This window comes from Ochlerotatus camptorhynchus, unplaced genomic scaffold (assembly GCF_037179485.1).
Source record: "Ochlerotatus camptorhynchus isolate MF236.1 unplaced genomic scaffold, CSIRO-AGI_Acam_v1.1 ptg000022l, whole genome shotgun sequence".
NCBI lineage: Eukaryota > Metazoa > Arthropoda > Insecta > Diptera > Culicidae > Ochlerotatus > Ochlerotatus camptorhynchus.
In genome coordinates this window covers 7790986-7912881 of record NW_027040514.1, presented here as the reverse complement: position 1 = coordinate 7912881, position 121896 = coordinate 7790986, and the positions used below count along the sequence as shown (strand labels likewise).

The following is a 121896-nucleotide window of genomic DNA, read 5'->3' as shown; positions in this document are numbered from 1 at the left end:
TGATCAGACCCTTCTTACTTATTCAAGTTTATTTATTTTATTGTCATTATCAGTGACCAAGCCCCCCACCCCCGTGTCATCCAGTGACGCTACGCCACTGCCTGGGGTACCCGGAACATATCCGGGTGTAGTCTATTTGGTGAGGCTACCAATCACCTTATCATCGTATTTTAATGTGATTTAATGGGTTTTAATTCAATTCATATTAAAGCAACTTCCCCGGGGTACCCGGAACATGTCCAAGTGTGTCCAATGTGGTCTGGAACACTTAACACGACTTGCATTGATCTTATTTTTGAATTATGTAGTAATTTGATGTGTCGCATGATGGTTTTGATACGTTTTCCGTTAAATCCAGCGTGAAGGCCCATATTCACCGGATCTTATTCCGGCCATATCTCCGGAACCGGTTCACCGATTCCAAAACCGTTCCGATCTCGTCGAGCTGAGTCGAATGGTATATGACACTCGGTTGAGCGGTCGAGCAGTCGGTTTTTCAAGTGATATCTATACCCTTCTTTGTAAGAAGGGTAAAAACACGATCGGAAAAGTTCATTGAAGGAAATTTCGAAGAACAGATAAAGGTGGATCCCTTATGTTCACTATAAATATATTGTTGTATTTCTATTTTTAATTACATGCGTTACGGTATAAGTTGCTTTATGTTTTCTTTATTTTTTTCTTTAACTTTTACTCGACAAAATTATCTCAAATTGTAGACAACAGCAAGAAAAGAAAAACAATCATTTAGGAGCGAACTTTTCAGTGTTTAAAATTTTGGCACATTATCATCTTCTTGTTTTGCTGCTGCTGAGGTTGATTTTCTGCCTCCGTATTTTGTTTTTCTCATCGCGTATCGATTCTCGTCCTAATTAAATAGTGTCCAGCCGTTGTCACCTTTTTTGTTTCGTGTTTCAAATTGGTATTTAGGTTATTTCTCAAATACACACACACACACACGGACGCACTTGCGTTTTATCAAGAACTTAATGACCTTCAATCGTTTTTGATATCGAAATTTAACGAACGCCTGTGTTTGTCGAATGCCCATAGACGGGGTGGGAAATTCCTCGCGAAGTTGGGTGGCGCCGCTCAATTGCTAATTAATTTACTGTGTACACAGAACTTGTTCTCCTTTGTACACTGATTGTTGTGGCTGTCGTTATTGTGTAATTTTATAGATGCGCTCTTTACTCTTTTGTTTTCACATTCGCGCCCCGTTATCAGCGCCCGGGTGAAATTGAACCCGAACCGCGTGTGCTCCCCCCTCCGGAACGAGATAACGGATGTTCGATTGGTGCGACAATCTCGGCGTTCTCCAATTACACACAAAGCTAGTCTTCTTACCGAAACGCGCGCGGTGAGGTGAGGATTTTACAATCGTAATAAAACTAGTTTATTTGATACTCTCTTTGCCTAACTCTAATCATCAAATAATCCATCGTGATATGTGTTCCCTACTCGACCCTGGAATTTAGGGCGCGATGATGACGCAATGGTATTCTGTACAATCGATCTGGGGCATTCGAGTAGGGAGTACTGGTGGTGTCCTTTCCTCCTACTGCTGAGGAAAGTGGAAGAGGAAGCTTGCCACCACTACTGCTGTTAGACTAATCTAAGAGCAAAGCAAACAAAAAATACCTTTAAGTAACTAACCGATCAAGGGTGAAGCGTGTTTTTTTTTGCATTCTCGCGGGCACACGCGCGCTCAATGCATACCAAATTAGGGCCGTCCTCTTCCAGTAACCCAGCCGTAGGTATATTTTAAGCAACATATCACATTTTCTGAATGATTTCGTACTTTTTGCGCAAATCGCACACGTCGTTCTTTGGGTCGTACTTCTTCCGGGCCGCCAGCTGGGCACGTAGCTCGGCCGCGGTCATATTGAGGTTAAGCTTGGGACCTTCCTTGGATGCACTTCCGTTCGCGCTACCATTGCTGCCATTCATCGCCGGCTTGGTGCTGCCGTTGGATTCCGTCATCGTCTTCGCCGGCGACGCTACCGACAAGGCCTTGGTGTCCTCGATAATCTGATCAACGGGTTGCTTCTTCGCCGACGCGTCGCCATTTGTCATCATCATCATTGCCGTCGTCGATTTATTAGCACTCGTGTCGACGTTGTTGTTGGCGCTGCTGCTGCTGCTGCTGTTTTTCTTGTTGTTCACATCCTCATTACTGTTGTTGTTGCTGGTGCCGTTGACATCATGCTTATTCTCGTTGAAGCTATCCTTCGTTCCATTGGTCATCATGTGTTCGCCCTCCGCTGCTGGCTGTTGTTTGCTGTTATCATTCACATCCACTCCGTTGCTGCCGTTCTTGCTTTTGGCGATCGCTGCCTTCAGCTCCGCAGCGTCCGCCCGCGGATCGATCACCAGCAGCTTCGTCTCGTTCAGTACTCCCTTGATCAGCTCCACCACCTTCTTGTGTGTCTCGGTGGTGATATTCGTCCCGTTGACCTCTATGATCCGATCGCCCTGACGCAGTCCGGCCGCCTCAGCTGGAGACCCGTCGTCGACCTTGCCAATATACTGACCCGGTCGGCCCTTCTCCGCGTGCAGATTGAATCCATACCCGTCGAAATCCGGTCGCTTGACTACGTGACACAAACGGGCTTCGTACTTTGTAGCACTCCCGTTCGAGGCCGTACTGTCTTTCTTGCTGGACATTTTCGCTTTTATCGCACTGGACGACGTCTTATCAGCACCTGCCACTAGTCGATACTAATGCGCGATTGGTTCGGTGTTCCCCCTGGGGCTGGAAGAGGCGCCCGCACCGCAGTTTCAAATCCCCAGCTGTGCTGCGCGAGAGAGCGAGCGATTCAACGAGGTTGGTTGAGAGAGGGAGAGAATGCGCGCCCGGCTTCTGCAGCGGGAAATCTGGAATGTGGAGAATGAGAGAGAGAGAGATAAGAGAACAGGAATTGGTGAGAGCATTCTCGCTAGGGTGGTTGTCGTCGTCTCGTGGTCGCGATCGTGATGATGCACAACTATGAGATGACGAAGACTTAAGTGGTTTTTATCTACTACATTATGCATTATAAAGCGATTAGTAATCATATAATTGATAAACGCGAATGACGTTTCTAGTTTTCCATTGTTCTGTGAGTAATCTTGACAAGAGTGACGCCAGCGTGATCTTTTGTTGAATGAAATTTCTAGAATGTTTTACGCTAAAGTCAGCGGTTAGGGTGTGTTCAACTTTTGTAGAAGTTTGTGGAAATCCAGCAAACTTTGTTGAAGCTCAGCTAACTTTATAGAAGTTCAACGACGGCGGACTTTGCAGAAGCTAAGCAAACTTTGTAGAATTTAAATGGCAATTTTGTAAAAGTTCAGTAAACATTGTAGAACTTCATCGAACTTTGCAAAAAAAAAACTTAACTTTAAACGAATTTAGTGAATGTTGTATAAATTTGCAAACTGCGCTTATACTCAGAGATTTTTTATTTACTGCAGGGAACTTTGTAAAACTTCAGAAGCTTCGTAGAAGTCCAGGGAACAATCGTAGAAATTAGGAGGACCAGTCAAAAAACATCGTAGATATGATAGATATTCTGTAAACTTCATTGAGCATCGGAGAACTTCAAAGAAGTCCAGATAGCTTTGTAAAATAATGCCCACGGCTGAAAGTCTCAAATGAATAAGTGAAAAAGAAACTAATGTAAAACTCAGTCATCGTAGATGTGGAATCATTTGACATGTCTTGGGAACTTCGTACGAGTAAAGGGTGATACGGTCAAAATTTGGTCAAGGGAAAACGCGTGTAAATCGGTGAAATCGTTTATTTAAAAAATCAAATTAAATTTCTTTTTCAAGTTCAATTAGTATAACATTCAGGAAAAATATTCAGTTAGGCTTCCGCTTTTCCAAATCCGAATTGCCGGGCCTTACGCTTGACCCCTGCCATCAGATTTTGTACAGCCACCTTGTCCACCTTCTTCGCCGCAGAAAGCCAGTTTGCCTTGAACTGCTGCTCGCCCTTAGCAGTTTTTTTGGTCTTCTTTAGGTTCCGCTTGACAATAGCCCAGTATTTCTCAATTGGGCGGAGCTCTGGCGTGTTGGGAGGGCTCTTGTCCTTGGGAACCACCTGCACGTTGTTGGCGGCGTACCACTCCATGGCCTTTTTACCGTAATGGCAAGATGCCAAATTCGGCCAAAACAGTACGGAACAACCGTGTTTCTTCAGGAAAGGCAGCAGACGTTTATTCAAACACTCTTTCACGTAAATTTCTTGGTTGACAGTCCCGGAAGCTATGAAAATGCCAAACCAGATATTTCTTTGCGAACTTTGACAGTTTCATGTGCTTGAAAACATCTGCTACCTTTCCCCTTCCTTTTGCCGTATAAAACTCCTGTCCCGGAAGCTGCTTGTAGTCGGCTTTGACGTAGGTTTCGTCGTCCATTACCACGCAGTCAAACTTCGTCAGCATCGTCGTGTACAGCCTCCGGGATCGCGCTTTGGCCGTCGTATTTTGTTTATCATCGCGATTTGGAGTCACTACCTTCTTGTAAGTCGATAGTCCGGCTCGTTTTTTGGCTCGATGCACGGTTGTAGACGATACACCCAGCTTATTTGCGGCATCTCGGAGAGAGAGGTTAGGGTTTCGCTTGAAACTACCGGCAACTCTCTTTGTCGTCTCAGCGGCTTCCGGTTTTCGATTTCCCCCCGATCCAGACTTCCTGGCTGTCGACAAACGTTCCCCAAACACTTTAATTACATTTGTAACGGTTGATTTGGCAACTTTTAGCGATTTTGCCAACTTTGCGTGCGAGTAGCTCGGATTTTCGCGATGCGCGAGCAAAATTTTGATACGCTGCTCTTCTTGCTTGGACGGCATTTTGACAACTGAAGAGTGAATTCCAAAATCAAAATAGGAGCAACATTCTACACACACACACCTTCAAAATGAGGGGTGTTCAGGTTTTTTAAATGCATAATTGAAAGAAATACGTCAAGTTGATATTGACCAAATTTTGACCGTATCACCCTTTACACACACACTTCCAGCTTCAAAATGTTCTTTTGAATCCTGGCACGTATTTAGTTTATGTTTTTTTATTGTAAAAAGTATTTGGACTGGTCTCACCATGTTAATTTGATATTCCAATCCATAGGTAATTTTGACTTTCTCTAAGCTTTGCATCTCATTTCGTGATGCACCTTTGTCGTAATACTTCCTTTAACGAACACAAATTTTCTTGCATTGCCATGGTCATCTGGGACGAGGTTCGCGTCTAGTGCTTTCCCCAGGAACAATTCGCGACCACCAACTGCCACCCGTCCAGTCTGTGGTACAGCCAGGACGAACTTTGCAGAAGCTAAGCAAACTTTGTAGATCTTCAGCGAACTTCGTAGAATTTAAATGGCAATTTTATAAAAGTTCAGTAAACATTGTAGAACTTCATCGAACTTTGCAAAAAAATACTGAACTTTAAACGAATTTAGGGAATGTTGTATAATTTTGCCAACTGCGCTTATATTCAGAGATTTTTTGTTTAACTGCAGAGAACTTTGTAAAACTTCAGAAACTTCGTAGAAGTCCAGGAATATCGTAGAAATTAGGAAAACCAGTTAAAAAACATCGTGGAAATTCAAGAAACATGATAGATATTCTGTAAACTTCATAGAGCATCGGAGAACTTCAAAGAAGTCCAGATAGCTTTGTAAAATAATGCCCACGGCTGAAAGTCTCAAATGAATAATTGAAAAAGAAACTTGTAAAACTTTGTAAAACTCAGTCATCGTAGATGTGGAATCATTTTACATGTCTTGGGAACTTCGTACGAGTGTAGTAGTAGTAAAATTATGTTGAAAATCCTACCTGTCTCTTCATCTTTGTTTAATTTGATATTCTAATTTAATATTTGCGTTTTTCAACTAGTTTACAGAATACCCCTTTGGGGATGTGATTTATTTGAATTGAAAAAAGTTATAACCTACCTAACTACGAGTATAACTTAACCTAACGTGCTAGATCACGTATGATCTGATGATTTGATCTCAGACAGGTGTCTCTGAACCTTTCCAGGATGAATACTCTCCGTTCTTCTAATGTCTGAATTCCAGCCATGAGAATTTCTAGTCCGCGGGGGACTGTTTAGGACCATGCTAAGGATCTTGTTCTGGATCCTTTGGAGTTTAAGGTGATGGCATTTTGCGCAACTCTCCCAGATTGGCATACCGTACTCGATTACAGGAAGGATGATTTGTTTGTAGACAGCAAGCTTATTTTTCAGGGAGGGTTGACTTCCTGTTGATAAGTGGATACAACGATCTTATCAAGATGTTGCACTTGGTTTTCGTTTTGTCAACGTGCTCCCTGAAAAGAAGCTTGCTGTCTAGTGTTAGCCCGAGGTACACGACCTCTTTGGACCATTCCACGTTCAGGCAGATCTTGTTATTCTCCGACGGAACAAGTCTAGGAGATTTAGAGTGTGGAAAGATGATGACCTGGGTCTTTGCCGCGTTGATACGGATCTTCCAGCTGTTGAAATATTCAGACAGGACGTCCAGGCCTCTCTAAAGTTTGGCAGTCAGAGCTCCGATGACTCTACCCTCGTAGACGATGGATGTGTCATCTGCGAACAGAGACAACGATCCACCATCAGGGAGAGCCGGCATATCGGAGGTGAACAGTTTGAATAGGATGGGGCCAAGGATGCTTTTTTGTGGAACCCCGGCACCGATGTTGAAAGCATCCGATGTGATGCCATTCAGAGAGACTCGGAACGTCCTGTCTGATAGATAGTTGTTTATTATCTTCATTAGGAAGATTGGAATCGTACGGGTGTAGGGAACAGTGTTTAATTTTAGGAAACCCCACTAAAGTTCATCATTGATGATCGCAGTAGGCCGCGCTTGAAAGCTGACGTGTTTTTCTTTTGCTGCGTATTTTTCGCAAGCGGATTTAAATTTATTAATTTGTGTACTGAAATTTAGTCTCCATAAAGTAATCATTTAGTGATATATCGTGTTATTGCCTTGAAGCTAACCTCCAAAATGTACAACGCAGATTCAGTTCCATTGTTCGGTGTCGATTTCGGTTTTCGGCGTGTAGTTCTATTGATAGATCGGTTCGATTAGTGAATTAGCCCGGGAACGTGTTGATAATGTGTCCATCGCGAGTTGTGGTGGTGATTCGGTGGCCGACGTTGCCGTGAATCAGCAAGTTTTTCGCTTGCAAAAGTGCTCGGCTGCTGGGCTCTCCTCGGTGTCGGAGATTGCGAGCAATATGAAAGATGCCTCGTTGGATACGCCCAAGACTGGAAGGGTGGCAGTTGGTGGTCGCGAACTGTTCCTGGGGAAAGCACTAGACGCGAACCTCCTCCCAGATGACCATGGCAATGCAAGAAAATTTGTGTTCGTTAAAGGAAGTATTACGACAAAGGTGCATCACGAAATGAAATGCAAAGCTTAGAGAAAATCAAATTAACATGGTGAGATCAGTCCAAACACATTTCACAATTTAAAAAAAAACATAAACTAAAAACGTGCCAGGTTTAACGGCGCCAGTGGTTTAGTGGTAAGCGTGATTACCTCTCACCCCAGCAGGCCTGGGTTCAATCCCAGTCGGCGCCGCCGGGATGTTCTGAGGCATAACATCTCTGATCACGCCTTCCTTCGGATGGGAAGTAAAGCCGTTGGTCAACGGTTCATGAGTTGATGGGTCGATAGGTAGGGTCCAGGTGTGGGAGCTGCCTTCCTGGCACGTCGGTAGCATTGGTGCTCAGCACGGAAAACAAGATCGACGAAAAAAACAAACCAAAGGAAAAAAAAAAAATACGTGCCAGGTTTGAAAAGAATATTTTCGAACCTGGAAGCGTGTATGTAATACCAATATCCATTTGATAACGGTGATGCATACATGCGGGGCTTATTGTGAGTGAACGTAACGTCGGAATGGGCGTGACTCTCCCGACATTCTGAAATGGGTTGCTGGATCTGCAATAGAGCTATCACTTTCTAACTTCCGGACTAAAGCTGTCTACAATGACCATAAATGCGACATTGTAGAGAGAGTTCTTCCACAATAACACTGCCGGCCAGTGGAGGTTAGAGGGAATACACACACACACACACGCACCACCCCACTAAATGTCATCTTTTTATCTTCTTTTGATTTCAGGACCAGTGTTCGGAAAAACTCAAAAACTAAAATCTCATGCGTGAGTTTTTTCGTCAACTGCGCAAAAATCGCCGATCAGTTTTCAGGTAAACAAATTCATTGCTTTATATCTTGTCGTTATTTATTGTTAATAGTGTTGTTTTTACATCAGTAGATGGAAAACTAACACAACATGCATAAGCATGCTATCAATTGACGTTTGAGCGGTTTTTATAAGTTTTAAGCTGGAATGATTTTTTTTGCGTTGCGAGTGTGAGTGCATGAATATGCAGGAGAATCTCAAGCGTGAGATTTGTTTGCCAGCAGGGTTGCTTCCACTCATTTGCTATAAAAAAAATGGTTTCCGGAATTTTGGAATCATTAGATGTTATAATTATATTTTGTACTTGTTAGATACAAGAAGAGGATGAAAGGCAAGTGTTTGACACATTAATCTTGTCAAATTTGCTTTCAGATAGTCACAATCAGCGATTTTACGACTCGCGAGCGCTCACTCTGAGTGAAAGCTCACGAATCATAAAATCGCTGATTGTGACGCTCTGAAAGCGGAATTGACATGTTTAATGTGTCAAACACTTGCCTTTCAACCTGTTTTTGTTTCTAAAAAGTACAAAATTTCATTATAACATCTAATGATTTAAAAATTCCGAAAATCATGTTTTTATAGAAAGTGAGTGGAAGCAAACCTGTTTGCCAGATTCACACGCGAGTTTATTTTTTCAGGGAGGCTCAATGAATGAGATTTGAGAATGATTTTCCGAACACTGTTCAGGCCACTGCAAGTTCGTAAATCTTCGTGGAACTTCAGACAAAATCTCACAAAATCAACGTATAACGTAAGAGTACAGTGGATTTTGTAGAAGTGCAGCGAGCTTGCTAGTAGATTAGCGAATAACGTAGCCATACGAGGAGCTTTGTAAAAATTCAAAGAAGTGTGTAAAAGCTCATGTAACTTCGTAGAAGTTTGTCAAACTTTGCGGAACCTCAGTTAACTTCGTTGAAGCTATGGAAATTTAGTAGGAATAACTCAGTAAACTACTTAGAACTTCAGGGATCGTCGAATCAGTTTAGAGACGTCCATATTGAGTTTACTTTAAAAAAAAATTACAGAACTTCCTGGACGTTTGGGGAACTCGTGTTTAATTTTAAGAAACTTCTCACATGCTCAGGAATATTCGTAGAGGTCTTCCCGTAAGTTCGAAGTTGAGGAAATTGTTAAGAAGCTAAGGGAATTTTGAGGATGTCTACGGACCATTCTAGAGGTTATAGCAAATTTGAAGAAGTTCATAAAACTTGAAAGAGATCCAGTAAAATTTCTAGAAATTAAGGAAACTTTGTATGAGTTAAAGAGAAATCGTAGAAGTTCGGGGAACTTCTGATAAGCTCAAGAGAAGTAAAAAAGGACCTGGAGCTTCGTATGAGTTCATGCAACTGATTTGAAGTTTAAGGAACTTTGTGGAAGTACACGATTGTTCGTAGAAGATCTGGAAACTTCGTTGATAATCATGGATTTTCGAAAAGATAGCAGATATTTTCCTAGATACTTTTCAACACTTCAGGTTGATCAAGTATTTTGCCGAAGAACGGTCGAAAAATTCAAATGTCCAATTAAAGATAATCGTCCAAGACGACAGACTGATCAGGAAGTACTCACAATATCTCCAGTTGATCGAAGATTTATTTTCAGCTAAGTCCTCCTTCAAGACTTCAGGTTGATCAAGTTTTATTCCGAAGACTTTAATCTGCACAATAAATTTAAATTATGAGGTCGCTCAGATATTATCTTCTGAATAATTCAAAAGATCTGAGCAAAATTTTCAAAAAATAATTCCGATCAATTTTTAAGACTTAAGAATGGTCAAGATCAGTGTTGGCAAAATCATCAATCAAATGATATTTTTACGCTCTCATATTGTCTCAATATCAAGCATGATATTCGATGAAAATAGGGATGCATGATATTGATTTTACAAGCTCCTTTGATATTGCGAGACGTAACGTGTAAAGTTGAAGCTGAGAGATATATCGACGCAAACATGATTGGCGGCTTGCAGTGAAACTTTTCCAAGCTTTCGCCACCTACATTTCGAAGTGAGAACTACTAGAAGGAGGATAGTTTCCAAATTTTCCAAGTAAAACAGACGATTTTTTAGGCAAATCGGTCCATAAGGATAAACTAATAATTTCCCCTGGAAAATTTTGCTTGAATCGTGTAAGAAAACATGTTTGCAAACAAACTGTTATTATTTCAGTATGGATCAGAGATGTTTTCATGGAAAATTATGCATAACAAGTTTGCACCCACAGGTAGAGGCTACCTCCTGCGCAGCTGCATTTTTCGGAAAATGGTGAATATGTGCGATTTCCACTAGGATGAAAGTGGAAATTAAGTGAATTTACTTAGGAAAGATTGTATCATGCTGGTGATAATGGAGAAATGGTTGTATAGGACGCCAATATTCAATAAATGTTCTTTTTGGCCTTTTTTAAGCAAACATATTGATACTCACAATCAGGGTGCCTTCCATTCATTTTGGCTAAGAAAATGTTTTATGAAATTATGGAATAATAAGATTATATGATAATATTTTGTTTGTGTAAGCAACAAGAAAATATTGTGAAGTTTGTGTCTGACGCATAATACCTGCCAATTTTGCTACATTAGCGTCGCAATAAGTGATTTTGTCATTTATCTCATCCACTCTTCGCTCTTCACTCTTCGCGAAGAGGCGATCAGAAAATCGCTCATTGTGACTCTGTTAAAGCTAAATTTACATGTTTTGTGAGTCAAACATAAACTTTACAATCATTTCTTGTTACTTACACATACAAAATATTATCATAATATCTTATTAATCCATAATTTCATAAAACATGTTTTTCGCCAAAATGAATGGAAGGCACCCTGCTCACAATTTTCGATCGAAAACGCACCGGAACTTGATTTACTCAACACGCACCATACTATAAAATGGTGCTAGATGGTCTTCAAAGTGATAACAAGATGACAAATCATCTTTTTTTTTGAGTAATTGAGCAAATTTACTTCTGTTTACCATCATATTTACGATGCAGCATTGATGGAGCCGTGAAATGAAATGAATATATCTTATGAAAGTTCACCTGGAAAAGTCAAAGATGCGCATCAGTCTGATCGTAATTTTCACGAATTTCATATGCAGTCTGTCAACATTATCATCATCATGCAGTGGCGACATCTGCGTTGAGCTTTTGCGGCAATCTTCCAATTCCGTTGCTCAGCGTTTTCTTAGAAAGAGCAGGTATAATAATGCTATCTTTTTTTTTTGCTTCACCGATGGCAGACACGAAGCGACTGCTACCGGCCGTTATGGACGTTAAAGTTGCGTTCGGGCGTAGAGCAAAAATTATGAAACTCAATCTCACCACAGCTTGGTGAGATTTGTAGTTGGTGAGTTTTGTTAGCTTGATATTCCCAGCTGCAATATCAATCGCATAGTTGTTTGCGTGTTGATTTTTGTCTTCGAAAATCAAGCGTGATCTTCGATATTTTCCCAACACTGGTCAAGATGAAGATCTTCAACTGTTCTTAAACTAATATGGCTCCCAGATGGCAGGTTGGTCAGGAAGTATTTAAAAGATCTGCAAAAAAGTGCAATATAATGCTGATATAAGGCTAATATAAAAAATGTCCTTATCATGCTGTTAAGGGGCTGTTCATAAACTACGTAGACAGTTTATGGGGGAGGGGGAGGGGTTGACAATTATCCACAGCCTATACAAATTTTAAAATTTTTGAATGGACAATTGTCTACGCAGAGAGAGGGGGGGGGGGGGGTCAATAATCCCAAAAAAAATGTCTAGGTAGTTTATGAACAGGCCCTAACAGACGTGGTAGTGACTTAAGTAACTTTAAGAGCCTGTTTTACGATATAAGGTTTATATATGTCTTTAAATTTTTTATATTGTCAAGTGCTGTCAAGTTAAAAACAAGCAATAGGATGCCAAATTGCACACTTACGTCGCCTGGTGAGAAAATTCTGTACTGAGCTATCTACCACCCAAATAGGTCTTATTCATCTAAACAAATTTGTTCAAGACCAGTTGACTTCTAGTCGAGGTCGCAAGTTAAAGCAAGCAATTGAAAGTTGAATGGCGCATTAGCGTCACATAACGAATATACATTCCACTAGCGGAAATGCATACCTCATCTAATTTAACATAGCATAATGAGCGATAAATTGGAAGAGTTAGTGTTTTCCCGGTGAAAATATTCGATATAAATCAGGAAGCACAGCAGCGAACTTTTATGTGAGATGAACACCATCCAAGTAGTCTTATTGACTTGAACAAATTTGCCAACAACGTCGTAAACCTTTCATCTATTCAAGATGTCAAGCTAGGCAAGTAATTTGAAAACAAATGGCTTATTAAGTTAAGTTAAGTTTTCTTTATTAGGGCGGCTTTCAGCCTGAGGCTGGTTCGCCTCCGCGAAAATGGCGTATTTATTTATTTATTAATTTATTAATTTATTCATCTACTTACTTGCTAACTTACTTACTTATTGGGTTATTGAATTATTGATTTTCTGATTTTCTGATTGATTAATTTACTGACTTCCTGATTAATTGATTAATTGATTTAATGACTTAATGATTTATTGATTTATTGATTGATTAATTTATTAATTTATTGATTAATCGATTTACTGATCTATTGATTTATTGAATTATTGATTTATAGATTGATTGAATAATTAATTTAATAATGTATTGATTTTCTGATTTTCTGATTCACTGATTTACTGATTTCTTGATTTATTGATTTATTGATTGATTAATATATTGATTTATTGATTTACTCATTTACTGATTTACTGATTCACTGATTCACTGATTTACTGATTTACTGATTTATTGATTTATAGACTTATTGATTCATTAATTTATTGATTTATTGATTTATTGAATTAATGATTCACTGATTTCCTAAGTTACTGTTTCACTGATTTACTAATTAATTAATTTATTGAATTACTGATTTACTGATTAACTGATGTACTGATTTACTGATTTACTGATTTATTGATTGATTGATTAATTGATTTATAAATTGATCAACTTATTCATTTATGAATTTATTGATTCACTGATTTACTGATTTACTGATTTATTGGTCTACTGATTTAATGCTTTACTGATTAACTGATCTATTGATTTATTGATTTTCTGATTTGCTGATTTACTGATTTACTGATTTATTGATCTACTGATTTACTGATTAACTGATTTATTGATTTATTGATTTTCTGATTTTCTGGTTGACTGATTTACTGATTTCCTGATTTATTGATTTATTTACTTATTGATTTAATGATTTATAGATTGATGAATTTATTAATTTGTTGATTTACTGATTTACTGATCGATTGATTTATTGATTATTTGATTTACTAATTTACTGATTAACTGATTTACTGATTTACTGATGCACTGATTTACTGATTTATTGATTTATTGACTAATTGATTTATTAATTTATTGATTAATTGATTTATTGAACTAATGATTCGTTGATTTACTGATTAACTGATTTATTTAATTATTGATCTACTGATTAACTGATTTATTGATTTATTGATTTTCTGATTGACTAATTTACTGATTTTTTGATTTACTTACTTATTAATTTATTGATTGATTAATTTATTGATTTACTGATTCAGTGATTTACTGATTAACTGATTTACTGATTTACTGATTTATTGATTTATAGACTTATTGAATTATTAATTTATTGATTTATTAATTTATTGAATTTATTAATTTATTAATTTCATGATTAACTGATTAACTGATTAACTGATTTACTGATTTATTGTTTATACATATCTGTATGTTTTTTGATTTATTGATTTATTAATTAATTGATATAATGATTTCTTGATTAATTGATTTATGTATTTATTGATTTATTTATTTACTTGTTGATTGATTTATTGATTCACTGATTCACTGATTTACTGTTTTACTGATTCACTGATTTACTGATTTCTTGATTTATTGATTTATAGAGTGATTGATGGATTTATTGATTTATTGATTTCTTGATTTATTAATTTATTGATTTACTGATTAACTGATTTACAGATTTATTGATTTATTGATTTATTTATTTACTGATTTACTAATTTACTGATTTATGGATTTATTAATAATTTATTGATTTATTGATTTACTGATTTACTGATTCACTGGTTTAATGATTTATTGATTTATAGACTTATTTATTTATTAATTTATTGATTTATTGAATTAGATTAACTGATTTACTAATTTATTGTTTCACTGATTAACTTATTTATTAATTTATTAATTTCCTGATGCACTGATTTACTGAATAACTGATGTACTGATTTATTGATTTATTGATTGATTGATTGATTGACTTATAAATTGATCAACTTATTAATTTATGAATTTTTAATTTACTGATTTACTGATTCACTGATTTACTGATTTATTGATCTACTAATTTATTGATTTACTGCTTTACTGATTAACTGATTTATTGATTTTCTGATTGATTTTTTGATTTAATGATTAACTGATTTACTGATTTATTGATTTCTTGAATTATTGATTAATTAATTTATTGATTCATTGATTTATGAATTTATTGAATTAATGATTCATTGATTTACTGATGAACTGATTTATTGATTTTCTGATTAACTGATGGACTGATTTATTAATTTATTGATTCCTGGATTTATTGATTTATTGATTTATAAATTGATCAATTTATCAATTTATGAATTTATTGATTTACTGATTTACTGATTCACTGATTAACTGATTTATTGATTTTCTGATTGACTGATTTATTGATTTCCTGATTTATTGATTTATTGATTTATTGACTTATTGATTTAATGATTTATTGATTAATTTTTTAATTTACTGATTTACTGATCTATTGATTTACTGATCTATTGATTTATTGATTAATTGATTTACTTATTTACTAATTCACCAATTTACTGATTTACTGATTTATTGACATATTGTTTTATTAATTTATTGAATTAATGATTCACTGATTTACTGATTTATTGACACATTGATTTATTGATTTATTGAATTAATGATTCACTGATTTAATGATTTACTGATTAACTGATGTACTGATTTATTGATTTCTGGATTTTTTGATGTATTGATTGATTGATTTATAAACTGATCAACTTATTAATTTATGAATTTATTGATTTTCTGATTTATTGATTTGGGTTGATGCATATATTATTGCACGCTCTAAGGGAGGAGAGGGGTTCTAAGATTTTGTGACAAGCAATGCATTAGGTATAGGAAAAACGCCACGATAAGGGAGGAGGGGTAATTTTTTGCTCGATTTAGCGTGACATAATTACTGATTTAATGATCCCTTTACTGATTTAATGATTTACCGATTTACTGATTTGCTGATTAACTGTTTTATTGATTTATTGATTTTCTGATTTTCTGATTTATTGATATATTGACTTATTGATTTAATAATTTATTGATTGATTAATTTATTGATTTACTGATACACTGATTTACTGATCTATTGATGTATTGATAAATTGATTTACTTATTTACTAATTTACTGATTAATTTACCGACTCACTGACTTGCTGATTTACTGATTTACTGATTTATTGATTTACTGATTTACTGATTTATTAATTTATTGATTTATTGATTTATTGATTTATTGAATTAATGATTCACTGATTTACTGATTTATTGATTAATTCATTTACTGATTTACTGATTCACTGATGTACTAATTTATTGCTTTATTGATTTTTGGATTTATTGATTTATTGATTGATTGATTAATATTGATCAACTTATTAATTTATGAACTTATTGATTTATTGATTTACTGATTCACTGATTTATTGAGTTACTGATTTATTGATCTACTGATTTACTGTTTTAATCATTAACTGATTTCTTGATTTATTGATTTATTGACTTATTGATTTATTGATTGATTAATTTATTGATTTATTGATTTACTAATTAACTTATCCACTGATTTACTGATTTATTGATCTATTGATCAATTGATTGATTGATTTACTTATTTACTAATTTACTGATTAACTGATTTACTGATTTGCTGATTTATTGATTTACTGATCTACTGATTTACTGTTTCACTGATTTATTGATTTATATATAAATGTAATTTACTGATTTATTTATGATTTATGTTGATTTACTTGATTTATTGATTTATTCATTAATTGATTTAATGATTTCTTGATTTATTGATTTAGTGATTTATTGATTTATTGATTTACTGGTTTATTGATTTATTGATTTATTGATTTACAGATTTACTAATTTACTGATTTACTGATTTACTGATTCACTGATTTACTGATATTGATTTATTGATTTACTGATTTATTGATTTCCTGATTGACTGATTGATTGATTGATTGATTTATTGATTTATTGATTGATTGATTGTTTAATTTATTGATTGACTGATTCACTGATTTACATGATTTACTGATTTATTAATTAATTGATTTAATGATTTATTGATTTTTTGATTTCCTGATTGACCGATTGATTGATTTATTGATTTATTAATTTATTGATTTACTGATTAACTGGTTTACTGATTTTCTGATTTATTGATTTATTGATCGATACAGTGGTTCTCAGAATGTCGTAAAAATTGGTATTTTTGTTCCTTATCACAAAATATTAGACGCTTATTTTTTATTTTATCCATAGGGTGACCATTTCCATGTTAGGGTGCTCCAAAAAATCAATCCTCAATTTTTCCCAAAATTTACTTTTTTTCAAAAATTCATAACTTTTGAACCACTTGGCCGATTTCAAAGATCAGATCTACAACTCGATATTCAAGGAACCATCGAGTTATAGAATAACAATCCCATACAAAATCACTATTACAGTAGCCATGAAACTATGTTTTACTATGGTTCTATAACTCGATATCGAGTTAGTGAACATCGAGTTGTGGAGAGTTCACAGTATATTGTTTGTGAAGTTATCAAGTTTTGGGTTTTTGCTACCATGCGTCGTGACCATGTTACAGTCGCTGTAAATCAATCAAATTATTGACCATAACAAACAATTATTTAAAGTTTCAGTTCTAACCGCAATCTTTGGATAAATACACGAATTTACCTTGTTTTGCGTTTACAAAATAAATCATTCGGGAATAACAGCAAACAAAACAGGAGTCATCCTATACGTAAGCACTTGCAAGTGTTTCTTGGAGTGAATGTAAAAATACAGGTGCTGCTGGTTTCACGGAAGTTCAAGTCGCCAGTCTGTGATTACTATACCCTCTATATTCAAATCATTTGGAACATTTTGAAGGTACATTTTATTACCGACAGTTTGTTGTACTCAGTTTTCGAAAAATACATGTGATAATTAATACTATTTCACACATTTCACGCATCTACCTTCGTAAGATTTCATGAATAATGGCAGCAAACTCATCAAAATATTATTCACGCTGATCGACCGATCGCACAAGAAGATCCACCATCCACGAGTTATGCAAAACGCTATTGAAAGAAAAAAGCCCCGCAGATCCACAGTCTGAGTCAATAAACCGACAGCAGACACCCCTAACAGTAGGCGATGCTCGGCGGTAGAAAAGAGTGCGACGCCAATCGATCGGAAAAGAAAAATGGCTTCCCCGCGGTATAACAACAATTCGATTCGATTCGATTTGCTCGCAGAGCTTAATAGATACCTACCAACATATATACCCATCATCATCATACGGAAATGAAGAGATGACGATTTGTGCCAGTCCGTCCGGAAATGCACAAGCGGATGAGCGGAGCGCGCGGTTTTGCATTCAGTTTGTTCAGTTTGCCGGCCGTAGATAAACTCTGCATGCGAGGAAACGATCAAGTGACATCAGCTCTATAAATTATTATTACCTCTACCATCTGAAATGGGTTTGGGCAATCGCGCGCGCTTGTAAACAACACACACGTTGCGCAAATCCAATGCGATCGTTGCGAGATGTGCTCATGCTCAGGGCAGGGCAGATGTATTATTAATTGATGTAAAATGAAGCCTCGAAAGCATTCATTACGGAAGGGGTAGTGGAATTTTCTAATTTCCAGTTGTGACACACAAGATCCAGCATCAAATACCTAACTGTCGGACCGATAAGAATATGGACATTCTTTTGCCCGCTCATTATGCATCATTAGAATGCATACTCTCAAGAGTTGTAATTTCTTCGAGAAGCTCAACTCAGAAAGAATAAAAGAACAAAAAAATCGTCATAGGTGTACAATCGTGGTGGTGAATCAGAAGATATGCAATCATATCACATCGACATGAGCGTTTCTTGCATGATTCCGCTTGCATACACTCTCGCTCGCTCTTGACAGGAGGTAATTTTCCTCCACATTCTCGTCTGTTTTATCGCTTTTCTTATATCATCTCTATCTCTCTCTGCAACAGTAGGCTGCTGCTGTTGTCGATGATGGAAAAACCGGTTCACACGCGATGTAAATGTTGTGCGGCTTGACCCGACCCTAAGCAGGCCGAGCAAAAGAGTACGCGAGAACGATCAAAGTTGGTTTTGACCGCCGAGTCAAGGGAGAGGGAGAGCAATCAAGATGCAGAGGAGAGTTTGCTGTTTGGTTGCAACAACATCAGTGAGAAAAGAACAAATTGGAGAAAGAACAACCACCACATCAGCAAACACCGGGCCAAGGTGGAAGAACTTTGGCTGAGAACTTGACCCCTCGGTGATTTGTGCTGCGAAGATGCACGGTTATGAAAGTAAAGTTACATCATATAAATGGGGATGGATGGGGATGAAATGCAGAAATGCAGTTGCAATCGCTGACGATTGACCTTTCTGAGGGTTTCCTGACAGGCAACCGGGCATTTTAAATATTTTCTGAAAGCTGCAAAATGCAAAAAACAGTCACGTGGCAAACGGTCATTGAAATGCAACATTGAATCAGCTGGAATTTGTTAAACTACGTGCAACGATGTTAATCACATGCACACGGTACACTTCAGTACGTGACTGAATTTCTGCATTCTGATGCATTAATTCACTGTGGCGTGCAGCAATTATTAGTTCTAAGTCGGAAGATCAAATTTGAACAAGTGCAACGATCTTCATGAAATACAAAACTGGCGACCGATCAACAGGCTAATCTTCAATCCGTAGTTGCCGTCGAGCGTATAATGTGACCAATAAGGTTGAATTTTATCACACCAATAGAGGTGCATACTTAATATCAGAGCGTTAGTTATTGGCAGCTATGGAAACGTAATACTAAAACGATGAATTGCTTCTGTTTTCCTTGAAAAAATGCCCGTGTTTTTTAGTCAGAGGAGCGGAGTGACGGGCTAGAATGAGCTTATAAAAGAAACTTATTTTAGAATATTCGGTACAGGCATCGAAAGCTCTCAATTAATAACTGTGGAAGTGCATCTAGAACACTAAGTTGAGAGCATAATATGCGATATGCAATAAGCTTGAAATGCGAAGAAGAAGAAGAAGAAGACTGTTTAAATTGTTAGTGATTAATTAACATAAAATTAATCACGATTAATGGTTAATAATTACAGTTAATGATTAATCATAATCATCTTCATAGACATTAATCATTCATCTTAATCTCAAAATCCACCAAGGTCCACTCAGCTGTCCTTGCTTGATTTCGTGTTCATCGAATAAATTCACAACATTTACTTCTAATCATGACTATTTCTCGAAGACCGAACGCTACTGGACTGATTAGGTCGAGTTTTGGAACATTGAAATTCTTTTAGGAGTCCTAAACTTAAAAAAACCCGAATGACATTATTTGATGTCTCGGGCCATAACTATTTATTTATTTATTTATTTATGATTTATTGGGGGCAGGTAAAAGCCCATTTGAGTGGAGCTTACTTAAAAGCTTTTTTGTTCTTAAATGGGCATAAAATCTCCTCATCTTTTCGCATCAACAGAACAGTACATTCCAAATGAAACACCCGACCGGGGGATGTAAGATTTGCTTACAATGATGATCATCATCGCAGGATGTTAGTGGAGATCACATGAACGAAGGATGAGATATACCGAACTACGTTCCAATGCACCCCTTGTGCCAAGTGCATGTGTTATACAAGGGGAAATCAACTCCGCACACTGTGCTGAAACACCGCATGGCACACTGATCGACTGATCATTTATATTCATTTGCCTCTAACTTTTTCAGAATTCTTAAAAATGGTATATGAAGCTTTTGAGGATTTTGATTTTAATCGTCTTATGCATGACGAACTACAGCGGGCAGAACGTGTTATTATTTTTCAGTGAATATAATTTACATTCACTGAAAAATAATGGTGGGTTCTGTTCGCTCTGGTTCATCATGCATAAGAGATACAGATTTGATTTATTGACAAAAATTGTAATCAATACCAAAACCTACAGCTTTAATCATCATTTTCTAAAATTATCTTGAAAAGAAAAGTTGTCCCCTCCCCCTAATGATGAGTGTCGTGCAGTTTCAAATACCGGTCTTGCCAAGGGTCTTTGCGGGATAGACATTTTCTCGTTTTCCCAGATATTCTTGCCAGTCATTGGTTTCAATTGGATATGGACTTGGAATATGAAGGACTTTATAGGGATGTCCCTAGAAGTCCCTGTACTGCTGGGGGATGTCGATGCGTTTTAACTTCAAATATTCCATCAGATCTGGACCTATGTACGGTTGCATAAGTGCAATAGTATAGGTTTTACATTCCATCATCAACGATCCGGACATTTTGCAGATGCATCTCTGTTATCATCCTTCTGTTGAAGTCATTTTCTGCTTGACCATCAAGCAGTACAGTTCGGTTTTTACTCGCTCTCTCGAGTTGTTCGCTACGTTCGTTGCGATAGTGTTCACGCTCCTTTTTCGCGGTGTTTGATGAAGCATCGCCCGTCCCCAGTATGGGGAAACCGTCGACTGCTATTCCGGCCGGGAAACAATCCCGAACGGACACCGCCTGTGCTCAAATGGCCTCCAAGAAGCTGTTGGCCAACAATCGTTACGCCATCCTGGAAAACGGCATTGAACCGAAGGTGGAAAATAAGGAGAAAGTTCCACCGTTCTACTTAAAAGGATTCCCGGAAGGCTTGCGGGATAAAATCAACTTTTACATAAGTAAAGGTCTCAAATGCACCATGCGCCTGTGCACAGAAGGCTACAAGCTGATGATACCAGCGATGAACCACTACAGGGCAATCCAGACGTTGCTGAAGCAACAAATGCAGAATATTTGTCCCACGACCTCGAGGTCGAAAAACCCTTCAAGGTCATGCGTGGCCTTCCCGACATGGAACCCGATACACTGTTTAAAGAGTTGAAGGAGAATGGACTCAAGCCGATCCACATTTACAAGATGAATCGACATGACATTACTCGCAAGTACCGTGACAAGCTGTATCTGGTTCACCTGGAGAAGAACTCAACGTGTATCAAGGATCTGCAGAATATTCGGGCGCTGTTCCACATCGTGGTGATATGGGAACGGTACAAACCAGTGATGCAAAATATCATTACATTTACTCGACACTCGTCAACGTATCAACCGACTATCGCTGACAGCAAGTTTTTTCACGCAGTGAGTGGTAGAGCCATGGCAAACAACAATCAACAGTAATGGTCGTTGCTCGCAGGCAAAACGTAACACTCGCTGCTGATGATGTAAAGCACAACGAAAACAGTGAAGACTGTTGCAGTACGATGATAAGAAAAAGCGAAACGATAGAAGAAAATGAAAACATTACCTACGCATTTCAAGTTCGTCTCGGCTCGCGCGACTGTATGAGTTACAAACAAAGCTGGCAAAATTAAACGGAAGCTGATGGGCTCACTCACAAACACACTCACATAAGCAAGCAAAGCAGCAACTGCTTCAGTACCGATGAGTGTCGTGATTGTCGGGAATGACCAGATCGGTGATGGATCACCACCGAAGACGACATTCACCGGTTGCTTTTTACTTCCTTCGTCAACTTGATGGATGGTCTTGGAGAGTGCTTCGACAAGCACATTGATAGGAAAGTACCAAGCGTTACTACCATCAGCTGTTTGACGATCGTAATTGTGATAGGTTGAAACTTTGGTACAAACCCGTCAACCGTAACGTCACGTACGAGAAACTGTCACATGGCCTTTCGCTGTAACAATTGTGGTGGAACAGCTTATCGGGCTACCAACAAGACGTGCTCGCAAAGAGCGGAATTTATCGCAATCCGCAAAAAAGCCTCTACGCAGAATCATCCTGGCCGCATCTCCCAACGGCACCAAATTCCGGTTCTTCGCCGCTCCCTCTGTACAACCGAATGGCTGCTGCTGCTACATCAGTCTCGTTTACTGCTGGGGTGCCTATCCCTCCGACAAGCTCAAGTCGTCAGACATACGCGGCAACCACTGCATCACGAAGTTCCCCCCCCCCCTCCAGGCCTCCTCAAACAAACGAGAACACAGACACCCTGCTTACATCATCGAACTTGTAACGCTCGTGACAGAGGTCAAGAACATCTTAATGCTGCAGTGTCCCTCATCAACAAGTATGGATCGTGAAGCCATCAACATTGCAAATTGGAACGCTTTCTCACTTAAGAGCAAGAGCATTGAGTTCGTTGAGTTTCTCAATGAACGAAACATTGACATTGCCGTCATAACTGAAACCCACCTGAAGCTTGAAATTAACAAGTCAACATCAGAGATGGGTCGGCAGCAGATCTGCGGAGAGATATTGTCACGACGGCGGGAAAATTTCATCATCGCTGGCGACCTGAAAGCCAAGCGTCAAGCTTGGGGCAACAGTCGGCGCAACCAAAATGGCACCATCCTGTACCTGCAGAAAGCGCAGTACAACATCTTGAGTCTGGAGACTCCCACCCGGTTGAGTCGGTCAGGTGCTCTAACCACCATCGACATCTACATGAGCAACTTGGCCAACAACATCTTACAACCTGTGGTTTACCAAGAGTTCGGACTAATATCCGGTGGTGGCCGAAGTGGGTTCCTCCGTGAACCGATTCGAAGTTTCCTGACTGGGCGCAGTTCCAACAATGCGTTTACACCAGTATTGACTATGACGTCCACCCGGAAACTACCGACGACATTGACCGGTGTCTGCGCTCCATCGATGAAGCGATTTCCCGAGCCAGGGAGCAACATGTGCCAGTATGCAGACAGGTGAGTAATACTCTGAACCTTGACAGGCCCACTAAAGACCTCAGCAACACCATTCGTAGACAGTACCAGCGAACTGGGCTGCCTAACCCAATTGCAACCGTTTAAAAAAAAAATCATCCTAGCTAGGATGGTGGATCTCAGAAATAATGATTTTTCAAACAAGATTCGCTCTCTTCAAACAAGATTGTGCTAAGCCATTCTGGAAAATGGTAAAGATTTTAAAAAATAAGCCGAGGCCCATCCCTCCCCTTTCCCCTCTTAATCAGAATTCATCCTTACTCATAAACCCACTTGAAAAGGCCAATGATCTTGGTAAACACATTTTGTGAATTCACATAACCTTGGCCAAGCCATGGTGAGTCTCCACGAGCCTGCAGTATCGGAGGCAATGTTTAGAGTCGTCGCCACCCCCGTAGTTGTCCCTGACGAAAGTAGAATATCGGCTGATGAGGTGATGGCAGCGATTAAATCAACCAAGATCATGAAGGCCGCTGGTGTCGATGGAGTGGTCAACCTCGAGTTGAAAAACTTGTGTGTTGACTTATTCGAGCACCTTGCAGCGATCTTCAATAAGTGTTTGGTGTTTGGTCATTCCAATCCACAAACCTGGTAAAGACCCTACCAGTGCCAAAAGTTATCACTCCATCAGCCTCTTGTCCTCCACCTTGAAGCTATTCGAAAAGTTGATTCTCAGCCATCTGCTGGTGTTTTCAAATGATAATAACATCTTGCTCAAAGAGCAATTCGGGTTTAGGAAAGGACACTCTACCTTCCCCCAACTCGCACGGGTTACTAACATCATCAAGCGGAACAAGTCCGTTTCCAATACATCTGCCATGGTATTGTTGGACGTTGAGAAGGCGTTCGGCAATGTCTGGCATGATGGCCTAGTGTACAAGCTGCATCGATACAACTTCCCGATCTTCTTTGTCAAGCTCATCAAAAACGACTTGTCGGCAAATCATTGCAGGTTTTCTTAAACAATTCATCTTTTGATACGTGCAACGTTGATGCTGGGGTTCCCCAGGGTAGCCTCTTTGGTCCTATCCTCTTCAACATATTCTTCACGTCAGATGTTCCTCCCCTCCAGGGTGGTAGTATTTTGTAAATGTTTGCGGATGATACTGTCATCATCTATAAGGGTCGAGTGATCCATGCTCTTACGAGAAAACTCCTGTCAGGCCTGGATGTTCTGTCCGACTATTTCAAAAGCTGGAAGATTTGTATCAATGAAGCTTGTCCCGCCTGGTAACTTGAAAGTCAACCTTGATAATACTCCCATAGAGTAGTCAAATGAAGTAATCTACCGTGGTCTCACCCTTGATAGCAAGTTGCTGTTCCGTTCCCATGTGGACAAATCATCCACCAAGTGCAACATCTTGATTAGGTCGCTCTGTCCACTTATCACCCTTTCCATTAAAAACAAGCTAGCCGTCCACAAGCAAATCATCCTCCCCGCCATTGAATACGGGCCGTCAATATGGGAGAGCTGTGCTAAGTGCCATCACTCCTTAGGATGATCCTGAACAGTCGTCAGCGGACTCCAAATTCTGAGATCCACCGCCTGGCTGGTCTTCAGACACTGGAGGAGCGGAGTACGCTCAGCCTCTAAAGGTTCAGAGACGCCTGTCTGAGATCAAATCACCAAATTATACGCGATCTTGCTATAAGTTATTAGTAGTTAGGTAGGAGAAATGGATGTAATGTCGGCCTAAATGGCCCTAATTTGGGCCCATATATAAATTCAGCAATCGACTAAATTTTCAATAGCGACTAAAAATATCGATTAGACTAGTACCGTCCCAATCTCGCGTTCATCTAGATATAATTGATAAATAGCAGATTTTAAGCGATGGACCCAATGTTAGATCCATAGGCCAACATTAGAGCCATTTCCCCTAGGATATCAAATATTTTTTTTTTAATTCAAGCAAAACACACCCCAAAGGGGTATCCTTTAAACTAGTTGAAAAACGTAAATACGTAAATTAGAATATCAAATTAAACAAAGATGAAGAGCCCTTCAGGCTAATCAATTGAGAGCAATGGAAAATAAACGTAACTTTACTGCTACAGGTATAACGTATAAGGTTACTACCTTTATATAACGTAACTGTCACTTTTGACTTCCATCGCCGATTTCTCGCAAACGATCATTCAATCAAGCAAAGTAATGATTACATCGGAAAGTCGAGACAAACCTCCATCTACTGGTAATATTGATTTATATGATTGAATTGAATCCTGATGTATGTGGGCGTCTTAGTGGAATACCTGTATAATGAGAGAGAGAAGGATTAGTAATTTTCATTTAATTCCAGTACCTTATTTGCTTATCCTTAAGGTAGTGGAATTAAATGGAAATTACTAATCCTTCTCTCTCTCATTATGATTGAATTGTTATTTGATAGATATCGTAGATGACGATCAAAAGTGACAGTTACGTTATATCGAGGTATACCTGTATTCTAGTGCGCCGTGTCTCTGACGTGAAGTGGAAAACAGTGCTGATAAAAATCATTTCTTTTACACTCAACTTAGCTGAAAACGAAGACAACTTTAACAGATAGACCAACTACATGCATGAATTTGAATGTTGGCATAAACAAATTGACTTGATCAACACTCTTAGCTACGATTACCTAAAATTATCGGTAAAAAGTTATCGGTATTTTTTATCGATAAAAACCGTTACTTTTTACTTTAAATAGACTATTTTTTACTATGAATTTGGTAATTTTTAACGTTAATTATTGGTAATCCATAATTAGCGATAATTTAGGTATGTGCACTTTCTTCGATTATCGGTAATTTTTACCGATATTTAGGTATTCTTTACCGACTTTAAGGTATGTGCATCTTAGCGTGAAGGCAGCCTCTGAGTATCGAAGTCAGTTTCCAGGCAGTTAATTTCGGACACTATTGTGATCATAGTGATTACATTTACATCATCATTTTTCCAGATAATTAACCACGGGAAAATGCGAAGTGGCATCTGAGCCTACGCTTCGTATAGTACCGGAATAAAACTCGATTTAATTTTTGAATTGAAGAACCTTAAATTTGTCCATGCTTCCTAATAAAGGAAATAATATTAAAATCCTCTCTCGGTTAAAAAAAAACGTTTAACAGGGTAAGTGAGCCAGTTTTGGCACTAGTGTTACAGTTTTTGACCCAAGGCCTAAGTCAAATACTAAATACGTGCCAGACTAGAATACGGTTGAAATGTAAATAAGTTATTTTGACATGCTACATTTTGAAAACGCAAACAAGAAAACTGTGTTTTTTATGAAACTATCCGCCGATAGATCGAATCAAAATTAAGCTGTTTTTCACTTAAATTTGCAAAAATGCAGGCTACTCATAGACTGAGTTAAACTCTAGCAAAGCTTGCCCCAATTTTCCTCAAAAATTGAAAAGATCTACGTGTTTGGAAATTTGAATGAAAACCGACTCAATTTTGATTTTCAGCGTCCGTGCAAATCATCTCAAACGCAAGATGATTGTCCCTGTTTTCAAATTCCCGGTATTCTCAGATCATCAGGAAATAGAATGATCAAACAGTGATGGCTAACTACGATCGTCAGATGAATAAGAGGAGGATGTGACTCGCAAGATATCGCCTCGGTGGCTGATGGCAAAGTTGATGACTCATCCAATGCCTACTTAGTTTAGGTTCAGTAGGTTTACGAAGAAGAGAATCCTCTCAGACGGCCTTGATGAGATGTGTTTTTAGAATGGCTTCCCTGGAAGTGTTGCGAGGTTAGGTCACAGCGTAAAAAAAAAATAATTTAGATATTAGGTTGCCATAAATTCAATTCACCGCAGTGTACACAATTATAATCAACCAATTGCATTGTTTCGCTTGTAGTATTGTACCTACATCGACAATGTTTGCAGCTCAAACTACAACAAAAAGCAACTCAATTAGCGCATCATTTCGCGCATGTTCGCATATCTTTTGAATTGTAAATATACACCTACCAACCAGCAGCAGTAGGCAAGGCACATAGTTCCGAATCGGTTTGGGTTAGCAAAAGATGTTAGCGGAGAGCCTCCTCCCAGTTAATTAGCTGCTTCGGCTTTCAATTTCCATTGTTTTCCCAGAACAAACTGAGAGCATCGGGGTCTGTGGAACACCTGCGCGCGGTCGCGTTCACTTTTTATTCTGGAACTTGCCCAGATATCTCGTGAAACCGATCTCACTTTGTGAATGAACAATATTAGCTTTGCCGATCAGCAGAAGGCCTACTAAAATTATGCCGACGACGACGACGAAGGTGGGTTGGCACGCGTGCAGATGTCATGATCAAAGTAGTCGCCGAGTTCGTTCATGGCGTCGCTAGAGACCGCCCTCTCCAGGGCAATTGCAGCCACCGGTGGGTGCCAGAGGTTGCCAATATCTTCCGATCTCTCTTCCACGGCCAGTGAGTGTAACTCAAAATTGAGTCGAATTTCACACAAAATTCCAAAATGAGGGACTACTCAGTGAATGTGTAAATTTGTCCTCGATTTTCCAGGAAAAACTTTCTTGAATATGACGAAAATCGAGAGATATTTCAATCAGTCTATTAGTATACTCCTAGGCTGAGTAAAGTTTTGGTTGATTTTCCTCATTATTCAAGCTTACTTTTCCGGGAAAGTAAGGACAATTTTAGCCATTCACTGAGTAACCGCTCATTTTGCAATTGAGCATTAGCAATACAAAATTTATTTCAGACTCAATCTTCTTTGATTTGCATGATTTTTTGTATAATTGTTTGTTATGGTCAATCGATCGCATTCGGTAATTTTAAATCTCGCAAAAAAATTAAAAATTGTGTATTCGATATTTTTTAACAAATCTTAACTCGAAAACGTCTTTTCCAATCGAAATGACGTCTGAGACAAATTCGATGGAAAAAATTCCTTTTCTGTATAAATATACACGCTGACAAAAATCAAGTAATTTTGTATAAAAATCCAAAAATGGGTTTTTTTTTATCTAGTTCGTTTATTTGGAAGGCTCAATCGCGTTAGCTTTACGGAGCCAATAATTCATTGTACATTGTTTTTGACAAAATTCACTTATATCTATGTCTAGTAGGAGTTGGGCCGAATACTCGCAGCTTACCCGAGGTTAGAGGAGTACATTGTTGAAGGATAGGATCAGGGGAGGAGCTTGGATTGGAGGTTTCGTTATTTCATCAGAGCGTTGTCGCCAGTGTGAACGGTAGTGCGGTTCTACATTCGTTTGGAGTTCGACCGGATATGTCAAAAATGTGTTAGAAACTTAAATATTATAAAATGAGCAATTTCAATATATTTTTTAAATCCTTTCATTATATTTTTTGCTCTCATAAGCTCTCAATAGCAGGCGTGATATTGGATCAAAATATCATGCTTGATATTGATTTTACAAGCTCCTTTGATACTGTGAGGCTACTCATCACATCAAGCGGTAATCAACTCGTCAAACTGTGCCGAAACACAGCATGGCACACTGTTCGGCACGTTAGGGCATTCGTTGACAAGTAGGTCACAACAAATATAATATAAAACGGCATCACTGTCGACGTTTTGCCAATCGTTGCTAAGGATGCATACATTGTTTACTCCAATGTAAAGCCCAATAAGTTCGTGCCATGCCACATTTCGAAAAGTACTGTAAGTATTTTCTGCATCATGAATCCATTCAAACTAACAAAACTTCAGAGTCCAGAAGAGCTTCAATTTCATTTTCCTCGACATCATAGTTTGGCGATAGAGTGTCGTCGATATGGCAGTCAAGACGGCCGTAACGGGTTACATCCAAGGAGAGTTGGTCAAATACCTAGAAGATCTGGTTATCCAATACGATGGTTTAGTTCAGAATGCGGTCGGCGAAATCGTTGATTTTGCATTTGGTGCAACAGGTTTAACTGTACCGGCTGCAGAGCAAATTTGAAGAAGTTTGTTTTCAACGGTTCCATCAGATCTGGGCTCATTCATTGGAACGGATTAACACTCCGAATACGATGCCTCCGAAAAACGTGTAACGGCATGTTTGCAATGGCATAACTTAGCCATTTCTTGATGAATTTCAAAAATTGTGGTACTTCTCGAATTCCTAGGGTCTGTAGATTATTTTGATTATAAAAAGATTAAAAATAGGGTTGTCTACTTTATTCAAAAGCGAAAAGAGTCGTTACACGTTTTTTTTTTAAAAAAGGAGTATTTATGGGTTTTGCAAGTGGCCTAAGATCCATAAATTAGATTAGTGGGCACAAATGTTTATAAGTAGCCAGAATATAGTCATGGTTCCTATATATGGATCCTGTAGACAACGGAACGGTCCTCCGGAAGATTCGGAACACCCGTAAAATTGGTCAATCCACAAAACTGATCCTAAAGCTCCGCGGTTTTTTTTTAAAACATTAGGAACTATGATATAAAAAAGAATTTGGGTTTATGACATAAACACGGAGCCGGATGGCCATGGGAGCGTGCTCAGAAAGATCCGAAACATCTGTAAAAGTGGTCAATCCATGAAGTTGATTCTAGAGCTCCGCGGTTTTTGAAAACACGTGGAACTGTGATATAAGAAAGAATTTTGGGTCGTGACATAAAAATGGACATGCATGGCCATGGGATCATCCTCCGAAAGATCCGAAACATCCATAAAAGTAGTCCATCCGTGAAACTTATTCTAGAGCTCTGTAGTTATTTCGAAAACACTAGTTACTGTGATATAAGAAATAATTTAGGGTCGTGGAATAAACATGGACCCGGATGGGCATGAGACCGTCCTCTGGAAGATCTGGAACAACCTTAAAAATGATAAATCTATGAAACTGATCCTATGGATGTTTCGGATCTTCCGGAGGATATTCCTATGGCCATCCAGGTTTATGTTATGATCCCAAATTCTTTCTTATATCATATATTCCTAATGCTTTAAAAAAACCGCGGAGTTCTAGCATCAGTTTCATAGATTGAAAATGGATCTTCCGGAAGACGGTCCCATGGCTTTCTAGGTGCATGTTTATGTCATGACCCATAATTAATATATATATGACAGTTCCAAATGTTTTCGAAAAAAAACCGTGGATCTCTAGGACCAGTTTCATAGATTGACCACTTATACGGATGTTCCGGATTTTCCGGAAGACGGTCCGATGGCCATCCGGGTCCATGTTTATGTCATGAACCCAAATTATTTCTTATATCACAGATCCTAATGTATTCGATAAAACGTGGAGTTCTAGGATCAGGTTTATGGATAGACCACCCGTTCCGTTATCTCCAGGTTCCATATATAAGAACCATGACTGTACTCTGGCTAATTATGAACATTTGTGCCCATTAATCTAAATTATGGATCTTAAACCACTTGCAACTTGCAACACCCATAAACGCACTTTAAAAAACGTGTAACGACTCTTTTCGCTCTTGAAAAAAATAGACGACCCTATTTTTAATCTACAGAGCCTAGGAATTCTAGACGTACCCCAATTTTTGAAATTCATCAAGAAACGGCTAAGTTATGTCATCGTAAACTTGCTGTTACACGATTTTCGGAGGCTTCGTAGTCGGCGTAAAGTATTTTACCCACCGTATTCGGAGTGTTAATACAGTCAGTCTGTTCCGCGATTTGGACATCATCCGTCATCTTCGATCCGGTCATTTTGCAGATGCATCTCTGTCATCATCCTTCTATTTAACTTGTCCATCATAAGAGTCCCGGTTGGGCCTACCGACGATCGGTCAACTGTAAGGCCTTGCTGAATTTCGAAAATTTTACTCGCGGCAGAGTGAGTTTCAGTGCGCTCAGTGGTTTCCGTTTGACGACTCTAAGCAATTTGCGGTTTAGCAAGAGCCCATTGTGCAAAACAGATTGCCGGATTCCAATGCGGCTCATCCAGATATTACATGCTATCTTCTTACATGGATGGCTCTGGGTCCACACTAGGTACTCGACGCGTCGTTTACCTGACCTTCGTTCATCTTTCCGTCCGTTCGAGTTCTTTGTTTACTTTAGTTGAAGAGGATTTCAATGGATGCTGGTGGCATTTTTTACGATCAGGTTTCGACTTCGTTTCTGCCCACCTGCAAGTAATCAGTCATTCAAATTGACATTGAGTCATAATCTTGTGGAACGGTCGTGTTTGCTTGATAGCTTCCAGTTTCTCTTTCTCCTTCTGATCCGAAAATGAGAATTTAAACACAATCACAAATGTCATTTCAACTTCATGGATGCCACACTCATGGGATATTGACAATTTAATTGGCACACTTCGACCTACTTCGGCACATTCGGCATAGCGTTTAGCACAGCTAAATAGTTTAGAACGGATGTAGATGTGCAGAGTTGAATACTCCTTGCATCACAATCATGTGAAATTGCAGCTGAGAGTTGACTCGACTCAAACCTGATTCCGTTGCACATCGTTTTCGTAGAAAGAAATAGAAGCGTTTGCTGTCAATCTTTACTCTTCACCCATTCCGACACGAAGTTGTCTAAGTGGTAAAGAAAGTTTCGTGTCACGTTCGGGTGTAAATCTTGAAACTCAAACTCACCACAGTTTGGTGTTGATTGTAGCTGGTGATTGAAGCGAATTGGATGGAGAGAGTGGAATTGTCAATTCCCTATTGTTAACATTTCGTGAATTGAAGGTGGGCTCTTCTCCCCACTCATTGGGACATCCCCCTCGTAGGATGGCTTGTTCTGTATCGGTTTGGATCATTTTTAACATTGGAAGGAGATTCTTCTTGCTCCCGTGGATCACGCGTAAGTGTCTCGGCTTACGGAGCCACCCTTCGTGTTTGACCCTTCATACAATGGTAAATTAAATACATCCAGGTATCGAAATTGATCAAGTCATACGAGGTGGACAGTCCACTGTCTAATGAATGTACCCTGCAACGATGAGTGATATCCTTTACACACATACATACAAAATTGTAGCTGGTGAGTTTTGCTAGCTTGGTATTCGGAGCTACGATACCGCAGTTATTCGCTTGTTGACATTTGTCTACGAAAAACAAGCGTGATCATCGGAGAGCTTGAGGTTTGATTTTTTGATATTTTTTCAACACTGGACTATTCTAAAGAAAAACAATGCAATGGGATCTCGGTGTGTTCGTGTCAATCGTACTTTCAAAGTGTCATAACTTTTGGTTCTCAAATGGTGTGACTTTGAATCTTTTATGGAAAACTCAATTCTCGATTACTATTTCAAAGGGACGTATCACAAACACCATCACACCATTAGAGACCTTTACCTGAAAGTGGTGTTAGTAAAGGACGTCCCACATCAAATTGCATCACGGAAAAAAAAACGCTGTAGAAAATTACCCATTGGGTATTTTCTCTTGAAAATTTGAGTAGAAGTAGTTTAGAGTGTATTGTTTACACTGTATTTTTATCGCTGTCAGTTATTTTCGAAAGTTTGAAAAAATGGCGTCACCCGAAAAGCAACGTCGCGAATTGATTTTGCGCAAGCACATGGGACATCGGAAACCAACTCGGAATCGTGCAGTCAACGTTGAGTCGTGTGATTAAACGTTACTACGAAACTCTGAGCATCGAACGGAAGGAGAAATGCGGTTAGAATGGATGTTCTATTAGTGATCAGGATCACAAGCGTGTCGTGAAAGCGTTTAAGCTGAATCCCTATGCGTCGGTCAGGGATGTGGTCAAAAAGTTGAATCTGACCAATTCTTTCGTTCAGAGAGCCAAGGACCGGGAGAGACTGCATACGTACACAGTGCAGAAGGCTCCAAATCGTGACGAAAGTCACGGGCCCGGAAACTGTACACCCAGATGCTAACGAAGCCTCATTGTCTCAGCATGGATGATGAGACTTACGTTAAGGCGGACTTCCGGCAGCTTCCGGGGCTAGTGTTCTTCACCGCCCAGCTCAAGTTTGATGCTCCGGAGGAAGTAAGGAAGCAGAAACTTTCAAAGTTTGCCGAGAAATACATGATTTGGCAAGCGATCTGCTCATGTGGCAAAAGGAGTTCGTGACTACCGGGACTGTAAACGGGGAGATCTACCTCAAAGAGTGTCTACAGAAGCGTCTCCTTCCTCTGTTGAAGCAACACGAGGACCCCGCGTTGTTTACAAACTCTGATACATCCCTTCGAAAAAGTAATCGAGATTTGCTCCATTTTGACCGAAATCGGCACCTCAAAATTTTGCAGAATTTCATGAATAATTTATCAGATGCCATGTCAACATGTCCGGGGTAATATTGGCCATCTAATGCTCTCGGAAGAGGTGCACAACCTCAAAAATCTGACAATTTCAAGAAAAATAAATCAGAGGCCAGACCAATATTTCCGGGACAACATTGGTCATCTGGTGGTCTCGGAACAGGTTCCGGGAACCCTAGTAAGGTGCCGGATTTATAATGTTCATAACCCCAAGTCGTGAAACACCTCAACATTTGCAAAATTTCATGGAGAATTCATTAGAGGCTATGTCAACTATCTAAAGCAACATTGGCCACTTGGTGGTTCCGGAACAAGTTCTGGAGACACTGTAAATGTGGCCAGTTTCATAGAACCAAGCCGTGTGGCATTAGCATTAGCATTAGCATTAGCACAAGTTGCAGGTGGTACGAATTCAAAACTATTAAGATCAAGACGGATATCTATTATTGGACAGATAGTAAGTAGGAGATAATTACTATGTCCCAGATAAAGACATATCCATATCCAGGCATGGAAAATCATTTACATTCATTTCATGCATTCATTTACATTCATTTCACTCCAACTTTTTTCATCAACAGCATTCCGCAAAATGATGCAAAGAGCTTTAGTAGGTATTGCTATTAGCTACAACTTTTGCCCACAACTCAAATCTGTATCTCTTATGCATCACGAATTAGAGCGGGCAGAACTCGTTACTGTTTTTCAGTGAATGTAAAATACATTCACTGAAAAACAGTAGTGGATTCTGATTGCTCTGGTTCGTCATGCATAAGAGATACGGATTTGAGTTTTTAACAAAAGTTGTAGCTAATAACAAAACCTACAAAAACTCTTTACATCATTTTGCGAAATACTCGTGATGAAAAAAGTTAGAGGTGAATGAATGTAAATGAATGCACGAAATGAATGCAAATGATTTTCCATGCCTGTCCATATCCAACAGTTAAGGATTGTCTTGGCCACGTCCTGGCAACTGGTAGGGATAGGAAAGGTATGTTAGTCCAACATTTACTTAAGAGAGATGCAGAGAACTCTACGACCCCTCATAAATGTCTCGGGAATTTAGGAATTATGTTAGTAGGAAAGGTAAGCCATAGGATACACCCAGTCAGTGTTGCTGGCAAATGTAGATTTTGTAAAAAAAAGGTAATCAATGTTGTTCATAAATGGTCCCAGAAGTCTTTACGGTCGGTAGTTGGTTAAGTACAGCATTCCCTCCATATGCGGTGAGTGGTTCCGTCCACCCACCGCCACTTCTCGGAGGTCCCTCAACCAATTGAGCTGATTTTCTGTAGATAACTAGTTTATGGTTGACACTAATCACATACAGAAAATCAACGTTACCGGCTGAAGGACAACCGAGAAATAGCGGTGGGTGGACGGTACCACTCACCGCATATATGGAGGGAATGCTGTATTTACTTTAGGTTAAATGAGAAAATACTGAAGCATTTCCCGCGATATACGAGCTATAACCATAGAGGTAACTCTAAGACTAGAAGGTCCCGAAATAACGTGCTCAACTTTTTGGCTCAGCTCTGGTACTATCTTCGGTCCCAAGCTAATCGATTCACCCCTCGAAACATAGGAAAAACCAATAACCCCTCATTTTATCTGTCAAACTTTCATAGCGAATCAAAACAAACATTGCGTAGTACTAGAATTTCTACTAGAATGGGATACGTTAATCGATTTGCTTGGGACCAATAGGCTAGTCAAGTAGTGAGCCAATTTAAAATCGTTAGTTTCGTATTGATTGTTGCTATAACCGATCCCCTGATCGCAAACCAATCCACCTATCAGAAAGCAAAGCACAAAAGAATGCTCAAATTTGCTCCTGGACGGCCGTCACTGGGGAAGTGCTAGGCCGCTTTCCTCGTCTTGGCCACGCACGTTTTGAGTGCTTCGGACAGGGCATCCGCGCACTGCAGCACCCGCGTTTTGACGTTCTCCCGCGACACGTTCCGATGCACAATGTCCCCGATGTTGACCAGATTGTGGGCACTCAGTACAACGAAATTTCCGTAGGCGAGGAAAAACTGCGGCGGCTGATTGTGCTCCACCGTCTGCAGGAAGGCGTTGATCGTTTGCGTTAGGTATCCCATGCGCGTCACCGTTTGCGTGGCATAGTAAACCAGTACGGATTTGTCGTTCGGGTTCAGGGCTGCCGCATCCGAAATCCGCATCACGTTCTCAAAGTTCTTCTTCAAATCCTGCGGCAGTGCGTCGTGAATTTCGGCGTTGGATTTGGCCGAGGCTTCCTTCGATTCTAAACTTACGTAGTCGTAGTTTTCGGGCCATTTGCCTTGGTTATTGTTGTTGCTGTTGTTGATACTTCAGGGTGTGGTCTTGTTATGTCCAGTTGGAGTCTGTGGTGTTGTGGCAGTGGCAGAGGAAGTGCTTCGCTTGAACAAAAGCGTTCCGTTGCCTTGGATGAACGAAGCCGCCTGTCGGACGTCCTCCGTCAACGTTTGGGCACATGCAATCAGCTGATCCAAACTGTCCGGAGGTAGTTGCTGTTGGAGCTTCTGCGTGGCCTCAGGTCGCTGGAACCGGGTTGCCAGGTTTTGTGATGCCTCGTGAACGAGTTTATCCGCGTCGCGCAAAGCTTTCGCCAGGGGTCTCAGCTTCTGGGCTAGGCCTTTATCCTCAGCATAGAACCAAGCCTTGTGGCACCTCAAAATGTGCAGAGTTTCGCGAAGAATTCATCAGAGGCGTCAACATGTCCGAGGCAACATTGGCCATCCGGTGGTCTTGGAATAACCCCGGAAAGGTGGTCAATTAACAAATTTCATAAAACCAAATCGTGCGACGCCTCAAAATCCTTTTTCTTTTCAATTCAATAATTCTTCATGAAATTCTGCAAATTTCGAAGTGCCACAATGCAATGCAGATGCATTTTACGACACCTTTTGTGAAAAATACACCCGTCAAAAATGGCCAAACCTTGACCATTCTGACACCGATTTTGAGTGGTCAATTCCAACCAATTCTAGATTTCTTCTTCCAATTGTTTTTCCATCAGCAGAACACGCCCCTTGGCCTTTTCTTTGTCCTTTATCCGCTCCTTCTCGGTATAGTCCACTATTCCGACTTTTAGAGTAGTATCATAGAGGTAACTCTAAGACCAGCAGGTCCCGAAGAAACGTGCTCAACTTTTTGGTTCAGCTCTGGTACTATCTTCGGTCCCAAGCTAGTCGATTCAACCCTCGAAATATAGGAAAATCCACTAACCCCTCATTTTATCTGTCAAACTTTCATAGCGAATCAAAACAAACATTGCGTAGGACTAGAATTTCGACTAGAATGGGGTCGTTAATTGTTAGCTTGGGACCAATAGGCTATTCAAGTAGTGAGCCAATTTAAAATCGTTAGTTTCGTATTGATTGTTGGTAGTATTAAAGGTTGTATTCGTGGAAAATGGCACACACATAAACAGCTGTAACATTGTAACTAGTATATCAAATGACTTCAAATTTTCAAGGATGATGCTTTAGAGAGTAATAAATAAGTTAATCAAATATAATGATTCAAACATAATTTAGAGCAAGAAAAGAAAATGGAGTCAGTACAGTTGCAATAAACTGCATTTGACTTACTTTGTAAGTTACGGCTTACCTGGCAGCCTATAGCTGGCCCGATTTAACCCGGCGAGGCGGCTATCAGCAGAGTACTTCCCCCAAAGACGTTCGGATTTTGGGTATTTATGATAGAAAATGGAAAAAAAATGCAATTTAAGACGTCTACAAATATTGTCTATCGTAACCTTCCCTTTTCCTCCTCGCTGTCCTCGGTGTCTCGGTTGGGCCCTTCGATGGTAGAGGCAGCGGTTTCTGTTCACATCGGCTCCACACACGGTTCTGCTTCACTTTTGGCTGCTTAGCAGCGGTCCTTTACTTTAAGCGGGGGGGGGGGGGGGATGAGCGAGGCTCCTTTTTCGGAAGCCCCCCCCCCCCCGGCGACGTTGATGACGAATCACCGTAGGCAATCCCTGCAGACACCGCAGTGTTTCTGTCCAGGCGGACTCACCTCTGTGAATGCCTGCTTCCTCCTGCTTGACGATTAACTGCGGTGGCGAGACTGGCTCTATTGGCTGAACCACCACAGTCAGGACGGCGGGTGTTTAACGGATCCCTGGTGGTTAGCCGGGAAAGCGAAAGACTCCTTCACGCTTGTCTTCCCAAGGGCGGCGATCCAACACCCTTCACTATGCCCAGTTCACAATCTACGGGCCGGCACTTTTCGGGGGAACTCCACTATCACACACCCGACGATGCTGGGGATAATACGTCCAGCCGACGAACGCCACGAAAACCGCAATCTCACTATTTTTACCGGAAAATCAACGGACAAGGGCAATTGTAACTCTCTCCTTGTACTGACAATCACGGACAATAACAATTAAAATTATCCTGCCACCGCGCTCGACTGTTATGCCGATTTATGCTTTCGCCTTATTTTGCAGCGGGAGGAGAAACGGGAACTAACTTCACAAACTTCGCGAAACAATATAAAACGATATTTTTTCCCTACAATCTAGAACACCTAACATAACTATTTGAATACAATTAAAGACAAAAAATATTTATTAAATAATACAACAGTGATGAGTATGTTTCATGAACGTGCGACCAAAATAAAAACAAATCATGACAGACAAGACACACACTCGTGACAAACACGTTAAAATGATGGTTAATAATTGTCACCCTTGACGAAGATTACAACTTTTGCTGATTTTTCCACTTCTTTTTATAAATGGACTGTGAATCTCTAAAGTATACAGAGTTTTTATTTGTTTAGAAAGGTGTTGATTTGTAAAGTCAAAATGAGCCAAATTTTTGAAGCAAAATCTCTGACTAGCTGCTCAATATTTTGAATTATAATATTGTGTAAAAAAATTGGTTTGATTCCAAGATTGAACAGAAACCATTACGATATAATTTCCTTGCATAACCACTGATTTCAAATTTGAGAATGTACACAATTTATAAGGCAGTATGTTATTCTCATCATCAGTCAGCTATTTTCCAATCTGAAGTGATGTCTCAGAGAAAACTTATTTTGTAATTTTTATTTACTCACTAGGTCACTTTCACCTTAAGTGCTCCGCACTGAACTCTGAAACTGTTATGGTATTTCTAGGGATTACCGGAGACAATTATCATGAGCTGTAAGGGTAGTCCTACCTGATAGTAAATAGCTCTGCTCAATTGTTAGCTGAATTCGACTCAGCTGCTGAGTTACTCTCATCAGACGTGTATCCACTCTTGCAGTTCAACAGCCAAGCGAGATACGTACTCATCAACGCTTGCTGCGCGTTGCTTGACAACTCCACGGCGGTGTTGCAAATCTATAATGAGCCTACTGTGCGCCACTCGGATCACGCGATGCTTGCTTGGATGGGAGTTTGTAAGATCTTGATTTTGGCAAATATGTCACTGACTGAAGTTTAGAGACTGCAGTGAAGGCCGTTCCTAAAATAAAAGGGGGAACATTCCACCGCAAAGATGAAACCAAATGGTTCATATTGTCGATGACAACGGCTAATTAGCTTCCCACAGCTCACAGAGTTTTCTCAATTTCTGTTTTTCCACTGGCTGGAGTGCATTCACCGAGGAAATTTTCCATCATTGTTTATATGACGGCGCGGTGAGTCACGTGTGAACGTCACCCCATCATGCGAACCGGCGAAAATGATGAATGTGGTTTCTCGATTCGGATGTGATATTTTCGAGACTTGTATTTACACTAATAAATTTCCTAGGCGGATTATGGAGTCGTGGTAGTGTTTGCGTGACGTGCTCAAATTTACGTTTTCTCGAAAAGTAGTTTATCGAATAGCAAACCGGTTGCTGCGATCAGAATGCAGCAAGTTCCTGTGTGGCTTAAAAATATTTCCAAAGCAAACAACGATCGCGCGACATGCTCGAACGATCTTATCGGCATTGAGAACTAGTTTGCGCCGAATTTTTCCTGTAGAACGATCAAATTAAACGGCGCACGCTCGAGTTGTTGATGGCGAAAAAAAAAATCTGTTTTCATCAACTTTGAGAGCAGTAAAATTTAGTCATGCACGGCAGATAGAGCGAACAAAACAAAACGTTACAAAAAGCCCTCCAATGTGTTAATCGTTGATAGGCCCATAAGTCGTAGGGCGGCTTAGTCAAACGAAAACAAATTAACCGGAAAGCGTACTCAGGCTCTCGGAGTGCTTGCACGAAGATAAGCCTGGATGGAGAAACGCTGCCTGCACTGAAAGGTAAACACTGACTATAGGTTAATGGCAGGGTAACTATGGGCAACTGCGCAACCACCCCAGCCATTGCAATTTGCCGACAGGTTGTAATTTTCAGCCTACTATACGACGACAATGCGTTTCTGATGGCTCTTTCGCACAGAACAACTTTGGACCTTTCCAATTTTAGGTAGGCCCAGAAAAAGCAATAGGACCCACATTTATAACGGGATGAAAGATTGTGTGGGTCGTGCGAAATTCCCGCTAAACTGGTACAGTGCCCGTTCAAAGCAAGGAAGGGGGCTTTTCTCCACACTCGACTCTCGATACGGTGAAACGCGTAGATATGTAGTTACATGCCAAGTGGGTAGCTGTCGGGCTGGCTTTCGGCGGAACAACATCATCGCCACCACAACCGGCCGTGTTGGGGGGAAAGACGTAGTAGGTTACAGTGGACAAAACGAAAACAAGAAGATTGTGTACAGAGTGTATTATTGCAAACCGCGCGCGCACGTTGCCGGGTGATGTAATCGAAGCCAGTTTGCGGCGCGCATAGCCTACTTACTGGCAGTGCAGCAGCGCCGCAGAATTGGGGATGGGAACTTTTTCTCAAAAAAAAAAATAAAACAAAATAGTCGCAAGTTACGAACGAATGAATGACGAACTACGGCAGAGAAGCAGAAGCAGGGTAGACAGTAGAGTAGATAGCGCCACTGACTTACTGACTGACTGAGTGCGACGGCAATCAAATTACGACCGATCCCCAACCATCATCGGATCGGCAAGTGAGTTGCGTTCGTAATCGAGAGTGCACTATAAATAAGCTTAATTTAATTTAATGACACACACACACACACACACCCCAGTGATAGGACATCAATTTGCAAAGCAGGGGTCGCTTTTAGGATGATATAGTAGCGCCAGGCCAGGCGGAACCCCTGTAGTTGGGCTGTCAGTCCGTCAATCAGTCGGGCACGTAATAGGTATGTGCCTCACCGAATTTAGTTGGCGTAGATTTCATTGATTGCTAAAAAATGAAGCTGTGTCTTTTAGCGATCGTGCTCTCTGAAAAATTATTCAGCACCACGATAGCAGAGGATTGGACTACGTGTTCAATTTCATGGTTCCATGGTTCCACTGACAATGTTTTAACGATTGACATTGGCGTATTCCATTTGTTTATAGTTCTTCCTGAATGATCATTTTGAATGATGATCTTCAACATTTACAATAATTGTGGTTGCTTTGATTTTCATAAATTTAAAAATATCAGGTCCATTGAATTGAGAAATTTGAGATATTTCGAGTTAAAAAATAAATCTTTGATGGGACATAGTAGAGAGCAATTCCACGCCAACTGACAGATCAATTTTATTTTGCCCTCTCCGAATTCCATGAACTTCGCATAACTGTTCACTAGGGGTGATGAATCAAGTTTGTGCCGGATTTAGCCATTTTGACTCAAGCCTAATTTTTCAAAATGGCGTATTCAATATTTTCAAATAAATCATATCACGAAACGGCTCATCTAATCGAAATGACGTCTGAGTCAAAGTTGTAGGAAACTGGATTGCGTTTTCAGAAAAAAAAACTCTAAAAAATCAAAAAAAAATGTCGAAAATTTAAAAAAAAATTCAATACTTCAAGTCTCCGCGTACATCGTACGGGTTAGGCAAAAGATGTGCGTTTGACTTTATGCTGTCGCATTAATGACCCTTCGCTCATTTTCAACTTCTATTCAATTTTCATACTGCCGTACTCTAACGGAACTATCCACCTACCCTCTTCTCAAGATCATTATCTAGCTAATAAATTATCACACTAAAGCCTTTACCTATGAGAAGAGTACTTAAGGGGGTTCGATTTTGATAAGTTCTTTAGTGGGAATGACACTGATGAAGACTGCACATTGTAGTCGAAATACGTATCTGTCATGGATACCAAAATTTATTAAGTGGAATTAAATGGAAGATAACCTTTTTTTTTGCTGTTTTACACTAAAGCTTCATGTTAGCATTTCCAACCAACTCTTAAAAAAATATGATGAAATCTTCAATAACAAATTACCTTGGGGCAAGACAGCTTTTGATCATGAGTAAAATCGGAGTTAATTTTGAGTAACTCTGAGTAGCTCGCGTTGCTCAACATAAAATACACATAGCAACCTGTCAAGCAGTGTTCACTCGGCTGTCGACAAAAGCAGGCCACTCTCGATGTGTGCTACGCGATCGTCTGTTTACTCGGCAGCAACCATTGTGTGGTCTTCCTCATTGTTCTTCATCAGCAGTTCTTTCGGTCGATGCGTCGTCGACTTTGGAAAGCAACCGTTTCGTGATGAGTGTGTGAGTGCTGACCACGTTTTGCGTCCATTGCTGCAATGGACGCGCTCTGACCCTCGTTGGCGTACAACAATTTGCCATACAATGAAACTACTGGAAGCGGCTCCGGTTCTGATGGAGGAGGCTTTTTGGATAGCGGAAGATAAAGTGTTTATTGTGTTGTACCTTTTGACTATAGCTTTAAGATGTATTGTATAGTGACCATGAATCCTCGGCTCTGTTAAGTTAATTCGGTTGAGCCTTATCAAATAAATTAATATACATCAACCTGTCAAGCAAAGCAAAGTAACAACATTTTAAACGGTGCGCTTTCATTGCTTTACTGGGAAGATCTTCCAGCAATGAAAGGGCAATTGCACGTGTATAAAAGGAACTACAAGCTGCCCCCTCAAAATCGATGGAAGATTTTTATGGTGACCTTACGGAACAGTCAGAGTTGTCTTGCTTTACTGCCATGCCGATGACGTTCTATTGTACAATCTCTAGGAGGGTTCCAGTCAATCGCAAAGGGGATTTTTGACAGTCTCAGTAGAGATTCCGAACAAGCCTAGGGGGAATTTCAGACAATCCCAGTTCGGTTTCCCAACAATATCAAAAGTAACTTCGAAAAATCCGAAGAAGGAATATGAACTATCTCAGGGAGGATTCCGGAAAATCACAGGAAGAATTTCACTCAATATTGAGGGGGATTCATGACTATCCAGAGGGGATTCCAAATAATCCATTCAATCCAAAGGTAGATTCTGGACAATCCCAGTTGGTATGTGGTGGTTCCTACATCCCGTCGACGATCGCTCATTGACAAACTTCATATATGTTTCAGAATAGAATCAACTACGAAGTTGGCCAGAATTAACCTATTTTGACCTGGGATGAACAGCTTCCTGGCGAAGAACCTTCCAAACGAAACCGGTAGACGCTGTGAGAAATTCCCGGGCGAAGTTAGAAGCCGGATGAAACTTTCAGAATAATTCAGAAAAGTTTTCCGTGGGAAGTCCGGATGAAATGGGAAATAGTTTCCATTTCCAGCGGTAGGACTTCTGATTGTAATCTGATACTGTTGGAATGAAAAGAAGATGAAACTTCCGTTGAACAATGGACCAAATTTGCGGGAGAAGGTGGAAGATTCTTTCAGGGCAAGTTTAAAAAAACCTCAAGAAGATGTTGGAAGAAACTTTCGTGCAAAGTCAGATGAAACCTCCCAGAGAAATCATAAGAATACTTCCGAAGAAGCTGGTCGAAATCTTCAAGGGGAAGCTGGAAGAAACTTCCAGAAATTGTCGGAAAAATCTTCCGAGAGAAATCCTGACGAAGTTCAAGTTTTAATAAACAACTACCGAAAATATTTCCCGATTCCCGGGAAGAGTCTACAGCTATTGAAATGGCTGGGATATGGAAACACTAACACCACCTCATCACCAAAAACTTCAAAGACATTACACTATAAAAAACCCATCTTAGAAAGCAAAAGAAACCTAAACATCCCCTGGCCTGGACAAGAGCCATCTAACTTGGATCTTTTAATGAATGAAAACTAAATCTTGAAATCAGAACATTCTGTCAGACTAGGATTGTTTGAACATTATTTGATGAAAAATATTAGACTACTTTGTTTGTTTTTGAGTAAATATGAGTAACTCAAATTTACTCACTGCAAATATATTAACTCTGAGTACAGTTGTCTTACCCCTAGCAAATTACTGTACGAATATAGGTGAAATGTACCTTGCTTGCATACATTTGACATAGCGAAATTCGACTGGGATAATCTGATTTCGGGAGAGTCTAAACAGATGTTAATGTCGCAATACTTCGCAAGTTACAATTCAAGCTGAACAGTAAGAACAGAAGCTGATTATTGGTTGATTTAAGGTGTACAAAGCTGATTAACATTAGGCTGAATATATAGTTGATTAGTAGTGCAGGAAATGAATTGTATCCCCAACCTCAATGAGTTAGCTGATCTAAAGATTGATCAAGCCTTATTTAAGCTTAACACAACTCCACAAATCAGCAATGCGTTACACATATTTTGATAGTCTGATTTGTTAAATGTCGTCAGTACCTGTGTCACTCGTTGCATTTTCGGCATTTTAGTTCTTCTAAATTCACTGTCTACCTTTCTAATTACAAGCAGTGGCAGCAGAGGAGGAGATTTTTAGACGTCGGAAGTATGAACATTTGTATTCCTGTGTTTTGTCTTGTACTGAAGTTCCAGACCGCGTTCCAAAAATATTACTCAATTCAGGCACTAAAATAGCATCCAAATGACCATCGAAATATATCACGCACTTGTGTCCACTTAAAAATAAGAGGAATGTATGCATTGCTTTATAATACTCTTCCGGTTGCTGTTATTCAACTTAAATTTGACGTGCTTCAAGTCAATGATCATACCTTTTGCCACACATATGCTCAAGTGGGTATGGTCCAGCGACTGCCAGTTCGAATCCCGAAATGCAAAGGTAATTTTTAGACTTATATTATCAATCTATATATGTAAATTCAATTAGTCAGCAAAAAGTTAAATCAGCTCCATATAAATGCATTAAATATGAGGCGGGCTTCCATTATTATTTTTGAGATAAAATTAGAAGGTTGAACAAGGGCTGGAAAAGACTGTTATTTAATGCCTTAAAAAGCTAAGCATGTTCATGTATCTCACTGTTAAGCTTTTAGCTGGTTAAAATCACCAGATTTAAGTAAGCTAAAGAAGTCTTTTTAAACTTGCTTTTTAAAATGGTTTTATCTATGTTCGATGAACATGTTTCAAGCTGCATTTTGTTTATTTCTCATTCATTCTGAGCTAAAATTCAAAATGATGCATAAAATTAGATACGTTGGGCAAGAGAGGCAGCTTCATACACAACAACAATCAGGCTAAGGCCTTGTTGTCATCTGCTGTCCGAAGAAGTTGTCTCCACTCTACTCGATCCATGCGTATTCTGCGAAGGGTCCGCAGGTCGCCTTCTAAACTTGGTCGATCCACCTTGCCCGCTGCGCGCCTCTTCGTCTTGTTCCTGTTGGGTCGCTTTCTAGAACCATTTTCATTGGGTCGTCGTGTGGCATTCTTACGACGTGCCCAGCCCACCGTAGTCGCCAAATTTTTGCAATATGGACGATGGATGGTTCTCCCAGCAGCTGGTGCAATTCGTGGTTCATTCGCCTCCTCCACGTTCCGTCATCCATCTGCACTCCACCGTAGATGGTACGCAAACCTTCCGTTCGAAAACACCAATGGCGCGTTGGTCCTCCATGAGTATAGTCCAGGTCTCGTGGCCGCAAAGGACCACCGGTCTAATCAGCGTCTTGTAGACAGTCAACTTCGTGCGGCGGCGAATTTTATTCGACCGGAGCGTCCTCCGGAGTCCAAAGTAGGAACGATTCCCTGCCATAATGCGTCTTTGAATTTCTCTGCTGGTATCATTTTCGGCGGTCACCAGTGAGCCCAAATACACGAACTCACGGACCACCTCGATTTCATCACCGTCAATCTGAACTCTGGTCGGGAGGCTGACATTGTCTTCCCTAGAACCTCTTCCTTTCATGTATTTTGTCTTTGATGCGTTGATGACAAGTCCAATCCGCCTAGCTTCAGCCTTCAGTCTCATGAACGTTTCCGCCATCATCTCAAAGTTCCGTGCCATGATGTCGATGTCATCGGCGAAGCCAAGAAGCTGGATGGACTTCCTGAAGATCGTGCCACTCGTGTCTATCCCAGCTCTTCTGATCACACCTTCTAACGTGATATTGAACAGCAGACACGAAAGTCCATCACCTTGCCGTAACCCCCTTCGAGATTCAAACGGACTCGAGAGTGTCCCCGATACTCGAACAACGCACATCACTCGATCTATCGTCGCCTTGACCAATCGCGTCAGTTTATCCGGAAATCCGTGCTCGTGCATAATCTGCCATAGCTGATCTCGATCGATTGTGTCGTATGCGGATTTGAAATCGATGAACAAGTCATGAGGTGACACTAACAACATTGCCCAGGCTACGCCGCCCAGCTGTGTCCATGTTTCAGCTGACTTAACCTAACTTAACCTAACGCACCAGATCCCTGACGATCTGTTGATCGGATCGCCTACAGCAATCTCTGAATCTTGCGATGGAGTCAGCTCTCCGTAACTCCAGTGTCTGAAGACCAGCCAGGCGGTGGACCTCAGAATTTCTAGTCCACGGGGGACTGATAAGTATCATCCTAAGGATCTTGTGTTGGATCCTTTGGAGTTTGAGGTGATGGCATTTGGCGCAACTCTTCCAGATTGTCATCTCGTATTCTATTACGGGAAGGATGATTTGTTTGTAGATAGAAAAGCTTATTTTTTCAGGGACAGGGTAGACCTCCTGTTGATGAGTGGATACAATGATCTTATCAAGATGTTGCACTTGGTTTTGGTTTTGTCAACGTGCTCCCTGAAAAGAAGCTTGCTGTCTAGTGTTAGCCCGAGGTACACGACCTCTTTGGACCATTCCACCACTGAGCCGTTTAAGCCGATCTTATTATCTTCAGACGGAACAAGTCTTTGCCGCGTTGATACGGATCTTCCAGCTGTTGAAATATTCAGACAGGACGTCTAGGCCTCTCTGAAGTTTGGCAGTCAGAGCTCCGATGACCCTACCCTTGTAAACGATGGATGTGTCATCTGCGAACAGAGACAACGATCCTCCATCAGGGAGAGCCGGCACATCGGAGGTGAACAGGTTGAATAGAATGGGGCCAAGGATGCTTCTTGTGGAATGGTATTCAGAGAGACTCGGAACGTTCTATCCGATAGATAGTTGTTTATTATCTTCACTAGGAAGAATGGAAGACCGTACTGCTGCAATTTGAACACCAGGCCATCATGCCAGACATTGTCGAACGCTTTTTCAACGTCCAACAACGCCATGACAGATGTTTTCGAAACAGACTTGTTCCGTCTGAGAATGTTTGTCACTCGAGTCAGCTGGTGGACGGTCGAACGACCTTTCCAAAAACCAAACTGTTCCTCGAGTAAGATGTTGTTTTGTTCGGCAGATGTTAGGAGCCGGTGATAGACTGCTCTTTCGAACAGTTTTGATAACCCTGAGAGAAGGCTGATTGGTCGATAACTCGAAGGAGAGGACGGATCCTTCCCAGGTTTCCGGATGGGTATGACTTTAGCTGACTGCACGAAATAGATAAACTACGGTTTCCACGCTTTACCAATGTTCGTACCACCTTTGATAACGATGGCTATGCTTCCACCTCGTTTGAGATGACGTTCAATAGAATTATTTACATCATCGTTTTGAATGATTTGCGTTAAGGGGCTAAACCAATACTAAATGCATTTCAATTTAAGATGAATATCATTCTGAAGAGAGCATTACGCATTTCAATTGAAGGCCATATCCGTTCTCATAACGATGTTCATCCTGTATTCGAGAGGAAAATCACCTGATTTCAAAACATCCGTCATCCGGTTGCAGCTATCATTCGAAAAGGCGATTTCGATGTTTAGATTTGAATTCATTCGAACAGAGGACGGTGGTGTGGTACAGTGTACTCTGTAATAGCAAAAGGATAGAGATAAATAAACAACAGCTGGGCTTCAGTCTACTTTAAAACATCAACTAGAAAACTTTCTCTTTAATTCAAATCATCACGGTTTCTCAACGAATTCGCTGTGCCTCTATTAGTCGGACACTACAGTTTCATGATAAGAAAATTCTGGCATAACAAGATTGCTTAGTCGTAAAAAAATCATATTGAAGCTCAAAGACTAAGGTATCGGTAGAATACATTCAGCGAAGTATTTTGATGGGAAAATTCAGTGAAGTTAACGTTTAAATTTTGGTTTCCGAAAACAGTCAATGGGTGCTCAAGTCGTCATTTACCCTAAATCTCTTTGAATTCACATTAGAATTCTTTTCAAATCCTCCTTAAAATTTGCCTTCTATTCATTCATCTTATGATTCCCATCAAATCTCTTTTGAATCAACTAGGAATTCAATTCAGATCTTCTGTTAAACACGTCCCGTTAGAACTCGCCGGTTTTTGGGAACAGCTTTAGCTGCAATTAGTTTTTTGACGTAGGACTACGTCTTTGTGACCTATATGGGGGTACACTTTGTGAGTACGAAAAATGAGCATGTAACGAAAAGGGTCAGGGTTTGAACGCATATATCTCCAAAGCATTAGTGCAATATGCCATTCGACGGGGGCTTACTCCAGCAATTTTATGGCATATAGTAAAAATAGCGCAAATAGTTAAATAACTTTGAAATTTAGCTAAAATATGTAGCATCAACATTTCCCTTACATTTGCTTACACCATAAGGTGTATTTCCTAACAAAGACATCACATAGTTGGTCCCAAGCGAATCAAGCCGTTGCCGCATTTCCTTTCGAACTTCAGACGTGTTCGAAAGGCCCCATTAGCAGCTTACTGCCAAGGCTGCCTGCAAGAGCGCTCTAGACAGAGTAGCAGTGATGAAGCCACACTGTCACTGTTTGGGTACAGTTGCTCATCGTGAGAAAGCATTGTAGGCCATCGTCATCAAGCACGTTATCGTCATGTCGACGCTCACCCAAGCTCAAACTAGCTCACCGTATCCGTGGAGGTCTCAGAATTCTCCAACCACGACAAAGATCGAACAACCCGGTAATGTACATCAAACCTGCCGCGTCCAGAAGAATACGAACCTGTGATAAGTGGCGTCACGATATAGTGCGTATTGTTCATCGGCAAACAGCCGGGTAATTTGCTTGTCACTCGACAGACCACGATGCGTATCGAATCAAAAGCGTCCTTTTCAGGGCGACACAAATAATTCCTTAAAGAGTTAATTTTCATAAATTTTCTAGAAGCAAAACCCGCCTGAACAAAATCCACACAAAACCGTCTTTTTCGGGGCGCCAATATTAATTTTACCACCAAAGAGTAGATTTTGATAATTAACCATTTTGTCAAGCTTCTGCATTGATTTTCCATCATATGTCACTGCTGTTGTTTGAAACTAAACAATTGTTCACAGATGACACTCAGCGTTGCCAGCGTTTTCAGAAAAATCTGGACCAGCTAAAATATAAAATCTGGAAAAATCTGGAATGTTTCAAAAAATTCTCTTTTTAACATAATGCTATTGAAATCAAAGTGATGTTCCAATCTCCCGTAAAAATAGGTCAGTATGATCATCTGGAATTTATTTAAAGTTCTAGAATGGTTATACATTACATGTTTAAATAAATTAAATAAAGCAAATAACTTGTTAGCATTGCTAAAATCATCCAAAAGTTGAAAAGTATTGACGTGGTATGCCCAAAAAGTTCAAATATCCATTACGCACTATTTAAAAAATTGTGTTAAATGTACAACGCACAGCACCCAGCAGACCAGTAGGCGATTTTATGTTGAAGCAAAATTCTCCGGGCTGAAGTGGGAATCAAAGTCTAACATCGTGGAACTTACACACAGTTTTCCTAAACTACGGGTAACTCCACTATTCACATGACCATTATGCCAAAGAATTATGTTACTATATTACTAAAATGAAAATCATTTTTGAAGTCTCAGAATCTTGCAATGATTCTAAATTCCGGATTTATATTTTTCCTGCGTCCCAGATCATGAATTTTTTTGTTAGTCTGAATTTACTTGGAACTCTCTAAGTTCAAGTTCTTGGAAGTTCAATTCGAATCATCCTAGAATTCCATCACATTTCTTTTCTATATTCCCCTAAAATAATCTTGAAAATATCTAAACTTTTCCAATAACATTCTAAGAGTTCTTAGCATTACCTCTTGTAATCTCTTATAAATCACTCTTCATTTCCACAACTCCCTCAAATTGGTAATTATTCCCAAGAAGTGGCTCAATTTTGTGTCCATTTTTCTCTATGAAATTCTTAAAATATGTCTTCAGAATGACCGTCACACTCTTCTCAGACTTATCTGATAATTCCCTTTAAACTGCTTTGTAGGTAAGGTCAGAATTGTTTTAAAATCCTTTTCAGTATTATCTAAGTACTCAGGTACTTTGCCAAAATGGTTTTGAAAGTCTCCCAGAAATTGCGTTTAAAATTCTATTAAAATTAATCTCCATGGAATTCCATTCAAATTATTCTCACAGACAGAATTCTATTGAAATTATTCTCACGATTCGTATCAGCATCAGGGCTCTACATTTTCGAAGCTCTAAAATGAACTCGTGTTTTGTTTCTCTCATACATACGTGTTCAACGCTTCATTTCTATAACGCCCAGCTAGACTATCAGCAAGAAACGAAAATTAAAAAGCAGGACGCTTAGAAGGAAAGGCTGGCTGTGGAACTTCTCGTCGTTGCTTTGCTCATCGCTTTCAATGTAACTAACGTCGATTTTCTAGTTAAACGAACCTCATTATGGCTTTCAATCCCCTTTCACGAACACTCTATCACCGCTCTTACAATTTGTTTAAAATGCGTTATGTCCCGTTTTTGATCATTTTTTTTTAGATAAATATATGGATGGAAGAAAAATTAAAAATATTACGTGTAATCTTCACGTGTTTTCACGTGAGAAATGCTTTAAATGTGTTATTTCATTTTCCGTCATATACGTCATGAAACCTCTGTTGATATGTTTCATGAAAGAGAAAACTATCAAAGTCGAGCGCCCTTTCGCTCATCCGTTTCACCGAAGCTTGAAAGGAAGACCAATGGAGCGACGGGAGAAAGAGAGACAAGCGATTGAACATTTTTTTGTGCACGCCGACTGAGGTTCTAGAATGCTGCGAAGCTGTTCGACTTTAACAGAAAAAGAAAGCCAGCAGTCTCTTCGTCGCATCGATTTGGTCGATTGAAGCTGATATTGTTACGCCCTGATTGATAGGCCTTTCAATCGAAACATGAATCTCGTCAATATCTCACACACAGTTTGTTTTATTCAACTTTAATGACCTTTAAAAAACCGGAAAAAATATGATGGGCACCCGGGTAAAATCGATTCCATTTGAATTTCGTTAGTCGTAATGGTTTGCTGTGATGTAAGGAGCTCGGTGGCTTAGCAGCGACCAATTTAGCTTACTAGGCATACTATTGTGGATTCAATCCCATTTTTTTCATTAGTTTATGGTTAATTGTAGAACGTTCTATGAATCATTCCCAATATGTTTTTGGGTAATTCGTACAATTTCAATGCTCATTCTTTAGAAATTTAGCGATCCGTTTAATTGGGTTGATAAATTTTACATAAAATATGGATCATAGTGAAATTTTGTATGGTTCATTCACACTGGATGTTCACTGGAGTTTTATGGATCGTTTGAAAGTTTTTAAAGGAGCGTTTATCAATTTTGTATGGACCATTTATTAATGTATATATGCAAAAGTATGTTTGCCATAGCAAACTTTTATTGTGTCACCAGCACTAACTTAAAGTTCGGAAGTTTGAATTCTGACTTCCCAACCTACTTCTTTGCTATTTTTGTTGTTATTGTTGGTACTTTCAGCAGCACTTTTCCAATACTACCAGTCGCGTCGGTAGTCAATTCATCAGCGACATAGAAGCTGTCAAGTTTAAGCAAGCCATCATTAGTCAAATTGTACACTAGTGTCGCCTGGTGAGTAAATTGTGAACTGTAATGTACACCATCCAATGTGCTGTCAATGAGGCGAACAACTTTGCCGAAGACAACAACCTTTTATATACTTATCATGTATAAATTAAGTGTCAAATGGTACCCTAGCACCCCTGGTGAATGAATTCTAAACTGTGCTGCCCATGATCCAATAGGGCTTGTCCATCTGAACAACTTTGTCGGAGACAGCAACATTCTAGCTAGTCGAGCTGTGAAATTAAAGCACATAATTTGAAACAAAATAACACACTAACACCACGTTGTGGTGGAACTCTTAACTGAACTGAGAACCATCCATCAGATCTTGTCAATCTGAACAACTTAAACAAAAACAGCAACCTTTTATCTTTTCCAGCAGTCAAGTTTAACAGGCAACTGAAAGTCATATAGCACACTAGCGCCAAGTGGTGATTGAATTTTCAACTATGGTTCGCTGTCTTGTCGATCTGAACCTCTGAACTGTCAAAACGCCTGATTTAGACAAGGTCTCATGTTTAAACAATTTATTTTCTTAGCGACGACCTGATGAACAGAATTTAGTAGTTGTAAAATACCTTTTGTTTCTATTAATTAACTCTAAGGGCTCTTCATCTTTCATTAATGGTTTAGTAGTTTAGATTTATTTTTTCGTTTTGCTACTAAACTGGCCACATTATGAATGAATTGAAATATTTTGATAACCTACCTAGCTACAAATAACTTAACCTCAACGTGTCAGATCCCTGATGATCTGTTGATCGGATCGCGTTCTTCGCTCCTCCAGTGTCTGAAGACCAGCCAGGCGATGAACCTCAGAATGTTGAGTCCGTGGAGGACTGTTCAAGGATCTATTTCTGAATCCTTTTGCAGATTTAGCTGATGGCATATAGCACTAGCAAGTCATTTGGTAGACTACGGCCCTTATTACGGGTGTGACTTCACGGTGAAAACGATGTGAAGTGACCAGTTGTCACTCACGGTGAAGTGATCGCCGTGTAAATCAAATGGGAATCACTTCACCGTGAAGTGACATCGGTAATCAGGGCCTAGTGCTCGAGCTAGTGCTACCTGGTAAAGAAATTCTCAACTTAACTGTCCACCATCCAATAGGTCTTAAAAATCTGAACAACTCTGCCAAAAACAGCAACCTTCTATCTAGTCTAGATGCCAAGTTAAGCAAGTAATTTCAAAACATATAACACATAAGCGCCACCTAGAAGGCACATTTCGAACTGAGCTGTTCGCTGTTCACCATCCAATAGGTCTTAAAAATCTGAACAACTTTAAGATTGCAACATTCTATCTAGTCGAAATGTCAAGCTACAGAATCATTAAGAAGCCAAATTACGCCACCTAACGCTGCCTGGTGAGGAAATCCTCATCTAAACTAACTCGAGATTGAGTCGAATTTGACTCAAAATTGCAAAAAAGTGGGGTTACCCAGCTAGTAATTTAAATGTTCCTCAAAAATCAACTCGAATATCAGGAAAATAGATTAAAATTAAACACAGTTTACGAGTATATTCATGGACAGAGTAAAATTTTCATCACGGTTTTTTTGAGGAACTCGCTCACCGAGTAACCCCACTTTATACTATTTTCAGTAAAATCCGACTCCATTTTGAGTTATTCTCTCCTTCATTTGTTTTCCGTCGATCTTGTTTTCCGTGCTGAGCACCAATGCTACCGACGCCAGGTAGGCAGCTCCCACACGTGGACCCTACCTATCGACCCATCAACTTATTAACCGGGGACCAACGGCTTTACTTCCCTTTCGAAGGAAGGCGTGATCAGACACGTTATGCCTCAGAACATCCCGGCGGCGCCGACTGGTATTGAACCCAGGCCTGCTGGGGTGAGAGGTAATCACGCTTACCACTACACCACCGGCACTGCTGAGTTATTCTCATCGGCCGTGTTATTGGCCAAGTTATCAGTTTCATGCAAATCGGAGAAGGTCGAGTCTGAAATGGAATTTTCGACGTAGGGCTACGTCTTTGTGGAATATACCGGGGTGCAAATTGAAAACAATTGTGTGACAAAATAGTGTCAGGTTTTAAGGGGAAAGGGGAAACTCTGTAAATGAAACTGTGAAACAGTGTTCACTGTGTTCCGGCAGGCAAGTAGGATGCAATGGAATTTTTTTCTTGAATGTAACTTTGGTTTTGAACGAAAAAACTCATTTGATTTTTTTTTAATTAATGACGTCCTCTGTCACTTTAAAACCTGACACTATTTCGTTAAAATATTGTTTTGATTTGCACTCCAGTATATCCCAGTAAGACGTAGTCCTACGTCAAAAATTGAATTTCAGACTCGACCTTCTCCGATTTGCAACAAAACCTCAAAATAACTAATTTGATATTTTTCAACAAACCATAAATAGCTGTGCTGGTGGTGTAGTGATAAACGTGATTGCCTCTCACCTAAAGGGCCTGAGTTCAATCCCAGTCGGCGCCGCCTGGATTGTCTGAGGCATAACATCTCTGATCACACCTTCCTTCGGAAGGCCAGTAAACCCGTTGGTCCCCGGTCCATGAGTTGATGGGTCCATAGGTAGGGTCCAGGTGTGGGAGCAGCCTCCCTGGCGTCGGTTGTATTGGTACTCAGACTCCGGGACAGGACTTTACAATCCAGCTTCTCACCTATCTTAGGCTCTGAGCCATTAACCATTAAGTGAAAATTCACCAAATGCAACGGAGCCTCTCAGTACGGAAAACAAGATCGACGAAAAATAAATCAAAGAAAAAAAAAAGGCATTTAGGCTGTGAACCATTTGGTGGATTATTTTAACTTTTGGTTAAAATTTGACAGATGGAAAGTTATCGATTAACCCTGCTATCCGAGCGTGGTTACTTCTGACAGACAAGAAGTTAAATTTAGACAACTGTGGCTGAGTTCTTCTCGAAAACCGATCGATCGACAGCACAGGGATTTTCGAACATAGAAAATAACTTTCGAAATGTCACTTTTGACCATGAGTGAAATTTAACTGGCCTTAGGCTGTGAACCATTTGCCGAGTTAAATTTTACTCGTGATTAAAAGTGACATTTCGAAAGTTATTTTCTATGTTCGAAAATCCCTGTGCTGTCGATCGACCGGTTTTCTAGAAGAACTTAGGCTGTGAACCATTTGCCGAGTTAAATTTAACTCGTGGTTAAAAGTGACATTTCGAAAGTTATTTTCTATGTTCGAAAATCCCCGTGCTGTCGATCGACCGGTTTTCGAGCCACGGTTGTCAAAATTTAACTTCTTGTCTGTCAGAAATAACCATGCTCGGATAGCAGGGTTAATCGATAACTTTTCATCTGTCAAATTTTAACCAAAAGTTAAAATTATCCACCAAATGGTTCAGAGCCTTAGCCAAGGTTGTCAAAATTTAACTTCTTGTCTGTCAGAAGTAACCACGCTTGAATAGCAGGGTTAATTGATAACTTTCCATCTGTCAAATTTTAACCAAAAGATAAAATAATCCACCAAGTGGTTCAGATCCTTAGGTTGTGTTCCATTTGGTGAATTTTCACTTAAATTTGACACTTCGAAAATATATTAAGATGTTCGAAAATCCGTCTGTTATTGATATTCCAATTTTCGAGAAGGATTTTGTCAAAATTGATTGCTTGTCTGTCAGGAAATAAGTCTGGAATAGCAGGTTTATTTGAAAATTTTCCATCTGTCAGCCTTAACAATATTGTGCAATTCTTCTATCAGGCTATCAATATATTTGTAGCGCATTGCTGATTTGTGGAGTAGTGTTAAGCTAAAATAAGTCTTGTCTTGTGAGTAACTTATGATACTCCAAACTACAGTCACTGAAATGTGTGTACAATTTCTCCCCCAAGCGAAACACAATGCCCCGTCACCGTCTGTCTTACTAACAATCAAATATTAGCTCGTGGATGAATAGGACAAATCTTTACCTTTCTGCTATCTTGACTGATAGCAGGAGGTGCAAGATGCCCACCTCAAAGATGCTATTAACACCAAATGTCATCTTCGTCGTTTCGTCATTGCCCCCTCGTCAACAGAGCTTACCGCTAAGCGCCTACTGAGTTGCGGGTGTGGTTTTCCCACACCGAATAGGTAAATATTTGACAGTAACCGAGAGCCGAGAAACTATGTTTATCACAAGTCACGGCACTATGATTCACTGGAGAAGACAAAATTGCAACTCACGCAATCCGAACTTGATAATCGATTTATCTGGGTCGCCAGCACTTGTTGGCTGCAGTCCTCCCTCGTCGTAGCGGTTTCTGTGCCCGGCCTTCCTAAAGAGCCCAAAGCGGACCGGAGTGCACAGCGGCAGTAGTAGCGGGGTGGTAGAACTCGATTACGGAGATTATGAAACCTGTTTTCCAACTTGTCGTCGCCGTCGATCGATTAATGTCGATTGCGGTTTTTCTCCAAAGCGGGGCTCCGCGTAAAAAGTAAAAACAACTTCAAGTACCGCAATCGCAGTTGGCTTTGCACCACCCCCCCCCCCCCCCTCCACTTTGTTTGAATGTAGGTGGGAGAAAGGAAATCATTTTTTCGGATGGTTTCGGATCTAAAGCGATTGGTTCCCAATTCCTCCACTTGAGTTGTGGGGTGGATCGAAGCAGCTTTTATGAAAACATTTTTGGATCAGAATTATTGCTCCACATCGTCATGATAGCGATCAGATCGAAGTTAACTCGATGGCAATGAATGGTGGTGGTCAAGTGACTGGCTACAATCCAAAACCTGTCACAGTCCGCCAGATAGCAGTCAGAGCCTACTTGGTATTGATCATCTATAGTACTGCAGGTGCGTAACATTTCAAGTTTGAATTCCCTGGTGCGGTGCATTGACAGATCCATTCCAGTCAGACGAAAAAAAAAAACAAATCACCATGGAAAGTGAAATTGGGTGGATAATTTCCACTCCCCACCGACTGCGCTTATTATTCAGGGCGCACGCAGTAATTTGAGCTGAATTAGCTAATAAGCGACCAACGGCTAAACTGAGTGCGAGTGCTTGCTCCACCACGACGATTTGTAGGTAGACGAAACGTGATGCAGATTTTAGCTCCCTTTTTTTTCGTTTCGTTGTTATTTTCCAATATGGTCTTGCTCTACCGGCTCGACTAGTAGTAAACAGCATTCGCATTCTGCATACATTAAATTGGGAATTACTTTTCGATACGCAAACGTGACTCGAACGCCGCTCTAAGAAGTACCCGTCGTTACTTAGTAGCAGACGGCCGCCGGTGGCCTGATTGATTCGATAAGCTTTAAATGCGATTAAGCGAATTGAATGCAAATGGAACTACTCAACCAGCATGCCTATGTATTCGCCCGAACTGACCGAGGCCATGCGCGTTGAAGACGTGAAGATGATTTTTGACTTTGTTCCTCGTGTTGCATTTCATCCATCGCATTAAAACCAGAACCGATCCAAGGTGAGCAGGGTCCGCAAAATTCCGGTGACAAAACAAACGTAAACATTTTTTTCCCCCCAACCTCGCGTTCTTCGATAAAATTCTCGAAACCGGCTTTTGTTGCCATAGAAGCAGAAGTATAGATGGGAGCTGCTAATCGCAGTGGCCCGTCCGTCTGAAGCGCGATCGATGCGGTCATCATCATCATCACGTGTGCCGTGCAAAAATTCCAAACTCGATTTATCACCTCGCTCTGCGGCTGGCTGTCATCGTCGCTGTTGTTTGTTTACGGCTGATATAGCTTCTGGAATGTTTTTGTGTTCTCGACGAACTACACGATTCGATAAAATGTTATTGGTCAACTTTTCTGGACGAAGCTGTTTTGTTCGGAAGTGGGTTTTATCATTAGATGCTTTATTCACGGTGTGTTTCATAGAATGATATATAAAATAGTTGAAGGAAAAGCTTTACTGATGTCAACATGAGACTTAGGGCGATATTTATTAACTACACACTTAGAAATACCTAATCTTACACGTGACGGAATCCATCTTTGACATAAAGGATGAGACGTAAACAAACATGTCAAGTAAAATAGAGTGCTCCGAGACTGAAAAGTTCGAAAGTACGTTTGATTGAGCTGAATTTCACGTCTATTAGTACTCAATTTTATGTCAAAATTGATGCTCGTATATGTCAGTCTCAGAGCACCTAAATTTACATCAATTTTTCTAAGTGAGTAGGAAAAGTTATGAAAAGGACAGAATTGAGTACGGCAGTATAAAAATTTGAAGAGAAGTTGAAAATAAGCAAGGGCCATTTGAATGTCAGTATGAATCAAGCGAAAACTTTTTTTGCCAAGCTGAGATTGTAATCTTTGCTATCAAATCGTTCGAAGCATTTACCTGTGAGCGGCAGATGACGCGATTGTATCGGTCTCATACAGGTCGTATGAGAAAATGGAAAAATTGCCAGTCTTCTTGACATGTTGTCTTCAATATAACACCATCTCCTACTAAGATCTATATTGATTCAATGACGTACGAAGCGCTCATTCTGAGCTAAGAGGAAGAGATGACAGTTGGCTTCTTACTTTTTTATTTCTATCTTTATCTCTATCTTTATCAATCTCTATCTCTATCTTACGCACATGAAAGCGGCCAATCAGGAGCTGGTTCACGTTTGACAGAAAAGTGGTTCATTTTCGCCCCCGTATTGTCACCTCTTCTCTTAGATTCTGAGTGCTCGGTGGACCAGCGACTTAAGACGCGAGCCTTAAGCCAGTGACAGATGGTGGACATGAAACCGACCACACCAACCAGCGAGGAAGGAGTCAACATTGAACCAGGAACGGAAATTAGAAATTGTATGTAATACCAATATCCATTTGATAACCGTGATGCATACATGCGGGGCTTATTGTGAGTGAAAATTGCTTCGGAATGGGCGTGACTCTTCAGACATTCTGAAATGGATTGCTGGATCTACAAAGCTATCACCTTCTAACTCCCGGACTAAAACCATAGAGGTAACTCTAAGACTAGTAGGTCCCGAAGAAACGTGCTCAACTTTTTAGCTCAGCTCTGGTACTATCTTGGTCCCAAGCTAATCGATTCACCCCTCGAAACATAGGAAAATCCAATAACCCCTCATTTTATCTGTTAAACTTTCATAGCGAATCAAAACAAACATAGTATAGTACTAGAACTTCGATCAGAATGGGGTACGTTAATCGATTTGCTTGCGACCAATAGGCTAGTCAAGTAGTGAGCCAATTTAAAATCGTTAGTTTCCACCGGTTGCTAAAACTGTCTGAAATTACCGCAAACGAGAAATTGCAGATGACTTTCTTCCATAATACCACTGCCGGGGTTAGATTAAATACACACACACACACTTTGGCAAACGGAATACCGTGGCAGTACGGAGGACGAAAGCTTGCGACCAGAAATGGAAATGGAAACCGAAAGCTTTCGACAAGGATCTTTTCGTTGAAGCACTCCGTGTGGATAGGGGCCCCGCGGATCTGAAATCGGAGGAGCTGACAGAAACGTTGATGTTACGACCATGCCGAGGACACTGGAGCCAAATAACAGACGGCGTCCAGCTTACTGGTGGAACGAGGCACTTAGGCTGTGAACCATTTGCCGAGTTAAATTTAACTCATGGTTAAAAGTGACATTTCGAAAGTTATTTTCTATGTTCGAAAATCCCTGTGCTGTTGATCGACCGGTTTTCGAGAAGAACTCAGCCACAGTTGTCAAAATTTAACTTCTTATCTGTCAGAAGTAACCACGCTCGTATAGCAGGGTTAATCGATAACTTTCCATCTGTCAAATTTTAACCAAAAGTTAAAATAATCCACGAAATGGTTCAGAGCCTTAGCAGCCTCCACGCTAGTTGTCTCAGAGCCCAAATACGTGTTCAGAGAGCAAGAACAGAAGTAGACAGAGACGAACAAAGAGGATTGTTTCGAGCGGCCAGGGCCGCACTTAAACGAGAGATAAAGCAGACCTAGTCAAACTGTTTGAGTCGTGATGGCGAAGATCAGAGGTCCAACGATGCCCGCTGAAATGTGCACAAGAGAAGCTGAAAGTCATCGTTGAAGGACTTTTCCCGAAGCACGACCCAACGACCTGGCCACCTACACCGTACGGAGAAGGAGAGAGAGATAACGTCGAAGTCACCAACGAGAAACTCGTAGCAGTGGCGAAAGGATCGAAGGTGAAGAAAGCTCCCGGTCCGGATGGAATCCCCAACGTAGCGTTGAAAGTGGCGATCCAGCCGTCCCGGACATGTTCAGAATGGTGCCGCAGAAATGCCTGGACGAGGCTCACTTCCCTGCCAGGTGCAAGACACAGAAGCTAGTGTTGCTGCCGAAACCAGGAAAACCGCCGGGAGATTCAGCATCGTACAGGCCTACATGCCTGCTGGATACACTCGGAAAACTCTTGGAGATGATCATCATAAACAGGCTGACGAAATGCACGGAGAGTGAGAACGGATTGTCGGATAGGCAGTTCGGATTCCGGAAAGGGAAATCAACGGTGGATGCAATTCGTGAGATAGTGGTCGAAAGAGCCGAGAAGGCGTCCAAACAGAAGCGGAGAGGAGATCGATATTGCACGGTGATAACGATCGACGTCAAGAATGCGTTCATCAGCGCCAGCTGGGAGGCCATCGCCGAAGCGCTGCATAGGGTGAGGGTCCCTGCCTACCTGTGCAGGATCTTGACGAGTTATTTCCAGAACCGGGTTCTGGTCTACGAGACAGACAAGGGACAGAGACCGATTAGGATCATAGCGGAAGTTCCACAAGGCTCCATCCTTGGTCCAACGCTCTGGAACGCGATGTACAACGGTGTGCCAACACTGAAGCTTCCCAAAGGAGTTGATATCGTTGGCTTTGCGGACGACGTCGTCTTGACGATAACAGGCGAGACGCTGGAAGAGGTGGAAGTGTTGACAACCGAAACAATCGACATGATTGGTAACTGGATGCAAGGAGCGAAGCTGCAGATAGCCCACCACAACGCGGAAGTGCTATTGGTCAGTAACTGTAAAGCGGTGCAGCGGGCAGAAATCACCGTCGGGATGATCGATGACCGGCTAAACTTCAACAGCCACGTCGAATATGCCTGTGAGAAGGCTTCGAAGGCCATCAATGCGGTAGCTAGAATCATACCGAACAACTCTGGTCCCAGCAGTAGCAAGAGATGTCTTCTGGCCAGTGTGTCGTCATCGATACTGAGATATGGAGGTCCAGCCTGGGTTCCAGTGCTGGAAACGAAGCAAAATCAAAGCCATGCGAGTCGTGAGTGCGTACAGAACCGTCTCGTCGGAAGCAGTATGCGTTATCGCCGGAATGATCCCTATCGGCATCACCCTGGCGGAGGACAGCGAGTGCTACAGGTGGAGCGAAGCTGGAAGAGTGCGATAAGTTGTGAGAGCGGAGTCGTTGGGTGAACAGAAAACACGGAGAAGTCAACTTCCACCGAACGCAGTTCCTGTCTGCCCACGGCTGCTTCAGGAAATACCTGCATCGGTTCGGACACGCAGCGTCACCCCTCTGTCCGGAGTGTGGAAACGTGGATGAAACGCCGGAGCATGTGGTCTTCGACTGTCGAAGGCAGAACGAAGGGAGATGCCCGTCCTTGACGTGGAGAATGTCGTCGTTGAAATGTGTCGAGAGGAGGGCACTTGGAATGCCGTCAGCAGGGCTGTCACTCAAATGCTGTTGGAGCTGCATCGTAAATTAAAAGACGAGCAGCGATCTAGTAACGCCAACTAGTGCTGAGAGTATGAGAAGTGCATGAGTACAGCCACCCTCCAAAGTAGTCACTTCACCGCCCAAGTAACTACAAGTTCTGATAAAAGACTTTTTGTGGCTTAAGCAGCTTGGTTGAAGGTGGTCTATAGAATTCTAAGCAGCCTCATTTTTAAGTCGTTATAAGAACTTGAAAGTTCCGGTACCATAATTGAAGAGCATTCTAAGCAACTTCTGGCGGAACTTGAACCGAACTTTTAGAAAATAAGTTTAAAAACAGGTCATCTATACCAATTTTATGAAAGTTATTTCTAATATTAGTATTAGAGCTGTTTGAAGAATTAGGGAACTTTTAAGATACTTTAAAGTAGCTAAGAAGTTCCGCTGGGAACATGTTCGGAACTTTGTTGTGGCCATGCTTTCAGCCTTGCCTGAAGTTCCTCAGAAGTGCTTAGGGATGCTTTTTGGAACTTTGTTTGAACTTCAAGTTGCTAGGGGTGCGCATCGGAACTTTATGGAACTTGAATGTGGGTTTTATCGTTGAATACGGAACTTTTCGTTGCTTGGAAAGAAAGTTCTGTCGGAACTTTATTCGAACTTTATGGAGCTTGAAAGTCTTGTTGGAGCTTGATTTGAACTTAATGGAACTTGAAAGTTCTGTCGGAACTTTATTTGAACATTGTGGAACTTGGAAGTGAGGTTTATCGTTTAATGCGGAACTTTTGGTTACTTGGGCGTGGTCCCAGGAGGATCGAGGCAGAGGAGAGAGTAGTAAATAGGCAACTAGTGGATACCCCCACCGTGCCAACTTCCCTACAGGCCAGACTTTTGAAAACGAAATTTGCGTATTTTACAATGAAATGGTCACATTTTTTAAACGAAAAGTTCAAGCGATATGTTTTACAAGTTCTTTCGAAACTGATGACAATTTTTTACAAATTTCATCGAAAATGGTCACAGCTCTTGTAAGTATCGGTCAGAATACTCAAACAAATCGATCATGTTTTTGACGTACACACTTAAATTTTTTCGCGGAGATTCCAACAGCCGAGTAGATCTGCAATTTATTTTGCTGAGATTCAGCAAAACAATTGCCGAGATTCAGCTAACAAATAACATTTTGCTGAGATATCAGCTAACAAACAGATATTTTGCAAAGATATCAACAAAAGTAAATGCCGAGGTAATCGGCTGTTGGAGATTTTACCGAGCTAGAATAAGTATGTAGACTACGTCTTACGGGAAAGTACAAGGGGTACATCGAAAATGTAAAATTGCAACCATCACGAAAAGGTGTTAGGTTTTGAACGCTTATAACTTTGTTATTTATAGTTGAAATTTAAATCAAAATACACCAATCGATAGGAAATAACTCTCCGAATCTTCTAAGACAAATAATTTTCTAATGTTACATAAAAAATACTTTTGAAAAATTTTCAAATAAAACGTGATAATTTTATTACTGTTTTCATTACACAAACGTTCTCCTCAAACCCAGTCGTCATAATCGAGTACCGCTTGGTTGCACATCGTTCTGCTTGAACTTGAAAAGTTATAAAACAGTACTGCTGTCGAGCCTCAACTCATGACATTCTCTGCTTGACCGTCAAGCAGTACAGTTCGGTTTTAGCTCGTGCTCTCGAGTTGTTCGGAAAGTTCGTTGCGATAGTGTTCGCGTTCTCTCTTTCACGGTGTTTGTGTGTGTGTGCTCCGAAAAGGGGAAGGACAAGGACCCCGGTGAAGAAAGCTGGGATCGAGATGGGAAATGACAGGTGGGCAGGAACTCACAGTCTCCCAGTGTTGGTGAGTTCTTTGCCGTTAATGTTCACGAAAAGTTCACTATTTTGCTATACAGAAATTCAAAACAAAATTTTTTATCTGCGGATTTGGACAGATTTTGACCTGTTTCATACTACCGGAAGGTGTATGCTGGTCACAAATGCCGTGCCAAACTGATTTCCTACTCAATTAATCAATCTTTGATGTGAAATTCGCTAATAAACACGAGTAGCATTTATTATAGCAAACATGCTATAACAAAATGGGCATGGTTCATTTAAGTAAACAAACTAACACTTCTTCCGACTGTGGCACCTCTCTTACTCGCCTGGAGCTGGGATGTACCCACGATGGAAAATGAACAGGTGGGCAGGAACTCACAGTCTCCCAGTGTTGGTGAGTTCTTTGCCGTTAATGTTCACGAAAAGTTCACTATTTTGCTATACAGAAATTCAAAACAAAAATTTTATCTGCGGATTTGAACAGTTTTTGACCTGTTTCATACTACCGGAATGTGTATGCTGGTCACAAATGCCGTGCCAAACTGATTTCCTACTCAATTAATCAATCTTTGATGTGAAATTCGCTAATAAACACGAGGCGCATTTCGTATAGCAAACATGCCATAACAAAATGGGCATGGTTCATTTAAGTAAACAAACTAACACTTCTTCCGACTGTTACACCTATGTATTAGCCGTCTCGGGATGTACCTACATCCAACAAGTTTGCTGTTCTTCCCATCGATGGGAATAACCAGTCAGCTGTGACGGAAAAGCGCATCAAGAAGAGGAAACGTGAAAAAGGCCTATGTTAACGAGTTCATCGAGTTAGGCGTCAAAGCCGGATTCAAGTTGGACAGAGTCGGCACCAATGTGGTGCTCCGTACAAAAACGGAGTATAACTTGGTCGTCACCCACCTGAGGACTTCCAATGTGGAATTCTTCACCCATGACATTCGCATCCCGGTGAGAAACCGTTCAAGGTCGTCATCAGGGGCCGACCAAACTTCAACCCGCAGTATATCGAAGCTGAAATCAGGGACCGATACAAGCTGGCCCCAAGTGCCGGATGACAAGGAGGGACGAAAATGTGAAGGCGTATCCGGATTCGCCATCACCATGTGACTCAGTGCCTCCGGTGTCACGCTGCGACAATTGCGCTCAAGACCATGCCACCTCCGAATGTGCTGCGGATGAAGCTGTGGCGCACAAAACTGTGGCGGTGCTCACCAAGGATCCGACAAGCAATGCCCTAAACACGAGTATTTCAAGCGTATTCGAAAACAGGCGTCCAGCAACAATCGACCAGGGCGAAGGAAGGATAAGGCCCCAGCTTTCAGCTACAATGTTTTCATAGATGTTTATCAATTTTAACAAGACATAAGAAAGTTATGTCTTTTATCTGAGAGTATATCTCCCTTAAGCAAAAATTGTCTACTCTCAAATAAAGTACCCAAAAAATGAAGAAACATGTCCCACTTTTTTTGATTTCGTCCCACTGTGCGGCACCGTTATTGATCTTTAAAATTTGGAGTCACTGAAGCTTGAGAATGGAAGTTCACTCCCAACCCCATTCAGTTAATTCATTGTGCAATTTAACTGGTTCTGATCAATCAAGGAGTAGCAACCATTTGATATTTACAGTAAGTCTAAGGCTGTGTTCCATTTGGTGAATTTTCACTTAAATTTGACACTTTGAAAATAAATTATAATGTTGGAAAATCCCTCTGTTGTTGATCGTCCGGTTTTCGAAAAGGTGTTTGTCAAAATTGATTCCTTGTCTGTCAAAAATAAGTCTGGTACAATAGCAGGTTCATTTTAAAATTTTCCATACGTCAAATTTAAGGGAAATTCACCAAATGGAACACAGTCTAAGCTAACATTTAAGTATTTCCTAACTAAATATAACTGGTATTTCAAACATTTACTATTTAAATTCATCAATCACAAATATGACTGTATCATATGAAATCACGTTTTGAAGCAGCTGCTTTGGTAAAAAATCAGTCATTAACAAGACTGAAAAAATATAGCCTTAAATAGTTTATTCTATAGAAAATAATTGTTTCTTTTCAATCTTTTTATGTTGATTGTTGACCCTTCTTAAATCCTTATGAAAACATAATACTCTACCGGTTGTGTACAAGGGCGCACATACACCGATTGGGTGCTCAATTTGCCCCAACGGTTTTATTTTGGTTACAAAACGAACATTTTTAAATCTTCTTGCATGAAAAATTAAAAAAAATCATTCGGATTTTCCACTGAAATTTGTATGATTTTTGATTAGTGATGATTTTCTTAAGGTGACCAAACTACCCCACTTTCCTTTTCTAGTGAAGTTTAACCTCGCCTCACAAAACTCATTTTATATATAAAATTGCCTTAAAAAACTTCTTCTCAAATTGGATTTGCTAATTAAGTGTAATCGTGTTAAATTTGCTCAAATGTAACTCGAATCTGATTGATGTTTTGATTCTATAACCGATGCTGCAGCTGTAAAGTGTATCAGGTAACGTTCATGTAACTCTGCAAATGAGGCTATACATATGTATTTATACCTATGAAAAAGTTGCATTGTTTTCACTTTTTGGCCAATCTCTCCGGTGTTGAAAATTTCATGCGCATTTACTGCTAATGTAAAAAATATCTCCGATACAAAAAAAAATAATGATTTCGACCGTGATGACGTTCTGCGAAAATTGCCAGATAAGATAGCACCCACCCCGCACAGTGCCATAGATAATTGAACATGTATTTATTTACCTGGCCCATCTGGCTTTTGTTCACCGTGAAAACCGAGCAGATGATGGTCCAAAAACTCACAACATTCCTATATTGACAAATCAAATCAAATCGAGTGGAAAGTGGAGTGTATCTTCTCTGTTCGACTGTTCAATGTTTGATAAAAAACAACAGACCTCCAATTAGGTGTTAAATTAATTGCATTAGATAACACGACGACGGACAAACAATGAATGGGAAGTCAATTTGATTTTATGTAAGTTTTCAGAAGAAATGCAATCGTTGTAATTCAAAACATGATCAAGTTTTTCACTGCCACGAGGCTACTTTGTTTTTTTTTTGTGCTTACCTTATTTTCCCCTGTTGCTCCGTATGTGCCTTCGAGAAAGACAAAAGTCGCCTAAAGGTCGCCACTTCCACTATTACCGATTTATTGGACACCGTGCCGAGCAAGTTGGACTCGCAGGGAAACAACAACAACACCAACAAAAACAGTAAAATAATAACACACAGAGGTCCAAAGATAGAACCTTGATTCAGCTGAACACACCAACACAACCACCTTGTGGTTTCCTCTTCTTCCTTTTTTTGTTTTGGTGTGTACTTCAATAAGAACCTGAAAACACTATAGCCAAAGCATTCACATAAGCTTCGCCTGAAGAACGCACTTTTTAGACTCCGCGGAGAACTTTAGAGGTCTCTCGATCGTGTGGGGTATTATTATTGTTATTGGTGATTTCCTTTTCTTCTGCACGTTTTTCTCTTTTACTCTTCCCGAAATTCCGGTTTTCTAGAAACCCTCGCGCGCGCCTTCACTTACTAACGTTGGCCGTGTTCACCGTTTACCTGTTGCTACGATACTGACTCATCGAGCGGAAAGGTGGCTCAAGCAAAGCCTACTACGGTTACTCTCGCGGCGCGTCACTCACTCTCTTGTCTTCTGTTTCTGGAGCTGCTCCGGAGTTCCTTCTCTGTGCAGAAGGCCGTTTGTATGGGTATGGTGTATGCCTTACTTGACCATCTTCACATCTTACCACAAACCGCCGACAACCTGTTTCTGAGATATCGAATCGCACAGAATGATCGCCATGCATTGTGGGGTGCATGGAGAGTATAAGGACTCTCACGTAAACAGCTCTTGTGCTTTGTCGCCGCGAACGCGATAGACGCGTCGTCGAGTGCATCAAGGAGAACGGAGGACAACCTTAGCCGAAAGCGTTCAACTTTGAGTGTTTTGGTTGGATTTTACAGGTTACGAATGGATTTGTTTTGATAGGTAGAACCGAGCCGACAGGGTATGAATATTCATGGAAATGTTGGGGATATTTTAAACTTTGCCAAGTTCAGCTACCATTGCCATGTTATATGAGGAAAAGAAGTTTTATTCATGAATAGGCTATTTCCGTCTCAAAAAAATAGAGGAAAGACAGGGTCCACTATCTGATTTGCAAATCGTGAAGAATGTGTTATAGCAAGTGGAAAAATAATAGATTTTATGTGACTTTTACAGAAATTCAATCAACTCTCCACAATTCGATGTTCTATTTAGCTCGGTGGATTCGGTGGTCCCTTCATTTTTTCTATGTATCGTACTCGCCAAAAGTCGATATTTCCACAAGTCGATGCCTCCTTTGGTTGATGTTCTGTGTAGTGTTATTTTGATTCTATAAATCGATATTTCCATACCATGATACCCATCGGTAAAATCAGCACATGTTTCTGGTGTCCTTGGGAAAATGGTCCTTATCAAAATTCAAACTTGAGTACTTAGGGCAAACGTGTCAGGTGTGACAACGAGATCAAAAAATAAACGTTTTCATATGTCTTCGCCTCTAAAATAAAATCAGAAAATAGGTACAGTCAGGAATCCTTATTTCCGGGGTAACTGGGGCGTGAATAAGGAACCGCAAATAAGGATACCCACAGCTTATATGATTTTCACTAGTGGGAGCTGTGGCGGATTATCTCATTTGTTACAATATATAGAACTATACTGTCTTCGACAAAGTTGTTGTAATGAGATAGACCAAGCCTGTGTCATTGGATTTAGGTTTAATTGGGAACTACGCCGCTAGGGACGCTTCACTTTTATGTTACTTATGACGGGTGCTATAATATATGGATCTTAGGTCCAACATACAATATTTCGTGATCATGGCCATATAGAAGGTTACTGTCTTCAGCAAAGTTGTTCAAGTGACCAAGTCGTTTCGGATGGTGGCCATATTAGTTCAGAACTATCTCACTACGCAGCGCTAGTGTGCACATGAGTTTCCTATATAAGCTGTATCTCAAAATCCTGGCCATATAGAAGGTTACTGTGTTGAGCAAAGTTGTTCAGGCGACCAAGTGCTTTCGGATGGTGGGCATAATAGTTCAGAACTCTCTCACTACGCAGTGCTAGTGCGCATGTGAACTTCCTATATAAACTGTATCTCGAGAACCTGGCCATATAGAACGTTGCTGTCTTTAGCAAAGTTGTTCAGGTGACCAAGTGCTTTCGGATGGTGGTCATATTATTTAAAAACTCTCTCACTACGCGGCGCTAGTGTGCACATGAACTTTCTTAATATGTGTTATATCCGTAACCAAGGCCAACAAGTAAAACAAGCTGTTGTTAAGAGCTACTATTTATTACGTCTATCTTGGTTGTGTGGGAATCCCAGCGCAGGTGTACACAGGTTATCTAAACCGAACTACCGGACAATAAACACCCGTCCCGGGAGTCACGTGATAACGAAGAAAAATAACAACCGCGGACTACGTTCTACGTGCGTCTTTATTTACAAGTTACAATGGACTAGTCAACAAACATAAATTGTACACACATCAGCAATTTATGCTTCGTCAGTCTCTCACTCTCACGCACTCATACACACTCATACTGGCAGCTGTCATCAACGTTCCCGGGGGCTGCTATAGACACTCTTGTTGATAGACACGCGTCCAGGGGCATTCACTACTTACTTCCAACACTCCTCCTTAGTGAAGCCCACTACTGCATCTACTTACAGCACTCCTCCTGCTTTACGTTACTACTGGCTGCATCAGGTAGTATAGTCCTCCGTTCCTATCACCGACAGCGACAACCTTGCCAGCTTTCAATATTCTGCAGTCCTTCGCACCAAACAGCACTTCGTAGCCATTGCTGGTTATTCGACTCACCGACAGCACACTTCCAGATAATCCAGGAACGTATAGCAATCCATTAAGCTTCATATCTACAGCTCCGCCTTCCAATACGACACCTGTGATCCTTCCTTGACCACTTCCTCTTGCCTTTACCGTTCTTCCGTCCGCCAAAGTCACCTTCTCTTCACAGAACGTCATACTGTCGAAGCTCACAGTCGATCCAGTCATGTGCTTCGAACAGCCAGTGTCGATGATCCAACGATCGTCAACCGACACATCACTTGCAGTCGTCGTCGTGAAACACACTCCTCGACTACTGCCACTGCTACCGGCATCCGATTGCTTGTCCTTAACCACCATCGACTTCGTTTGGTTTTGTTGCTCCTTTGCATTCCTCTCCGCTAGCAACAGAGGACAATTTCGCCGCAAATGTCCTTCCTGTTTACAGTAGTAGCAAACCCGAACAACGCTTCTTCTTTCTTCCATTCGTACTGTGGTTTTCAGCGCCCTCTCTTCTAGCTTTTCGTGCACTCGACGTTCGCATCTTCTCCGCCACTCATCCAGAAGCTTACCTTTAACGTAATCCAGCTTCAAGTCTTCTTCCGGACGACCTTCCAGAGCAGTGACGAGTGGGTTGTACATCTCCGGAAAACTCGATAACAAAATCGCCACAACCAGATGCTCTTTCAAAGCTTCTCCCATGCTTGCTAGTCGATGCACCAACTCCGACACTTGGACTAGATGTTCAGACATACTGCCATTTTCCGTTAGACGCATCGAGCACAACCTCCGCAACACATGGATCTTGTTTGATAACGATCCTCGCTCGTGGTAGCCTTTGACCTTGTCCCACATCTCCTTTGCACTAGCAGCTCCCATAATGTGGCACAGCTGACCATCTTCTAGCGCCAAACCGATCGTCGCTCGAGCCCTTTCGTTGTTCCTTGTCCAAGCTAATGTAACCACCTCCGGCTTCGCGTCAATAACCGTTGTCCACAGATTGTCCTTGAGCAGCAACAACTCCATCCTAAATTTCCAGCTTGCCCAGTTGAAATCGTTCAACCGGTCTAATACAATCTTTGATTCGGCCATTGTTCACGAAAAAAAAACACTACGCGCAGTCGGGCAAAGAAAACAACTTCACAATCGAGAGAACAAAAAAAAAACAATGTTCACAATTCGATACTTTCCACAAAGTTCTTTGTTCTTTCCGATTCCACTATATAAGCTTTTTCGAACGAAGCGTATCTTCTTCAGTCAAAAAAAAATCGCACTTTTTGAAATCGGACCAGCAAACAACAAGTTTACACTTCAGCCCGTACAGGAGAGAAACACAAAAAACAAAATTTCTCCTCCTCGAACAAAACAGACGCAAAGCAGTCCACACAAAATGTCTCCTCCAGCGGAAAACACTTTTTCACTATTATTTTCTTCACGAATCTGGGCCCATAACCTGTGGGAATCCCAGCGCAGGTGTACACAGGTTATCTAAACCGAACTACCGGACAATAAACACCCGTCCCGGGAGTCACGTGATAACGAAGAAAAATAACAACCGCGGACTACGTTCTACGTGCGTCTTTATTTTTCAAGTTACAATGGACTAGTCAACAAACATAAATTGTACACACATCAGCAATTTATGCTTCGTCAGTCTCTCACTCTCACGCACTCATACACACTCATACTGGCAGCTGTCATCAACGTTCCCGGGGGCTGCTATAGACACTCTTGTTGATAGACACGCGTCCAGGGGCATTCACTACTTACTTCCAACAGGTTGGTGGTTGGATAAAGAATCCATCTCTAACTTATGACAGTCAGGCAAGGCCTACTACATCTAGGCGTACTACATCTCCCCCTTGTAGAAAATGTCATAGGAAGAGAGCCATCTTGGAATTCTTGATTCTCCTACAGAACGTCGAATAAAGTCTCCAACCGCATCAGATGACACGGGCTTTTGTGCGGACTGAAGTTCTCCATCTTGAGCAGCAGGTTCATGATCGATTGTCGAAAAAGGATTTTCGCCAGACGTACTTGCCACTTGACCATCAGCTTCGAGTGATACGGAACCAACAGGAATAGGGACATCGTGATTGAATGGCACTTCTGGATCCAACGGTACAGCTTCATCTTGAATTTCATCAAGCAGGATTTCCCATGGTAGTTGCTGCGTCGCTTGCTCTGGATCATCAGAAGTGTGACGAGGGCGCATTTGGTTTACATGCGACCTCACCAGCTTCGGTCTCCCGTTCATGTCCAGTGCAACGATATAGTTGACGGAACCTTTCCGTTCGATGACTCGACCAGGAATCCAGGACTTGGCGTTTCTGCGATGCTGTTCAACGTAGACCAGGTCATCTTCTTCAGACTCGCGCTTGACTGCTCCATGCCGCCAATTGAACTGTTCGTTTTGTTTGTGGTTCTTGACAGCTTCAGTTACAGGAACAGGTTTCTTCAGTAGGTCCAAAGTGGTGCGCACTGGTCTTCCGAGGAATGCTTCTGCTGGAGACGTCGACTGCGGTGTGTTTCGGTTTGGGATTGAACGATACACCGAAAGGAATGTCTGCAGGTGCTCCAGAGTGAGTGATCCTTCCCCCTTGGCTAACTTCTTGAGGCCACGCTTGAGTGAATCAACGAATCGCTCCGCTTGGCCGTTGGACTGCGGGTGATAGGGAGCAGTGCGGAGATGGGTGATACCATTTGCACGGCAATACTGTTGAAACTGCTCGCTGATGAATTGCGTTCCGTTGTCTGAGACCAATGTGTCTGGGTTGCCGTAACGAGAAAACGTTTCACGCAGCATATTCAGGGTTGCAGTTGTGGTAATGGATTGAGTGCGAAAAATTTCGGGCCACTTAGAGAAAGCATCTACCATGACGAAATAGTAGTATCCATGGATCGGACCAGGAGAGGCCATGACTCCAAGGTTGCTTTTGTCGAGGACTTCGCTGCTTCAGCACATGCAGTGCACTGACGGACAAATTGCTCCACATCGCCGTCAACGTTAGGCCAGTAGATGTAACTTCGGGCCAGAGATTTCATTCGGTCCATTCCTGGGTGTCCACGATGCAGTTGACGAACGATCCGCATCCGAAACTTTGATGGGACGACGATTCGATCGCCGAACATAACGCAGTTGTCGACAACTTGAAGTCCATCTCGTCTGGCGAAGAACTTCTTGACATCAGGATCAGCAACTTGCTTCGCATTTGCTGGCCAACCTTCGTTAAGGAAATTCACCACTTGCTGAAGAACTGGATCCTTTCGCGTCTCAGCCACAATCATCTGGTGCGTGACTGGAAGATTGCTGATGGTGTCGTCGAGAATTGCTTTTACTTTAGATTCGACGCACACGGCGGCTATGACGTAATCCTCATCTGGTCTATGCTGCGATGACATTAGCCGGGATAGAAAATCTGCATAGCCAAAATTCGTCGATGAAACGTGTTGGATGTCGAAATCGTACAGCAGAAGTGTCAAGGCCCAGCGCTGCAAACGGCTTGCTGTGTAAACAGGAATACCTTTCTTTGAGCCGAAAACCTTGAGCAGCGGTTGATGATCGGTTTGCAGGAGGAAGTGTCATCCATACAGCATTTTGTGGAAACGGGTGACAGCGAATATCAGGGCCAATGCTTCCTTCTCCACTTGTCCGTAGTTCATCTCTGCTGGGGTCAGTGAGCGCGAGGCGTGCGCAATTGCCTTCACTTCACCGGTCGGGAATCGATGCATGATGACAGTGCCAAGGCCGTACTTTGATGCATCTGCTGCAACAACGGTTTCCTTTGACGGGTCGTAGCGTGTAAGCAGCAGGTCGGAAAGTAGAATGGCCTTGAGCTGCTCGAAAGACTTCTGGCAATCTTTGGTCCAGTTCCAGCGTGCATCTTTCTTGAGGAGGCTGTCCAGAGGAGCCCTGAGTTGCTTCATCTGCTTAACGAATCTACCATAGTAGTTGACAGCACCGAGGTAGGAACGGAGTTGCTGGACATCATTCGGAAACTGCATCTTGGAAATGGCCGAATACCGTCCTTATCCACGATGTGTCCGAGAAACTTGATCTGGGAGAGTGCGAAACGACATTTTTCGAGGCGTAGGTGAAAGCCATACTCACGGATCTGCTCGAGAACAGCGTAGAGACTGCAATCGTGTTCCTGCTTGGTGCGACCAGCGATGCGGATGTCGTCCACATACGGCTTGACTCCTGGGCTGCCGGCCACCATGCTGTCGATGATGCGCTGGAAAGCGCCGGATGCCGATTTGACTCCGGGGGGTAGTCGGTTATACTGGAACAGTCCACGATGCGTGTTGACCGTGAGTAGCTTTCGCGATTCCTCCTCGACCACGACCTGTAGATAAGCGTCAGACAAATCGAGATGAGTGAAGTAACGTGCTCCAGCTAGTTCCGCAAAGAGGTCGTCAGGATGAGGCAGTGGATGATGGTCACATTCTAGCGCGTTGTTCAGCCCCGTCGAATAATCGCTACATACACGGACTGATACATTGTCCGACTTGCGTACGACGACTATTGGTGCTGCCCAGTCCGAGAATTGAACTGGAGAAATTATACCGTTTTGCTGGAGCCTCTCAAGTTCTGCGTCCACCTTGGCGAGTGCAGCGTACGCTACTGGTCGTTTCGGGCAATATGCAGGACGTGCGTCAGGCTTGAGGTACAACTTCACTTGCGCTTTTGTGCATCTACCCAGCGTGCTTCGAAAAACTTCCGGAAACTGTTGCTTGAGTTGATTGGTGAACTGATCAGAACGTTGGTGTACGACGTTGACCAAGCTGCTTATCGGCACAGACCACAAATCGAACAGATCCATAGTCTCGATTCCTAGAACGTTGAGTTCAGCGCTGCTTGAGATGAAAATGCGACCAGTCTTGGTAACATTCTTGATGGTGATCTCGGTCTGGAACTCAGCGAGAAGGTTGAGATTGCCACCAGAAGCTGTAACTGCAGATTCTTCCGTCGGTTGAGTGGGTGGCTGTCCGATGCTGATCCATGTTTCTTCTGAGATTATGGTGATATCGGACGCCGAGTCGTGTTGAAGTTTGACTGCTACACCATTGAGCTCGACCGGGATGAACTTCCGCTTGCTTCCGATGTTGCGAACCGTGTAGATGCTTTTTGTCTTCACGTTCTCTTTGGATTTGGTCTGTTTGAACGGTTTCGACGGCGCATACTTGTTGCTGTTGCAATATAACCTTCCTTGTATCCTTGTTGCTTGCATCTGGAACAGGTGTGCGAAGCGAACGGACACTCACGAACATAGTGCTGGTCGCCACACTTCCAACATGGCGTTTTCGGCACTTTTTGGTTCTTTTGACGTAGGACTACGTCTTTGATTACTATATGGGGGTACACTTTGTGAAAACCGAAAATGGACATGTAACAAATTAAGAAAGATTTTGAACGTTAATAACTCAGCTGCCCCTGGTCCAATTTCAATAATTTTATCACCAATCGATCAGAAATATGGCTACGCATCGATAACAATGCTCCCGAATGTTGATTTTCACAAGAAACTATTGAAAAACTGGTAAATGTCCAGCATTGTCCAAAAGCGTCGAATTAACTAACAAATCCACCAATTACCTACATGCATATGCTGCTTCCCCAGCACAGTCATCAGAGAGTAGTAAGTAGACAAAACAAGTCAAAGTGGCATTCGCCTCCGATCCTCGGGCGCGTGCTAATAGGGAGGATGGAATTGCGTAATATTCAGAACCAAACGCAAATTCTTCAAGATAACAACCATCCGTCGTCTGGCTCGCCGTGGCGGTGTCTGACGTATCTCCGGTCTGATTTACGAGATGTGCTGAAGGTGTTCCTGAAAAATGAGATCCGTGATGCTGTCACCTACACTAAACACGCCAAGCGTAAGAGGCTATGGATGTCATCTACGTTTTGAAGTGACAGAGACGCACTCTGTTTGGTTTCGGAGGTTAAATCATCACCAACTTTGGCAACAAAACGGCTCTTTTCAGGGCCACCAAGCTTATTACAGTAAAGAGTAGGAATAGAATTCATCTGCCTGTTAGACTATATTCAGAACCAACGATCACACAAAATGCTCATGTAATCAAACTGGAAGCAGGGGTACAAATTATTTTGATCAACTTTGAATCGCCACGGCCGGATATTTTCGATGCAAGAAGCAACAATCTAGCATCTAATACGACGAAGACGGCAGGAAACATTTGTGAAGCCGAGTTTTTTACGAAAGAGAGTGTCGATGAAGAGAATCAATCAATGTAGATAGGACATGTTGAAAAGTGACACAAGATATGTTTTCCGTACTGAGCTCCAATGCTACCGACAACAGGGAGGCAGCTCCCACATCTGGACCCTACCAATCGACCCATCAACTCAACCGGGGACCAACCGAGGGGGGCGACACATCTAAATCTCAAGTTTAGATGGTCAACAAATCTCACACTAGCGAATCAATCTTCGAACAATCTTCTTTCAAACCAAATGGCCAAATGGCTAGTGAAGGAATTTCAAAATATGCCTAAACCCTTTTCCACTCGCTCAGTTAACAGCACACAGGAATTCGCAAGTCAGCTTCAGGCATCAGGAGAGATTCGGGAAGATGAAGTCATGGTTTCATTTGATGTCACAGCACTTTTTCCGAGTGTACCAGTAAAGGAAGCCATCAGCTTTTTAGAGGACTGGCTTCTGAAGCAACGTGAGGATTCCACTTGGAAAAACAAAGTTCGGTCATATCTCAAGCTTACTCGTCTTTGTATGGAGGAAAATTATTTCATTTTCAGAGGAAATTTCTACAAACAAACTAAAGGCGCTCCTATGGGCAATCCGCTTTCTCCATTTTTATGTGAATTGTTCATGGCTAACCTAGAAAATACTCTGGAGGATAGGAATTTGTTGCCCAAATGTTGGTATAGGTACGTGGATGACATCTTTAGCATTGTCAAAAGGGAAGATTTATCAAAAACTTTGGAGGCCATAAGCAACGTTCACAAGGACATCAAATTTACTCACGAAGAAGAGAGAGACGGCAAACTCCCCTTCTTAGATCTTCTCATCATCAGGGAAACGTCTTCGTTCAATTTCGAAATCTATAGGAAACAAACAAACACAAAGAGAGTAATACCAAGCACTTCAAACCATTCCCATCAACACAAAATGGCCGCTTTTCACCACATGGTTCACAGGATGCAAACTCTTCCTCTTAGTGATACAGGCAAATCAAAGGAAATAGCTCACATTTTTGAAATCGCTAGACTTAATGGGTATCAAGAAAAAACAATTCAAGCAGTAATCGATAAAAGAACAAGGGATCATTTTAGGCGTATTTCGACAACTCTTACTCCAGTAACTGAGGGTTTAAAACGGGTAGCGGTGAATTTCGACAAAAACATTACCAAACCATTGATTTCAAAGTTTAGAAGTTTTGGCCTCGATTTAGTATTCAGCAGTAGGATAAATCAGCTGAAGTCACTGTTAGGATCAACTAAGGATTCAATAAATGTCTTAGGGAAAGCCGGAGTCTACAAAATCTCTTGTCCAGATTGCAATAAAATCTACATTGGTCAGACGAAAAGGACTTTGGAAACAAGGTTTAAGGAACACATCGCAGAGGTAAAAAAGGCTAACAAAGAGATAGATAAAGGGCTTCATTATGAATTTAAATCCAAGGTTGCAGAACATATCGTTAAAAAGGGGCACAATTTGACTAAGGAAAACATTAATATCCTGCGAACTGTATCTTCACCTTGGAAACTAGACGTAGCCGAAAGTCTAGAAATATTTAAACATAATCCATCAACATTGCTTAATAGAGATCAAGGAAACGGATACTCGAGACTCTTTAGCATGCTACCTAAAACAACACATCGTAGCATGCATCTACCTGTTGGAGACTGAATTTAGGTACATGGTTAGGTAAATTTTGACATGGCAGTGGATACCTGCTGATTTTTAGTACCTATTGATTAGTATATAACTCGTAGATTAAAGATGGATTCTTCAGTGGTGTTGAGTACTTGGCACTGATGAAGTCTGCAAGTAGTAGACGAAATACGCGTATCTGTCAAAAGATAAGCAATTATAACGGAATTAAAAGGAAATAAACCAACCCACTCAAAGCTCTTCACAATCTTCTTTCATTTGTCGCATCTACTTGCATCGCTCATCAATTTTTTGCAGGAAATCTTCAGAATCGTCATCAATCTTCTTTCTATCTACTCAGCGTGCGCGCAGCTAGCCACAGCAAAACACAATCTTTTTTGCATCGTAGATAGAGTCGTCCCCCTCGGGACCAACGGCTTTACTTCCCGAAGGAAGGCGTAAACAGAGATGTTATGCCTTAGAACATGCCGGTGGCGCCGACTGAGATTGGACCCAGGCCTGCTGGAGTGAGAAGTAATCACGCTAACCATCGGCGTAATCATGCTCACCATCTTTCAAGGTGATATCACGGCGAATGAGATCGACCCAAATTTGAGTTTAGTTATCTCAGAAATAAGAAATAAAGTGCAGGAACTCAGCAATGAGTAAATTTGCCTCTTGTTTTCCCAGGGAAAAATTCCAGAATTTGAAAAAAGAAAAGATTGGATTCACTCAGTATATTGAAACTACTCCGAGACTGAATAAAATTTTCGACAATTTCCTCATTTTCTGGCAGATTTTTTAGGTTTTCCACAGGAAACCATGAGACAAATTTACTCATCGCTGAGTTCCTGCACTTTTGGCGATTTATGAGTGAACTAATCCCAAATTTGGGTCGTTCTCATTCGCCGTGTATGCAAAAGGAAAAGAGCCAGTGTCGCTACTTGATAGCAAACTACTGATAATGGGAGGAGTCTTTGCAGCTTTTATACAACTTGGTTGCAATAGCAGCAGTAGGAAGGTGATGGCTAGTCCACTCCTTTACACCTAACAAGCAACAATTGACTGGTCGTGGCAAAGGAGGAAAAGGTTTGGTAAAGGAGGCGCCAAGCGCCATCGCAAAGTTCTTCGAGATAACCGCCATCGGTCGTCTGGCTCGCCGTGGTGGTGTCAAACGTATCTCCAGTCTGATCTACGAGGTGTGCTGAAGGTGTTCCTGGTGCTGTCACCTACACTAAACACGCCAAGCGTAAATGGTCATGGATGTCCTCTTCAATAAAACGGCGCTTTTCAGGGCCATCAAGCTTAAATCAGTAAAGAGTTGGAATAGAATTTATCTGTACTTGTTTGTCCATATTCAGAACCACAAGCCTCCAACGATCACACAAAATGCTCTCCAGAGTTGTAATTCTTGAAACCAAACTTGGAAGCAGGAGTGCAAGTGATTTTGATTGATTCTCTTATCAACTTTCTCTTTGAAAAAGATTACTACACATTTGGTACGCCTACAATTAAAAAATCGAAAGAGTTGAGATAATAGATATTTGATCAATTAAAAGAACTAAATGCTCTTCACATTTATTCCGTCCACTAGCGGTCCTACGTCAAGCTTCCGTTCGTGCCCCTAGGCACAGACCCTTTTACTTTTTTAGGCAGAATTATTCTGGTTGCGAGAAACAATGTTGACGTTGCGTGCTTATTTGTTCTCCACCATCAATGTGTCCTGCTTGAGATCGGCCACGAGATGGCATTCTTCCACGAGGTTCTCCAGGGTTACCTTGCTGGTGGCTTCTCCCAATTCGTTGACTGCGGTTTCGTCGGCTTCCAATTTCGAGATCAACCTAGCTCGTATGTCCGCATCCCGTGGCGATTGGAGTCCACAGACGAAACGGAGAGCTTTGAATTGGTCCGGTGTGAGCTTGGACAGCTGAAACGCTTCACAGTGTTTGTTCACCATGGCAGCATACGATGTGAAGTCATCCGCGTCACTTTTTGCATACTGGAGGCACTGGACCGAACAGTTTCTTCAGTTTCGTGACGGTTTCGTCCAGGGTGAAGTCCCGGGGATGCTTGGGAAGAATGGTGTTGACGTACTTCTCGTGCAGAGGCGTGCTTAACTTGCGAAGAAGCAATCTCACACGAGTGGCGTCATCCAGGGATTGGCCGTCCTTTGTAAAGACATCCTCGTACCTCGCATACCAGTCATCGAAGAAAACTCCTCCGTCCGGATCGTACTGGAAATCCTGGATCCCGCTTGCCAAGGACTCAATAATCTTCTCACTGCCAGCAGTCGGATTTCTTCGATTTTCCAGGTAATTGTTATATCCGCAACCAAGGCCAACAAGTAAAACAAGCTGTTGTTAAGAGCTAGGAATGACACTGATGAAGACTGCACATTGTAGTCGAAATACGTATCTGTCATGGATACAAAAATTAGTTAAGTGGAATTAAATGGAAGATAAACCCTTTTGCTGATGTATAGAGTTTTAGTAGGTTTTGTTATTAGCTCCATAACTCAAATCTGTATCTCTTATGCATCACGAATTAGCGCGGGCAGATCATGTTCCTGTTTTTCAGTGAATGTAAAATACATTCACTGAAAAACTGTAGTGGCTTCTGTTCGCTCTGGTTCGTCATGCATAAGATATACGGATTTGAGTTAGGGAAAAAAGTTGTAGCTACTAACAAAACCTACAAAAACTCTATACATCATTTTGCGGAATTCTGTTGATAAAAAAAGATAGGGGCAAATGAATGTAAATGAATGCACGAAATGAATGTAAATGATTTTCCATGCCTGAGTGTAACAGTCAATTTCCGGTAGATATGAAAAGCCACAATTACTTGCGACTACGATACATATCATTCTCATTAGAAGTGATCATCCCTACTTTCAGAAGAAAGAAATATTTATTTACTTCGCGAAGAACGTCGTCAGCTTAGCGTACACTAATGTTCATAAATGTGGGGTTCCCTTGATGTTTCACTATCATGTATCTCTCATATCTAACATCAGCGTAAAGGTACTTTACAACATTATTCGAGAAAGTTGCAAAGATTATCATCAACATTTATGCATCGAATCATTTTATCCTTCATATCCAAATCAAGGTCAGATAGGCTAGGTGATGTAGAACTTAATTTTTCATTTATGTGTTCCCGAACTTATCCTTGGTAGTGTACGAACAGAAACAGTGCAATGACGTGTACTAAAACCGAATATGAGCAACAGTTGTTCGTATTTTCGATTTTCATAAACCGGACCGACACATCGATCAGCATGATGTGCTCCTCTCTACACATGTCAGTCGGGAGTATGTAGACTTGGAAATATGATGGTCAGCATTCTTATGTTGAACCGGCCTGCCCCGATACTGCGCCTTGAAGGATGTTTCTTATGGCCATTTCTGAGATCCGAAAATATTTTCCGGGTTTCCGAGAACGCAAAGTAACCAACTCCAGTGATATGTAAGAAAAAAAAATCCCTGATTTCAGTACCTACATGTGGTGTTCAGCATTTTCACGGAGAAGTTACCTCCCCGATATTTGAAAAATTGTTCCTGTGAACATTCCTTAGATTCGGAAATTTTTTTATGAGTTTTTCGAAATGCCAAGTGACCATCTTCATTGATATTTATGTTCAACTGCCGGTGATTTCAGTGAGAGAAAATTAACCTCCATGTGGGTTCAGAACTTTTAAAAGAGAACCAGCCTTCTCTGATAGTGAACCTTGAATAATAGTTCCTAATGTCGTTCATGAGATCCTGAAATATTTTTCCGAGTTATCATGGGGACCATTCAATGATATTTGAGTTCCCACACCGCTGTTTTCAATAAGAGGAAATTATCCTAAATGTGGGTTCAACTTTTTCATGGAAAACCGACCTTCTCCGATACTGAACCATGAAATAGTTCCTATGGCCATTCCTATGATCCGGAAATATATTTACAAGTTTCTTGAAATGCTAAGGGACCACCTTCATTGATATTTGACTTCAAATACCGGTGATTTTAGTAAGAGGAAATTTACCTATATGTGGTGATCTATATTTTTGTATGGAAAATAGGTCTTCCCCTAAACTGAATCTTGAAGAAAAGTTCCTATGACCAGTCCTGGGATTCGCAAATATTTTTCCAAGATTTTTGAAATGTCACCAATTGCAATGATATATAAGGTTAAATACCAGCTATTTCTACACCGGGGAATCAAATAATTAGAGTTAAATATTTTTATGTAGTTCCTCCCTTTCCCGATGGGACCAAGTTCCAAGGACCAAGTTAATCTAAATGTAGGTTCTGCATTTTCATGGTGAATAGGTCTTCCCCGAAACTGTACTTTGAAGGATAGTTCCTATGACTATTCCGGAGATCCGAAAATATTTTCAGATTTTTTTTTTTAAATGTCAAGCGACTAACATCAATGCTAATTATATGAGTTCATACACTGATGTGTTCCGTAAGATAAAATCAACCTAAATGTGGGTTATGCATTTTCATGGAATGCCGGCATTCCCTGATACTGTACCTTGACGAATAGTTCCTGGGATTCAGATATATTTTTTGAGTTTCTTGAAACACCAATTGCAATGATATTTGAGCTCAAACACTGCTATTTGCAATAACAGGAAATCATCCTAAATTTGGGTGCAGCATTTTCATGTAGGCCTCGCTTACTCAGTCGATAAAGGCACAGCTCCAAAACAAGACCATGCCTGGACGTTACTGGGTTCGATTCTCGGTCCGGTTAAGTTTTTTTTAAAGTTGGAAAATATATCGAGTACCCTGAGCATAAAGTATCATTGTACTTCCTACTCAATTATACAATGCAAAAATGGTTCCGGCTTCGAAAGCTCTCAACAGTGGAAGTGCATATAGAAATCTAAGTTGAGAGCACGCAATAAGCTTGAAATGCGAACAATAAGAACAAGATTTTCATGGAAAACCGGCCTTCCCTGATACTGGACCTTGAAAAAAAAAAGTTTCAAGGCCATTTCTGAGATCCGAAAATATATTGTCGAGTGTTGTGAAATGAAACGTGATAATCTTCAATGATATATGAATTCAAATAAACACAGAAAAACATTCTGAATTTTACTGGTGATGTAAACATCCATGCATGCAAACATTCATGCATGTAAACTTCCATTTCACGTAAACTAGCCACTTGCAAGAAATGTTATTTACAAATATGGACAGTTGCGTATAACAAATGGAATATTTCATTGCATGTCTCATAAATTTACACGATCTACAATGTAAATCTGTATGATATATGACACTCCATTTATGTGCATCATAGTAACGGTATTTTACACTACTTTTTTTAACTGTGAAGGCAATTTACATACACGTGGATGTACCGAATTGTAGAGTTTTGCATATTCATGGAGATAAGACTACGGAGCCTTCCTTACCTCAGTCAATTTTAGCATACAGTGACCGGCATAAAAAAAGATCCACCGGCTCACTTGTTAGATAAATCGGTTTTCTTTCCCAAGCACTTTTTAAAAGCTTTATTATTGCACGTTTTAAGCTTGTTCTAGTACCACTTGTTATAGTACGTGCAAGAGTTTCAATATACGAATCAGTTCAGGTCAACCACTAACGAAATTCAAACGCACCCCTTGTGTACGGTATGACATAAAAAAAGATCCACCTGTAGAAACAAAATTTGCCGTGTAAATTCCGTTGACATACCCCTCACAATTCCTAATGTTGACATTTGTTTATTTACATTCATCGCAAATCTCTGCTGCAGCGCTGAGAAGTAAACGTATTGTGCGAAAGTAACGAGTTTTTGAAAGTTCAAATATGGGTGGAAAGAAAATCTCGTATGAAATTCGGAATTTAATCGTTCGTGACTTTGAGAAAAACGCATCTCAGCGCAAAATTGCCGAAAAATACTCTGTGAGTCACGGTGCGGTTCAAAAGATAATTTTGAAGCACCAACGGGTTGGAAGCGTTGCAGATCGATCTGGACGAGGACTTAAACGTAAATCTGATCACCGAGAGGACTCCAGAATCATCCGGGAAATCAAAAAGGATCCGTTTGTTACCATCCGCAATTCTCGATAACAGAGTGGAAAAGACCGGCGTAACCAACAAGCAGACATATTTTGCTGCCCTGGAGAAGGCCTGGAATGAACTGGATCCACAGCACCTCAGAAACCTGGTCGAAAGCATGCCGAAACGACTGCAGTCCATTATCGAAGCGAAGGGAGGTCATATTAACTACTGACCAGCTGATCATAATCGATTTTGTATGATTATAACACATGAAACATAAAATGGATCTTTTTTTATTTTTTTTTTTTTTTTAGTCTTTATTTTAGAGATTTTTAGCCTGAGGCTAGTTCATCTCTTATCTTTTTTTATGTCATACCTCAAAAAGTCATGCGAATTGAATTTGTTGTTTATTTTAAGTTTTGGAATAAAAAATACCAATATCGTTGAGTCAAAATAAACTTTTGTTATTTAGTTATCTGAGACATAAATCATATTAAATGACTTTTTGAAAAATAAATGAGTTTTACATGCATTTTTACATTCGACATCAGTGGATCTTTTTTTATGCCGGTCACTGTAGGTCCATTCTAGAGGCGGCTGGGTCCGATTCCTAGTTAAGTTCGGTGGTTATTCATCTATGCAAACATTGTATATATTTACGTTATTTGACAAATCTCAGCTAATCATGACATTCACTTATTGCAAACAAAATTAATGAAGAAAACAATTGCCGTGCGGATCTATTTGCTTTTTGCACTTCCTTCAGCGTTCCTAGTGGATTAACTGAAATGTGCCCAACTCTGGACGAAGCATTAACTTTTTTCAACAGTTGAGAAATGTTTTCACTTTATCAATAAACGTTACTGTCATTTGCAATAAAGCAATTGCCTATGTTGTAACTAACTGATGCATTTTTTTCTGCTGATATAAGTTATGCAAAGTTTCAGAATACATCATAGCAAAGTCTTGTAATTATCGGCTGTAATATCGTAATTATTAATTGAATCAGCTCGGTGATTCTTACAACAAATCACACCGTCAATAGGGACTCTGTCCGCATCGCGGAGCTTTTTGAGGTATTGGCAATTATACCATATGACGTTTTGAATGTGATTCTTAGATACGGAAATCAATAATACCTGCTGTGTAGATTATATAGTCAATATCAAGGTGGGAGGATATTTTGCTTATTGCTTATATTGCTTCCCAAACAATATTTATATGTTTACTCCAAACAAAGAAAACACAAATAACCTAGCTAGTTTCATCGACCTGCAGAGAACACTTTGTTATTCAGGGTGAAATGGAGGATGTAGGGAAAGGCATTTTATTTCTTGATGACCTTTTTCATTATCAACAACTTGAATTATTTTTTGCTAAACATACGACACCACTATTCGCATGCTTTAGTCAGCCGTCCGTAAAAATCATGTGAGCCGAAAGCTCCTCGCGAGAAATTCGTGTTTAGTACATTTTTTTCTTCTTTCCCATGCCTTGTTCGCCATGTACCGGTATATCGGGAAAATGGTATGCATGAAATGAAAATGGAAAAACGATGCGAGGAAAGTCGGAAAATTGTACTTTGAAGTACACCAAAAGATTCCTGACATTCTCACGAATCTTTTAGTATATAATTATCTGGTACTTTAGAATAAAGATCACGAGCTATCAGAGGGGAAAGATAGAACATGGTGTTTACACTTTTGCAATCACGTGGCCGGAATTGGGTGGTCTTCATGTCGGAAAAACAACCCAGTTTTTTTGTGGGTTGAATTTTCCCAAAAATTTTCCAACTATCATGTTGCTAGAAAGTTATGCTAGAGCGTAGTGTGCTTCGATTTTTCGATTAGCTTATTTTTCTAGCTCATTTTTGCGGGTTTTCCCAGATGTTCTAAAAAATCCCAGCAAGGGAATAATATCAATAATACTTCCAGACGGGGGCCTTAAATGGAAAATACTAACCCTTCTCTCTCTCTCTCTCTCTCATTATACAGGTATTCCACTAAGACGCTCACATTCATCAGGATTGGTAATGGGAGTTTTGGACAAACAGGTTCAACAGAGGCTTATTGAAGAGGAGGATTTGACTTTGGCGAAGGTAGAGAAAATCATCGTAAATCGAGAGTCTGCGGGAGTAAGGACTAGAATGATGAATGGCAATAATTATACGATAGTAGTAAGTTGATGATAACAGACGGAAGGTCTACAGCTCTCACCGGCCCAGAAGCAGCGACAGAAGAGGCAGAAATAATGGAAGCCATAGTAGTAGCCATAACAGGAGTAGAAGTAGGTTTTTTCCAACTCCTAGGAAGCCATATTTTTGCAGCTTTTGCAATAAAAAAGGTCACACTAAAAAGTACTGCTTTGAGCTTAAGAAAAAGAAGAAGAAGATGCACGTTAAATTTGTCGATACGCCAGAGGATTCACCGAAGCCCACAAATGTTAGTACGGACTACTTTAAACGGCTCAGGGAAGATCTGAAGGACAGTGGGTCAGATTCCGAAGAAAACTGCATGCAAATTTCTTCTGTAAAGCGGCTAAACGAACCATGTTTCTGGGAGCCATTAGTTGAGCATGTAAAATTGCAGATGGAGGTTGACTGTGTCTCAGCGGTGAGTGTAATCGATGAGCGGGATTATCGAAACAATTTCGGCCATTTGCCTTTAGTACCGTACAGTAACAGGTTGATGGTCGTGGATGGAGCGAAACTGGAAATGCTGGGATGTGTCAAGGTTTCAGTTGAGGTGAACGGAACCTGTGGTCAGCAATTGGAACTGGTGATTCTCAAAAATCTTAAGCGTTCGCGCAGAATCATTCCCCTATTTGGAAGGAAATGGTTGGATTTCTTCTTCCCAAAATGGCGTAAAACTTTTTCAAATGAGATAGTCGGCAACATTCCTGTAAATGCGATTGGTAACACAATGGAGGATTTGTAAGTTTGGCCATGTTATTAGGAATAGTTTTTTGGATCCAATTATTGCTTTTGAAGGAGATTTGATTCTGAAGGAAAATAGACCCGTTTTCAAAAAAGCCTATGAAGTTCCTTTGAGGCATAGACAAAAAGTGATTGAACACATTGATGCTTTGGAAAAGGATGGAGTAATTACACCCATAGAAGCTAGTGAGTGGGTTTCCCCAGTTGTAGTAGTGGATATTCGCCTGGTGATTGACTGTAAGGTCTCTATAAACAAAGTAATAGTAGCCAATACTTACCCTTTGCCAAATGTTCATGGTGATCAATACACTTAAGGGCCTTTACACCTATAATAGATTACCTCAAGGTGCTTCGTCAAGCGCTTCTATCTTTCAAAAAATTATGGACCTAATTTTGAACGGTTTACCTTTGGTGTTTTATCATCTTGATGACGTGTTAATCGCAGGGATAGACTTTGAAGACTGCAAAAAGAATCTTTATTTAGTCTTAGACAGGCTTTCTAAGGCTAATATAAAGGTTAATCTCAATAAATGCAATTTTTTTGTAAATTCTTTGCCTTACCTTGGGCACATAATCTCTGATAAAGGGTTAATGCCTTGTACGCAGAAGGTGGAAAATATTCGTGCAGCGAAACCGCCACGAAATGTTTCTGAATTGAAGGCGTTCTTGGGGCTTTTGAATTTTTACGGAAAGTTGATTCCCCATTTGTCATCTCGTTTAAAATGTCTGTACAGCTTACTAAAAAAGAATGTTCATTTTATTTGGTCTAGTGAATGCCAGAAAACTTTTGACGAATGCAAGGCTTACGTTTTAAAAGATAATCTTTTGGAGTTTTTTGATCCGAGGAAGCCGGTAGTAGTGGTTTCCGATGCTTCCAGTTACGGAATTGGTGGAGTTATTGCTCATGCAATAAATGACATAGATAAGCGTCATTTTCATTGAATAACGCTCAATGAAAATACCCGATATTACATTTGGAGGCTTTGGCAGTTGTGAGCACCATTAAAAAATTTCATAAATTTTTATATGGACAAAAGTTTACAGTTTACACTGACCACAAACCACTCATCGGCATTTTTAGAAAAGAAGGAAGAAATTCCATGTACGTAACTAGACTACAACGCTATGTAATGGAACTCTCAATATATGATTTCGATATTGTGTATCGACCTGCATCAAAGATGGGAAACGCTGATTTTTGCTCCCGATTTCCATTGCCCATTGAGGTGCCAAAGTCATTACGGAGGGAATACATTAAAAGTTTAAACTTTTCAACGGATTTTCCCATCGATTACCAACAGATAGCAAATGAAACAAAGAAAGATGATTTCCTCCAGCAAATTCAACAGTTTATTATTTATGGTTGGCCAGAAAAACCCAAGCCAGAATTCAAAGGCGTCCATAAACACTATCTAGATCTTGAGGTAGTTGATGCTTGCATCCTATTTCAAGATAGAGTCATTATCCCAGGTACATTGAAAAAGAATATTCTTAAAATGTTACACAAGAATCACACCGGAATACACAAAGTAATACAGTTAGCTAGAAGGAGTGTCTACTGGTTCGGTTTGAATAAGGATATCGAAAACTACATTAAATCGTGCCGTGCCTGCAATGAGATGTATATTATTCAAAAACCTCGCAAAAAACCAAAGTCAATTAACTCATGGATTCCAACAACGCGACCTTTCAGCCGTTTGCACGCTGATTTTTTTTATTTCCAACAAAAAGTTTTTTTAATTATAGTTGACAGTAATACCAAATGGTTGGAATTAGAGTTCATGCCGTATGGAACTGATAGCAAGAAGGTGATAAGGAAATTTACAGCCATATTTTCTAGATTTGGTCTTCCGGACGTTGTCGTCACTGATGGGGGTCCTCCTTTAAATTCGTATCCTTTCATCAAGTTTCTTGAAAACCAGTGTATAAAGGTCCTGAAGAGTCCTCCATACAACCCCCAAAGCAATGGACAAGCGGAAGGGATGGTAAGGCTGATTAAAGAAGTATTCTTACTTGACCCACAGATGCAATCTATGGACACAGAGGATAAAGTTTACCATTTCTTGTTCAATTATAGAAACACTTGTCTAGACAACGGTCAATTTCCTTCAGAAAGAGTCTTTAATTTCAAACCTAAAACGGATCTAGATTTAATTAACCCCAAATCTCATTACAAAAGACAACTAACTATACCACAGCATGATGAATCTTACATTCGACAAAGTATAGACATTTCTGTACATGATCCTTTTACTAAGCTGACGGCAGGAGATCCTGTTTACTGCAAAAATCATAATCCTACTGACATTCGTCGATGGTTGAGAGTAAAATTCATTAAAAGACTATCTACGAATATTTTCCAGGTTTCACTGGGCGGTCGATTGTTTTCCGCTCACCGAAAGCAGCTGCGCTTGGCAGAGAATACATTCGATCGGAAAACCTCTACGATTTTGTTCGATCGATGCTCGCCGGAGCACTTTACAGATCATGAGCATATAAAAAGGCCTTTCAATAAATATCTGTTTAGTTTTTACTAGAACTCAGACCAAGAGACTAGTGTTATTATTTTAGATACTCCGCGTCGAAAGAAATCCCTAAAGTGAACGAAGTTAAAATGTAGAGGCTGGAAATCGTTGCTAGATGTCATTTTGAAATCCAAGATGTCGACTACCAGTTCAAAAAACAAAACTGTGAAATACTCTACAACATGGGTATTTCTGGATACACTGAAAAATTGGACAAATCACATATTGATTGAAAACTAATCATTTTAATATTATACCCAGTTTAATCATGCTGGCTTTCTAAAAACTAATCAAAGTTGATTGAATTTTAGTCTCCTCTGAGTAAAATTTAATCATGTTCTTGATTATTTCCATGAAAGTGTTAAATATGATTAACAGTGCAAAATCAAACGTCAAACTTGTTCGAAACCTCGTTTGCGTTTGTGATTCCGGGTGTGCTGCGATGGAAGAAGTGTTCGGTGCCATCGGTGAAAACACCACGGAGGTGCTTAAAGGCTGAGTGGTGCGAAGTGAAATTTTCTTCATGTTGGTAGTGTTGAAATAAACGTTTCATCACCGTCGGTTGGTAGAGAGAAGTGTCAAACGGCTTTTTGTGCAGAGCCGATTCGTGACTTTGTGTTTGTTTGTTGACATTGTTCATAGCTGGAATTTTTACGGAGTGGAATAAAATTCAGAATGAAGTGTTTTGCTCACTTTTGCAATTATAAAGATGGACACGACGAAAAGCGAAGCCTATTCAGTTGAAGTGCTGTCGAAATTCCCTGGGACCTCCAATGGCAACGATTTGACTTCCCTCCAAATCGTGTGAAACTCGAACATGAAAACTCTTTAGAACCCCCGTAGAACCTCGCTGGCAGAAACTAAAATATCCACTGAAACCTCTTCTGTCGCGGGAAAAATCTGTTGAAATTTCCTGGAACTTTTGTACTATCATCACAAATCTCCTTAGAACGTTTTCCGAAGTCACAGTCGTTCCTGAGCGAAAAAAAATCGGAGGGGTTTTTTTTAGCGCAGGAGTCTACTTTGGTCCAAAATACGCAATAATACTGTTATTTTTAATTGTTTGAGTCGTTTCGAATCACGCTTTTAAAAAGATCAAAAACATTACTGAAAATATTTATTTTTTATTTTGGACGATAACAATACTTCTATCTATTTCAACGAACCACAATGATAAAAAAGTGGTTCGATTTGACAGCTCGAAAGTGGTTCGATTTTGAGGTCCGTCTTCGCACCACTCAGCTTAAAGGTAAGATATATAATTAAAAAGAAGCCATTTCTCCATTAGTGCCGGACAATTCGCTCGTCATCATTAGGGTCATTCGTCAAGGAATAAAAATCTGGAAGTTGTCCGGATCTTCATTCATCAATAAATGATTGTTTGATATCGAGAAAGCTTGCGGAAAATCTACTCCGGAAGCGCGGAGTGAGCGAGATTTGTGCCGCATCGGGAATGGACTAGGATCATCCAGCCGTTCAATTGTTGATCGTATAATGTATTCTAATGTTTGATTTCAACGAGTCTGACTCTGACTCCAGCCCAAAAATTGCTTTAACTGCTTTCTATTTTTTTTTTCGTTTCTTACAGACCCAGTGTTACACAGGAAACCACGGCAAATAGGATAGAACGACGGCAGTGAGGCTAGAAGTAGGAGCGTCCGCTTTGTTTCATCCAAGGCTTGTGTTTTTTAATGTACAGAAATAAAATACAAATGAATTCAAGATTTAGATGTTCTTCTATAAACTTTATCATGTTTTTCCACACACTTATCTTTGTTTGCCGAAATTGGCACCACCAAGCAGCTTGCGTTGATTAGAATGTATTATTGGGATGATGAATAATTAATTTTAAAATGAATAAATTTCAATGTTAATTTTATCACTGCAACATTGAAAAGTAAGCATTGCATGATTATTTCGAATTTATTCATGCATGATTACTGGCAAACTAATCTTGGTTCTGACTGAATAAGGCAAAGCGGAAAATTGCTTAGTTTTTAAGCATTTTTGATTTCATTTATATTTGAGTGTAGGGAATGACCTGTAGAGACTGTAAATCAATGCCAGACGCCATTTTGTAATCCAAGATGGCAACAATCGGTTCGAGAAAACTGTCAAATACTCTAAAATATGGGTACTTCCGGAAAGGGAATGACGTGTAGGGGACGACGGAGGAGTTTTGTGCAGCCAAGAACATTAGCTTCAAGGCTTTGCTGCTCCTTGATAACGCTCCGTTGCATCCGCCCACCATAAACAATCCCACCATAATGCTTCTATACATGCCACCAAAGATCACTTATTTGATTCAACCCCAAGGCATCATCAAAAATTTCAAGCTGAAGTATGTCAAGAGAAAAGCGTCGGAAAAATTTACTCATTCTATGAGTGACCTACGTTTTTTTGCGAATTTGAGTAATTCTTACTTCTTACTTCATTGGCCGTTAGACTGATGCAAAATTTGAAATTTTTGCTCCACAGTGCTCAAACTGTTTCAAATTGGGCTCTGATTAGCCTCCCAAAATTTGAACTCATTTAGTGAGAAACTGACTTGGCACAAACCTTTTGAAGTTTATATGGGAATTACTATGGAGAAACCATAATTTAGGTTCATATCGATCTCAAAACTCACCAGTTCACTTTACTTTAGAAAATGATAGCTGAGCTTATTGAAAATTTTCTCAGCTACAACTTTTCGATCAAATGTAAGGAACAAAAGATATTAATGATTGAAGTCTTATGATTATGCTCAATCAACTGTTCAGCAGACAACATCGGTGTTTATGGCGCGTAGAATAGAGGACAATCAGTCCGCATCGTGCTCTCTTGCCGTGCGGATCTATTTGCTTTTTGCTGAAGGAAGTGTTACTACTACCTAAAGCTACAACAAATTTAAACAGCACTTTTCAGTGCTCAACCTGTAAAAATTTTCTACCTTGTTCAACTCTTATTCCTCTTCGATCCTTGTTTGGACCCTACCCGAGGTAATCCTTCTTGGATATCGATTTGGAAAATTCCTCTTCGATCCTTCAGATTCTTATAGTAATCTGCTTGGAAGTCGATTTGGATAAAAATTTACTGCCGCCATGGCGCCTAAACGCAAAAGAAAGGGGCAAACTCTTGACCCCCCTTCTGATGAAATTAATTTGAGTAATCAATTTGATTTGCTCACGGATGATGAGAATGATCCATCATCCAAGAAAAATTCTAGTAAACTTTCCCGGCTTAATGCCAAGAAGGAAAAGATTCCCCCTATTGTGATAACCACTACCGATTTCCATGCTCTTCGCATGGAACTTTTGAATTTCGTGAAAGTTAAGTTTTCACTACAAATTGGACGTCGGGGTGAATGCCGTGTATTGGCTGAAACCTTGGACGGATTTAAATGTCTTCTCAAGTATCTTACTGAGAAGAAGCACAAATTTTTTACTTACGACACCAAAACTGAACGTGTGTTCAAGGTTGTCATGAAAGGACTGCCCAGTGGTGAATCCCTGGATCAGATCAAAGATGAACTGGCAAAATTACTTGGAGTTGTGCCACTCCAAGTAATCAAAATGAAAATGAAATCCCGTCCTGGCGATTCGCGCAACGGTATTTCTAATGATTTTTATTTAGTTCACTTCAAGTCTAGTGAACTAAACAACCTTAAGGCCTTAGAAAAAGCTAGCCTTATGCTCCATGTCCGAGTGAAGTGGGAACACTTCAGGAAGACTGGAGGAAATTTCCAAAACCTCACCCAGTGCCGTAAGTGCCAGGGATGGGGTCACGGAACTAAAAATTGCTACATGCCAGCTAAATGCATGAATTGTGGTGATTCCTCTCACGCAAAGGACGACTGTCCTGTGAAGGAAGATCCTAAGAAATTTAAATGTTCAAATTGTGGTGAAAACCACAAATCCAATTTTTGGGAATGTAAGACTCGCAAAGCGATCCTACAATCTCGTTCTAACCGTCAGGTAGGAAACGCTCCACGTTTCCGACCAGGTACAAATTCCTCTGCTGTTAACAACGGTCAGCGAGGAACAAATTCTACATTCGTACCCGTAGGTACAAATATCACCCCTGCTTCAAATTTTTCATCTGTACCTACTCCCCTCGCTGCTAACAATGTTCAGCGAGTTAATGGTGCTACCTATGCTGCTATTGCAGCGGGTAGAAATCAAAATACTAACCAACGTTCTAACGGAAATTTTGACAATTTTGACTTAGGAAGCATTACTGCCCCCAAAATGGAATTTTTACAGAAATCATTAATTGACATGATTTCTGATATGCTTAAATCTAACTCCATGTTTGATGCTATTCAAACTGGAGTAAAATTTGCAAATAATATTGTCATGACTTTAAAATTCAGTAATGGATTTTAAAGCATTAAATATTGTAAATTGGAATGCTCGATCTCTTAAAGATAATGAAGACGAGCTATTTAACTTTTTGCGAGTTCATAACGTGCATATTGCCGTTATAACTGAAACGTTCCTTAAACCTAACCATAAGGTTAAGAAGGACGCAAATTACTTGATTTATAGAAATGATCGTCTTGATGGACCCTGTGGTGGCGTTGCCATCATTATTCATAGGCGAATCAAACATAAAATTCTTTCTTCATTTGAAACCAAAGTTTTTGAAACTTTGGGAGTTTCTGTTGAAACAAAATTTGGACAACTTACGTTTATAGCTGCCTATTTGCCATTCCAATGCGTAGGCCAGCAAAAGAATTTTCTCAAGGGTGACCTCCAGAAACTTACCCGTCATAGGTCTAAATTCTTCATTATTGGTGATTTTAATGCAAAACACCGCTCATGGAATAATGCTCAAAGCAATTCCAATGGTAATATTCTGTTTGATGATTGTTCTGCAGGTTATTACACTATTCAATATCCAAACAGCCCAACATGCTTTTCTTCTGCAAGAAATCCCTCCACTATTGATTTGGTCTTAACTGATTCATGTCAACTTTGTAGCCAATTGGTTACCCATGCTGACTTCAGTTCTGATCACCTTCCAGTAACTTTTGAAATATCCCAAGAAATAATTTGTAATCCCAACAGCTCTACTTTCAATTACCATAGAGCTGATTGGGAGCAGTATCGAACATTTATGGAATATAACTTCGATCCAAACATTCCTTTGCAAACCAAAGATGAAATTAATTATGCTCTTGAATCTCTGACTACTTCTATAGTTGAAGCAAGAGCTGCCTCAGTACCAAAATGCGAGGTTAAATTCGATTCAATTATAATAGACGATGATCTTCAGCTCTTGATCCGTCTTAAAAATGTCCGTAGGAGACAATATCAAAGAACACGCGATCCTGCCATGAAGGTTATCTGGCGGGATTTGCAAAAACAAATTAAAAAGCGATTCTCTGCCCTGAGGAACAAAACTTTTGAAAATAATATTTCTAAATTAGACCCGAGTTCCAAACCCTTTTGGAAACTCACAAAAATTTTGAAAAAACCTCAAAAGCCTATTCCAGCGCTTAAAGAAGGTGGTAAAATTTTGATCACAAATTTGGAAAAAGCTCAGAAACTTGCTAAGCAATTCGAGAGTTCCCATAATTTCAGTTTGGGTCTTACAAGTCCTATTGAGAATCAGGTTGCTCGGGATTATCTGAATATTTTCTCTCGGGAAAATATTTTTGATGATTCCTGGGGGACTGATTTGGACGAAGTAAGGTCTATAACTAAAAAGTTTCAAAATATGAAAGCTCCAGGTGATGATGGAATTTTCTATATCCTCATCAAAAAACTCCCAGAGAGTACCTTGTCTTTCTTGGTAAAATTATTTAACAGATGTTTCCATTTGGCATACTTTCCTGATAAATGGAAAAATGCAAAAGTTGTTCCAATTTTGAAGCCGGATAAAAATCCAGCTGAAGCTTCTAGCTACCGTCCAATAAGTTTGCTTTCTTCAATAAGTAAACTTTTTGAAAAAATAATTTTGAATAGAATGATGCTTCACATCAATACGAACTCAATTTTTGCAGATGAGCAGTTTGGATTTCGCCATGGGCATTCAACTACTCATCAACTCTTAAGAGTTAACAATTTAATTCGTTCAAACAAATCTGAAGGCCACTCAACTGGAGTTGCTCTTCTAGACATAGAAAAAGCATTCGACAGTGTTTGGCATGAAGGTTTGATTGCTAAATTGAAAAAGTTTAATTTTCCACTTTATATTATGAAATTAGTTCAAAATTATTTAACTGACAGAACTCTGCAAGTAAATTATCAAAATTCCAAATCTAATCGACTACCTGTTAGGGCAGGAGTTCCTCAGGGTAGCATTCTTGGGCCTATATTGTATAACATTTTCACTTCGGACCTCCCTGATTTGCCTCAGGGTTGCCACAAATCTTTGTTCGCTGATGACACAGGCATTTCCGCTAAAGGAAGAAGTCTTCGTGTTATTTGCAGCAGACTGCAGAAAAGTTTAGATATTTTCTCTTCTTATTTACAAAAATGGAAGATTTCTCCCAACGCTTCCAAAACTCAACTTATAATATTTCCACATAAGCCCAGGGCTTCCTTTTTGAAACCTAGTAGTAGTCACATAGTCACTATGAACGGAGTTCCAATTTCCTGGTCAACCCAAGTGAAATATCTTGGATTAATACTTGACCAAAAATTAACTTTTAAAGATCACATTGAGGGCATTCAAGCCAAATGTAACAAATATATAAAATGTTTGTATCCTCTTATAAACAGGAAATCCAAACTTTGCCTGACGAATAAACTTCTAATATTTAAACAAGTTTTTAGACCGGCCATGCTTTACGCTGTGCCAATATGGTCTAGTTGTTGCACTACCAGGAAAAAAGCACTTCAAAGGATTCAGAACAAAATTCTGAAAATGATTTTGAAGTTGCCTCCCTGGTACAGTACAACCGAAGTACATAGAATTTCGAATGTTGAGACTTTAGCACAAATGTCCAACAAAATAATTAATAATTTCAGGCAAAAATCGTTGCAATCCTCAATTGCAACGATTAATTCCCTTTATACTTAGATAAGATTTAGTTTTAGTTTTTAGTTTTAAGATATCGATTGTTATACTGACATGCAGGTTAAAAAACCTGTTTAAAATACTGAATTGCCAAGACATGAACAATGTAAAAACACTTAGATATATATCATAACAATTAAGGCTGGTACGTTACTGCAGTAACTGGAGCACCTAGGTTAAAATGAAATGTTATTTATTTTGAAATTGGAACAAATAAAGAGTTAAAAAAAAATAAAAAAATTAAAAAAAAAAAAAAAAGAAAAAAAAAAAAAAAAAATAGAGGACAAAAATCATGGCTACTATGTCACACTGCAGAATACAGTGTTGCCCACAATACAGTTGCATAATCTTGCGATAAGATTATCAATCTCTTAAACAATTAATTACTATTTAATTTGACATTTGGCTGAAAAACGATTTTCCGCAAAGTTGTAGCTGATAAAAATTCCCATAAGAATAGCAATAGAATTTTTTAACAATACAATATGTCAAAAGGCTAAAAGACAACGAACAAAAAGTTTTGTTTTCCCATAGTAATTTCCATATCAACTTCAAATGGTTTGTGCCAAGTCAGTTTCTTATCAAATGAGTTTAAACTTTTGGAGGCTTATCAGGACCTGATTTTAAACCGTTTGAACATTGTGGAGCGAAAATTTCAAATTTTGCATCAGCCTATTGGTCGTGCATGCAGAATTTGTTTAGAAAAGTATGTCAAGTGCTTGTTAAAATTGCAGGGGGTGGAGTCATATGGCAAAGTGAGATAGTATTTAAAAGCAATCTGTTGCATTACGTAACACGTGGGCTACAAAATGGTAAGTTGACAACCTGGAAGGAGCGGAATACCTAGCCCTGGTCCTCACAAGTTCCTACTTCACGCCTCCCCGAGTAATATGATAACAAAAGACTACAAGCTGAAACATGGACACAGCTGGGTGGCGTAAAGCCCTACAGTAAAAGTATGGACGTCTGTAGAAAGTTGTTCCAATCGAACCGTCAAAATGCACCGCTTTGCTCGATTGGAACAGCTTTTTGACGTAGGACTACGTCAAAATGGAACATGTAACAAAATTATGAAAGATTTTGAACAATAATAACTCAGCTGCCCCTGGACCAACTTCAATAATTTTATAACCAATCGATCAGAAATGTTACTACGCATTAGCAATGCTTCCGACTGATTATTTTCAGCAAGAAACTATTGAAAAAGTGGTATATGTCAAGCATTGTCCAATGTACAAATAAAAAGTGATAATTGGTATCACTGTTTTCATGAAATAAACGTTCTTCCCAAACCCAGTCGTCATAATCGAGTACCACTTGGTTGCACAACATCTGCTTTAACCTGAAAAGATATAAAAGAGCGCTGCTGTCCAGCCTCAACTTATTTTCGCTTCAGCCGGCGTGGTGAGCAGGCAGCAGAAGCAGCAATAGCAGCAGTAGGAATGTGGTGGCAGGTAGGTAGTCTACTCTTCTACCTAACAAGCAACAATGACTGGTCTCGGTAAAGGAGGAAAAGGTCTTGGTAAAAAGGTGCTAAGCGTCATCACAAGGTTCTTCTTGATAATCGCCACCCGTCGTCAGGTTCACCCTGGCGGTGTCAAACGTATCTCCGGTCTGATCAACGATGTAGCACACATCGTTGATCAGACCGGAAATACGTTTGACACCGCCAGGACGAACCTGACGACGGATGGCGATTATCACGGTGTTTCGAAGGTGTTCCTGGAAAATGTGATCCGTGATACTGTCACCTACTCTGAACACACCAAGCGTAAACGGCCATGGATGTCGTCTACGCTTTGAAGCGACAGACGCACTCTGTACGGTTTCGAAGGTTAAATAATCATCAGGCAACAAAACGACCTTTTTCAAGGCCAACAAGCTTATTACAGTAAGTAGTTGGAATAGAATTTTTCTGTGCCTGTAACTATCTTGTAACTAAACTTATAAGCAGGGGTGCAAGTGATTTTGATCGATTATCTTCATCAACTTTCTTTTTGAAAAAAAATACTACAAATTTGATACGAATGCAATTAAAAAAAACGAAACGAGTTAAGATAATAGATGATCGATCAATTAAAAGAACTAAATGCTTTTCACATTTGTTCCGTCCACTAGCGGTCCTACGTCAAGCTTCCGTTCGTGCCCCTAGACACAGACCCTTCTACTTTTTCAGTTTTGTGGTGACAGTCATCCATACTTTTATTATAGGGCTTCAGGGTGGCGTAGCCTGGGCAATGTTGCCAGTCCGGCAATAGCAAAGTGAAGAGGTGCGACGCGAACACTGGCGCGGTAACCATAGTACGGTGATAGAGGAAATGCTTCACCAAACCCAAGCGTCTGTTCACCATGGAGGTGCAGCTCAAAACGGCGTCTGTTCTCCATGTTAGGAGCGGCTGATCACCGTCCTAGTGCCAGCGTAGGACTCTAAACAGAGCTGTGCACGATGGTCCCCCGGCAAGACAGGGGGTTGGGGCAGAACCAACAAGTCGCCCTGGAAAAAACAAAGTTGCTAATACTGAAGAAAGAAATACGGATCGGAACAATCGGCACAGACCTACGCGACGAAATAAGGACTACGATTGAAAACTCGGAACATGGAACTGCAAATCGCTCGGTTTCCCGGGCTGCGATAGGTTAATCTATGACGAACTTCAACCACACAACTTCGAAGTCGTAGCACTGTAGGAACTTTACTGGACGGGACATAAGGTATGGAAAAGCGGGCATCGAGCGGCTACTTTCTACCAGAGCTGTGGCACCACCAATGAGCTGGGAACCGGCTTTGTAGTGCTGGGTAAGATGCGCCAACGCGTGATTAGTTGGCAGCCGATCAACGCTAGGATGTGCAAGTTGAGGTGTAACCGTTCTGTTACAAAGGTCCAATACAATATTATAAATATGCACCATGTGATCGAGCATTCAAATAAATTTGTGTAACACTTACGGTGAAACCCACTGGGCAGACGATACGGCCATGCTACGGAGTCACGGGTGATGAGCTGAAGGGTTCTGCGATGCTTAGAGAACGGCCATCGTTCACTTTATCTCAGGCGAGCGTGTAGACCAGAAGCACAAACGAAGTGACAGACGACTAACTGGCGAAGAAATCCATTTAAATAATGTGGTTCACTGTAATAGAATTTTCTTGGAAGCTTGTGCCATCATCCACCAGATGGGTTAGTTTTTTTGTTTTGATTTGAACAAAGTTGATTTTATGTACAATGATTCTTTGACAGTGTGCAAAGCACAAACGAAGTGACAGACGGAGCGGCTCGAAATTTGGTTTGACGCACTTACATTTGAAATTTTCGAGTGTACCTCACGGCAACACTATCTACTCATATGTACTAGCTTAAAGTAGTTGATGCTATTGGGGCACCGCCTGTTATCTCTTTTTCTCTAACGAAAATTGAAAGGGAGAGCCTGTTGTCAAACTGCATGTCACTATGTTGTGTTCATTGTTATCTGCACTTCTTTTGTATAATGAAAGACCTTAGGCCAAAATGATTAGGAGTAAACACATCGGGTTAACATTTGCTTACAAATAAACGATGTTGAGCTGTCAATGACTCGCGCTTTTTGGCGGCAATTGTTGCTAAAGATTTCATCAGTCGGTGCTCCTAACCAAAGCCATGGTCATTCGCGACCGAGAAGATATCGTTGTTGGACGCCAAACAGGACCCGCCCGTAAAAAATCCAATAAAAATACAATGATTTTGAATGGAGATTTTTGTTGATTATCATAAAATCAAAACGAAAATCATGGTATATGAGAAATGTACAGTAAAAAAGGGGGGTTGTTAAGCATCTTAACAATAAAAAAAACTGATTTTTCTCGAACAAATATGATATCATCAAATTAATTTTCATTGAGAATTGTATCTTTTAAAACGAAATTTATTTTTTCACCCGTCCAATAATTTAACAATAAATTTATAATGTGCCCGAAATTCAACCGTAAAAATCATTGTAATTTCGTTATTTTATTATAATTATTTTTTTTTCGGGTGGTTATACTCGGTATGCATTTGCGCCTCCGTAGAGGAACTGAAAGCTTTCGACGAGGGCGATCTGAAGAAGGAAAATTTACTCCAAAATCATGCCGAAATCCATCGAATCGATCGACGTGCTGAAGGTGAGATGGTGAGAATGAAGGAGGATCGGATGAAACCAATTTTGTTCAATTTATTATTTATTTCGGCTAAAGATGCTGTATGTCACTCGTTTGAGCATGATTGCGGTACGATGGTGCGATGCTCTATTCTGGACCGGGCTACTAGACGTGGCAAAACTAGTCATTATACCTGCTACGTGTACCTTGTTACCTGAAGACGAGGAGGGAATCTTCGGATTCATGGAGGAGGACATCAGAAATGAGGAAGCTCGTATCCGAGGACAAAAGTGTTACATCTGCAAGGAACGGTATGCAAACGTTTGGTGTTGCGCGAAGAAGTGCTTCCGTTCATTCCATACGCTTTGTGGGATGCAGAATGAGTGCCTGTCGCATTACGTGGAAACGTTCCAGTCGTGGTGCGATAAGCACGTAGCGCTGGTGGATAAGGTGAAACACTCCGAGACCGAAGCCTGTGGGATTTGCTACGATGATATGGGACCGTACAGGAAGCTGGAATCGATTCGTGACCCGTGCTGTCAGAATGGCTGGTTCCATCGGAGCTACGTGGCACAGTTTGCCCAATCGGCGAGGTACTTTTTCAATTGCCCTTTGTGCAACAAGGACGACTTTAGTCTGCAGATCCATCAGCGTGGCATTTATATTCCGGAAAATTAGGCGAAGCGGCGGAGGTGGGTGAATCGGTATTTGAATACTGAATATTTTATTTTAATTGTTCGAGGGATGCCTCGTGGGAGCTGGAACCGAATGTATTCAACGATCAGTTGGAACGTCCTTCGGAGTGTGACGCTGAAGAGTGTCGCTGTCGGTATGGGCGAGATTACGACGATTGCAAGCGTTGGGATCTGATCCTTTGTGCAACGTGCGGTTCGACTTGTCGCCAAGATCAGTGCATGGAGGTTCCCTCGAAGAACTATGTTTTCACCTTTTGTAGTCCGATTGTCCGAAAGACGCCGGAAGCGGTTTTGAAGCTAGCCGAGGCTTCCCGAAGAGTGGAAGCAGCAAGATGGGGGAAGCCGGTAACGATAGCAGAGAGGGGAGTTCTAGGGGCCGATCTAGTGGCAGACGTCAGATTGAATCGGATGATTCAGATTCTGAAGAGTCAGTTGCATTGACGACCAAACGCAAATCTCAGAAAAGACGAACCGCAATAGACAGTGACGACAGCGATTCCGATCTGGTTTCTACACGAAAGAAACCAACGTCGAAATGACGGCTGTCCACGTCTTCATCTAGTTCTTCCTCGTTCGTTTCTTCGAAGCGAAGAAATCAGTCTGGAGGAACTGGTCAAGAAGATTCCACTGCCACGAGGAACTTCCGTCGAAAAATTACTTCGAGTCAAACCGGTCGTAAGGCTCGAGAAGCTCAGCTCGGAAAAGATCAAATCGTTGACTTCTTCGGAGAATGAAGACGAAGCATCCTCCGCCGGATCGTCGACCGTGTTCGATTTCAACTATCGTGTGAAGTTAAACAAAAAGCAGGGCCGAAAATCGATGGTAGAATTGCAGCCGATCAAACAGGTCATCCGCTCCGACACGAACACGCTAACGGATGCCTCGGTGGAGATCGTGCGTCCCAAGACGCCTGCCCAGAAATCTTTTAGAAAGCAGTTCAAACTGAAGCTTTTTGGGTCGAAAACCGTCCCACGAAAACGTTCCACCAGCGAGTCTGATCCGGAGTACGTTACAGCGAAGAAAAGTTGATTTAATTTTAATGACGAACTTGCAGAATTTTCCAGCACTAGTGCACTAAGCAGGTCTTTCCCACGGCGCAATAGATTACTGCCAACGATGCCACCTCAAGCGGAAATGCGATTCGAGACCGGGTTGACGTTGATGCTCAAAAGCGAGAAAATGTTCCGGATTTCTCTACCCATGCGAATGTCAGCTGGTATCACACTGCTTACAGGTACGAGAACCTTCCAAAACTTCTAGTGTTTGGACTGGTGGTATGGCACAAAGAATGCACAATGCACCACGAACCGACGGAGAATCGTATGTGCTGTGATCAATGTGATTGGTGAGGCAGAAGGAAACAAGCCAGCACTTGCATTATCACGACGTTCTTATGCATAATCTAGTGTGACGAAACGTTGGATCATGCGTAAGAACACCGTGAGAACGACAGAGTCGACTACATTCCTTCTGCCGCACCTATAGTAACGCACACGGCTCCCGCGCTGACTGTTCCTTACTTTCTCACTCTAATCAAAATTTCCTTCGATGAGTGAGAAAACAGCACCCCGTCAACACGAGCAAGGACACGAGTTGCCAGATCATTGCACACAAAACCAACTTGAATTAATTCAAAACAAAAATACTAGCGAACCTGGCGGTGAGGGGCGGAAGGTGGACTAAAATTCTATTACAGAGAACCACATTATTTTAATTCATTTCTTCGGAGAAAGTCGTCTGTAACTTCGTTTGTGGTGCAAAGAGTGTATCATTTTGTCATTTTTTTATGCTTTTCAGTTTTGAGTAGTGTGAAAGAGATAGAACCAAAACATTCTAATACATTTGGTGAAAATACTAGTACAATCCAGTAGTAGTGTTGCCATGTGGTACAATCCAGTAGTAGTGGTGTTGCCATGTGGTACACTGAAAAATTGCAATAGCAGGTTAGTCACCAAAGTTTTCGAGCCGCTCCGTCTGTCACTTCGTTTGTGCCAGAAGTGTCTGTGGAATACACTTTAACAGAATACAGTGCGAGTAGTGAATCAAGGTGAGGCCAATTCAGCTGACAACCTTCTCACTTTCTTTTTCAATCAATCAAATGGTTTTCTGGTTAGCGAGTCAAGGACCGCCATTTCACGCTACGGTCTAGGTGACATTTAGTTACCCTGACCTAAACGTAAAGGACATCGTTCTCGGGCTGAAGGCCCTAAACGCCAAGGAGAATTTCCCTTCCCGGTTCGACAGAGAGTGGCCTTGCCGTCGTCGACCGGCTTCGTCAGAAGGAAGCGCCTGTGCATCGGAACCATTTCCTCAAACCGCTATACCAGCCCCAGTAGAACTAACCCGCCATCGCACTACAGCCGACGTTCGGTCAGCCTCGCTTCGTCCGCCATTGTTGGAATTGTACCGAAATTTCACTGAGCGGTGGTACCGCCATCTTGCCGACAAGATCGGCCTTTAATCGTCCGCCATCGACAGGAGCATTCCAGAACCGCAGCGATCGCTCGCTGGTCTGCAGTCGTCGTAGTCGCCATCGTCATCAAGGGTATGTGCCAAGAAAATCGAACACAACACCACACAATCCACACTATCATTAATTGAATAAAATACAGTGTTAAAGTTGATCCGCGCTGTGTTCCAGTTTAATTGAAAGCTTGAGTGCCTTTTCGTCCGCGTAGCCCCTCCAATTTGCCCAGCCCAGAACATTAGTTTCAGAGGATTAAGGGCCGTTTCTTCAACTACAGCATCATCAACGTGCACTGCCCACACAAAGAGAGACCCGACGACGAGAAAGAAGCGTTCTATGTGCAGCTGGAGCAGGTTTACGACCGCTGTTCGCAACGAGACGTCAAAATCGTCATCGGCGAACGCTCAAGTAGGACGGGAGGCAATGTATAGACCGGCAATCGGCGAACGACAACGGCCAACGATGCGTGAATTTTGCAGCCTCTCGAGGAATGGTAGTTCGAAGTACCTTTTTCCCCCGCAAGGATATCCACAAAGCCACCTGGAGATCACCTGACCAACACACAGAAAACCAAATCGATCACGTTCTAATCGACGGGAAATTCTTCTCCGACATTATCAACGTCCGCACGTACCGCAGTGCGAACATAGATTCGGACCACTACCTAGTTGCAGTATGCATGCGCTCAAAACTCTCGACGGTGCATAACACACGTCGAAGTCGAACGCCGCGACCCAACATTGAGCAACTACGGGACGCCGGAGTTGCCCAGGACTACGCGCAGCAGCTGGAAGTTGTACTACCGACGGAAGAGCAGCTTGGCGCAGCTTCTTTTGAATATGACTGGAGGGACATCCGTTCCGCCATAGGTAGAACTGCTACAGCAGCAATCTCGGACCGAAGAAATTACTGGTTTGACGGCGAATGCAAACTGTTAGTAGAGGAGCAGAATGCAGCACGGGCGAGATTGAATGTGGAGCGATACAGACAAGCGCGAAACAGACAAAACTCGGTTTTCCGAAGGAAGAACCGTCAGCAGGAAGACCGAGATCGCGAGGCGATGGAAAATCTGTACCGCGTAAACGACACACGGAAGTTCTACGAGAAGCTAAATAGTTCACGCAAAGGCTACGTGCCGCAAGCCGATATGTGCTTGGAATTGGACGGTAACCTTCTCACGAACGAGTGTGAGGTGATTGAGAGGTGGAAGCAGTACCATAGAGGTAACTCTAAGACCACTGGGTCCCGAAGAAAATCATTATTATTTTTGGCTCACTCAGTACCAGAACAACGGTCCCAAGCAGTCCCAAGCTATTTCACTCACCCCTGCATGTTCTGCATGAATCCACACACCCCTGATGTTATCTGTCAAACTTTCATAGCGAATCAAAACAAACATAGTGTAGTAATAGAATTTCAACTAGAATAGGGTACGTTAATCGTTTGCTTGGGACCAATAGGCTACTAAAGTGGTAAGCCAATTTAAAATCGTTAGTTTCGTATTGATTGTTGGCAGTACTATGACGAGCACCTCAACGGTGATGCAGCAGAAAACGAAGCTGGCACGGCAACGGACCTTGAAGCATGCGCAGAAGACGACAGGCTACCGGCTCCTGATCATCAAGAAGTTGAGGAGGAGATCGGTCGGCTGAAGAACAACAAAGCAACTGGTGTAGATCAACTAGCAAGTGAGTTATTAAAATACGGTGGTGAAGCACTGGCTAGAGCGCTGCACTGGGTAATTCCCAAGATTTTGGAGGAGGAGTGGATGAAAGGTGTCGTATGCCCAATCTACAAAAAGGGCGACAAGTTGGATTGCTGCTACTACCAGGCGGGATTCATGGGTGCCCGCGCTACCACGGACCAAATTTTCGCGATTCGGCAGGTTCTGGTTATTCAAAAATGAGTCATACGTACTCATTTTCATAACTACTAACTAACTACTAATGGCGTTGTGATAATGTAAAAATACGAAGTTTGCCTTTCTGTCATAAACGCTGTACAGACTGGAGAGTTATAACAACAATCAATACGAAACTAACGATTTTAAATTGGCTCACCACTTTAGTAGCCTATTGGTCCCAAGCAAACGATTAACGTACCCTATTCTAGTTGAAATTCTATTACTACACTATGTTTGTTTTGATTCGCTATGAAAGTTTGACAGATAACATCAGGGGTGTGTGGATTCATGCAGAACATGCAGGGGTGAGTGAACCAGAGTTGAGCCAAAAAGTTGAGCACGTTTCTTCGGGACCTTCTAGTCTTAGAGTTACCTCTATGGTTAAAGTCTGATGAGTTAAAATGCCACCATTTTCCCAAATTACCCTCCGTCGAGTCGAGTGAGTGGTTCCTTCGGTCTCGTTTTGATCAAATTGATCAATGCTCACGAGAGCAATCATTATGCGAGAGCAGAATATGTCCACTTCTGGCTGTTTAATACATTGCACACCAACAAAGCACGGTGGCTCTCACCACTTCCAACCATTTGTTTCCCCCTCAGTTCCAGTTGATTAGCCCCGCCGTCGAACGCCACCAGCATGATCAAAAGGCAACCACCTCAGGGTCACAACAATAGTATATGGTTCTCGAAATTGTCACAGCAAATGCACAAACTCGGTAGCTAACAAGCACGTGCCGATCACAACTCGGGGACGATCAAATCACGTGGCCTCCATTGAATTATTGTTGGAGCAAATTTGTACCCAGCACCAGCAGCTATTATATATCTCCGAACGGGTAGATCTTCAATCTCTTGCAGCGTAATAATAACCTGGCTGTTGTTCCGTTTCCCACATATGTACACAAACATATCTTGAATCCAAATTGAAACAGGTGTTTGGAACACTTGAACAAAATTCTCCTCGACAAACTGATGATGGCATCAAGATCGATCTCGCCTAGCGCCCATTTTCCGCAGAGTAGGTACTAAATATTCATAAATCCTCAAAAATTCCACATTCAAATGCGCATTTGATAAATTTCCTACGGAAACCTGTTACGTAACCGTTTCAAACAAGCTCTGGTTCTGGCTCGGACTGGTCTGGAAGTTGCAGTCCCGCAGTCAATTGATGCAGTTCTTGTTTTCGACGCTGCTGGCTGTGTGTGCATACATATGTGCAAGTGCAAGTTCGGAACGTGATGGCCTGTGCACTTTTTCGATGCAATTTTCCCTCTTTTACTTTTTTGCCATAACTCCTTTATGTCTGTGTATATGTGATAGGGTGGTTCAAATTATCAATTCTGCTAAACACCGATTCTACATCAATATGCGTAGAAGAGCGGTTCTAATCTAATTGGGTTCTGGACATGTTTTTATTCAGCGTCTGATATATAATTTGAACCGCCCTATCGTGTAGGTACTTGTTTTGAAGCTTGTTTTTATTAACTCGAACCAGTGTTCTCCGGTGTGTTCGTCGGTATCTGATGATGGTTGACCACCACACGGGCAGAGAAGAGAGTGTCCTCGATGCCACTCACCTCCGTTACCTTCAGTGTGGTGGACGATTACAGTTCCCCAGCAGAGAGTATGGGATGTTAATATGTTTTGAGAAAATAAAAACTCATCACGATAGCAACGAGTGCCCTCCTGGCTTGTTCAACACGAAAGCTTGTCGTCGAATATTCTGAAAGTTGAATGTGTTTGATCGGTTATTTAATTATAGGGGATGAAATGGTATCGTAGGATGTTGGAAGGTCTGGTAGTTATTTTCACTGGATTACATTTTCGACATATGCACTTTTTTTTTTAATTTTAAGCAATTTCCTCAACATACTAATCCAACTCCTTCCGGTTCATCGGAATGAACGTTTGCGACAGTTTGACATCGGAACCCGAAACGGTCTTGCCGTGTCTTGCCTCGATTCCCGCAGTGGATGTGAGAAACCCCATACCCTTCGTTCTCTTTCCCGATCCCGAACCCGTTTCCGACTTCGGACGAACTACCTACCGCCGTTTTGACGTTGGACAAGTCTTTCGGGAAGGGTGCCAACCTAGGGAAATGCAACGAAAATTGGTCAGACTTTAAATGCTAATAACTTGGCTAATAATCAAAGGATTTTGATGATTTGTGTGTCGACTAAATCGGCAGTTTTATAAAATTTGTGTGGTATGTCACATATTATAAATGTTAAATATTTAAATAGCTAAAAATGAAGAAATATGGAAACATTCAAATTTCTCAAACATTTTCTTCGACTGCCAGGTGCTCACCCCTTGTACACTGAACCAAATTGCCCACACATTAATGTATGATTATAGCTTCACTTGAGCCCCATACGGATTATTTTTCTATTTGAGAAAGATTATCATTCTCTGATTCAGCTCTCAAAGCACAGAAGAAGTGAATAGCATCAATTCGAAAACAGAATGATTTTCATTCTGCACACTGTAAACCATCAGTTCTAAATCAGCATGATTATAATCTATTCTTAGAAAGACTTGCAATGAACAAACCGTATGATTAACATTGAGAAGGATACGGACTCGTCATATATTTTTAAAATAAATTGTCTTGTAATGTTTTAATTAAATAGGGGAAATGGATGCAATGTCGGCCTAAGTGTCCCTAATTTGGGCCCATACATAAATTCAACAATCGACTAAATTTTCAATAGCGACCAAAAATATCCATTAGTACCGTCCCAGTGACGCGTTCATCTAGATACAATTGATAGAGAGTAGATTTTTAGCGATGGTGCCAATCTTAGATCCATAGGCCAACATTAGAGCCATTTCCCCGATAAGCGCAATCTGAATGAAACATATATAAATATATCTCTACTAAATCCTTGGAACTGTAAATTAATGTTGTAAATGAAACGCTTTTGTTTTACAAGTTGAACAATTATTTTATTAATTTATTTAGTACAAATGGAGTCCTTGTTTTTTTTTAACAAATAGCGCGCAAACTTTGGAACTTATTGTTAAGGTTCTCTACGGGTGCTTAACTTACCTTGGTATAGTGGAACTGCAGGGGATCATGCGTGGACAGCGAAACTATCAAGCCTCGGGCCAGATACTCGCGAACAATTAAAACAACAAGCTGCGAATACAAAATGGTGAGACCAAAACGCAATGTGAGACTGAAACGATATAAAAATGAATCGCATGACTGTTGTTGTATGATTTTCGTTATGGGGCTAACTTCATTTCTTATTGATTGATTGATTTCTTTATTATAGAGACTTTCAGCCGTTGGCTGGTTCGTCTCTGAAAAGATAGTGTGGGGCCCAGAAGGGACCTCATCTAGTTACAAAGTTTTTTTTTCCTTTTTTATCATGTTAGGAGGTCTGTAAGAGGCCTCCTCTAGTTAAATACCGAGGCTGTCAATGTGCTGTCTTTCTTCGGAGTTTTGGTTGTTAAGTTGCTGAGGATCTTGCTTTGGTTTGAGATGTTGGGTGATAAGAGAAAGTCCATTTGTATTGCGGTGGTTGGGATTTTGGCAGGTTTCATATTTGGTCGAAGAGGCCGGCCTCGCGGAGGAAGCCCCTTAATGCTGTGATTCTAGTCGGGTCGTTACTTAGTGCGTCCTTAATGCTGCCCGATATGCCGTACAGCACTCGTGAGCCTTCGTATTGAGTACAGTGGCAGATTATGTGTTTCACTGAACAGTTGGTGCGGCAGAGCTCCCAGAAAAGTTATGCGAGACTCTGGTATGGCCTGTTCTGAGTCTTGCCAGGACAACCTGAGTTCGCGGTCAGGGGGGTCTTGCCATCTTCGTGTTTCAGCCTTCACTTTTCTAAGGAAAATGCTAGTTGATTGGGACCATGTATTTGACCGTAAGTCCCAGATTTTGTTGGCCCGGAATCCATACAAATGTAGTGTTTCTGGGGGCATATCGCTGAATGGCTTGGATCCATGAGTGCTTAATAGAGTATGAGTTGAGGGCTAAAACTACACTTGCGGAGTCCGTAAATACGGCAATCGGCTTGTTTGAGGGAGTGCCCAACAAACAATTTTAGCTGCAGATTTGCTTATACAGCCAAAATATGTCTTTTGCAGCTAATTTTTGCCTGTATAAGCTAAGCTGCAGCTAAAATTGTTTGTTGGGTGGTAGCAGCAATAAAAGCAGAGACCGCTTCTGCCGAGAATATAGTGTACTGGTCTGGAAGTCGATGAAGTACGGACATTTGGGGGCCCGTGATGCCGATGCCAACCCCTTCACGGGAAACCGATCCATCGGAGTAACGGATAGTGTGGTTGCAGTATCTGGTTCTCTGGAGTTCCGCGACGGATCTCACAAGTGCCGTAGAGTTGGATCCTGCCTTGAACTTCTTCTTTATCGCCAAGTCGATAATGGGCCCGGGCAGGTTCCAATCTCTGGTTCCACACCAATGTATGCTAGACACCGGGGGAGCTCCAGATTGGCGGTGGCTGAAAGGAGTTGTTTGGCCTCGGTAAGGAGGAAAACTCCTTCATCTGAGCCAGCTGTCTTCTCCTCGAAGCTAATTGATCGGTTACAGATGGTCTGAGTAACTAGAAGGTTGAATGGTAGTACCATCATAGAGGTAACTCTAAGACTAGTAGGTCCCGAAGAAAATCATTATTATTTTTGGCTCACTCAGTACCAGAACAACGGTCCCAAGCAGTCCCAAGCTATTTCACTCACCCCTGCATGTTCTGCATGAATCCACACACCCCTGATGTTATCTGTCAAACTTTCATAGCGAATCAAAACAAACATAGTGTAGTAATAGAATTTCAACTAGAATAGGGTACGTTAATCGTTTGCTTGGGACCAATAGGCTACTAAAGTGGTGAGCCAATTTAAAATCGTTAGTTTCGTATTGATTGTTGGTACCATAGAGGTAACTCTAAGGCTAGAAGGTCCCGAAATAACATGCTCAACTTTTTGGCTCAGCTCTGGTACTCTCTTCGGTCCCAAGCTAATCGATTCACCCCTCGAAACATAAGAAAAACGAATAACCCCTCATTTTATCTGTCAAACTTTCATAGCGAATCAAAACAAACATTGCGTAGTACTAGAATTTTGACTAGAATGGGATACGTTAATCGTTTGCTTGGGACCAATAGGCTAGTCAAGTAGTGAGCCAATTTAAAATCGTTAGTTTCGTATTGATTGTTGGTAGTACTCCACTTTCCACGCAAGCTGCAATTGCAGGCGTGGATGATAGTAGGCCGGATGAGATAGCTTGGTGGTATGTAGAGGCTAGCTACGTAATTCGAGAGCGAGACAGGTAACTTCGATTCCATAAAGGAGACGTGATTCTAAAATTGTTCTAGCAACTCGAAGACGAATGGGCCGGTTACTGTCTGGGTGTCGACCTGCGATGGATCGTAGCAGATTAAGATGTGTCTTGCAGGCGTTCTTGACTTCGTCGAAGTGGGCAGAAAAGGTCAAATATCGGTCAATTCGAACTCCGACGATACGGGCTGACCTCCTGATGGGAATAGCTGTACCATTGCTACAGATGGGAGTGTTAAGGACGGCATGATGGTGAGAGCAGATGTGCACTAGTGTGCATTTTTCGGTTGAGAGTTGGAAGCCAGTCAGTAATGTCCACAGGAAGACTGCCCTTTTGGCAGCGCCCATCTTTCTACGTAGTGCCTTTATGGTTTTGTGAGTGATCAGGAGGATAATGTCGTCAGCGTCCACAAAGATGTAAATTTCCTTAGGAAGGTTAACGAAAACTCCATTCATACAAATTAAGAAAAGGGTGACCGCTATAACCGAACCCTGTGGTACGCCAGTCTCCTCTCGGAATGTTGTGGAACGGTGGTTTCCCAGAAGTACCTGAAAGGTGCGGTTTGCCAAGAAATTCTTCACGAAATGCATCAGGTGCCCGCCAAGGCCCCAATCAGCCATTTGTCGGATGACATCTGGCATCCAAACTCTATTATATGCTTTTGCTATGTCTAAAGCTGCCAGTTCGACGTGGTGTCCGCTCGAGGTAGCGTCATCAAGGGCTTGGGCAAGTGTGGCGAAGTACGTGTTTGTGCCGTGTCCTGGACGAAAAGCGTGTTGACGGTGGAAAGTAGGTCCCTGGATTCTAGAAAGTTCATCAGTCGTCTATTTACCATTCTTTCCACGATTTTCGAGGCACAGCATGTGAGGGAGCTCGGCCTGAAATCACTAGCTTGTCTGCCTGGCTTTCCTTGCTTGAGGATCGGGACCGCGAGACTGTGTTTCCAATCCTGAGGCAGGGAGTTGTGCAGCCACTCCTGGTTGATTAGATCTAGGAGCTTGCGTCTTCCTTCTGGTGGTAGATTCCGGAGCAAAGGATAGCCCACCTCGTCCGGGCCCGCAGAATTGCCTTTAGCCTTTGATAAGGCTAGAGTGAGCTCGTTCATCCGGAAGGGTTCGTTTATTTCCGGCAAAATTGTTTCCTCTGGAATTAGCATGCTGACTATGGGCTTCCAGATGCTGACTCCTACGGAAGCGTTCTTCGTAGCCTTCTATGGCTGATAGAGAGGCAAAGTATTCTCCAAGTACATCGGCAATAGTATCTGAATCGCGGGTAATTCCTCCTTCATATTTAAGTGCGATTCCCCGGTTTTTTCTCTTCCCACTTAAAGCATTAACCTTTCCCCACAGAGCAGCTGCCGATTGGTTTGAGCTGATTTCGTTGAGAAAGTTCTCCCAACTTTGGGCTTTCGCTTCGCGTATAGTTTGCCGACATTCTTTCCTTTTTGCACGGTAGTGAGCCAAAGCAACCTCCTTGTCGGGGTGGTTTTTATTTAATCGCTTGGCGGCACCAAGAGCCTTTCTCCTGGCTTTCACAGCGATTTTTGTGTTTGTCCCCCACCACGGAAGGGCTTTTCGTCCTGGGATGGTACTAGATCGAGGAATAGTGTCTGTTGCCGCTTGAAAAATCGAACCGATGTAGTCCGAGAGGTTGGTCGGTTCGGATTCTCTGCAGGTACCGGTGATTGCCTCTTGATAACTTGTCCAATCTGCTTGATTGTACATTAGAGTGATGCAAAATTTGAAATTTTCGCTCCACAATACTTAAACGATTCCAAATCGGATCTTGACTAACCTCTCAAAATTTGAACCCATTTGGTGAGAAACTGAGATGGCACAAACCATTTGAAGTTTGTATGGGAATTACTATGGTAAAACCAAGATTTTTGTTCATGTCTATCTAATAATTCACCATATCGGTCTACTTCAAAAGCCTTTAACTTTGCTTCTAGGAAATTTTCCCAGCTACAACTCTGCTGCAGACCACTTTTTTATTAATTGCAAGGATCGAAAGTTATTAATGGTTCAATGCACTGATGTCTTATGATCATGCTCAATCAACTGCTCAGCAGGCAACATTGGTATTTCTGGGGCGTTGAATAGGACACAACAATTATGGCTACTATCTCACACTGCAAAATACAGTGTTGCCTACAGAGCAGCTGCTTGATCATGTCATAAGTCTACAAATCTCTTAAATAATTAATAACTATTTCCTGCCTCGTTTTACATAGAAACAATCTTCAGCAAAGTTGTTGCTGAAACGGCTGGATGTGGAGAGGGTACAGTGCATGGCACCAACGGAGAAGGCAATGTGATCAATGTGAAACTGGAAAAAGTGCTTTATGTTTCATCGTGGCTTAATTTCCGTGGATCGATTGACCTCCAAAGGATTTACGGCTGTTTTCCAAGCGAATAACTCTGACATTCGAGACGTAACTGGTACAGTGCTGGTCGTTGGTGAACGATCCGGTTGCTTGTACCGACTGAAGCAAGTGGAGATGTCGAAACAAGTATAAGTGTACGGATACCGAGCTAACGTGCACATCCCCAATGTCGAAGGGGGCAAGTTTAAAAGGAAAGAGCAAAAGTTACGGTTCCTGGAGCTGGATGACAGATTGTCTCAGGAAGAGAAGCCGTTTGGGGATTCCGCGAATGGTGAAGATGAATGGTGTTTTGTGCAAAAATCGGAGCAGCAGTCACTGGATGAAGAAGAACCCGACGATTCTGGTGAAGAAGATTGCGATAAAGACGGAGACGAGAGTGAATCCGAAAACTATTTCGATGTGGTGGACTCTGAATCCGAAGAAGATCCCCTGGCTGTGACGGAAGAGGAACAGGACGAAGGTGTTAGGTGGTCTAGTCGCCGCAATCGCGGCACACTGCTGGGTCAATTGTTCAATTTCGTGGTAGGGATTACCGTGCATTCGGATGATGAGCCTACATCGTATCCCTAATAAAAAATTACTTTACACGAACGATAACCCAAATGATTGAACTATTCCACAAATGGTTTGGATGATACCCCGAACACGTCGTTAAGCAAAATAACCATAAAGTTTTTATTAGGGATGTGAAGGCCAACCATTGAGGAGGAGTGATGGGATTTAGCAGTGGATTGTCCCCCACCATATACCATCGGTTTACCCCTCACGGAGGTAAGCTTCGCCACAAGGGTAGCTGTCAGACATCCACGAGCAAGACGGCGGAAAAAAAATAGAGAGAAAGGGAGGTAAAAAATTTATTATTATCATAACCATCTTTGTCCAACCGAACCAAGGCATGAATACAAGTGCTTTGTATCCGTAAAAGTGCCGAGTTTATTTATTTATTCTTTTGAAGTTCCCTACGCGGTTTTTCCACTGTGTGTTGTGTCCTCTGTTGCCCACAGCTATAGCTTCACCCCAGAACCGGTCATCGAGCCCTGTCTGAATCATCATGTTCACCAACAGTCCCGTTTCGACTAAAGTAAACCCCACACGTATCAATATATTGACGCGAAGGGGAATTATTGACATTAATATTGATGATGTGAATACAGAAATATTGTCAATACCGATGTATTGACGTCAATATTGAATGTATTGACAATACGATTATTGTCAATAAAAGCAATCGTGTACGGTCCACATAATGGTTGCACCTTTCGCATCAAAGTTCTCGTCGTAGCCCGAGATGGGAAATGACAGGTGGGCAGGAACTCACGGTCTCCCAGTGTTGGTGAGTTCTTTGCCGTTAATGTTCACGAAAAGTTCACTATTTTGCTATACAGAAATTCAAAACAAAAATTTTTATCTGCGAATTTGGACAGTTTTTGACCTGTTTCATACGACCGGAAGGTGTATGCTGGTCACAAATGCCGTGCCAAACTGATTTCCTACGCAATTAATCAACCTTTGATATGAATTTCGCTAATAAACACGAGGAGCATTTCTTATAGCAAACTCGCCATAACAAAATGGGCATGGTTCATTTAAGTAAACAAACTAACACTTCTTCCGACTGTGGCACCTCTCTTACTCGCCTGGGTCGTAGCCTTTGCTCCTTTGGTGATCACCCTGCCACTTTGTGCCTGTGCTGATTGTGTTTCTTGTGTGTTTTTAGGTGTCGGAGGCGAGGTCGGAGGGTGTTTCCTCGGAGTTACCTCTATTGTGTTTCTGGGTGTTTTTATGTGTCGACCTGCCTGTGAAAACGGCAAACGAAAAATGATGCTAGCTGGCAGCCATAACATCCACAACGCTAAAAATTACAGATTCTCTTCGCTGCAAATTAGGTTTTGCACCGTCGGGGTTAACCTCAATCTGATGACAATTCAGTGGTACTGTTTAGGTGGATTTAGTCGATTTTTTCTTGGATAGATTTTCTCGATATTTTTTTAGACTGCAGTGAGATGTAAACCACACTTCTGCATTGTCCACGAGCAACATCCTTTCACCGCGACAAATTTCAAGTTAAAATTCGGAAATATTACAATATTTTTTCTTCGAAAAAACTACTAAGTGCTTGTAAACAGTACCACCACAAACGAAGTGACAGACGACTAACTGGCGAAGAAATCCATTTAAATAATGTGGTTCACTGTAATAGAATTTTCTTGGAAGCTTGTACCATCATCCACCAGATGGGTTAGTTTTTTTGTTTTGATTTGAACAAAGTTAATTTTGTGTACAATGATTCTTTGACAGTGTGCAAAGAGTGCGCATCATTTTGTCATTTTTTTTATGTATTTCAGTTTTGAGTAGAGTGAAAGAGATAGAACCAAAACATTCTTGTACATTTGGTGAAAATGCTAGTTCAATCTAGTAGTAGTGTTGCCATGTGGTACAATCCAGTAGTAGTGGTGTTGCCATGTGGTACACTGAAAAATTGAAATAGCAGGTAAGTCACCAAAGTTTTCGAGCCGCTCCGCCTGTCACTTCGTTTGTGGTACCACTGAACTGTCAAAAAATTTCAGCCGATTATACTGAGTATACTGAGATTTAAATCGCAAATTATTTATTTTTATGGTTTCAGTGTTAAGGCAACCGCAGCAAACTTCAAGTACGAGCAGCTAGCCGAGAGCCATACCGAGAGCCATACAATGCAACTACGTATATTTCCTACAAACGTATATTTGACTATTTAAACCGAATTTAAAGACAATCACTCATATTATTGTGTTCGTTCGGAACATACAAAAAAACCAATCGTTCTCAATCTTTTCAAATTTGACAGGTTAGATTGGTTTGTTTTCATAATGAGAGGTACATAACAATAAAAAAACATATCATTCTGTCAAAGATGAATGATAAAATCACACTATCGGGTCACATGGTCTATTATAAACAACACATGGTGTCAACATTCTTGGAAGTGGTGCCAGAATTGATAAAAAATTATCTTTTATTTGGTGGCAGACTGGGTGACAAGGTGTTCAGAGTGTGTCGTAGTGTGTTTTTGTGGGTGTAAACACAAGGTGGCAGAGTGACTTACCCCTGTCTTTACGTTTTTAGCATCTGTTCCTCCTGATGATGCTGCCTGTGGCAAATTGACTTACCCCCTGATTGTACCCTTTACACATCTGGGGCCGCTCTCCACGAAACGAAAATCAATTATTTCATTTATGTATTTCACTTATACATTTTTGCCAAGACATCAGCCTTATACATTCCATAAGACAAACCACATAGGTCCTATAAGAATGCATAAAAGGTATGTGTGACCGCTTATACATTTCACTTGACACATGATCTTCATTAACTTTTTGCAAGGCGTCTGCTTATTAGTTGACTTACACATTTTATGAATAATTAGCAATAGAAATTTGCCAAAAGGTATAAGGAGATTTCTATCCGTGTCTGAAAGCCTCTTTCCCTTTTTAAGTGACGAACCAGCCGCTGCCTGAAAGTCACTCTAATAAAAAAAATAAAGGGTTGTGTCCTAGACACGACCGCAGTATCAACAATCAATACGAAACTAACGATTTTAAATTGGCTCACCACTTTAGTAGCCTATTGGTCCCAAGCAAACGATTAACGTACCCTATTCTAGTCGAAATTCTAGTACTACGCAATGTTTGTTTTGATTCGCTATGAAAGTTTGACAGATAAAATGAGGGGTTATTGGTTTTTCCTATGTTTCGAGGGGTGATTCGACAAGCTTGGGACCGAAGATAGTACCAGAGGTGAGCCAAAAAGTTGAGCACGTTTCTTCGGGACCTACTTGTCTTAGAGTTACCTCTATGGCAGTATGACGTAGAACCATAGAGGTAACTCTAAGACTAGAAGGTCCCGAAGAAACGTGCTCAACTTTTTGGCTTAGCTCTGGTACTATCTTCGGTCCCAAGCTAATCGATTCACCCCTCGAAACATAGCAAAATCCACTAACCCCTCATTTTATCTGTCAAACTTTCATAGCGAATCAAAACAAACATTGTGTAGTACTAGAATTTCAACAAGAATGGGGTACGTTAATCGATTTGCTTGGGACCAATAGGCTAGTCAAGTAGTGAGCCAATTCAAAATCGTTAGTTTCATATTGATTGTTGGTAGAACCACGCAAAATGGATGTTTTTCATCCATTTTTGTCTATTATACAAGAATCCCAAAAAAAAAACTGTCTACGTAGTTAATGAACAGCCCCTAATTGTGGTTTACTTAAAATTTATTGCCCGGAAAAAAGTGATCGTCAAAGTCCATGTCTTTTTTTGGGTTGTTGTTGAGGGGGGTGGATAGGTTGTTACACATACATAATTTTCCAAGTCTCATTCCTCATTGTGGTGTTCATGGTCACGCCGTGATCCACCTTTAGCCGCTAACTTGGTCCTGCTTGCTGTAGGACCTATAGTGCCACGCCGTCCGAGTCAGAGTCAGGAAAGCAGCGCTGTTTTATATCTTTTCAATCAGAATGATGTGCAACCAAGTGGTATTCATTCATGATGACTGGGATTGGAGAAAACGTTTAGTTCATGAAAACAGTGATAAAATTATCATTTGCGCATTTTCAAAAGTTTTTTGATTAAAAATTGAAAAAGTGTTTATTTCATCAGATTCGTTAAGGTTCTACAAAGGGTCATTATTTTGTTTACTTCTTCTTTTTGAAATATTCTTCGATCATCATTTTCTAAATGTATTGGTAAAATTCATTGGAAGTGCATGTCCCCACGCCAAAACTGCCCATTTTTCATAAATATCAACTGGTATGGTGAGGAAAACTCAACCATCTCTTTTCTTCCTTCATTTCAATACAACAGCAAATGTGATGTCACACTATCTAGTGGATAAGAATGTAGCAGACAAAACATAAGCACTGCCAGACTGCGCTGTATGCAAGTTTGTTTACACCCCTGAGCGGGAAAGTGTATAACAGGCTACGTGCACTGCTGCCATCAACCCTGTTAGTGTTGAATTCAATGTTCTGTGACTTTTTTAATTGGACCGGTAAAATGTTTAAAATGGTCATTTATGTTTTATTTAATCAGTTTTAGATATTTATCCACCATTAAATACATCCACTCATCTATGTTAATAAGGCAGACTTCGCAATTAATTGTTTTAATAAACTTAAATTCATTGCTAGAGGCAATACATCTGGCACCGCTGTTTCAATGATACTTTCACGATTGCTAGCAAAGCAGTAAAGTAGAAATGGTTTTCTTTGTGATTAATTTTGTTCACCAAGAGTTTTGTGAAGCAGTTGTTTTGAGTTTCGTGTATTCGATTGCGTTTAATTGTGCTATACTTCGAAGAACACAAGTAAGTAAATACAGTGAATGTGTTTTACCCAGGAAATTTTCGTGTTTTACCCACGAAATACAAGTTTTAAATTTTCGTATTCATAATATATGAATGTATGTGTAAACTAATGATGATGATTTTATGATATTTAAAAAAGAAGAAGAACACAAAATTACTTACCCTTTGTAGAACCTTAAGTAATATTCTATCGATTGGTGTATTTGGATTTTAATTACATCTATAAATGACAAAGTTACAAGCGTTCAAACCCTAACACTATTTCACTACACATATTTTTTTTGATTTGTACCCCAGTATAGTCGACAAAGACGTAGTTCTACGTCAAAAAGAAAGGCCTTTAACTGAAACGTCTTTGAATTGAACCTTTGCAATTTAATTAAAATAATGTTTCCTTTGCAAATTTCTTTCCGTGTCTTGCCCAGTCCTGATGCGCTCGCTCGTCTCACACCCACATAACGGTGAAGTCATTCATTCAATGTTCCCCATCTGCACGACGGAAGCGACGTCCATACACGTTTGTTTACACCGTTGCTCTCACAACTCCAAGCTCACCGGGTCTGAAAACAAATCACGCACACCACTGCCTTCACGGTAGTAAATATTGCACGCACACTTTCACCTGTCGGTGGTTCAAAACAACGTTCCATCACATGCGGCCGGTTTTATTTTGACATTTCCCTCCGAACATGTGCTGCTCAAAATAATTCAAAGTGGTTCAGTTTTGGTTGAAAAATAGTGTTAAAATTGATGAATACAGTTCCAATTGCTGTTCAAGTTTTAGTTTTAGTCAAATAGCATTCGATTTAGTTGAAGTTTTATTGATTCACACGGTATTAGTGCGTAAAAAAATATCGCAACTTGTCTTCGAAATTGATTCCCCCCACCAGCCGAGATGACGATCGATCAGAATCTGGAGGTCAATCTGGACCCGACTAATTTGCATTTTGCGGTGTTCAGCTCGGAGGACATCAAGCGGATTAGTGTGACGAAAATCGTGACGTCGAGGTCGTTCGACGAGCTGGGCCATGCCATCCCGGGAGGACTGTACGATGCCGCGATGGGTTGGTTGCCGAGTGTGCTGCAGGAATGTATGATTGGATTTAATTGTTTTTGGTTTCAGGCCCCAGTGGACGAAACGAGGTGTGCACCACCTGTGTCAAGGACATCAACAATTGCGAGGGGCACTTTGGCCACATTGAGATCTGTGTTCCGGTGTTCAACCCGTTTTTCGTCAAGACGGCGTATAATTTGTTGCGGATTTGCTGCACCGAGTGCTTCCGGTTGCAGATACATGATTCGATGAAGAGCATGTTGGAGTTGCAGCTGCACCTGGTGGACGCCGGGTACATCGTGGAAGCCGAGGAGCTGGAGGTTTACAAGCAAAAGGTGGCGATGGCTCCGGTCGGAGAGCTTCCGGAGGGGGTCAGTTACTATTCGGAGCTGTTGATGAACCGTATGAACGGGGTGCTTTAATCGGGTGAAGAAGGGTGGTTAATTGAATGTAAATCGCAATTTTAGATCCCTACAACCAACTTGGCAATACGAAGAATTCGGAGGCGATTCGGACGGCAATCGTCAATACGACGATGAAGGAATGCGTCAAGAAAGTATGCATTCACTGCAAGACTATCATCCGGAAGGTGCGGGTTTCTAATAAGCGACTGGTGTTCAGTATGACTCGGGCCGAGATGAGGGCTTTCTAGTGAGTATAAGTTGTTACAGAGGAGACATAGGAAACTGAGACCGCTCCTAACCTTTTTTTCCGGTAACTTTCAGCGAAAAGCAAGGACAGACCAATGTGGAAGACGAGAAGACGCGAGCCACCAACAGGATCATCTTTGGCGAAGAGTGCCAGCGTTATTTCTTAGAACTGTTCAAAAATGATGCCCCGCTGTTGAACCTTCTGTTACCGATTCTGCAGAAGAGTGCCCGGTCGATGAAGAACCCGACCGATCTATTCTTCATGGATGTGATTCCGGTACAGCCCCCGCTAGTGCGCCCGGTTCGACGTGTCGAAGGAATGGAGATCCTGGAGCATCCGCAGACTTCGATCCTGAGGAACATTTTGATGGCGAATGCCACGTTGAGGGCGATCCTGGTATTGACCAAGAAGCACGATGAGTTACAAGACGACGACGACGACAACAAGCCGAGTGGAAGTGCTGCAATTGAGACGGAAATGAAGAAGGTCTTCGAAACGGCCAAGGGCGATTCGTCCCACGAGAAGTTGTACCATGCTTGGGTGGAATTGCAGAGCTACGTGGATCAGTTGTTGGACATCAACATGGCGCAGGATAAGAACCAAATCCGCGGGTGCGGGCTTAAGCAAATTATCGAGAAAAAGGAAGGCCTTGTGAGGATGCACATGATGGGGAAACGAGTAAACTACGCTGCACGAACGGTCATCACGCCGGATCCGAATATCGGTGTGGACGAAATCGGAATTCCGGTCACGTTTGCCAAGAGATTGACGTATCCCGTTCCGGTGACTTCCTGGAATGTCGCCGAGTTGAGAAAGATGGTCATGAATGGTCCCGATGAATACCCGGGGGCGAATATGATCGAAGATTCCAACGGACAAGTCAGCAAGATTTCGGCTCTGAATGTGACTCAGAGACAGTCGTTGGCCAAGACTTTGCTGACTCCGCATAGCTCGAACGAGCAGGGCGTTAAGATCGTTCATCGTCATCTGCTGAACGGTGATGCTCTGCTGCTAAACCGTCAACCGACTCTCCATCGCCCGAGTATCATGGCCCACAAGGCCAAGATTCTCAGCGGGGAGAAGATCTTCCGTCTGCACTACTCCAACTGCAAGTCCTACAATGCCGACTTCGACGGCGACGAAATGAATGCCCACTTTCCGCAAACCGAGCTGGGACGTAGCGAAGCGTACAATCTCGTAGCCGTTCCCCATCAATACCTGGTCCCGAAGGACGGAACTCCGCTGGGAGGTCTGATCCAAGATCACATCGTCTCTGCCGTGAAACTGTTCATCAGAGGTAAGTTCTTCAATTGTGACGATTACCAGCAGTTGGTCTTCCAAGCCTTGAGCAACCACCGTGGGAACATCGATCTGCTCCCACCGACCATCCTGAAACCGGCGACACTTTGGTCCGGAAAGCAGATCATCTCAACGATCGTGAAGAACATCATCCCCAAGAACATGCCCCACATCAACATGATCGGATCGTCCAAGCTGGGTAACAAGCACTGGCAAACGGAACCCGCTCGTGAGTGGCTGGCTGGCGGTACTCTTCTTGTCGGTAATCAAATGTCCGAGTCGGAGGTGTTCATCCGCGATGGGGAACTCCTGGTCGGAATCCTCGATAAGAACCACTTCGGTGCTACCCCGTACGGTTTGATCCACTGCATGTACGAACTCTACGGTGGCCATTGCTCCTCGCTCTTGCTGTCATCGCTGTCCCGACTCTTCACCTACTATCTCCAGTGGGAAGGCTTCACCCTCGGTGTCAAGGACATCCTGGTTCAGAAAACCGCCGACAAAAAGCGATCCAAGATCATCAAAGCTTGTCGGCAGATCGGACACGAAACGGCTGCCTCCGCACTGGATCTCCCTCCGGATGTATCCTCCGACGAACTGAACACCAAAATGGAGGAGGCCTACGCCAACAATCCCAAGTTCCGCGTGATCCTCGATCGCAAGTACAAAACCGCCTTGGATATCTACACCAACCAGATCAACGAGGCGTGCATTCCCGAGGGGTTGATCACCAAGTTCCCGGACAACAACCTGCAGTTAATGGTGCAATCCGGTGCGAAGGGTTCCACGGTGAACACGATGCAGATCTCCTGTCTGCTAGGACAGATCGAACTGGAGGGCAAGCGACCTCCGTTGATGATCTCCGGCAAGTCGCTGCCCAGTTTTGCAAGTTTTGAAACTTCGCCCAAGTCGGGTGGTTTCATCGACGGACGGTTCATGACCGGAATCCAGCCGCAGGATTTCTTCTTCCATTGTATGGCCGGTCGGGAGGGACTGATCGATACGGCCGTCAAGACCAGCCGTTCCGGATATCTTCAGCGATGTTTGGTGAAGCACTTGGAGGGGTTGAACGTGAACTACGACATGACGGTGAGGGACAGCGATAACAGTGTGGTTCAGTTCATGTACGGAGAGGACGGCATGGATATCTCCAAGGCGCAGTTTATCGAGACTTCAAAGCACTTGAAATTCCTGGATCTGAACAGGGACGTGATCGTGCGACCGGACACCGTCAAGATGCTCGCAAACGACGACGAGTTGAACGACCGGATCAAGGCACACGTCAAGAAAATGAAGTCCTGGTGCAAGAAAAACGGTGCCAC

At 41.2% G+C, this 121896-nt stretch overlaps 3 protein-coding genes and 1 pseudogene across 3 annotated transcripts in view; 2 read left to right on the top strand and 2 right to left on the bottom strand.

Annotated features, from left to right (window-relative positions):
- Positions 1–606: 606 nt before the first annotated feature.
- LOC135705886 (Na(+)/H(+) exchange regulatory cofactor NHE-RF1) lies at positions 607–66738 on the bottom strand. Its single transcript, XM_065227743.1, has 2 exons — positions 66242–66738; positions 607–2877 (listed from the first exon to the last, which is right to left on the bottom strand). The coding sequence occupies exon 2, from the start codon at positions 2665–2667 to the stop codon at positions 1777–1779; it is 891 nt and encodes a 296-aa protein (XP_065083815.1). The 5' UTR covers positions 2668–2877; positions 66242–66738; the 3' UTR covers positions 607–1776.
- A 5868-nt stretch (positions 66739–72606) lies between these two features.
- On the bottom strand, positions 72607–74255 carry LOC135704869 (uncharacterized protein K02A2.6-like). Its single transcript, XM_065226388.1, has 2 exons — positions 73136–74255; positions 72607–73052 (listed from the first exon to the last, which is right to left on the bottom strand). Exons 1-2 carry the CDS (start codon positions 74253–74255, stop codon positions 72607–72609), a joined length of 1566 nt encoding a protein of 521 aa, XP_065082460.1.
- Positions 74256–100203: 25948 nt separating this feature from the next.
- LOC135704439 (DNA topoisomerase 1-like) lies at positions 100204–101379 on the top strand (annotated as a pseudogene).
- A 16879-nt stretch (positions 101380–118258) lies between these two features.
- The window catches only part of RpI1 (RNA polymerase I subunit RpI1), a 5695-nt gene continuing 2057 nt past the window's right edge, over positions 118259–121896 (top strand). Inside the window, exons 1-4 of the mRNA XM_065226498.1 lie at positions 118259–118634; positions 118694–119026; positions 119092–119275; positions 119350–121896. The exon at positions 119350–121896 is cut by the window's right edge and continues 629 nt beyond it. Coding sequence (XP_065082570.1) covers positions 118466–118634; positions 118694–119026; positions 119092–119275; positions 119350–121896 — 3233 coding nt within the window. The 5' untranslated portion in view covers positions 118259–118465. The remainder of the gene's footprint in view (positions 118635–118693; positions 119027–119091; positions 119276–119349) is intronic.

What these genes read in the sequence shown, in the direction of transcription:
- LOC135704869 (XM_065226388.1), bottom strand. Translation starts at nt 74,255, where the DNA reads ATGCAAGCAACAAGGATACAAGGAAGGTTATATTGCAACAGCAACAAG. An exon ending in CGCTGTTCTCGAGCAGATCC is followed by an intron (nt 73,053 to 73,135) that starts GTGAGTATGGCT and finishes ATCGTGGATAAG; the next exon opens with GACGGTATTCGGCCATTTCC.
- LOC135705886 (XM_065227743.1), bottom strand. Translation starts at nt 2,667, where the DNA reads ATGTCCAGCAAGAAAGACAGTACGGCCTCGAACGGGAGTGCTACAAAG.